The sequence below is a fragment of the Durio zibethinus genome, chromosome 6 (assembly GCF_047325235.1).
Source record: "Durio zibethinus cultivar Kanyao isolate XHJ-2024 chromosome 6, ASM4732523v1, whole genome shotgun sequence".
Lineage (NCBI taxonomy): Eukaryota > Viridiplantae > Streptophyta > Magnoliopsida > Malvales > Malvaceae > Durio > Durio zibethinus.
Window position 1 is genome coordinate 35,020,798 of NC_143167.1, and position 142,391 is coordinate 35,163,188.

Sequence of the window (142,391 nt, forward strand, 5' to 3'; positions counted from 1 at the left end):
AGGTGGTAATATCAGAATTTCTTTGGAAGTCAAATCATCCTTATTGAAACTATGACTTAATCCAGTTGATTCATTTTTAATAGTCTGCATTCAATATATTTAAAGTTAAAACTCAACATTTATAATTATTTTTTTATTCTCAAACTATAACTTCCTTTATTAAAAAAAAAAAAAAAAATCACCCTCACAAATGTTTATCCATGGGAGATTTTCCAGGAAATGAAGTGAACACCCTTTCACTCTTTCAACCCAACAGTTGGGCTGCGTCTTGCTCAAATTGGACTTTAGGGATGGGCTTCCCATGATTGATAATGAAGAAAGCCATTGTTTGAATATTTACAAATTGCTATGGACCCATGCTAGATAATTGGGCCCCAAAATCATAACGGAGACAAAAATGGTAAATTTTAAGTACAGTGCCTATCTGGGGCTTTGACTGAGAACCTTTAAGCTTGAAAAGTCCCCACTATTGCAATCCACCACAATACTTCCACCCCCCGACCACCAAAAATTCGACCTTCAACTATTGTGCATTCATATGTATTTTAACTAATTTTTTAAAGTTAAAATTTATTTATAATTATTTATTTATAAAAATTTATAAAAATTTTATGTTTATTTAATTATTATGTGACAACATATAAAATTAAGACATTTACAAAACATTTAACGTAAAGGTCTATTCTTGAGAGTCGTAGCATAATCGTATGGTGTGTAACCACTCCTGCTCTTTCAAATTACATACCAAACCATCACGATAACACGTGGTGGGTCCTACGGCAGTGATGAATTCATTGTCAACCATGTTACACCCCTCCGCTTAAGGTAAAGCATTGGAAGCGTACACGTGTCGAACTCAGTCTAACCCACTCTCTTCCCCAACCCACATGGTGACACGACCCACATGTCAGTGGTCCCCATCTCAAATAAAAAGGTTTTGAGATTCCAATGGAGCCGCTCCTTTCCATTATTTACAACTGGGTCCGACTTCCCCTCCCCGGGAAGCCCCAGCCCAAAAGCTGTTGGGTCGCACTTGATCCTGCCCTCACGTTATTCATTCGTCTCTCCAGAGATTATTAATGTTATTATTATTATTATTATTTTAAATTTTAAATTATGTAATTTGTGTATATTTTTATATCATTTTTATTGTATTTAAAATCATTAAAGTTTTTCATATGTTGATAGTGAATTTTTTTAATTTTGTGAAAGAAATTTTAAAAAATTATCACGTTTTATTTTTAATTATTTTTAATTTTTTGTATTTTAAGAATTTTGACTTTCTACTAATAAAAATGTTAATATTGACCCTCACATGGACACTATAATTATGGGGGAAAACTACACTAAAATTTAATATCATATTAAAAATTTAACTATAATTTAAACGTCATATATGATATAAACCCTAACCAAAAAAATACTATAAATAAAAAATAATAAAATACATGGCAAAAATTCAACATGCCCATGCATGGTATTACCATTACTTGTTTAGAGACTAGCATGCGTACTTACGACATTGACATATTCAATTAATTGGAATAAAAAAAATATGGCATTTCAATTTCAATCTTGGATATGAAATCCAGTACATGCTTGCAAAAAAAAAAAAAAGTATGTTATTTGGATTTAACTAAAAAATATGAGCATATATATGAAGCTAACTAGCAAATAATAATATTATATTTACATTCTCCCCAACTTTTTTGAGATTTAAGCATGTAATATAAGCTCTTTATTAACCTTACAATTAAATCATTTTTTATATACATAAATCAAAAAAACAAAACAAACAAAATTGCAAAATAAGCAAAATCTAAAACCAAAAACAAAAATCAATAGGAAAGATAGAATCCAAGATATAACATGTAAAGCAACTAACTAAAAGAAAAAATTATCCCCTAATGGAGAGAATGGATAAGGCGGTAGTAGATGCGCCTCCATTCCTGCCGCCGCCATTTCTCCAAAATAGCCCATTTGCCCTTTCTTATCACCATACCCTTCTATACTACTCGTCCCCGACGAAGACACCGCCATGCCACTTTCAATCACTGACGGAGCCACCATAACCGCCGGAAATTTGCTTGTTACTGTGGCGCAACCATAGTTCATGACCTGTCCAACAATTTGTCGATTATGCCCCAACAACACTTTGGAGTCCTCAGGCAATGGCGACGACTGATAACTTGAGCGAGAAAAGTTGTTGTCAATATCGAATCCATTTTCCGGGGAAGAATTTACTCCTGGATGCCCTTCTCTTTCATCTTCAGATTTCACTGAATTATTCGAAGCCGCCAGGCTCGAAGACGATGAATACGAGGATGGTGTCATCGTCATCCGCCGCTTCTTCTCGGTGTTAAGTTGTCGTGTTCGTTCCTTTTCGAGCATCATACGAAGAAGGAGGTCAGGGTCATCAGCAACTTTGCAAAGAAACGACATCATTTGTTGCGGGCGTCGCTCCGTGACTTCTAAACGCTTGTTCATGCCTTGTAGCTCTTCTTCCGACGACTTTTGTTCCTCTTTTAGCCTCGCTATTTCCATGACTATTTCTTCATCGTCTAAATCCTCCGCTTTCACTTGCATGCAGGGATTTTTATTATGCTTTCTCCTGACTATGTTCTTAAGCAAATGCTTTTGCCCTCGGAGAAACCATTCATTTGCAAATTCCCACTTATCTGGATCCACCTTCCTGAAACCCTAAACACCAATTCCAAAAATACAAATAATAATAATAATTAAAAAAAAAAACTTGAAATAAATGAATCAACTTAAAAACATTAGACAGATATCTACTTACATAAGTATTAAGCTGGCGAACGAAGCTAGAAAAATTGCTATGCTTGAAGAACAGAGGCAAGATCCTCCGAGAGAAATCTAAAGGGTCGATGACTATGAAACTGTTATTAGCTTTGCCCCAAGTGATCAAAGTTTCAGTCATTGGATCATTGACCATCTGATAAGTTTTCACAACGAACGGCGCAACAATATTAGTGTTACTGTTACCCTCCATATAAAAATATAAAAATTAACCTTTTATGTCTCTCTCCACTTCCCTGCAACCTTTAAACAACAAAAAAAGGCTTCCTTCTTTCTAAGCCCAAAGAGGAGAAGACGGCAGAGACAAATTATGTGAAAGGCAGGGGGCGGAGTTGGGTTTTGCTGCCTTTGCCCTTCGGGTGTTTTGAACCAAAGGTTAGAGGTAGAACCGTAATATATAATGGAGGCCAATGTACAGTAACGAATGGGGTGTCGTGGGTCGAATCAGGACGGCTTTGATATTTCCTGGGGTCATGAGAAGGGGACCCACATGGCACCGCCTTTCTCATCGTTCGCTACACGTCATGGTCCCATTGGGTTAGATATTTTCCAAGCCTATTAGACTTTTTATAATGTGCTTCACACATGAGCGTGGGAGGAGGGTTTCGCCTGCGATGTGGTCCCCTAAGGGTATAAACAATTTCAGCTAAAAGACAAGAGGGCTGTAGTTGTGATTAATAGTCACTTACTAAAAAGAGAAGATAATAACATTTTTTTTAAAGTAGGACATCGGGAACTAAAAATCTGTCAAATTTTAGTATTTGTGATGTTAATATATAATTGGTCTCCTTAGTCACTCCTAGGCCTCAGTGGTCCTACCAATTAATTATAGCTAGTTTGTTTTTACTTTTTCTTTTTTTTTTTTTTTTCTCTGGTTCAGTTTCTCCTTAGAGATTTGACTTGAATGTTCATTAACATTAATTTTTTAAATTTCATTAAATGAAAATAAAATTTTTAAAGTGAAAGAGATTAATTTGGAATATGTAAAATGATTTTGCTACAATGTTGATTCTAGCACTGTGAACTGATTCATTGTGATTTAAAAGATATATTCAAGATAAAATTATTATTTTTTATTCATAATTGTGTTATATGTTAATGTTGATAGATCTAAACTTTTTGTTTTATTGATTATATTTTAAATCGCGGCAATCATAATATATATATATATAAACTATTTTTTATTGGAAAACAAAATTGAGGTTTTATCTTTACGTTTTTCTATGAGTAGATGTTTTTAAATTTACATTTCATGGATATTTGTATTTGATTTATGTTACAATGTTATATGATTGTTGCAGTTGTATTTGGAATATAATAAATTTAACACGTATGAATATATATATTATATTTAATTTGGAAGTATAGATGTAGTAAATATGATTGATAGCAGACATAAATTAATCTTAAAACTAAAAACATTTATGAATGGAGAGGATTAGGGTAGACCCATTCCATAAAGGAATACTTTTGACAAACTTTTCTTTATTAGGATGTGTAATAAGAGACTGTTTAAATTCTTTTTATGAACTTTATTATACAAAGAGCTAAAAATAAAATGTGATTTTGTGTGTTTCACCTGAAGCATGCAGTTGTATCATTTATTAACATGTGAATTTGCATGTAAATCGTGACAATTGTATCATAAATACATATAAACCATACTAGTATTATGTAATAGTAGTGAGCAACCAACTTATTTATTTGTTTGTTGATTACCTTAATGCAAAATAATTATCTAATAATGTTTCTCATGTACACAAATAATTGACCGATCATGTGGTTCACATATAAAAATAATAGGCTTGCCATACAACATAAACTCCATATCATATGCATAACATAGCTATCATTGATGAGTTGGTTTAACGAACGAGAGTGAACATGTGCTCTAATAGCATGTTAAATGTTAAAGCCACATAAGAAAAGGCCAGTGAGAGAGGCAACTACAGCTCCAAAGGTTTATTGAATTGAAAAGTAAGTTGTTTAGTAATATTATACTAATAAATAAATAGTAAAAAGTGGCTTCGGAAAGGAATCCGATTTGCCGTCGTGCGTTGGCGCATAATTCTTTCAAGACTTATTTATTTATATTTTCTTTCAAAAAAAGCAAAGGAGTAGTTGTCGCTTCCCCGTTGGTCCAACGGCTACGGCCGACCTTTTTTTAAAAAATAAATAAATGAGTTCTTTTGGGTTGGGGCTACGCCCTTGCGGAGCAGGTCTATGTACCTCCAAATCTGTGCTTGTCTCCGTCTTATAATAACATTTTCTTGGTTTTTGTCTTTTTTTTTTTTTTTTTTTAGTAGATTCCGTCTCAACTCATGAATTTCGTATTTTTTCTTTCCTTGAAGCTATGAACTTAAAGCTTTGAAATGAAATTTTATATCATTATTATATATACCCTTATTGAAAATTTTGCTTTAATAAATGGTTTTAGGGAATAATTATTTTTACCAAGTTGGGAGCAATTAAGATGATCGATCAAGCCTTTTAATTTGGCAAGTGAATATTTGCAAAGTGATATACAACTTATCAAATCATTTTTCAAAATGAATTAATGCTTTACTTCTATTATAGATATATATATATATATAAGTCTTTTATGTTTATGAAGTTCCTTTTATAAAAGAGGGTTGCCACTCTGACCCAAAAGCAAAAGGGGCAAATCCGGTATCAAATCTATAACCAAGGGGGTGTAATTAATTGGCTCTACTGTCACCACCACATGTATTCTATACAGAGTCGTGAGTGATAATATTATATCCAATGAATCCATTAATCAAGCAGGTTCTAGCTGATAGCTATTAATTAAAATGGAAAAAGCTTACTTAATCAAAGATAATGTTCTGATTTTTGGTTGGTTGAATTAATTAGATTCGGATTTTCTTAGGGTCTAAGTTTGATAAACAACTCCAAAACAAATACTCTACTCCCTCATAGATTAGACAATTAATTAAATCACCAATCTCATGTCATTTGCTTAATTTCATCATAACTCATAAAAATGCAGCTAACCGACTTGATAATAATAATAATAATAATAAGAAGAAGAAGAAATGCAGCCAATTGTCACAATCAAACACTCCTTCCATGGTGGGTAATTGTGATTTACTTAGATTTGTGGGCCATTTTTTAATCTGTTACCAGATTGCATTTTAGCTTAAGGTGAAGATATATAATCGATACAATTGGGTGCATGAAGACAAAGGAAGTATTACAAAATCTTGAGAAAAGAAATTTTAAGGAGCAATCAAAATTGGCGTGAAAAGGATCCAAGGTTTTGAAGGGAAAAAGAACTATAAAAGACACTGGGTTTGGGACAATGATCAATAATTTGTTTTTAATCACAAAGATATTTGCTGCTATGTCCGGTAAGAAAGAAAGTAGCAAATCGGGCTCTTTAGACTTTAAAAGCCTTTAGTACTTATTTAAAAAAAATATATGAAATTTAAATTTTAATTTAACTGATTCATATAATCATTTTTAAAATTTGACATTTAAAAATTTTAAAATTCAAATTATAATATCCTTATCTTCTTTTTCTATCATAAAACTGTAACTTTTTTTGTTAAAAAAATCAATGAAATATGAAATTCTAAAATCCTCTTTTTAGGGGTAAATCAATATATGGATCGAGCTGCCCCTAAATTTTCAAGTTGGATATGATTTTAATTCGATAAAAATAATGTATTGAACTTAATTTTTTAAATCTATAATCTTTGGTAATTAACAATTGTCTAGAGGCATTTGTTAACCCATTCTTTTATACTTATTAAAAACAAATAAGATGATTCGCTTGCACTTGGCAGAGGGCTTATGGCATTGAATCCGAAAACAATTGGTTTCTTTTTTTGTTTTTTTTTTTTCCTTTTCTTTTATAATGCTATTAAATGCCATGAAACAAATGAAGTGAAAAAGATGGAATGTGCTTTTCATCTGCCCTTTGAGAGGAAAACTTGTTTACTAGCAGCACGAAGGCCTCCCATGGATTCAACTTGGAATATAGACAAATCTTTACTACATATATAGATTTTCAACTGCCATTTCAAGGTATTCTATTGAAAAATTAAGCAATTTGATTCTTCCTTGCTTTGTATAAATATATATATATATATATATATATTCAACATGGCCCATTCAACTTATAATAAAATTTCAAATAATTATTATTTAGAATCTTGGATAATTCAATATTGGGTATCATCTTGAAGGGGTATGTATGGTCTTAATATCTCCGTTAATGAAGTCTAAAAATTACACGTATGCAATGAAGAAAACAATATTCCAAAGTTCAAAGTTGGATTAATATCTGTAAAATGAAAAATATTGGGTATAATTCATTCATTCTTTGTTTCTTTGTTTTGCAAGCACGTGAAAGAGAAAATTGTGAGATGGTGCTATGGTATTGGAATTCTGAAGCCTCTGATGTATTAGACAGACACTGAAGATTCAAGGCACACCATCAGAAAGTACAAACCAGGAATAGGACTTCCATAGCTGCAGCAAATTTTCAAGACAGTAACGTTGAGAGAAAAACCAAGAAAAAGAATTTGAAGAAAACAGTTGCTCACGTCACAATGTTAAAAAGTAGAAATCCCCGAGTGCTGCTTATACTCATCGAAAGGACAATAATCAAAATTTTGTACTGAAAATTAAAAGAGAAAAGAGTCCCACTCTTCTTCTTCTTCTTTCATTTGTCAATGAATTCTTTTCTTCGTTTGGTCGTGTGATATTTATCAATAATTCAATATTCTGTTCCTACAGGTGAACATAGAAAAGCACAAGTCCCAAAAAGCATGTGTCCTCTCATGTTCGGATGTTCCTTAGATGAATTGCTCCAAGCATGATTTGGAATTTTTCAGTACCTAAATGAGGCCAGGTGGACGGTTGATGCTAATTTTGCTTTACTTTATGTCTCCCAATTATGTGGCAATAAAACATCCATCATTCTCTTTTCTTTGGTTGGATTTGGACACAATCGGAATTTCATCTGGCCCTGTTGGGTTTTGCCAGATTGCTATACTTGAAGAAATAGATGCAAAAATATATAGTAATTTGAGATATGACACTAAAAACCTGAAAAAGGGAAAAAAAATTATACTCAGCTTTCCTGAAATTCATGTTGAATGAGAACCAGGCAATCCTATCAAACAAATTCAAACTAGTAATTGTGAAGCAAAATGATTACGAAATACTGAAAATAATTGTTCTAGACTACTACTTTTTTATTTTGTGGACTATATGGCTAACCCCTTTCTCTTTTCAGTGGTTTTGAAACAAATCTTGTCGTCGACATGGTTAATAGAACTTCAAAAGGTCAATGAAATATTGTCCAAGGACAGGGAAAGAGCCTCAAACCTTGAAATTTAGGCTAAATATTATCGTATGGTAGTTGTTGATTGATTTATCTGTTTAATTATTTTTTTTATATAAAAAAAATTTTAATCTAGAAATAGAAAAACTTTTTATAATTTAAATTTCAAACATACATTTTTTGAACATACTTGAAAATTCTAAAAGAGTTCAATGGTTTCTCATATGTCATAAGTTGAACAAGGAGTGGAAAATGTGGAATTTAAATGAAAAAGAAAATTAAAGAGAGGTAACCATTTGATTGGATGGTCTACATTGTCCAATTGATAATGGGATTGGCGGTAGGTAAGAAAGGAGGCAAATGTACTTTGAGGAATGGGATATCAAGCAAAGAATATTGATGTATTGATGTTGATGTGATGAGCCATGGGGATGAAAAGGTTTTATTTTTGGAGTATAATTGAGCCACTTGGTGAATTCAGACCACAGAAGGATTGGAGACGTTGATAGGTCAGTGAGATTGTCGTTAATGTATGTATGTACGTATGTATATATATTCAAGGTGTCCATTTATATTAATAAAACCATAATTTTCTCAGTTCAATTATTCAACAGTTATATAAAATCATAGTTAAACAGTAACGAAGACGAAAGAGAATGTATGTGATTGCGAATTTTCTTAACTGACTAAAGTACTTTTGAAAACTAATTTCAAACATCTAATATATAAATGACAAATATAAAAAAAAAAAAAAAAAAATTATCAAATATACTATCAATGTAATTTTTTAATTCTATAAATGAAATTAATATGATAATACATGTCTCTTAAAAAAAAAAGGGTTGTCTCCTCTTCCTACTCACTTACGAATTAAAAAGAAAATAAAGAGGAATGGGCTGTTAGTGGAATATAATCTATAGAAAAGGTATTTGGGTGAAGTGAGGTCGTGTGGTTTTAGATTGCGGGTTGGGTTTCAAAAACAACACTGGCCCTCCCCTAGAAAATGAGCCCAACTTCCCACACGTGGTCAGTAAAGATTACTAAAGAACAACGAAATATAATGCAAACAAGTAAAAACCAGACAGGAACAACCAAAAATAGAAAAAGTCGTATAAAGCTATACCAGGACAAGCTTAAAAACACAAAAACAAGGTGCTTTATTATTAACAATAACAGTACACTGCTGTCTGCTACAAAAATTTTACATATTTAATAACGGAGGAGCAATGCATATAAATATATACATATATAAGATATTTCTATGGAGTGCGGTATAACTCAAAAGCCACAACAGTTACTTGAAGCATAAAAAATGGAGGAAGAAAGAATCAACATTCCACTCTCACGACCCACTCTAATACGAACTGTAATTCTGTAACCAGGTGACAGTTTGCGGGTCATCAACTGCCTCACCATCAAGGAAGAAAATCATCAAATCATATGCCGCTTCAAATCCACACACCTAGCAGTCCCAGGCCAACTGCATCGGTGGATTTCATGAGCCCTTTTCTACAGATTAAATCAGTTGCCAGAAGATACTAAAACATTATACTCATTTAATCGTTTTTGGAATTGAGCCAAGCGGTTCTGCAGTTGTAGAATTCCTGCAGCCTTCTGTGAAAGAATGGTGTTTAACTTTGAGATATAATTATCCAGCTGATTGCCTGGTTGGTCAGCTTCAATTAGCAGATTCATTTCCTGCAGGCAAGATAACAATCAGAAGTTCAGAACAAAGGTAATCAAGGCAGATAATAGAATAAGCTACAGCCAGAATGTCAGTTACCTCCCTAACAATCTCTGTTGTGTCCTCCACTTGACTCCGATGAGCAGATACAAGATCTTCCTCTTCCTACTAACAAACAAGACCAATTTCATTTCACAATTAAATACAATTAGGGAAGAAAATCAGATGTCCAGATTTTGATTGATGGTACCTTCAACAGGGCACTCAAATCATCATATAAATGGGAATTGTTATCATCAAAGATGGTAGGATCCACACGCTTTGACAAAGCATCAGTCTTCAGCTTCTCCTCCAAAGAAGGCATTTGGTAGGTCAGTGCCTTACTATTAATTTTCTGCAACATCTTTTGTTGCTCATATGTCTCCTCAAAATCATCCTCAGCCATGCCATTTAGACCATCTCTCCGGCCCTTGAAACAATCTGAATATGGTACAGCCAAATTTCCTTCTATCCTTCCACTAGGAACATGATCCACTTTAAAAGGAGGAGATATATCTCTTTCAATCTGTTTGGACCACCCAAATTTGTTCTTTTCAAAAGGAACATCGGTTATATTATCCTCAAATGTGTCAGTTGGTAAAGGTGATGCCAAGGACAATGCAGTCGACTCCCTAAGATTTGATAATGAAGATGGCATATCCTTCTTGGAGTTGTTCCCTTTTGATAGGCTCTTCACCCTGGAAGGCAGGTATCCACAGTATTATTCAAACACATGCATAAGTCACTTCTATAATGCAATTTTAATTACAGAACCACATACCTGTCAGCATATCTGAGTGTATTCAGGGTATGTTCACATGATCCTGAGCTCGGTGAAATACATGATATCATAACGGTACGTGAGTCACCAACAAATGAGTCTCTAAGGACTTCAGTCAGCTTACTTCCTCTGAAAGGTATGTGACCCTGGTCATTGTCGAGAGCTCTGATGCATTCTTTTAAAGCAAGTAAACTTTTATTAATTTCAGCACCTTCCATTCTGCAGAAATATGAAATCAGCATGTTATGATTTGAACAGCACATTGTAAATAATGGTAGTCAGAGCATCCCAAATTATACGCAAAGAAAACAATAACAACAAACTAAGCCTTATATCCCATAACTCTGGGGTCAACTGTATAAAAGGCCAAAAAAGAAATCATGTTTGGTCGTAGTTTTGAATCTTCTTGAGCCACCCATTTCTATCAACATTTGATTATCTAGTTGGTGCACTTTCTGGCCTAGTACCTCCATGGAGCACTTCAATGGCTCTGTAAATATGCTTATGCAATTCATGGTACCATTGCTTTGAAGAAGTGTGATCCCACATTGCATGGATTCAAAATTTTTTACCTCGTCTGTTTGTCATTGTCAGTTGTGTCTGCACCACGCTCACTTCCAGCAAGATCTATGAAAGAAAGCTTCCCTACAAGTCTAGCAGGCTTTGTTTCACTGCCATCAGCTGATCTCTTGATGGCAAGCTGAAGAATAGCATGCGACCTAGAGGATTCCTCATTTGCTCCAGTAGTGCCAGTGCTTCTAGTTGCATTTCCTCTCTCAATTAACTCCTTGATCGTCTGAACATCTAATACCTTGTACTCTTGCAGACCTACAATACATACTTGTTGTTTACCATCTTCTCTCATGCAAAGCTTTCTGCAAAAAGTACAAATCTAATCAGAGAACTATAAAACTATAGGACAATTTGCTAGGTCTCCATATGAAAATAACTTACTTCCGATCATTAAGCAGATCAAAGACTTTTCCCCCATATATCTCAAAGAAACTGACAAAGAGTTGGAAACCTTGGTTCCGATATGTATGGTACATTAATCTTAATATATCTTGAGATGCTTTTAGAGGCAGTGGCTGCATGGTATATGTCTTTCCACTTCCTGAAAAATAGAGGATCAACTAAATGTTCGTTTGCAAGAATATAAATGGAAAAAAATTAAGATATGGAAAGTGGAATCTTGTGAACGTTGGAAAAGGACAAGAATTCAAAATATGGAATGCCAAGCCAAAATGACCCATACGAGATGTTATTTTAATCCACAAAAAACACATTTGAAAGGTGTAAGCCTGAACTAATTAAGAAATGGGCTTTTCCAAAAAGGTTAAAGATGCAAGTTTTTTATCACTTAAAAGAGAATGTAAAAGGAATTAGTTTTCCATTTATTTTATTCAAACGAAATTTTTAAATACTGAGCAATGGTTAGCCTTTCATATCATTTATTAAAAAATTTGCAACAGGTAAATTTGATAATCTGAAACAGCCCTTTTAATATGCATACATACACATTCACCCAAATGATAGCTTTAGCATTTTCCATTTCCCTTTTAATACAATTTATGTGACAACTCAAACACCATATACAGAAAGACAAAAAAAACAAGAACCATACCTAAAGACTCCAGAGTATAATTACTGGTAATAGAATCTAAAAGTTACATGTACTTAGTAAAGGGTAACAGGTATAAACACCAGGACAAATAAAAAAGAACCAAGTAGACAGCATTTAGCTCATAAATGACAACTTGGAAGAGGAGTCAAATGTGCTAAACCAATAGAAACACTTTCACATTTTGGTCACCATGAGAGTAGGAGAAAAGAGATGTAATTGTGACTATTTATAAATCAATTGTAACACTTAAGACTCCTGAAATTAGAATCAATAATATTTTTAGTCAGCGTTCTTCCCTTCCCAGAGAAACCAAAATTCTACTTGACTTCAGATTTTACAGTCTTTGTCAAAATTTTGCACAAAGAACATATAAAAGCACAGAAATTAAAAGACCAGCATTCAGCCAAAATTTTTTTAAATATCTGGTACTAAGCAGAAACAAAATTACAAGTTCATAGTGAGAAATGATTTTATAGAAGAGAATTTTTAGAATTAAGTGCCTTATCCACATAAATTTCAAATTTAGGATAAAACCACTTACCTGTTTGCCCATATGCAAAACAAGTCGCTTTTGTTCGATTGAAAATTAGTGGGATTATCGGCTCCACAGTCTCAGAATACACCTAGAGCAATAGAAAATGAAATCTAGTGAAATTAGCTGAATGACACATTAAATGTTATCCACTTCCTGTGATATACTCACATCCTCATTGCTAACATCTTCATTCAGTACAGCATCAAAAAGAAATTCATGCTTCTCAACATATTCTGTCAGGTCAACCTGCGGGCATCAATCATTAGACCTCATGTAAAAGACTGCTACTAGATCATATATAATTAACCATGGAAGAAGTAAGTTTTACAGCTGGTGGAGATTATCATGAGTCACGGAGGATCTAAAATAATATGTCAATTTGGATTTTCCATAAAAATCAAGGCAAAGAGCAATTAACTTCTTTGGTTCAAATTTTAAGCAAGTAATCTCTTGAAAATGCCAAAACAGCATACAACTGTGGGTCAGGAGCTCAAGTTAGAAAGTCCACCAAAAATTAAATCCAAACATCTACATCATTACACAACTGTAGGGAAAAAGAGAAGCCTACCAGCTGCTCACCTTTAGTCTTTTTTCATGAACCATTAGTGCATTCGAATTTGCCTCTATATTGATAATATCTTCTTCTTTCTTAGCTATTTCCTTTTTGTTCAATGGTCTCTTGCGCACCTGCATTGGAAATTATTATTAGCTATTTTAACAATGGCAAAACAAAAGCGAGCAAGTGTATATGGTTTTCTTTGCCAATTTCAACTGTCTATATTTGATCCTATTTGGTATTAATAGCAGGCTAAGATTTTCATAATCTAAAGCATATCTTTTGAGGTTTGATAGTGCAAAAAGCATGGCTCTCTACGTAACATTCAATTGTCTATAAAACAGCAACTTTAGTTCAGATCATCAATTCATCACTCAGTTTAGCATTAAGGTTCTCAAAATCAAGAGTTCATTGCATTCTTGGCACAAATGATGGATCACTTCGGTACAGCACTCATTCAAAACATTGAAATTAATATTTTCTGTGTGATATATAAAATGAAAGTAAGCATTCAAGTAGCATACCACAACTTTAATCTTGGCAACATTGTTAGCTCTTTCTTTATCCACTGAGATGCTTTTAAGAAGGTTATTCTCAGCCATTCCACGTGGCCTGTTTGGAAGTTTGTTGGTAGACAAATAAGGTTCAGAATCATCAAAACTTTTACCACGAACAGGTTTCTCAAGCTCGTATCCTTCATATAGGTTAGGAACCTGCGACTATAAAAAGGACTAACAAATTTACTATCCACAAAAGAAAAGCAAGTTTCAAACAATAAGTAATTTTAAACGCCACAAATTATTAATATAAATCATTGTTTAATAGTTCGTCAGGTCAAAAAATGCTATGAAAATACAATGCAGCTATCTAATTACCAATTACATCACTTGATTAACCTGAGGATCAAATCAAACATTATCATGGAACAACATTTAGTATTAGTTAGCATTTAATATTTTATTATAACACAGCTAAGCAAATCTATGCATTCATGTGTGAGAACAAAACCGGAAAGCTTTAATCTAATTGAAGAAATAGAGTAAAACCTCGGGAAGAAGCTCAGTATCAAATGAATGCAGATCCAGTAAGCCGGGGCTGAGTTCACTTGGCGACACGTACTCATTGCTGTTCTTCCTCAAACTCGACGACCTCGAACAAACGGGCGGTGTCCCCGGCTCGGGCGATTTCCTGCTTATTCTTCCCTCGCCATAGAACCCGAACTCCTAACCAAAAAGCAAAAAAAAAAAAAAACGCCGCCTCAACAAGAAATGCAAAATGTAAATGAGAAGAAAGAGAGAGTGAGAGGGAAAAAGATCGAAGACCAGAGAAGAAGGGAAATTGGAGGACTCAAGCCATTTGCTGTTAAACGACGCATCGAGGAAGATATCGGAGTATTGTCGTTGATGATGCGCCGTCGAATTAGATCTCGCCATCTGTCTCCCAACCACGCTCATTCTCTCTAGCCGGCCGTACAGTAATTCGCAAAGCCAAAATTGAAAAAAAATAAATAAAGAAATAAAGAATAAGAAGAGAGAAAGGAAAGCTAACGAGAGAAGACGAAGTAAATACAAGTGATTATTGGTATGATATTGTTTTGAAGCTTTCTTTTTAAAAGTTCAAACTACCAGTACTAAATTTGAATAAGCGATTGTGCATGTGTGGGTGAGCCTTTTTTTTTTTTTTGAAATTAAGGGGCGAGTGGGACACGGGAAAGGGGAGGACGGAATAGGACTAGTGGCGGGGTCCACGCGTGTGGTGCTTTTGAATGGGGAAGGCAAGCAGAATGATGTTTTTGTTTTGGCTGGTTTTTGTTTTTGACTTTTATTAACGTATTCGGGATTTTTTAAAGGAAAGAGTGGTGGACCACGCTCAAGAAACAGCGCGTGCTTGCATTACGGGTGGACTGGCTGTTTTTTTTTTTTTTGGGTGGGGGGGGGGGGGCCTGGGCAAGAGCGGCGACAGCCGCTTTGTTGAGTTAGTAAAGTGTCAAACTGGGAAGTGGGGTGGCGGCCCTTGTTGCCTTGGGCAGAGTTGTTGCTCCTCACGTCGTTAACTGACGTGGGAAGATTTAGTGGATCGCGGACTATGATTTTAAATCCTGCTTGGGCCAGCGCTCACTAGACGGTCCATTAACCACAACTGGGAGGGAGGGAAACTTTGATTTATTTTTTTTTTTAACTGGGAAAGCAATACTCCAACTAGGACCGGGAGGGAAGCTTCAATTTGATTTCAAATGTGTCAGTGCCATATTTCCCTTCTAAATCAAAACGAAAGTAGGCGTATTAATCACTTCAGTTTTAACTTTTTTTTTTTTTTCTTTATCATACTAGGTTTTAGCTTAAGTGATTTGAGTAGAGAATTATCGGTTCAACTATGCTTGATGCTCCATTGTCTTGGTAAAAAAAAACACTATGCATCATTGGCATCTTGTTTACCAAACTAAATACATGCTTCTTGTTAAAAATAATACAATATATAATGTCTGAATATTACCAATTCATAAACTCTATCTAACATAAATATAATGAATTTCACATTCACCAAGTATCATTCAAATTTTAGGATTATATCTTTGGGAAAGGCTGAGAAAAAACTGAAAAAAAAAATCAAAATTTAATGTTCAATTTGATTTGCATCAATTTTTTTAATTCAATTTAATTTTGATTTGATATTAGATGTTTTAATTCGGTTTTTGAATCATAAAATTAAAAAAAAAAAAATTACAATCAAATTATATTTTTTATTAGTTTTAATATAACTTTTAAATTTTTATAAAAAAATTAATTATTTTATAGTTAAATCTATTAATAATATTATTAAAATAGTAAAAATAAAACATTTTAAAAATATCGATGAATCAAATCGAATTGATAAATTTTTATTTGAATTAATTAATTTCAAAATAAGTTGATTTGAATTCATATTAATTTTTAAAATTTTAAAAGATTATGTATTATATGAAACAATTAAACTAAATTAAACCGTTATCATTTCTATAAAAAAATAAATTAATTAAACAACAAATTAAGAAATTTTGAAGAAGTGAGTTTTCTTTTTTTCTAAAAGTAAATGCAAGTATATTTACTTATTATTGTATACATCAATGATGGATTTTTAAATTAAATAAATGGTGTTAGATGGTTGTTACAACCCATATAAATATATAATTAATCGAGTTCAGGTCGATATAATATTAAATTTGAATTTAAGCTTGAAATTCGGATCGAACTCGATCGTGTTTTAATTTTTTATTTCAAGTTCAACTCAATATATAAATTAAGCTATTCAAGCTCGTTTAATTAAGCTTGATTAACATGTAAAAAATAAACTTAATTTTATATTCAACAAAAGTTTGATTATTTGTACTCAAATTTAAATTCAAGTTCGATATATTTTTATTAATTAAAATATAAAAATTCGATTAGGTTCATGAGCTATTCAAACTAAATATAAAAATACTTAAATTTGACTTAATTGATAAATCGAATTACTCGAACTTAACTTGATAATAATCAAATTGAATTTAAATTTTATTCAAGTCAAACTCGAATAATTTACGAATATTAATATATTATTTACACCTTTAAACTCTTATGTCCATTAAATAATTTATTAATTTATAGGGTTTAAATTCCACCGTCCATATACTATATAATAATTTTAAAAAATACATCCTATTGGAGATTGTTGAAGGAATGATGTAATTTCAAATTTTTTAGTTTTATGAAATTCAATAAGCAAAATACTACTTGAATTTAACTCGTTATGTTATCGAGTGATAATTATTCATTATCAAATTAAGTTATTAAAGCTCAAATTATTTGAGTACCAAGTTGAGCTAAGTTTAATTTTTTTTTAATACTTAACTTAAGTGATTATACTTAAAATGCAAATAGTCGAATTGTGAAGGTGCTCCTTAGTCCCTCATAGGCTAAGTAAATGTTTCTAGCAACAGTGGATAATTTCCTGCAAGTAGACATTATTTCCCTTTTTTATTTTCCAATTATGATTATACATTATAATGTAATTATATTTACAAGTTGCCGCATTTTCCATTTTTATTTTGTTCGATACTTTTATGGTATTTGGTTTGGAAGAGAGTGGTGGAGTGGAATGTTTTAATATTTTCTTTTACGTGCAAGTGCATTGAATGCTTCTCAAAATTAATTTTGCATTAATTTAGTATTTAAATTTTTTTTTATGGCAACAAGTTTTATAGTAAAGTCATCTATAAAACAAGATATTTTTTCTTCTTGGTTCATTAATTTAAAAACTTTGGTTTTAAGATTCAAAAAAGCAAAAAAAAAAAAAAAACCTTTTAAAAGGAAAATTTCAAAAAATGATTTCATTGTATTATTAAACGATTTATTGCTTTTATTACAAAACATTCCTTGAAAACAAAAAATTTTGGTATTTTAGGACTAAATCATAAGTTGTATATTATCATTTTTAAGATGTAATATTTAACAAATATAATATAATTAAAATTTAACATCTGTAATTATTTTTTTATCCTTTTATTATGATTTTTTTGTAAAAAGAAAGTTATGAGTATAAAATTTTTTTTTACGTGAACACAAATTTAGAGAACTAATTACATTAGAATCCAATTAAAAACATAGTTAAAAGAAAACATGTAATTATTATAATAAATTAGTTACACAATTTGTGCATACGTTGCTTCTAAATTTAATTTGTAGTCAATTAATGCATAAATTTCGTAAAAAAAAAAACAAAAAGCACCCCATCCCTAAAATTTACTCAGGCATTTGATTAGGGATAGCAACGGATCGAGTCGGGGCAGGTTTTTGCTCGCCCCGAACCTGACCCGATTTTAAATATACAATACACGAACCGTACCCGATCCGATATTTTTTCATTTTAAATACCTGACCCCAACCCGATATTGTATAAAATCAAATCCGATCCGACCCGATCCGAAATTAATAAAATATTATTTTAAATATAAATATAAAATTAAATATATATAATTAAATATAAAATTAAAAAATTAATTAAAAAATATTTTTTTTATATATATCGGGTCGGGTTTGCTTAAAACTCGACCCCGACCCGAACCCGAAATTTTTTTTACTCTACCCGACCTACTCGACCCGATACCCGATTTTCAAAAAAAAAAAAAAAATCGACCCTAAGGGGTCGGGTCGGGTCGAAACCCGACGGGTTCGAGTGATTTTATCCTCCCTACATTTGACAATCCGAGAAGCTCAAAAATTTAATTTATAATCAATCCTTACCCTTAATCCATTTTAAAACAATTCAGTTGTTGTCATTATTTTATCTTTTGAAAATCTCTATAAATCTGTAACAAATTTGGTTTTATTTGGTTTTCTAACATAACGCTGTTATGTAAATATTTTGTATTTTATTTTTTTAATTTATATAGATATTCATATAAAAATATTAATAATTAAAAAAATTATCACTCATGCATTGCAAGATATTAAAAACTAATAAATAAGAATAATCCACACCATTGCAAAAAAAAAAAAAAAAAAAAAGCCTAATAGAAACACATTATAAATAAATAGTATAAAAATTTTTTAAAATTTTTTATTTATTTTTTCATAAAAAAATCAAATAAAAAAAAGAGTATAAAAGTAATGAGTTAGTAAAATATTTCATAAATTATTTGAAATTAAATTTAGTATTTAGTGTATTTATATTATGTTTATTTTGTTTAAAAAATATGTAAAAAATATCATGTCAAATATGAAATAATTTTTTATTTTTATTAAAATCATATATATAATTTTTATCAAAATTTTAAATAATTTTATTTTCGTATCTAGTGTAAAATTAACAAGTCTATTTGAAATTCAATATGACATCATTTTCCCTGAATTTTACGAGGGAGATAAGAATGTTGAAAACCAAAAAGAAAAACATCATTTGAAAAGGTTCACTTCACCGCCCGCGCGAAACTCAGAAGACCGAAAATTTCATTTTTAAAGCTGATGAAAAAACAAGGCCAAATAGAAAATCAAAGGCTTTTTCCAAATTAGAAGAAGAAGAAAAAGAATGGCACAAGCAGCAAGGCTTAAACTACGAATGCAAAAGGAGCTAAAGCTCCTTCTCACAGATCCTCCTCATGGCGCTTCCTTCCCTTTTCTCTCCCCCCACTCTGATCTTTCTGATCTCTCCTCCGTCAACGCCCGTAAGATCAATTTTCTTTTAAGTTACAATTTTTTTTAAATAAAAAAACCGAGCAATTAATTGAAATCCAAAATCTGGTTATATGTTGTTTATCAGAAATAGAAGGCCCTGAAGAAACTGTATATGCCAAAGGAATTTTCAAGATTAAGATTCACATACCTGAAAGGTATAGCTAAGTTACAGAATGAATTTCATTTTTTCTTTGACATTTTAAAATAAGAAGAGGCTTATTGGTTTTTTTTTTTTTCAAAGGTACCCGCTTCAGCCTCCGATTGTGACTTTTGGGACGCCCATTTATCACCCCAACATAGATAATGGAGGTCGAATTTGCCTTGACATTCTCAATCTTCCCCCCAAGGTTAGTTTTGTTTTGTCCCCTCCTAAATGTTCTATTACTGGATCATTCTCTTACATGCTTTGATTATATTTGAGGAGAAAGTGGAATGGTTAATTGTTTGTTCCAAAAGCTTATTAAACTGATGTCCAAAGGACACAATTTTTACGTTAAGTTCTATAATGAAGACTTTAGGTTTCTATTTCAGTCAAAGAATGTTGAAAATGTAAGGGCTCAGTGATCTTTATGCAAATGGATCATGTCTGAAGTTTTTCAACTTTCAATTTCATTGCTTCAAGCCTGTGTTTCAGGTTTATACGTCTTTTTGGCAGTAGATGGCACCGTAAAATTTATACTCAAAGACCATATTTGCATCATTGGTTCTTCTTTTATTTCATTTCCCAAAATGGAAGTTCTGTTTCTTTCATGCATCTGATATATGACATGACAAGAAGGGTCTGATTCTCATCCAAGCAGGGGGCATGGCAACCTTCGTTAAACATTTCAACAGTGCTTACAAGCATAAGGCTATTGCTCAGTGAACCAAATCCTGATGATGGCCTAATGTGTGAAGTAGTAAGTGCACATTCTCTCTGATGGATTGGGTTAGGCTGATGAATGGAAATTCCTTTTTTCTTTGCTTTTTGATATGTTTGATGAATTGGCAGAGTAGGGAATACAACTATAATAGACAAGCTTTTGACCATAAAGCAAGATCCATGACTGAGAAATATGCCAAGGCAGGAGGTGGAGAAAGCAGTTGTAGCAATCAATGCGCTGAAAATAACACAGATACAGGGGTGGTACTAGCATTTGATTTGTTTGATTTTTAAGTTTTCCTTGTATTGGATTCTTTGTTTTTCATGCTTCTTTTGGTTGCAGATTGAAGTTCAAGGATTAGACAAAGAATCAGAACATGGTACTAATGAGTTTATTCCTAGCCATAAAAAAACACATGGCATTAGCCAGAAGTTATCACTCGAGTCTACTCTTTCAACCAAGAGAAAGGATGGTGATCAGGAGGTGAATGAGGTTCCTAATCACCACTTGTTTCCCTGTGACGAGAGAAATCAGATGGAAGGTAAGAGAAAAAGAGAAAAGGAAAATGATGTGCTGAATGAATGCAATCTGAACAATGAGAAAATTAATAGAAACGGGCGGAAATCATCTCTGAAGTCTTCTAGTCAATTCAAGGACGATTTTGATAACAAGGAGAATGTGGACCCAAATTACTCATCCTCACTGAGTCAACATCAGCCTTCTTTTGGATCATTACTTTCTCAGGCTAGCCGCAATCAACAACTTGACCAGCATCAAGATGGTAAATCAGCAAACATCAGCATAAAGAGCAGTTCAAAACTTTGTCAAAGCCAGAAACAGCAATTTGGGTCTGTGGAGTCATTGCAAACATGTGAAAATGTGAAAATTCTTGGGATAGTTGAAGAGGATTTTGTTGATAGAAAGGAAAACGTCTCTGCTAATACAAAATCGGAGAAGCTTTTACTGAGACTGAAAGGCTTATCACATAGACAACAAGAGAGTAATAAAGAGAATGTGATGCCACTATCGAAACCCCAAACTCTTGCAAAGAGTAGGCTTGGTGGTAAGCTATCTCTAGGTTCTTCAACCCAAGTGCAACAGGATTGCGGAGGTTACCAGAAGCAGCAGTCTCATCAAGTTGTTCAAAGTTTGGAAATTGATATGGGGATAAAGCAGAAGGGAACAGAAGAAACAGAAGAATTTTCAATATCTGAAACTGTAGTTGTGCTAGATAGTGAAGAAAGCGAGGAGGAAGGGCATGGTGCCCTAGTGAGGACGAGAATGCCACTAGCACGGAAGCGCCTGGGGAAGTGGAGAGTTGAGGCTTGAAACACATAGTTATAGTTTCCAATCTATGCGAAGTCTCTAATATAATTTGGGCTCTTTTTGGTATTCGAATAGATGCTTCCTTGAGTGAAACTTTTTTAAAGTGTTTAAAGACTCAAATCTCAATGGTGCATAACATGATTGATGGTTGTATTCACAATAGAATCAAGGCAAGAGATTTTGCATTTTCATGTATTTCCTTCTGTTACGTTTATGAGGAAACGTTGAATCCAAAACTAAAAGTCCATTTTGGTTAAAATTACTCCAATAATCTGATTCAATTTTAGGGTTTATTTTGGATGCCCCGTGAATTCAAAATTGCACTTAACCCTAAAGAAAGAATTATTGGGTAAGTAATAACTCTATAATGTAGAAATAAAAGAAACCAGGGTGGAAGGAACTTAGAAATTTCTCCACCTATAAACGCTCAAGGACTCGGGTGCTGAACCTCCAGATATTAGAATTGAGGCCATTGGGAGACCGACTGAGATGAGCACGAGTCGGAGAAGGAAATTACAAATTACTGGTATGATATTTGTGTTCAACAGGATATTTATTCGATGGGTTTAATTTTATGCAGTAATACTCTGTTGGGATGGTGCTGTTTGATTAATGCCTTAATGGGTACTGTTTAGATAATTCAATCTTCGGAGAAACATGTTGCTTTGATAAATAGGTTATGTTTTTCTGGTTTGGAATTTTATTGTCTAAGGGAGTATGATTTATTATGACCACCTTGGTTTACATGGCCGGAGTGGAAGAGGCCTAAACCTGGGCTTTGACCTGATATATTTCCTCAATTTAGCCCTATGAAAACACCATTACCAGCACCAATGCCATATGATCCTCCCGAAGAAGATGAAGAAGAGGATGAAAAGAAAGAGAAAGAGGAAGAAGATCCTGGAAAGGAAGAAGAACCCGAGAAACAATAGTTAGTATTTGCTGCTGCTGCTACTGCTTCATTTTTTTTGGTAATAAGTTTCCAATGGTGGTTACCACTTGCTTATGCGCCTAGTATTATAGTCATCCGTTTTAGAGCATGGTGTGAGTGATGTCTCCTAATTGGAGTTGAGGGGATTGTTCAAGCGTTTTCTTGGGACTTGTTTGTCTTATTCAGGCTAATATAGGGAAACTTAGGCCTAAGTTCCTGCTTTCGTAGTATCATAATTCGCAAGTCTTTCTGATATGAATATACTTGTTTCTTTTGAATACTGTGTTCTTAGCTGTTATTTCTTGTTCATTTGTTTCGATGACTAGAAATTTATCGAGAACGTGAAATTCAATGATGTCAAATTCTAAGTTCAAGATTTTGAGTGCAATGTAAGGGTTAGGAATTTTATTAGTGGTTATCTTGATGAGATATTGGATGACGTGAAATTAAGCTGCTTCTCATGCATCTATGATGTGAATCGTAGGCTATCCTCTTGTGCAAATAGCTGACCTCTTCCTATGATTTAATTCTTGCTAGATCTGCAAGACAAATAAAACAGAAATAATCTTAGATCACTTCCCAAGCCCCAAAACAGAGTTTGCTTGATAAGTTTTTAACAGACTTCTAAGGCTCCATCTGGCATTAATTAAAAAACCATTTTTATAATGGAATTGATAAAACTGATAAATGTAAACACTCAATTTGATTCAGGTACGAATCAATTGAATCTGATCCAACTAAGTAGGTCCACTTTATTTTTTTATTTTTTGTATTTTGTATATATATATATATATATTTGTTTTTGTATCTTATGTATTTATTTACTATTACTATTTATTAATATATATTTATTTTTTTTATTTATCTGTTAATATATATTTATTATTTATCTATTTATATATTATTATTATATATATATGTATTTATTATTATTTATCTATTTATATATTATTATTTATCTAATTGTTTTTTTTAATTATCTATTAATATTTTTTGATTTGATTTGATTTTATTTTCTTTTTTTCTGTTGAGATTGTGATGGAAATTTGAAATCTTACCGTGAATTTGGGATTCAATCAGAGTTCATATTAGATTCAAGGATGGAATCCTAATCCAAGGAGTAGTTGGGATTGATCAAAAATTTTTCTGATCAATCCCTATAAATAGAGAGAATCACAAAGATCCAAACACACAAAAACGCAGACACTGACTGAGAGAGAGTGAAAAGAGAAAGAAAAAGACGTCCAGAAGGGTCAGAGGCAATTTCAGGATTTTTTAGAAATTTTTGCGAATTTTTTTTTGAAAATTTTTGAAAAATTTTTAAATTTCGGTTGAATTTTTTGGCGAAGTTTAAATTTTTTGGTGACTTTTTCGGCCAATTTTGAATTTTTCAGCCAGTTACCCAGTTTTCGGCCATAATTTCCAGAAACCAATCAGCTTTCCTATGAACTTTCGGTAAAAAACCTAGATTCAGTCAAAATTTTTAGAATTCGACGAGATTCAACCAGAGTTCTTCGTCTATTTAGAGAGAAGGGAGAGGAAAAGAAGGGAAGAAAGAGAAGAGGAGAAGGGAATTCTGAAAAAAAATCGACCTTCAGCTTTATATACCTTCCCAAAACGACGTCGTTTTTGCGTTAGTAAACCCACATGATCTGCGCGTTTTACCAAGATTCCACCCGACCCGAGTACCAACCCTCGTACGACCTGCGTGTGACCCGAGTGTGAAGCCGAGTCGAGCCGAGCCACCTACACCTGAGTCGCGTCTCCGAAGCCGTTATTCTTCCTAAAGCCGAGTCGAACCGAGCCGTTCCTAGTTTTTTTATTTATTTATTATTATTATTATTATTTGTTGATTAGATTAAAATTATCTAGTATTTTTATTTTATATTATTTTTATCTTTATTTTTATTTTTATTATTTTTTTAAATAAAATTTTTTAAAAAATATTTTTAAGAAAAAGTTGAAAGTATCAATTTTCCTTGAAAATAAGCTTTCTAAAAAATATTTTTGAGAAAAAGTTAAAAGTATCAATTTTTCTCGAAATTAAAGTTTCTAAAAATTATTTTGGAAAAAAGTTAAAAGCATCAATTTTTCTTGTATAAAAGCAATCATTTTTTTTTCTTTTTATTTTCTTGAATTTTCTTTAATGTTAAATAATTCGACGATGGAGCCTCTGCAAATGAAACAATAGTTTTCTTGCATACTCTTGAGGTGAGGGAATTTTCTCAATTTTTTGTTAAAAGTATTAGAGTCAATTGAGAATAATTTTCAATAATTAATCACTTAGTAAATTTTTAAAGCTTATTATATAACACAAAATTAAGTTGGTACCATCTTTCGATGGGCGTTGTGAGGGTGCTATATCCTTCTCACACGTAACCGAACTCTCGAACCCTGTTCTGGTTGGTAGACCTGAACCTATTCTTTTAGGGACCCTTAAACTTAGGTGTTCTTTGAAAGGATAGATTCCTTAGGTGGCTAATCACACATAGATAAAAAAGATTGGTAGTGACTCCTTCAAGTCAATGTCTAGCGATGGATCTCCAGATCTGGACGTTATGACAGCTTGGTGACTCCACTGGGGAACTCTAAGAGTTAGGCCAACAAATAAATTTGTGTTATCCAAAAGCCTAATAAAATTAAACCTTTTTTTATATATTTTATTTATTCATTCATGTTTATTTACTTTATTAATTATGTCATTCATATGCATATGCATAACATGAGCTCTATACCCGAACTCTGTCCCTCTAGGAAGGAGTAAAGTACCTATTGCTTTCATGAGGTTTAATACCTCCGCAGTGGCTAGTGAAATACTCTCACTCAAATTGAACTTTTTTCGCTTGTAGCCTGTAATGGGTGAGAATTAGAGTGCCTTATTAGTCTGTGATGGACAATGATGTAAAGAGCAATTTGAGAACTTTTAGACTTTAACTTCAAACCCCATGTAGTGAACCTTAAGAATGCCTAACCTATAGATAGAGCCATCATCCTTCCCTTTTAAAATTGACCAGAAGCATATGGTTCATTCTTCTTATTCTGTGTGATGTTTTAATTTACTTAATTATTTATTTATTTCTTTTTTTTCCTGGGCATACTAACCTTTTCTCTCATTCTTTTGTATTGGTTCATGCTCATATCATAAAGTTGCATAAAGAACATTTGCTTGAAAGATGGTCTTCAACAAAAATTTTTCATGGACTCTATAGAATGACTAGTTTGTTCTTCATCTATATTAGCACCTAGTGAGTCACCCAACGAAGTAAGGGTCCAGTAAAAAAAGATTCAACTGAAGATGAGAGATTGTTTACCAATCGAATATAATTTTACTTTGTCTCAAAAAACATCTATCCTCCTCAAACAAATTAATCTAGAAGATTTGATTAATATATGGAAAAGGATAAGTCCGTCAAGACAAGAGTAATTTTCCCAAAGACAAGGGCATATAGCACACTTTCTTGCAGTAGTTATTGAAGATCAACTAATCAGAGCTGCAGCGTAATTATGGGATCCTACATACAAGTGTTTCATCTTCAATGAAGTTGATATGACACCAACCATCGAAAAATATTCGATTTTATTGGGTTTGTACCTCAAGGCTCCTGATAAGATATACGTCAAAAAACACAAGTCAAGATTTTGTAAGGGTTTGGCTCAACTCATGGGGATAGACAAAGAAGTTATGGATTCTCATACAAAGAAGAAACAAGAACAGGTTTACTTACCTTGGAAGTTCTTTCATGAGTTTCTATTGTAACATGCCAACGAAGAACGGGGATTAGATGTATTTGCCTTAGCTATCTATGGAATGGTGATATTTCTAAAGGTTTTAGGTTATATCGAGATAGCAGTGGTTGACTTTTTTGAAAGTGTGATTAACGGTTATAATTTTTCAACGGTAATATTAACAGAGACTATCAGATCTTTGAGTTACTATCGTTGGAATGGAGGGCACTTTATAGGTTACATACAATTATTATACTTATGGATGAAAAGCCATTTTGAATGGGGAAAATGTGCTTTCTTAAAGCTTTATGTCCGTAATCGAGCCCCGATCAAGGAATTCTATAAAAGTGGATGGTCAGAACGAAAGTCTAAAAAAGAATGGATAACTTTTCTATAAAAATTGACTAGTGCTAAAGTAAGATGGTTGGCCCCATGGATGAATCATGAGCCTATGTTGTATCAATGTGGAGATAATACAGTGGTCCCACTTCTGGGTTTGTTGGGAGCGATAAATTATACACCACTCCTAGTGAAAAGGTAGTTTGAGGCAGAACAGTTTATTCCTATGACACATAGGCTTCATCGATTAGATTTCTCTTACACTGAGCCAAAAGCATTTTAAAAGATGAATGAGATGATTAAAGTATGGAAAAATCCCTGAAGAGTGAATCTTGGACCGTTTACTGATAAAGTCACTCCAAGGTATTTGGTTTGGAGAGCGAAACAAAGACAAGAAATGGTATTCACTTATAAAAACTTTCAACCGCCAATAGGAGGAAAGCTGGAAGAGACACCATCATAATTAGAACTTACGACAAAAGAGTTTGAGTTTGAAAAGGATAAGTTAAAGCAAGAAATTCAGAAGCTTCGAAAAAAAAAAGATCAGTGAAAAGATAAAGCTAAAAGTCATAAGGTCAGAGTTTGCAAGATTGTTAGAGAACGCGATATAGCTGTTGAAGACTTAGCAGAGCTACACCAAGAGCATAAAATATTATGTGTGAGAGAAAGGGCCAAAGAGATAACCATTGTTAAGCTGACTGAAGAAAATACAAGATTGAAGCAAGAGTATGCTGAATTAAAAGAAAAAAGTACCCAAGTACAGATAAAGAATAACATTCTAAATAGCTATCTGAGCAGGCTAAGATAAAAGTTGAATGAACAAGAAGACCATATTATTGCATTGGTTAGAGAGCATAGAGAGTTATCATACCAAGTCTGATGTGATAAAAGAGAGAACTTAGGAAAACAAAAAATATTGAGCACCTAACGACCTAAATTTGTAAAGAGGTATGCAAGGTAAGGGAGATGGTAAAAGAGGCAGAACCATTGAAACAAGTGGTGGCCCCAGTAGGAGAACATAAACAGCATCTGTTGAACTTCATCGAAGAAGCCAAGGCCCAATATGAATAGATTAAGCAATTTTATGGTTATAATTCTAGGATGATAAACTCAATGTAAATAAAAGTTTTTTGGAATAAATGAAATCTTTTAGTTAAATACCATCTTTAAGGTAAATGTTCTTTGTATATATACATTCTCACTCATTACACTTAACAAAGTAACCATGAGATAGTCATGTAAATTTACTAATTTTAAGATATGGTACTCAAAGTTCAAAAATAGCTTCATCTAACGAGAACCTTGTCCATCGATATAACACAAAAGCCAGAATCAGACAAATGGAGCAGAAAAACTCTCATAAATTTAAAAAGCTAGAAAAAGCACAAGAAAAGATTAAAAATGAGTTGAGCAAGATTTTAGATGCTCTCAATAAGCTGAACAAGAAAAAAAGAGTTGAAAAAAATACAAGCCAATAAGTTTTCCCATTACAAGAAGTGGCTGACCCTTTATATCCTCTAGGATTTGGTCTACCTCAAGCCCAGTTTACACAATAGGTCCCACTACAATACTTCGCATATCCTCATATCCTGGAATACCATCAACCTCTAATCCAGGGCATTACCATAGCTATGTAAATTCTGTCTTCTATTGAAAAGACAGTAGAATCAGTTCTTGATCTAGATGACTTGAAAAATAAGAAGAAAAAAAAAGTAAAAATGATGGAGTCTTAAGAAGATATAAAGATTAGTATGCTAGAACAAAGGTTACGGGCTGTAGAAGGGATTAGATTTTATGGTTTTATTGATGCTGCTGGGCTGTGCTTAGTCTCAGATGTAGTCATTTCGCCAAAGTTTAAAGTACCAAAATTTAAGAAATATGATGGTATAAAATGCCCAAAAACTTATATCACCATGTATTGTCGAAAGATGGCAGCCCATGGCCATAATGAAAAACTATTAATGCATGTTTTTCAAGATAGCCTTACAGGCTCTGCTGCTAAGTGGTATGTCCAGCTAGATAAAACCCGTATTCATTCTTAGAGCGATATGGCTCATGACTTCATCAGTCAATATCAACATATTATCGATTTGGCTCCTGATCGCTTGTCTTTATAAAACCTGAAGAAAAAGGCAAATGAGTCTTTTAAAAAATACGTTCAAAGATGAAGAGATATAGTTTCTCAAGTACAACCTCCTCTAACTGAGAAAGAGACTACAGTGCTGTTTGTCAGTACTTTAAAACCTCTCTATTATGAGAAAAAGATAGGGAATGCAACCAAAATTTTACTGATATGGTAATTTTAAGAGAAATTATCAAGAGTGCCATAAAAAATGACAAGTTAGAAGGAAATGAAGCATCTAGCAAAAGAGTTTCGAAGAAGAAAAAAAGTGAAGCTCAGGCTGTGAGCTTTGACAGACAGTAATTTGGGGGTTATCAACCCTACTCACCATAAGGATACCTTTCATATTACCCTATTGTAAATAACACTTTCCCTTATCCATACCAATAATTTGTACAGTCACCTTATCCCCAAATATATCAACCTCCTCTTAGGCCTCAGAATACCACATATAGTCCTAACACTCAGCCTATCCCAAGACCTCAAACTCTTTCAGCTAACCTAATGGGTGGTTTACGGGAGCAATGAACTACTCATAAAAAATTTACATTTGAACTAATCCTAATAACTTATACAAAATTATATCGAGAGCTTTACAATAGTCATTTAATTGCTCCTAGTAAGTTAGAACCCTTCACGCCACCTTACCCTAAGTGGTACGATCTCACAGCCCATTGTGACTATCACTAAGGGATTACTGATCACTCCACTGAGAATTACACCATCTTGAAACACAAAGTGCAACGATTGATCAAGGATGGAATGATTAGCTTTGATATAAGAGGGGTGACTGCATCAAATATTAGTGGCAATCCCTTGCCTAATCATAATATGAATGCTTTGAATGAAGAACAGAAACGTCATGTGAAGAAAAAAATAGCAGATATTAAGACACCTTTCAGTCAACTATTTGATATTTTATGGAAAGTTGATATGATACAACCAATAGGTCCATATAGCTATCATGAAGTATATATAGTCGATATTAGTTGTAAATATCATAGTGGGACAATGGGTTACTCTATTGAAACTTATGAGTAGTTTCACCAAAAAGTGCAAAAACTATTAGATTCATACCAGATAGAAGTCTATGAAAAAAGAGAAGACTTAAAAAGTATTGAAGTGTCCATGACTGATAAACCTATAAAGCTGTTTTCAAAGCTAGTGACAATTCATTATGGGAACAAGCTAAAGTCAATCATAGATAAACTCATTCCCAAGCTGATAACTTTTAAAGTTTCGACTCCCTTCTCATATAAGGATGATAAAGATGTACCTTGAAAATATGGCTACGATATAGTAGTTCAGGGGTAAGAAGAGGATGTCTCTAAAGTCGACACCTCCAATATAACTGGTGTAAGAAGCATCACCCGAAGTGAAATGTACTACACTTCAAAAATATTAAAGAAGGCTAGAAAAAAAAACCAATAAAGAAGAAAGACGAAATAACCCTGAAGTAAAACCTGAAGAAGATCGCCCGAAGCCAGTATCAGAAAAAAAAGATTGTGAATTATTGAAACTGGTAAAACATAGTGAGTATTCAGTAGTTGAACAGTTGAACAGTTGAACAAAATGTCAGCACGGATCTCATTATCATTACTATTAAACTCAAAGTCACACCGAAATGCCTTACTAAAAGTTTTGAACTAGGCATATGTAGCACATAATGTATTTATGGAATATGTGAACCACCTGGCTGAAAATCTAGTCATGTCGAATCACATTTCATTCAGCGATGATGAGATTTCCTTGAAAAAAATAAAAATACTAAGGTTTTGCATATCACGGTCAAGTGCAAGAGCCATATCATAGCCAAGGTCCTTATTGATAATGGCTCTGCTATCAATATCATGCCTATGTCAACTTTGGTAAGGTTACCCATTGACTACTCTCATATAAAAGATAGTCAGATGACCGTGAGAGCTTTTGATGAGACCAGAAGAGAAGTCTTGAGGGATATCAAAATGCCCTTACAGATTGGGTCGTGCATTTTTAATGTGAAGTTTTAAGTGATAGATATCTCTCCCTCCTACAGCTATCTACTGAGAAGGTCATGGATTCATATGACAAGTGTTGTGCCATTTACCTTGCATCAAACGATCAAGTTTAATGTAGAAGGTCAATTAGTAGTGGTAATTGAAGAGGAAGACATGTTAGTGACCCAACCGTTGAATGCTCCGTATGTAGAGGCTATCCAAAAAGTAGTAGAATGCTCCTATCGATCTTTTGAATTGGTTAATTCTATAGGTGAAAGACTTAAAAATTAATCTTTTTCAAAGATAGTGATGAGCCAAGTCATCAATAAAGGTTGGTATCTAGGAGTAGGGCTGGGCAAAAACTTGTAAGGAATAAAGGAACTCCCAACAGTGATAGACAATAGTGAAAGGTTAGGCCTAGGTTATGAGGTAGCAGAATGAGAGATCAAGAGAAAGTTAGCAGGAAAAATAGCAAGACTAATGGTTATCCCACACCTGTATGAGACTTTTAGACCTGGAGGATTTATGCACCCAGTTACAGAAAAAAGCATGAAAAGAGCTTTTACCTAGTTAACCATTAATGCTATTGAAGATAAAGTGAGGTTTAATCAAGAGGGGTGGGTCTGCCTTTGTCCGTCAGATTATGAGCTGAACAATTGGAGTGCCATTTAAATGCTTGTGACTTTTGAAACTAATACAATGTAATTGTAACATCTCAATAGCTATTGCCCAAGGCATTGAGGTGATCTTTCTTATTTGGGTTATTTATCTTTTATTATTTTAATAAAAATTAAGAAGGATGCATTTTCATTCATTTTTTTTGTGTCTTTATTATTGTCATTTTTACAAACACATCTTGCCAATATATCTCATTTCATTCAATTTCAGGTCTTTAAATGAACATGAAGATAATTATGATAACAATCAAGAGGTTAGTTTTGAGAATTCAATTAACACTGATGAACTTGACAATGAAGAAAATTTTGAGCAATATGTTATGCCTCCGGACCTAATGAGATTGATTGAACAAGAAAATAAACCAATTGAGCCTCATCAGAAAATAGTTGACTTAGTGAATCTGAGAGAGGAAAAGAATAAAAAAGATGTCAGAATTGGTACTTCACTTTCATCTAGAGATAGGTAACGTTTGACAGATTTACTTTGAGAATTCATAGATGTATTTGCTTGGTCTTATCAGGATATGTCAGGATTGAGCACGGAGATAGTAGAGCAGAGATTACCTTTAAAATCAGAATGTCAGCCAGTCTAGCAGAAACTGAGATGAATGAAGCCTGAAATGCTATTAAAAAAAAAAAAAGAGGTGAAAAAATAGTTTGATGCAGGTTTTCTACAAGTGGCTAAGTATCCAAAGTGGATAGCCAATATAGTACCAATTTTTAAGAAAGATGAAAAGGTACGAATGTATGTAGACTATCATGATTTGAATAAGGCTAGTCCAAAGGATAACTTTTTTTTTTCGCATATCGACACACTAGTAGATAACACGGCTAGGCATTCAATTTTCTCTTTTATGGATGGGTTCTTAGGATATAATCAGATAAAAATAGCTACAGATGATAGGAAAAAAACTATTTTCGTGATCATGTAAAGAACCTTTTGTTACAAAGTCATGCCTTTTAGGTTAAAGAATGTTAGGGTAACATATCAAAGAGCCATTGTAACACTCTTCCATAACATGATGCACAAAGAGATTGAAATGTATGTAGATGATATGATTGTAAAATCTTGTGAGAATGAAGATCATGTCATCAACCTTAAAAAGTTATTTGAGAGGTTGAAAAGATTCTAGCTCAAGTTAAATCCAGTCAAGTGCACTTTTAGGGTAAAGTTAGAGAAGTTATTAGGCTTTGTGATCAGTGAAAGAGGAATTGAAGTTGATCCAGATAAGATATGGGCCATTCAAAATTTGTCACCTCAGAGTACACCAAAGAAAGTTCGAAGTTTTCTAAAAAGATTGAATTACATTTCTTGATTTATCTCTCAGCTTACCTACAAATGTGATCCCATATTTAAGCTTCTCCGTAAGAATAATCCCAAAAAATGGAATGAGGAATGTCAAGTGACTTTTGATAAAATTAAGCAATACATGTCAAACCCTTCAGTGTTGGTGCCACCTGTTTCAGGGAAACCTTTAATTCTATATTTAAAAGTATGTGAAAATTCAATGAGATGTGTACTGAGACAATAAGATGAGTCTAGCTGAAAGGAAAGAGCTATTTACTATTTGAGTAAAAAGTTCACAGAATATGAATCCAAGAATTCTTCATTAGAGAAAATATGTTGTGCATTAACGTGGACTGCCAAAAGACTCAGACAGTATATGCTTTATCATACCACATGGCTCATAGTAAAACTGGATCCAATTAAATATATTTTTGAAAAGCTTTCTTTATCTGAAAGAATTTCTAGATGGCAAGTAATACTCTCGAAATATAATATTATATATGTAAGCCAAAAGACAATAAAATGGGTGTTATAGCAGAGTTTCTTGCAGATCGTACTACTGAAGAATATGAACCAATGAGGTTGAAATTTTTTGATGAAGATCTAATGACTATTTCCCAATTGGAGAAAAGGGAGCATGAAGAAAAGTGTTGGAGAATGTATTTTGATGGAGCTGCCAATGTCTTGAGACATGAAATTGAGGTAATTTTGATATCTCCAGAAGAACAATGCTGTTTTGTAACAGCAAGGTTAAATTTTAATTACACAAATAACATCGTTGAATATGAGGCATGTGTCATAGGCTTACAAGCTGCTATAGATAGAAGAGTGAAAGCATTAAAAATGTTTAGAGACTCAGCTCTAGTTATATATCAGTTGAAAGAGGAATGAGAAACAAGAGATTCAAAACTCATTCCATATCATAAGTATATTCTAGTGTTGATAAAATAATTTGAAGATATCCAGTTTGACCATTTATTTCGAGAAGAAAATTCGGTTACCAATGCATTGGCTACTCTGGTCGTAATGATTCAAATTAATGACAATATTGACATTCAGCCCATCAGGCTAGATGTTAAGGATATGTCAGCTCATTGCTTCAATGTAGAAGAAGAGAAAGATGGGAAACCTTGGTATTATGATATCTTATAGTATATTAAAGATCAGTAATACCCAGTTCAAGCAACAGAAAATGATAAAAGGATCATCCGAAGATTGGCTATGAGCTTTTTTCATATAGGGATGTTTTATATAAAAGAAGCCATTATCAGGTATTACTAAGATGCGTAAGTAAGGCTGAAGCGAGAAAAATTATTAAAGAGGTGCATGATGAAATATATAGGGTACATGTCAGTGCACATATGATGATGAGACAGATCATGAGAGCAAGATACTACTGGTTGACAATAGAGAGTGATTACATTAACTATGCTCGTAAATGCTATAAGTGTCAGATATATACTGATAAGATCCATACTTTGTCATCTGCTTTACATGTTATGGTACCACTTTCGTCATTCTCAATGTAGGGCATGGATGTCATTGGTCTGATCATCCCAAAAGCTTCTAACAGGCATAGATTCATTTTTATGATGATAAATTACTTCATAAAATGGGTGGAGATAGCATCATATGCAAATGTAACACGCTATGTGATTTGTAAGTTCATAAAGAGAGAGATCATTTATAAATATAGACTTTCAGAGAGAATTATTTCAGACAATGCCAAAAATCTAAATAGTAAGATGATACAAGAAATATGTACTCAATACAAGATCAAGTATCATAACTCAACACCATACCGTCCGAAAATGAATGGGGCAATTAAGGCAGCCAACAAGAACATAAAAAAAATTCTTGAGAAGATGACTAAGACTTATAAAGATTGACATGAAAAGTTGTCATTTGTTCTGCATGCATATCGAACATCAGTTAGTGCGTACCTCTATTGAAGCAACCTAATTTTTTTTTATTTACGGGATGAAAGCTGTACTACCAGTGAAAGTGAAAATTCTATTCTTGAGGGTTCTAAAAGAAATTGGATTGAGAGAAGCTGAATGAATTCGAGAATGCCATGCACAGTTAAATTTCATAGAAGAAAAGAGATTAACTACATTGTGTCATGGTCATCTATATTAAAGAAAAATGATGAGGGCTTATGATAAAAAGATTCGACCTCGTTACTTTCGAGAAAAAGAGTTGGTCTTGAAGAGAATCCTCACAATCCAGCACGATAATAGAGAAAAATGGACTTCGAATTGGGAAGGACTATATGTGGTGAAATAGGTTTTCTCAGGTGGAGTATTGATACTGACTGAGATGGATGAAAATGATTTACTCCATCTTATAAATTTTAATGCTGTGAAGAAATATTATGCTTGAATAAAAAAATAAAAAAATAAAAAATAAAAAAGAAAAAAAAGTGAATGAAAATGAGGACTTAAGGTGAAAACCCTAAATAAGAGGTTTAAGTCATAGGAGGTTTATCTAAGTTGAAAACTTGAAAATGTAGCTTAGATAATGAGAATACGGCATCAAATTTGAAAATTTGTTGGCATGGAGACTAGCAAATTCGGAGGAGTTCTAAGTTGTTGAATGCATCAGATGGTTGAATTTTCAGAAAAACCTTAACATGTCTTATCATGATTGTTCGATTGTTAATTTTTGGGCATGAAGCTCTCCATACTTATCCTTATATTTCTTTCTTCGCCAAAGTTTACCAACATTTTGTTAATAAAAGATATTATATTTCACTCTTTGTGTGCCTCTTCTATTGACTGTTTCTCAACCATTCTTATTCTTTTCTTCTTAATACCCTACAATGGAAGAAATGTGCAAATACATTCTTACTTTTTAAATTTGAAATAATGATTGATAAATGAATAATGGCATGAAAGATTTTTACATTACATTGAAGAAGTGAAAAGTGATAAAGGCAGAATCAAGATCTTCAGTTTCTGATAGGGACATTGAATTTGAAAAGAGATTTCTTACAAGAAGAATGTGAGTGGAAGAGATGATTGAAAGCTACACTGGCTCGATCTTGGAAGAATAACGTAACTTGGTCTTTGAAGAACAAAAGGTTTGATGCCCAAGAAAAGAGCTTGAGAAACTTGAGTATCACAATTAAATAGGAGTTAATTAGCCAATATTTGCATAATATGCATTGAATTTCACAAGCATTGCATAATATATACTACATTCAAGAAAATATAGTGCATAAATTCAAAAAGCAGGGGTATTCCAACATCCTACATAGAGAAGACATATGTGAAGACATTTTTAAATCTGAGAAAAATCTTGTCAGGTAAGTTTTTAATCCTTGAAATAGGATGTCTCTTGGTATCAGGGTTGATTTGTATGACCTTTGGGCATAATCTCCTGAAATTCCTTCAAACACGATTTTCAACTCATTTGGACATGATTGTCAATGAGCAATTTATTTTTCAAAGTTGTGATGCCTCTGTTTAGAGGAACAATTTACTTTTCAAAGTCGTTAAGCCTCTGATTAGAGGAGCTTTGTTTATGTTTTTCAAAGTCGTAGAGCCTCTGTTTAGAGGAGCAATTTACTTTTCAAAGTCGTTGAGCCTCTGATTAGAGGAGCTTTGTTTATGTTTTTCAAAGTCGTAGAGCTTCTGATTAGAGAAGCTTTGTTTATGTTTTTCAAAGTCGTTGAGCCTCTGCTTAGAGGAGTTTTGATCAAATTTTTAACATAAAAAATTGAAAAAAAGAGGTCGAATGGAGTCTTGAATGGGTGTCTACATCTTTGCGTAATTTTTGTTTCACAGAAAATGTGCAAAGAGGGGCTGCTGTAGACATCCAATTTGGTCCAGGCCCAGATCAATTGGGCCTGGTCCAAATGGTAGGCCCATTTTATTTTCTTATTTTTTTATTTTTTGTATTTTGTATTTTTTTTTTGTGTTTGTATCTTATATATTTATTTATTTATTTATTATTACTATTTATTAATATATATTTATTTTTTTATTATTTATCTGTTAATATATATATTTATTATTTATCTATTTATATATTATTATATATATGTATTTATTATTATTTATCTATTTATTTATTATTATTTATCTATTTATATATTATTATTTATCTATTATTATTTTTATTTATCTAATTATTTTCTTTTAATTATCTATTAACATTTTTTATTTGATTTTTTTTTTCGGCTGAGATTGAGATGGAAATTTGGAATCCTATCGTGAATTTGAGATTCAATCAGAGTTCATATTTGATTTAAGGATTGAATCCTAATCCAAGAAGGAGTTGGGATTGATCAGAAACTCTTTTGATCAATCCCTATAAATAGAGAAAATCACAAAGACCAGAACATACAGAAATGCGACACTGACTGAGAGAGAGCGAAAAGAAAAAGAAAAAGGCGTTCAGAATGGTTAGAGCCAATTTCAGGATTTTTTAAAAATTTTGGCGAATTTTTTTCTGAAAATTTTTGGAAAATTTTCATATTTCGGTTGAATTTTTGGACGAAGTTTAATTTTTTTGGTAACTTTTTCGATCAAGTTTGAATTTTTTGGCCAACTACCCAATTTTCAGCGATAATTTTCAGAAATTGACTAGTTTATCGATGAACTTTTGATAAAAAATCCAGATTTCAGTGAAAATTTTCAGAATTCGACAAGATTCAATAGGAGTTCTTCGTCTGTTTAGAGAGAGGGAGAGAAAAAGAAGGGAAGAGAGAAAAGAGGAGAAGAAAATTTTGAAAAAAAAATCGACCTTCAGCTTTATATACCCTCCCAAAAATGACGTCGTTTTTGCGTTAATAAACCCACAAGATCCGCGCGTTTTGTCAAGATTCGACCCTACCCAAGCGCCAACCCGCGTGCGACCCACGTGTGACCCGAGTGCAAAATCGAGTTAAGCCGAGCCGCCTACACTCGAGTCGCGTCTCCGAAGCCGTTATTCTTCCTCAAATCGAGTCGAGCCAAGCTGTTAAACCGAGCCGTTCTCAGGTTTATTTATTTATTTATTATTATTATTATTATTATTTGTTGATTAGATTAAAATTATTTAGTATTTCTTATTTTATTTTATTTTATTTTTATCTTTATTTTTATTTTTATTGTTTTTTTAAATAAAATTAAAAAATATATATTTTTAAGAAAAAGTTGAAAGTATCAATTTTCCTTGAAAATAACCTTTCTAAAAAAATATTTTTGGAAAAAAGTTGAAGGTATCAATTTTCCTTGAAAATAATTTTTTTTTTAAAAAATATTTTTGGAGAAAAGTTTTTTTAGGAAAAAGTTGAAGGTATCAATTTTTCTTGAAAATAAATTTTTCTTAAAAATATTTTTGGAAAAAAGTTGAAAGTATCAATTTTTCTCGAAATTAAAGGTTTTAAAAAATATTTTTGGGAAAAAGTTGAAAATATCAATTTTTTCTAAAAATAAGTTTTCAAAAATGATTTTTTTGAGAAAAAGTTGAAAGTATCAATTTTTTTCGAAATTAAAGTTTCTAAAAAATATTTTGGGAAAAAGTTGAAAGTATTAATTTTTCTTGTATAAAAGCAATCATTTTTTTCTTTTTTTTTTATTTTCTTGAATTTTCTTTAATGTTAAATAATCTGACGATGGAGTCTCTGCAAGTGAAACAATAGTTTTCTTGGATATTCTTGAGGTGAGGGAATTTTCTCAATTTTTTGCTAAAAATATTAGAGTCAATTGAAAATAATTTTCAATAATTAATTACTTGGTAAATTTTTAAGGCTTATTGGATAATACAAAATTAAGTTGGTACCATCTTTCGATGAGCGTTGTGAGGGTGCTATAACTTTTCTCACAAGTAATCGAACTCCCGAACCCTGTTCTGGTTGGTAGACTTGAACCTATTCTTTTAGGGACCCTTAAACTTAGGTGTTCCCTGAAAGTATAGATTCTTTAGGTGGCTAATCGCACTTAGATAAAAAAGATTGGTGGCGACTCATTTAAGTCAATGTTTAGCGATGGATCCCCGGATCTGGACGTTATGACAATAAGAATAAATTTAGTCAGCAGTATTCTACTTCATCATCTCTCGAAGGCACCTTGGATGAATGAGTTTTACTTTCCTGAACAAGCAATCCACATTATTTGGTTTTTATGTTAGATATGTACAATGTAAATAGCTAAGCACATAATTATCTAGAAATTCGGGAGAAAAAAGCACATAATTCATGACTGCACCCACCTCCTCAGAAAAGGAAAGAGTGGAAAATAAATCTCTATCTGGCTTCGGTTATGGATGTAGACATGTTATTCACCGAATGACTGCCTGATTTGCTGTCAGGAAATGTTAACCTCGTTTCATTTTTAGTAGTATATGCAGGTTTTTTTTTGAGCTTTTGTAGAACTATAACATCATTGGTAAATTGTAAGCGAGGAAATAACTTCCGACATGGTAGGTCTGTCAACTGCACTCGTTTGGAAACACAGCAAAGCAACCTGAATACAAATCAGCAGCTCATTTTTGGGACATGATTCCAGCTATTCATCCTTTAGCTCGAGAACATCACCTTGCTTCCACTAATCCCGTGCCTGCCACCATTTTCACTGTTGATGCAAAATGTAAGTGATCCGAAAACTATACTCCTGGTAATCTGCAGTTATGTTTGAATTTATCTTCATAGCTTACATGATGAATAAGGCTGGCACGGCTAGATGATGAATGGAACATTTTGTTCTTCTTGCCACTAACAATCGCTAGCACTAGTACTCCAAAACTGAAGACATTAGACTTCACAGAGAAAATGCCATTCATGGCATACTCTTGGGACATATAACCACTGTATAAAACATTGAAAACCATTAAATACTAGTTAGAGGATGCATGTAGTTACAATTAAGACATTAGCAGAGATTCTAAATGTGCTGTCACAAACTTTGTTTCTTCTTACTATCTGCCAATTACCCTATTCATGTTACCTCTGGATTCGTTGTGTCCAAAAATTCTTGCCATGCCAAAATTTGATATTTTAGGGTTCATAATGTTGCTAGCTTTCAGGTCTCTGTGTATCACTCTTAATTTAGAATAGTAAATGGGAAGTGCCAGTTGGTGGAGGAGAAAGCAATGAAATATTGATGGAAGGGAAAACAGAAAAATAATTTACAAACCAACGAAAAAAGTGTCCAAGCTCTTATTAGACATGTATTTATAAACTAGCATTTTCTCCTCTTCTCGTATGCAACAACCTAGAAGCCTAACTAGGTTCATATGCTGCAGGTCAGCTGTTAATGTAATCTCATTCATGAATTCTTTGAGCCTCTATCGGGAATTTCTTGCTAACCTTTTTTACTGCAACTGGTTGCCCTCCAGTAATGTACCCTGGAGATTAAAATCCAAACATTCCTTATCCAAGTATTCTCATCAAATATGCATAAAAATTCTAAAAGTTTTACCTTGTAAACAGGTCCAAAACCGCTGGTCCAAGCTTGTTTGTAAATGAGAAGTTATCTTTAGCATCAACTATTTGAGGGAAACTGAAAAACAGAAACGCTTGACTTTTCTTCACTTCTTTGGAGATTGTAAAAAGGAGACAATTCAGATTTTATCTCCAGTAATTCCTTGTCTTGGCTTGTTTCCTGTAATTGAGTTTGAAGCTGTTTAAGAATCTAGTTACCTCTATATGTAATTCACACATAAACATTAATACAATCTTTTATTTACCAGTGCCTATCAAGGATTTAAGCTTTCTCCTCCTAATTATGTAGCAAAAGTAGCCCAAAAGTAGTAGCAACAGTCCCAATGCAATGGCTACGATGCACCATAATCACCACCGCTCTCTAAAACTCTTCTCTGTGCCTCCTTTTGCATTTGTTTGCTCTAGAACCACCCAAAAATCAGTTCTGATCCATATTAATTTTTGGGATAAGCCTTGCTTTTAGAATCAGAATGTTACTTTCCATTCAAAGCAGGGTATTACAGATGTGACGCCTATTCAAACAGGTCTGGCTGATATCCATGGAACTGATCACAACTAACGTGGGGTTAACAGAAACCTTTACTATTTCCAAGTTTGAGGATGTAAGCAACACCGAAGTTCTAATTCAGGATGAAACTTACATCCTGTCCCATCAGAAGAGAGACTTTCATAGGCAATGCAAGAACAATTGTTCCTGCATATGTTGTGACAAACCCTGAGATCTGCATTCGTGTTGTTATTAGAGTATGGCAATTCAGCACTAGCATAGTAGCCTCTTGTGGCCACAACTACGTAGCTTCATACCATTCGTGCACATGGAGAGCTTGTGCTCTAGACATATGGCATTTGGATAGTTTGCATCAATTTTGCATGGACCATTGGTTGTCTGCTGACAAGTAGTACCAGCTGCAGCTAATGTGAACTGCAAGATTTGCCCCCAAATCAATCACTTCCCATCTCGAAAGAGTAGAAATGTTTATAACAGAATAAGAGAAATACTGCTCATTTGCATTCTAAGTAAAGCTGAAATGATAAGGATCAACCCTTCTTGTGTTCTCGATGGCCATCTGAAAAACTCCACTAGTCCAGTAGACATCCTCTCGCCTCCAAACAACGAACTGGCTAGAACCATTAGGATCCATGCCAATCTTAAAAGCCCCCGGTACTGGAACTTGATTGCTTAACCGTGAACCGAATGTCCAATTATATTCAGTCTTCAGATTCATTCCTAATTTTTCATCCCTGGCTCGCAATAGATTGTTAGTTGGATAATCAAAACTCTCCAAAATATTTGTCCATCTACTCCATCGGCCTTTACTTGTCTCAATAAAGAATTTCCAGTATCTGGTAAAGTGGCTGATTGGAATTGAGAAGAATTATCTATCCTTCACTATGCATGATTTTTAATTTTCCATCACTGTCAAAACAGGGAACTCCAAATTTATCCTGGATTGGATTTTCAGGATTGCCCACCCAAACAGCAGCTGAATTATCTGGGAGTTTGCTGTACCAAATCCCCAAGTAATAGTTAGTTGAAGAGGTGGGATTAACTTAAATGTAATCTTTTTAAAAATTTTTTTTTTTTAATTTTCAATTGATCAAGGAGATTTCAAACCGACTCTTTAAAACCAATATTGAACTAATTTATTAATTCAATCTTAAGCCTCTTATGATCTTTTTGCCAAAGTTAAAAGTTTGTGTGACAAATTCCAAGGTTTTTGTATGGGGTCCTGTAATCAATACCTTTTTTTTTTGGTTACAAAATACCTATTATTTGGGCCATTATGATACATTGATATTTGATTTCCATTAGCAGTCTCAAATTTTAATAGGTCATCCTAGCATATATCATCATCTTTATAAAGGAAAGCGCACCATCCCCAAATGGCAAAGGGAGTCGCTTGCACTAATAGACAATCTGAAGATTATGGAGTATTTTGTAACTAGAAAACAAACAGTTTGACCACTTTGTTGCAATGGCATCAGCCGCCACTTTCTGCTTGTCAACAGTGCATGTGCGTGACGGCCCATTTTTCTCCAGCTACCAAGTCCTAGCATTTTAATAGTTCCTTCCTGGGTAATTCTAAAGACTACATGGAACGTTAGGTCTGAATGTCCGCTGAAGCATGAAGATTGACAGTTAGAGAACTTAAACTCAATGGCTTAATCCCTCTTTGTCTCAGTTTCTTCCAATTCCAGCATTTTTTTTTGAGTCTCCAAACACCACAATCACATGGTATGCTCCATATCTTTGGTCATCACTTCTTAATTCATCAAATTATTCATCTTTCATAACATTGATATATATATATATATATATATATAGATAAGTGTAACAGTATACTTTAATTTCCTTATTATTTTGTGATTGTTGCAGTCTCTCACACCCCTTATGTTTCGGTCTCTAGTACGGCTATTGACATCGCTAATCGCCGAGCCTGCGGCCTCTGTCACAACCTTGCTATATTACGGTGGTCTTCTGCCTGAAAACATCATCTGGGAGAGACTGGTTCGACATGAAATGTTAGACCGAGAAAATTACTTGTTCCATTTCCTCATCAACTTCTTGAGATGTTTTTGGTAGATCCTACTTACTACTAGTAATCAAGCAAACAGCAATGGGAGATTTCAAGTGACTCATGATTCTTCTTCTTTACCAATGGTTGACTGTAATTGTTGATTTTTGGTCGGTACCTAATTTTATTTGATCTCTAACATAAACTATAAATTTACAGTTGGTCCACAATGACACGTTCAATGCAATTTTTTTACTAACTAGGAAGAAAAGAATCAATATAGATCTGCTTCTAATGTGGATGCTTTTTACATTGCCGTGTTCAAATTAACCATGCATACAGCATCGGAGCACGATCATGTGAATTAGAAGTTAGAACCAACACTGCTGTTGGGTGAGGAACTGTATAGAGCTAGCCTAGCATCATGTGAGCATCTTTTTATTGAAAATACAGCTTGATTAGTAGTAGCAAGTTGGTGCTTGGGGGCTGGAGGAATAATGTGGTTTAGTGTTGTTTAATAATTAATAAGCTGGAATTTCTTACATTATAAGTTTGAGATTCACTTATTAAAAGGTGCAACTTTGCATTGGTTGATTCTATAAACCAAATTTTAATTAAGAGGGTTGTATATATAATAATGATTGAATTAGCCCTAGTTTTGACCTAAGTGAGAAGCTAATCTTTGGAGTCACGTTAAAAACTTTAAAATCCCACACTCATGCTTACTATTTGCAACATTCTCACATCTTCTTTGGATGAGATTCCTTGAGCATAAATTAGGGTTCCTTTACTAGTGTGTTTTAGGGTTTAGATCATATTTTATAAAATTTTTTAATGTAATATTTGTACTTTTAAAATGTATATTATGATATTTGTAATATCATATTCATCGAATTAAGAATTAAAATATTTAATATCTAAATCAAATATTATGATTTTAAATAAATTCTTTTTAGGATCTAATCACTTGATCCTTTAAAAACTAGAATACAGAAATGTCAATGTGGTATTTGCTCGAAGTCACTTCACCACATCTAAAAAAGATATTATAAATTAGTTTAAAATTTGATTTTGGAGGTTATGAATTTAAATTTTAAAGTGAGCAAAGTGAGATTATGGAATGGAAAATATTATGACTAAATATAACTTAATATTAATCGCAGTTAAGAAAAGAAAAAAAAACTAATTGAGCACTTATTTATTTATGAGTTTAATAGAGGGGACTTGTGTTGTTTTTAGAGAGATGAATAGAATCGAAAGCACAGTGCTTCTCATGAACAAAAAGGCAAGTTGGTTTAAGGGTACTTTTTATTAATTTGGAAAAATAATGAGCCTCTTCACGATATAGTAGTGACTAATGACAAACTGATTAGTTACCCAACTGGTGGGGATATATTTATTTATGTATATATGCATATGCTGCTCTTCACTTGATGATTCATTGGTGTGAGCTGAAGGTGACTGACATAATTAAAAATACTACTAGGATATTTCGAATTTGCATGTGGGTTTGTTGGGTGACAAAAAAATTAGGCATAATAGTATAGTATGTGTACCCAAATCATTATTTTGTTGAAAAATCATCACAGTTCTGATATCATTTGTTAGGCTAAAATGCTTCAATCCAATCACATCAGTTGAAGCATAATCAAATAATCAATCAAGCACACAAAATATAATAATTTAATATGATTCGATCCAACTGACTAACGTCAACGGATAAGAAACAAGATCACTAGTTATAGAGAATTACAAATATACATCAAATCAATCTCATTCAACAATCAAATACTCATAGACTCTCTCAATCTCCTTTGGTCATACGGAGTATTCTCAACCTAAACAAACACAAATCTATATACACTTTTTCAATACAAAAAAATACATACCCATATACACCAATTCATCATACCTATGTGGACCCTCTCAATCTCCTCTAATCTATTTCCAAACATTCAAATATATACACCCATAAGACGTAAATCTCCAGTACTTTTATGCGGTGTCTATCCCACAAAATTTTATAACTCTGTTACATCTTTTTATCATACCTAATCATGTATACACCCATAAGACGTAAATCTCCAGTACTCTTATGCGGTGTCTATTCCACAAAATTTTATAACTCTGTTACATCTTTTTATCATATCTAATCATGTAGAGACTTTACTTATTTATAACCATATAAATTTACCTATTAAGAATCTTTTGCCTTTTAGAATTCTTCTTCTGCAAGTCAAATTTATCTATTAAGAATTTTTTTCTTTTTAAAATTCTTCTTCTACAAGTCTTCTTATCCATCAAGTAATATCTAACAAATTTTAAATAAATCTTTTATAGGATTTGAGTCATTATTCATAATAATCTTCACATTGACTTAAATTTCATTAAGTCATCTATCTTCATGCTAGATATACTTGGATCCACCTGTAATGAAAGTCTCGCGATCATCTTTTCTTGTGTGCTTTTATGCTTCATGCAAACCGATCTTCAAAATATGAACTCAACCTTCTTCTTTGAATCGAACTCCTTTAAGCTTACATCTTCCAATGTCTTAAATCATGCTCTGATACCACTTGTTGAAAAATTATCACAGCTCTGATATCACTTGTTACGCTAATAAGTCATAATCCAATCACATTAATGGAAACATAATCAAACAATCAATCAAGCACATAAAAGATAATAATTTAATGTGGTTTGGTTCAACTGACCTACGTCTACGGATAAAAAATAAGATCACTAGTTGTAGAGAATTACAAACATACATCAAATTAATCTCACTCAATAATCAATACCTATAGGCTCTCTCAATCTTCTTTAGTATTCTCAACCTAAACAAACATAAATTCGTGTGCATCTTTTCAACACAAACAAACACATACCCATATGTACTCATTCATCACACTTATATTGACCCTCTCAATCTCTTTTAATCTGCAGTACTCTTATGAGATATCTATTCCACAAAATCATACAACTTTCTTATATATTTTTCTCATACTTAACCCTGTAAAGACTTCATTTATTTACAACCATATAAACTTGCCTATTAAAAATTTTTTACCATTTAAAATTTTTATTCTGTAAGTCAAACTTACCTATTAAGAATTTTTTTCTTTTTATAATTCTTATTCTGTAAGTTTTTTTGTCCATTAAGTACTATCTAATAAATTTCAAATAAATCTTTTATAAAATTTAAGTCATTATTCCTAACATATTTGTTAGCCAAGAGTGGATTTTGATTTGAAAAGATAGCTAATCCTTCTCTTTAATTTCTTTAACTGAAAATATTTAAATAAACAATACTATATTATAACTTACGCAATTTATTTTCTACTCTACTTATTTATATATATGTTCCAATTATCGCGATTATAAGCACTACTTAAGATTAAAGAATTAGCTTCAGTTTTCGTTAAAAAACACAACACCAACAACAACATAAAGAATTTGCTTGCTTAGTTTTATTTATTTAATTATGTGATGTGTATTTTGGTCTATCCGATTCATGGTTGATAATATATTAAATTTGGACTTTGATCAATTATAAAAGGTTACATTTTTAAATTTCAAATATGATGATTTGGTTTTTTATTTAAATTTAAAATATAAATAAATTTAAACATTATCTTACATACCATAAAAAACATATTCATATGAATACATTTTATATATATTTATGATATGATATACAAATATTTTAAATTTCACAAATAAAATTAAAAAACACCATTATAATGTATTAAATAATTTTTATTACAAACATCAACTCACCGATGTCAAATAACACATATTAATATTTCTTGATATGTAAAATACAAAAGAAAAACATTTTCATTAAACAAAAGTTCAGTTAAAACCGTTATAATGGCATTTCGATTTTACAACTACACTTTTGACCTAATGTCACTAGAAAATGATCATCGTTAAAACATTTATTAACGAGCTTTAGGCACATTATTAATTATTTGATTCACTCAGCCAACCACTTTTCCCCTTCATCCGAGAGAAAAGAAAACACTCCCATCGACCGTCTACTCTCTCGTAACCTACTGCCCTCATCCAACAGTCACGATCTACCCCACTAACGCCTTATCCGCACCAAATTAAAAACATTTCCATTCCCCAAAATACCATCCAACGGTTAAATTCCAGTCTTTCAATTGAAAGATTAAGGTTATGATCGTAAATTCCTATATGCGTCTTTTTATCAGTTCAATGCAGTAAGCCTGCAAATGAGCGTTTCTTATAAAAAACTCGTCTTAGAAACGGCACTGAAGAAGCTTAGCCGAACAGGCTTTTGTCTTCTTCTTTAATGGCAGATCTTGGGTTTTCTAGATTCGCGTTCTGATTTTACGGCGTCATTTTTGAGTTATCTGAGTCGACTCGTTCCATGGAATTGAATAAAGCAGTGACCGGAGATGCTGGATGGAATCTTAGGCCGTGGTTTTGACTCAAAAAGGTTTCTACTTTCTCTTAAAATAAATGCATTGTTGTTTTTCTTTCTTTTTTTTGGAAAATTAAATGCGAGACTTTTTTTCAGTAAATCATTGATAAAGGTGATTAAGAGTCGGATCGATGTGATAAGGAGGAAGAAGAGTGCGACGCTTAAGTTTTTGAAGAAAGATATAGCTGATCTGCTCGCTAATGGCCTTGATATTAATGCTTATGGCAGGGTAATTTTTTTTAAAAAATTATTTTTCCTATTTTTAATCATATATTCAAAATTTTAGAATTTGATTTATTTATTTATTTTTGTTTTAAATTTTAGAATGATTAATAGCGGAACGGTAAGGTTTCAGTTTTGTATATGTCTTTTTCTCAGACTTGTTAGAATATTAGAAAATGTTATGCTTTGTTTTTAATTTATAAATTTTATGGACATGAAAATGAATGTTGTGTTTAATTTTTTGCGAGGTGGTGAAACAGGTGGAAGGGTATATAGCTGAATTTATCCTTTCGTCTTGCTATGATTTTGTTGAGAAATGTTGCGATTTTGTGTCAAAGCATGTTTCAGTTATGCAAAAACTCAGGTATATGTGGCTGTATTATTTCTTTCTCTTTGATAAATTTATATAAATTTATCAAAGATTGAGTAATGTATCTCAGATTGGAGTTGTTTAAAAATTTTGTTGTCATTCAACTTTTCACAATGTTTAAGTTGTGTTTTGGTAAAAAGTGCAAAGAGATGTGTTCTAAAGAAAAAATTGAAAATTCTCTTGCCTTAACATGATGGTTTAAGATTTCTCTGATGAGACTCTTGTCCCATGCTCGTATGCCTTATTTTACTCACCGATTTATATAAGTAATTTTAGGTAGCATTTGGTATCACTTTTAAATTCACCATGGTGATCTAATTACCTTAGTGTTAAGATCATTAAGATGATTTGATTTCTATGTTTGGTCTATATGATAAATCTCTAGTGATCTTAAATCATTGTGTTTGATATTATATAGAAAAAAATCACCAAATATAGAACACCCAAAAAGATCTTATTACTAATAATAAGATTATTTAAAAGAAAGCTACTATTTCAATTTTTATTGAATGAACAATTTATAAAATAAGAACTCATTGTTCAATAGAAATTTATAAGATATGAACAAGTTCTGACGAGTATAATTCAAAGTTATTGGCATGTTCACATTCAAGGGTTACATGAGTTGTCTTGTATAAAATGATTAAAAGATGGAGATTTGCTTATAAAAAACTACAAATTTGAAGAGAAACATATTTTGGTGGGCACCACTTAAAGGTTAAATTTGTCCCAAAATGATTTTGTAGATCACCTCTCTCGATGATAAAACTTTTCCATCTTTTTGGATGGGATTCAAATCACTTTACAAGGTAGTAATCTAATCAGTCTTTATGATCTAAGATTATTCCCACATATAATTCCCAATTTACTATCAAACACAGTGATTAGATCACCCTTGATTTTAAAGAGATCACCCCATATGCAGGATTGTGGACTGCTGTGTAATGTATGGATTTTGTTTTTGGTATTTCCACAAGTAAGAGTAGCCGAGGATCTAGTTTTTATCATCTAATGTTATATTTATTAAATTTAAGCTTATGCTAGGGAAGAAGTATGCATACAGCATATTAGAAGATGGTATCTTTGAACTATGCTTCAGCATACAAGGATTTTACCTATGTAGGGGGCAAAAGATGGGTTGTTGTTTTCTGATTATTCTTGTTTTTTACTTACATAAAATGAGACAGATTGTGAACTTCTTTTATTATTTTTTTTCTTGAAATTTATCATTAATAACCTGATAAAACAACAGTTGCTTATTCTTGTCAATAAATGCATACAGTGATTGCCCCGAAGATTGCAGGGAGGCTGTCTCATCTCTAATGTTTGCAGCTGCAAGATTCTCAGATTTGCCAGAGTTGCGAGATCTTAGGCAAATATTTCACAAAAGATATGGAAATTCCCCAGAATTATTCGTCAATAAGCAGGTAAATTTCTGATGATCCACTCCAAAAGGAAAATAATTTGTGCTTCCGTCACTGCATTTCTATGACCAATGTTATAAAATTTCATGATAGCTTGTCGAGAATTCAGCTTCAAATCCTTCCACGATGCAGAAGAAAGTAAAGGTAATGCATGATATAGCGTCAGAGTTTTCCATAAAATGGGACTCTGAGGCTTTTGAGCGACGAATGTCTAAACCTACTGTGATTCCACAGGTATGCCTCTCCTTGTGTTTGGTCTTTACTTTTTTAATATTCTTGTTGAGCTTATCCCTATGGTCTTCTCACACTGGAACTCTTGTTATCTCTATAATTGCTCTCTAGGACCAACCTAAAAATTATGGGTCTTTTTATGCCAATGGTGATGATCATAAATCAAGTAATGGAAGAAGTGCTGTTCCACAAGGGGATAAACTTAATGTTTCATCTAAAGAAAAACTTGACATGGGTAAGGGTGGGCACAGATTGGACAACTGCAAGGAGCATAATGTTTTAACAATGGATGAGATCATCTTTCCTCTCCAAGAGGAATTCTCTGTTGAGGGGTACAAACTACGTCATGGCAGGGAGGAAGCTTTCAGAAGGAAGGAGAATCTCAACTTTCCATTATGGCAACAAGAAGTTTCTGCTGGTAAACTTGAATTTTGGAATGGGAAGGATGATGTTACCTTGGAAACAGCAAGATTAAGCAGTTCTTCTTGTGGGAAAAGAATGGAACGAGTTGATGGTGGAGCCAAGCGACAAGATGGTAGGGAGAATAGTGCACCTAGAATAGATAACCAAGATGTTCTACCAGAGAGAAAGCCAAATTTAAATCCTAGTTATGCAGCTTCACGGTCAAAGAGTCATGATAAAGACCTATTCACTGCAGATAACTACGCTGGCCAATACAGTGTCCAAAATTCAACAAGAAAAACTCATGAGGAAAATGAACCCCAGTGGGAGCTCCCCTCTAGTAGTGGCATCCCTCCTCCTTATGTTAAACCCAGTATCAAACCAAATGTTAATAGGACAGATAAGTGCCAAGAAGGGTTCTATCATCCTGATGAAGATGGGCGGATAATTCCACCTACCAGAGTGAATATTCATGACCGCGAAAAAGATCATTACTATAATCATGATGGGAGTGATGCCCCTATACCAAGACAAAGATCGTCTAGGAGGCGATGTTTGAAATCAGCATCTGGTCATATTGAAGTCGGTAATGCTGAAGATGCAGAATTGGCAAGGAGAAAACCAAGAAGCAGGAGAAGGGATGACTCAAGACGAGGTCTGCAAATCTTATTTTATAATGAGCAGCATAGAAATGATAATGAGGAAAGGATAATTGATAAACTATTGATGCATTACAGTAAGAAGCCATCATCCTGTGAAGAGGGAAAGATAAGAAGAAAGTCTAAAAGTCGTTATGCACATGATATGGGAAGTGATGCAGGTGAAGGCCCATTGAAAGCAAGCAGGGATAGATCTGATGACCAATTTCTCTCCCTCATGAGCAAACAGGTAAAACAGAGGGAAGTAAAGTGTATGCTCGTGCTACTTCCTTCCAGCAAGATAGGTCAAATGCAGCCCGGCATGTGCATCCGAAGTTACCAGATTATGATGATTTGGCAGCTCACTTTGCAGCAATGAAGGGGAGATAGAACTTTAAGCATACTGAATCATTATTTTCAATCTAATCAGTTTGATTGCATCAATCTTAAAACTTTTATTTGCTTAGCTGAGTTGGTTCTGTGCTGTCCTTTGTGGAAACCTTGAGCTATACTTTGATAGGACAGATGGTGCCCTTGCACTTAGCATTGCTATTTTGAGCATACTTTCTTATGTATTTATAGCACTCGTATTGCTATTTCTATGACCCATGGCCAATACAAGCATTTATGCATGTAATGCTTCAATTTTTAGATTGTAATCCTTGCATTTAAGTTTCTATATTAGTGGTTACTAAGATGAGATTGGTTCAATGGTATCAAAGTTAGCTAAGCAGCCCCGAGTAGAGTAAACCATGTGTCGCAGGTTCCAAAGTTGGCTTTGTAGGCAGGGCAGGTGCCTGCAATGTTCAAGTTATGAAAGGAATCCCATGTATTGGAGGACCTTAAGATAAAATTCTTTTCTTTTACCATCACCTCATTCTGGGATGAAAGGAATCTTTTTTGTTCAATGTTCCTAAACTTAGTATTTTCTTTGAACCATCTTAAAAGTCGTCTTTGTTCGATTTTTCTTGCAAGTTTATATACTTTTTCTTTTGAGAACTGAGAAGGAAAATTCTGAATTGGCCCTCATACTTTTGCTGGTTTTAACTGTTTAGGCCTTGGAGCAGAGCAGATAAAGCTAAGATATGCATCAAGCTATGTTGCAATTATTAAAATGACCACTATGACATTGAATCCCGAGAGAGAGAAGAAAAAAAAAAAAAAAAAAAAACCCAACCATCATTTCAGAACCAAAGAACGAATTCCTTGCATTCCCTATGTCCAAAGTCTCACGAGATTCCCCTCTTATCTACTTTCCTTGTCAAAGGTAAAGGACTTTTTCCCGCCAAAACAAAGCTTTCTTTCCCCTTCTTTAGTTACCGTTCCTCTTTCACTCCCTCCAGTACTCCACGCTCCACAGTCCACAGAAGAAGAAGAAGAAGAAGAAGAAAAAAGAAAAAGTACAATAATGAAGGGGGCATCCAAAATAATCATGGGTGCAACATTGGTAATGGTGGTGAGCCTTGCCATTGTATTAGCTCTAATCCTATTGCTGCTAGCCGAGCTCTATTGCTCTCTCTTACTCCGCAGGCGGCGTCAGCTCAAACACTCCACCTCCGGCTCTACTGTTACCAACACAGCAACTGCTGCCACTACCCCTACCATTACTACTTCTTCCTTTCCTCCTCAAGATAACCAAGATAAATCAACCAGTCGCCTTAGTAGCTTCTATGCACAAGGAGTTCTTCATGCACCAAGGAACTTCCTCTTCCCTGAAGCACTCCCTTACAAACAAAACCAGCTTGAAAAAGATAATCATCATCAAGTCTTTGAAGTCCGCACCCAAGAATCAAACACAAGCCCTCATCAAATTGGTATCTTCTCTCCTACATCTCCATTAACTTCCTTTGCAACCTCTCCTAACCCTGTTCAAGAAATCTCAATCCAAGTTGTAACTGGAACTACTACTACTACTACTTGTGAAGAGACAGCTTGCGGTACTGCTCCTGGTCATGGTGTGGAGAATTTCGTTTACATTTCGAATCCTATTTACGACAATGATGCTGGCAGGCCAGATACTCCGTTCGAGACTCCGGATACATCACCTTCACGTTTAGAAAATAGCGGTTCTTCAGGGGATGATGAGAAGACTCAGCCTTCTCATGTTGGAGTACTCCACTCACCCCCAATGACACCACCATTGAGTCCAATGAAGAAGCTCCCAGCTCAGGCTTGTTCTGTCTCTCTTAGAGATGCTAGGTCTTTGGCCACTTCGGGTAGTGATTCTAATAGTAACAATGGTCTTTCATCATCTTCATCAGGTTCTCCATGTACGTCTCCTTCATGGTGATTAATTTGAGTTTCTGTCAAAGCTTGCCAGGCAGCAGTGAAACGTTTATTTTAATCTTTTTTTGTTCCTTTTTCTGTGAGCTTTGAGAGGTGGGTTTTTTTTTTAGTGATGGAGATGGTAGCTAGATGTAGCAGAAAAAGATAAACATTAGACTTCTAATGTTTTTAACGACTTTTCTTCGGCAGGCGTGGTAATGGCTCGGCCACCTAAGCCACGCCCCATTGCTAACTAAAATTCCTACTTTCTCGTTGTGTTAGTACGTTGCAGAAATGCTTTTTCGGATTTTTTTGCTTGTGTTGTGGTGTTTTTGGAAAGTTGTAGACAGCAGAAAACGAAGCTTTATGGTTTTGTTTGTTTGGGATATTGCAATGATGCATGTGACATTGCAAAATCCAAACAGAGACAACAGTACAAGTGGACCAAAAGAAATTAGAAAATTAATTTAATTAAAAAGCAAAAAATGAAAGAAAAAAATATATATAAATCCCTCTGTTTTTGAGGGGCCTCCAATGGTGATTTCTATGCATTGAAGGCCAAAATACAAAATTGTCCCCTGTGACTGTGACTGCGAGCGAGGCTTTGCCCACATTATTTAATGACATATGTCAGTTTCTACAGTCTGAACGGACTGAATTTATTAAGCACAGATTGGTCAAAATGTCGTGATTTGTGGGCACCCTGCCTTGGTAGATGGAAATAAGTACCCTCAAAATGAAAAAGACCAGCACTGCCCCCTTAGGCCTCACCGGTCAGTTTATGCTTTATTTAAACCGATTTTTTGGGTCAAAATAGTAATCCAACTACATATAATAATGGATTTGAAACTAGAAAATCGGACCAAGATGGCTAAGTAAGGGAATTTTAACCAAGGAGCTTCGGCAAGATACTTGAAATATACTACTACTTTTCAAGTGCTTGCCTGTTAGTGGCTTGTTCCGAGTACAGAAATCTCCCAGTTCTAAGTTGTAACTCAGCTTCCAACATAAGTACTAATACTTGTCAAGTGCTTGTTTTCATTAACCCATTTGGCTTCTGAATTAAAATTAAAAAAAAAAAAAAACTATTTACCTTGGGTCAAAAAAATTTAACAATGAGGGCTGAGCAGCTTTCTTGTACAAGACTTTTGACACAGCTTGCACTATTTGCTAGATGTTAATTGGACATAAACCCTAATAGTTCACTAATCAAATTCATTTCTTTGCATTGAACCTTTATTCATATGAAGTTCCATGATCATCTCTTACACAAAATCACAGCATTTGAAACTGACAATATAAAGCTTTTGTGTTTGTGCTGTGTACATACAGCTGATATTCATCAAAGTGAATTACTCCAGAAAGCAGCTTAATCTTCAGTTTCGATGACCTGCAATGACTTATCAACCATTAATTGAGAAAACCTGTTAATTAATAAGTGAGGCCCAAAAAACGATTGCTTGTAATCTAGGGCAAATGCACAGATCTTAATAGTTAATATAACAGCCGCGATTCCATCACTCCAGGGGAAGCTAGAGCCTAGAACGCCCAGACATGGTACCTCAATCATGGTAATGAGACCTTCATGTTTTTAGTTGACAGGTCTAAATTGATTGGCAGATGAATTTTCCCCTGTGAGTGATGAAACCATCTTCCCAGATTTATTCAGATGAAAACTGATTTGTCAGAACTCAGGTGTCAATAATACAAATTACATAAGTGTATACAGCTAGCCTTCATATTATCAGGAGCAACAGAAGAGCCTTCTTCCATTTTCTTGCGGTCTGCTGTGCAATTTCATTCCAGTTGGCCGAGAAGGAGCAGCTTTTGCCAACCTCTTTGCTGCAAGAGAGTGTGTGAGCATGAGAAACAAGTTCAGATGGTGCCTGTGAGTTGACATCAACAAAGGGCTACAAACAAGCCAATGTAAATTGAGCAAAATAGATTACTCAAAACTTAAGCTAAATTCATGTTCCGAAAGATTTTGACAAGTTCTTGTTTAGCTGTTTCTTTTTTCTTTTTGGCTACATGTTGTTAAGCTGTACCTTAGAGCAGGGTTAGCTGGTTTCCCTGCTTGGTTATTTTCTTTAACAAATTATTTGATTGTGTAAAACTAATTGAATAATTGTTTGATACTGGCTTAACTCAAATAAAAGGAAATGAGCTAAAATTGACAATTGTCATTCTATTTTTAAGCTAAATCAGTTCTCATGTATGTAGCATCTGTGAGCAACCTTTTGGATAAGTTAATCAGCCATATGGTTGATGATTACTAATGAAGTTATCAAAGATCATTTCCTTTCTGTCTTTAGGATTACTACCTTATGCTATATATGCATTGTGAAAATTTACCTATGCCATATACCAAAGAGAGTACAGCATGAGACATGAAGAGCTTCAAATTGCATCATACAGGAAGAAAACCGCTTATAAAATATGGTATTACCTATTTCATAAAAGAGTTCATTGACATTTTGTGCAGTCTTTGCAGATGTTTCAAGGAAAGTCAAGCCATTTTCTTTGGCATATAGTTCACCTTCCTGCATAAAAACATTAAGACCGACTTAAACATACATGGGGTTATTCAACTTTTCAATTTTACTGTTTCCCTTATCCCTGTTCTAGGCAATGGTTGTATGGCCTTCATACTATTTAGCATGAGTTTGTCTCTGAAGACATTAACAAGAAAAAAAGCACAGTATGGTACATATTTTTCTCAGTTTAATTTAAACATCACCAATGAATGATTTACCCATGTCGAGGTCTAGTCTGCAGAATAAAGTGCTTACTATGACTGAGACTAAACTGAGGGAATAACACAATGTAACCTGAATGCTAATAGAAGCCTTCTTTGAAATGCTCTGATAATGTCTTTGACATAGTATGCAATTATGAACAACATAAAGCAAATTTCAAGATGTCCTAGCATAGCAGTAATCAGCTAAAGCTCTGAGAAGTGGGGCCTTTGATTGCAATCTTTCTAGTTGCAAAAGGAAAAACAGATAATTGAAGCAAATATCAGATTGCAAGTACCTCATTTCCCACTTTTCTCTTTTCTTCCAAGTCAGCCTTGTTTGCTACCAAGAACATTATCAAATTTGGATTTCCTGAAACAATGTAATATGAATCAGACAAGAAGTTAAGAAATATGAAGCATGCCTGAATTTTTAGATCTATGCTCAGTCATATTGAAGTCAGAAATTCAACCGATCTATGGATTTAAAATATCAACTTAATGTATAATTATACTTCTGGTCAAATGTTTAAATATGTAGAATAAATGATGCTGGAATTATACTTCAGATTTTAAGCGGACAGCTACTCCAAGATCAGTAAGAGAGTAAACATTTTAAAGACAGCAACAACTCTCATTTGCAAAGGGAAGGGTGAAGTCTGCAGAGTAAGGTTCTACGAGAGAAGAAATGATAAGGGCTCAAAGACCTCTAATGAATTTCAGTCCTCACAATAAAACATTTAGATTACTTGTCAATTACCTTGTCTTTGCAGTTCCTGAACCCATTTTTTGGCACGCTCAAATGAGTCCTGAAATACCAACCATCATTTGATCATATCGACAGTCAATTACAAAGCATGAACGCATGTTGGCAGTAGTATTAAAGAAAGAATCTTTGAATCGACTATAACTTTAAAATGGATAAATTTAAAAAGTATGATGATCAAAATATATAAGCTTCAAGTCCTTGTCAGTTGTCATTAACAAATGCACACATCTATCACCTTTAATGGATGATCTGTATTTGACAAATGCAAAAAAAAAAAAAAAAAAATGGAAAAGAAGAAAAGGAACTAGTAACTGATTCACATGGACAGACACTACACAGTTTTAACATTAAGGCAAAGGACAAGGTGGAGGAATGTCCATGTTACGGCTATGCCATGATCTATTAGTATTAATTAGGCAAGTTTCATATAACTAGATATGCAGATAAGAGTATGTAGGCCAGATACACAGATTCTTTATATGTTGCTATTTCCTCACGAAAACTTCAACTTGTATCCAAATATCTTTTGGTATTGTTTGAGCCCAATTGGTGAAATTCATGACTTATAGGGACCTCAGTAACTAAGAGATGTTCAATCATAACTGAATAAAAATGTTAAAATAAAATAAAGTATAAAAAGCTAGACAGAAAGCTACCGAGCTTGTTATATCATAGACCACAACAGCAGCGGCTGCACCACGATAGTACATAGGAGCCAAACTATGGTATCTTTCCTGTCCTGCTGTGTCCCATATATCAAACTTTATGGTGGTTTCATTTAGTGACAAAACCTGAGTGAAGAAGGCTGCTCCAATTGTCGATTCCTACATATACACTTACATTATTAGATGGATATACCTTGATGTTATCACAAAGGCAGAAAATAGAGAAAAGTAAATTGAAAATAAACCTGAAAATCAAAAAAATGGCCTTTGACAAATCTCAAAACCAAGCTTGTTTTCCCAGCTCCCATGTCCCCAAGAAGTACCTGGGAAAAGAATTCATCTCAGTGTTACCTCCTTGTTTAGGTCATTCATGAATATCATGACTATTCATTTTTTTTGGAAAAAAAAAATCATGACTCTTCATTAGTAAATAGTAATATGTAACTTTTCTTAATAAACTTAGTTCTGTAGATCGTAACAAAAAGGGAAAATAAATTCCTTGTATAATAGATTGAAAGACAAAATGAGTAACTATATTCTAAATTATAGAAAAAAGAGGAAAACAAGAAACCAATCAACTAACAAAGCACCTTCTCCATTGATCTCCAGTCAAGAGCATGAAAACAAGTACTGTTTTCAGGATTTATATTACAAGACCAGGTACTTCAAAAGGGGCATTTTGGTTCTGCAGGAATATGTCTCTTTAAAGCATTTTCAAGATCATAATTTTGCTTCAGGCATCAAGATCATGTTTAAAGTGGAAAAAAGAAAAGCAATTGGTTTTCTGAATTAAAATCTTTCCTTTTTTTAAACCAACAACCAATCATTAATTCAAAACCAAAAACAAAGAAAGACATACCCACCAGCTTCGCTTGTATGTTCTTGTTGCTCGTCCTTGCCATTAACGATTTGATAAGAATTCCAAGAAATAAAGAGAAAAACAGAGAGCTCCAGAGAAACTTTGGAATTGAAAATAATCTGTTGAAACCAAAATGGAAATGGACAAAAGCTTGTTAGAAGATAACAAGAAGTAAATGGCTAACTCCAGGAACGTAATTATTGTTTCCAGGGAAGTGTCAAACAAAGATTATACCAAGAACTAGGAGTAGGAATGTAGAAACATAGTAAAACGGGAGTGGGAATAGCAGTTGCTGTTTCTTAAGTGAGACCGGTAGTTTTGTCAGTTGACTGGTAAGTTGGTTTTCATTTTTCTTCCCAGGCTTCACTTGTTTTGTAATTTTTTCTGTTTTTAGAAGGGCAGCCGCATCAGCTTTTGCTACAAATACATAAACATTATCTTACTTCATTGATTTATATAATCATTTTTTAAAAAAATATATAACAAATCTAAAATTGTTCTAATGTGCTGCTATGCTGAGGTGAGGAATCAATTTTTTGTTTTTCCTCTTCCACTACAGTTAACCTCTAAATGTGTAAACCACAGTGCGAGGAGATACTAACTCGAAGGATATATGGAATTGCTTGATAAAGTGCATGCACAAGACTTGTTCTAATGTGCTGTCCAGACAAAATTATCACCATTGGGTTTTTGAAATTTCCTGCTCATTGACATTAAATGCCAACATAAATTATGTTCTGGGGGTCAAAATCAGTTTGAGAGAATTAGAAACTTGGTTAGCTGGATTATGATTTGTTCTTGTATCATTGGCCCACCCATTAGCATGCTGAAGAAATAGTTTCAAATCATTTCTTTTCTGTTTGCAAAGAGGGGAAAAGAAGGTAGGGAAGAGGGTTATTCCTTCTTCTCTGTGTTGGTCTTTGGTTTTTTATGTTTGGTGTGAACTGAAACTGGTATAATATGGAATAGCAAGGTCTTTTCAACCCATTTTTTTCTTCTGTACCTTGCTAGGACCGATTGTAGATTGCTTGCCATCAATATAAGAAGTCTTTGGTCAATACTTTTATTCCCTTTTTTCATAAAAGATATTCCATATATTTTACGTTTTGACTGATAATCCTATAACGGGTTCGTGTTTTGCAGTAATGTAAGTGGACAGTGCTCCAATCTACCATTTTGGCCAATAGATGTACTACAAGCGAGAAACAGACTCGGATGCTGCCATGATTTGGTTCCTCATTGGTTATACTGTACATGTTGATGTAAATGATCATATTTCGGTTAGTAGGTGCATATAACTAGCAGTTGTAAGCCTATGATTGAATGAAAATGATTTATTCAAATAATTTTTCTTTAGCTTGCCTTCTGATTATACAATGATTTATTGAGATGCACATGGATTTGAGTTTAAATTAAAATGAATCTAGGTTCCAGCTTGCATACAGACAGACTATGCTGTTCTGTAGTTAGCTTCTTTTAAGCTGAATAAGTTAAAAAAAAAAAAAAAGTGTTGCTGCTGCCATTAATTTTGTATCAATTCTCATGAAGAGGTTCATAGGGTCTCAATTCTTTTCTATTTTTGTACAATTGATTAAGGTCAACAGGGCAGAAGAAATTCGAACTTTACACTCTATTGTTCAAATAGAAGGGTAATAATTGTTAGGTCAAGCTTAGCTTATTGACTTACCCTAATGGTGGGTTGTCATAGGAGATGGTAAAATCTGAAACTCATTAGATTACCATGATTTCTACAGTTTTATTTCTTTTTATTGAATTGTTACGTTAAGACAACTCCACCTCACTGTGGCTTGGCAATGGCATACCCACCCTTACATAAGAGGGAGAGAAAAGACGGGTAAAGGGGCTTTACCCAAGAGCAAGGGTAGGGAGTTGATGCGTAGGTATCATGGGAAAAATGCAATAATTTCAGAAAACAAATATATATAGGTTTGGAGGATTAACCAAACAACCTTTATAGATTTGTTTGTAATTCACAAGAAAAGACAAAAAAAGGATATATCTAAAAAGGGTAGGCCCTATATAATAGAATAGTTCAAACCATGGGTGCCTTTGTACAACTGATTTTAGACCTTGAACTAAAACTACCGGTCATTTCTTGCTAACAAATAGACCACCCCCACGCATACTCGGCACTGTGATGCAGTCATTGCTTGCTGACGAATCGCCCACCCCACACATATTCCGCATGGTGGTGCCTACACCGAAACGACCCCGGGTGGTGCTTCGTAGGTGAACACAGACACCTCTTCATGATCGAACCAGCTCCTCCACCAGTCTTTCTAGCCACTCCAGGTCTTGGTGCATGATGGGCAGCAGCCATCATTGATGCTTGCAAAACGAACCATCTGCGTTGCACCACCAAGCCTCGTTTGCCAACGGAAGGAACGCTTGCATAGCACATTTTTCTTTTCTTCTTTTTGGCCCCTTCTCTCCGCTCTGCCTTTCACTCTGGGTATTATTATGTTTCTGTGTGAACAGAGGTCGAAAAGCAAAGAATCTGTGTTCCGGTGAAATTATATAAGGGATGGGAAGGAAAGGAAGGAATAAGGAGTGGTGGGCAAGTAAAGTTTGGGGCATAAAGCAGTTTTTGATTGATTCTAGAAGCTTTTGCTTTTATCTTCAAAGCTTCGACTAGGTGCCAATTAGAGATCCGTCCAAAAGCATCAGCTTCTCATACTCCCACTTGTCCAAAAAAATGGCCTAACAAACCGATACATGCCCATCAAGATTCCAGTTCAAAATCAGGCGCTGCCACGCCCTATTATGTTTAACGTGGAAGCATCTCAGTGGCTCAGCGGTGGCCAGGGAGTAGAGTTTATGTTAGCCGCTGGTTTTTTCTTTTCCTGATGCTTGCACGGTTTGATTACTGAAAGAGAAGTCTGAAATTTGAGTGTGGAAACGCAAAATGAAGAGATCACCTACTTTTTGAAACTTGTTTGTCCAATGATAAATGCTCACTTTCAGTTAAGGTGTATATATAAAAAAGGACAATGGTTGAGCTGATGATGCTGACGCTTTTCCTAGTCCTATCCTCGTCAAAAGCACATTTCTTCTTGGATTTTAGCAAAGGGCCAAGACTTTTTGCCGTCATACCAGAGGGAAAAAATGCGTGTGATTGGGTAAAGTGCCAGTAGGATGGGCTTTGGAAGTAGCGTATCCAATGTACAATCAAGGCAATCGGTTCAGAGAAATTTCCAAGTTCCATCAGCTGTCTGCCTTCCTCGGGGTCTATTTGCTGCTAGATAATGGATGGGGACGTTATTCTGAAATACTAATATTCTTGATTCCAGTATTTTTCTTGTATTTAAAAAAACAATTAACTGTATCTCTTTTTCTGTCAAGTAAAAGAAAAAATCTTGCATATACCAAATACCATTTGCAGTTTACATTCATGTTAGCTCATCTTGTTTCTAGTTGCTTGCTGTTGGGTCTTGGGCCTGAGGCCCTCTATCTCGTATCCAAAACCCAAAAAAAAAAAAGTACTTACCAGAATAATTAAAGCTTATCAGGCTTTTATTAGCAGCCTAATAGCAAAAGGCTCACAATTAATCCCCTCTGAAATTTGCACCCTGAAATTGCATGTTCCAGAAGCTTACATGGGAGGCAGGGTACCCAGCTTGACGCTAATCCAATACATATGTTATTCCTACTTTTTTTTATTAATTAATTAATTAATTAATTATAAGCACAGATTCATCTTTTATATATATATATATATATATATGTATTTTATGTTGCAATCGAATACGACTAAAACTAAACAACAGCAACAAGAAATCTCTGTCGTTTCAGTCAATGCGAAATTAACCATTCTAATTTTCAAATTTTAGATCAAAGCAAAACAACAATTTTTTTTAATGTAAACTAACAATTCATTGACAATAATCAGGACCACAAACAAAGTTTGGAAGTGACGACCTACAAACCCTTTGCTCACCTAACAGACAACCAGACCTAGTCAACTCGTGGGCTACCATATTTGCATTTCTAGAAACATGATCAATAGAACATGAAAGAAAATGTAAAACGAGGTCTTTAATATTTGAGGCCAAATTTCCATCAGCCCAGTAGGAGATATCGCTGCAGTTGACCTCGTTGACATCCAATAAGGAATCACTTTCCAGAATTACATTATTCATATCTTGTTCTTTCGCCAGCTTCAAGCACCAAAAGATAGCCTTAATCTCAGCTTGGAGCAGACTATCAACTCCTGCCATAAGAGATACAGCTGAGAACAATACAACCCCTGTTGAATCACGCACAGCCATTCCCAATCCTGCTTCTTGCTCCCTTTCTTTGTAAGCAGCATCCACATTAATCTTTACCAAGCCTTGTGGCGGGGGAGAGCAAAACAACTTGTTTGACCTTCCGTGCCCTACCTACCTCACAATCTCACAACTTTTGCATCTTAAGAAAAAGTATAACTTTACTAACAAGGACTTTACTTAGTTTTGAAGGAGCAAATTTTAAAATTTCAAAATCTTAGATTCAAGTTCCATCTTATAAATTTGATTGTTTAGTTGTGTTTTAATTTGTTAATTGATGATACAATGATTGTAATTGATTATGATATAATAATTGATTATTCAGTTAATTATATAGATGTAATACATGATTTTGATATTTGATTATGTTTGTAACTTTAAAAAAATCAAATGTAAAACTTTGAATTGGCTATGATATTGTTAAACATCATCAGGTACAAGCATAGTTATTCTAATTTATTTTTTTCCGCAGCAACGAAATTAGTTTGATAGTAAAAGCAGTGAAAAGAGAGACAATAGGAAATCTGTTTATCATTAGTTTAATTTTCTGAATGGACAATAGTCTTCATGGAAACAAAATTAAAGATTTCTTGTTCCTAGAATGCATTAAAATCTGGAAATAATTTGTCTAAGGCAAGGATTCCAAGCAGAATTTGAACTGTATCCTTAAGCTGGCACATGGCATGGTGGCAGCATAAATTCTCTTATGCATCAATTCTTTTTCTCATAACCAAACTTCTTTTTTTCTTGGTATTAAGCAAATGCCAATCTGAAAACTTGTGTATCTACTACCTTTAAAAAAAAAAAAAAAAAATCAATGCCCCTCAATTACTCTCCCTTTTGAACCCCTGATCAAACTCTTGTAGTACAATTCAATTCATGCCAAAGTCTTGATATAAAAGAACATAAAATTCAATTTTAATTAGAAAAGAGAAAACCAAAATAGAAGTCATAAATGATGCTACTAGTCATATATAGTCCAATTCAAAGAGAGATTTTTGCAGGAAAAAACTACTACTACTACCATTATTCTAAACAAACAAACGAAATGTAAAAGAGCAGGAGGCTCGCCAATGACACCCATGACGGCATTAAGCCAAGCCAACTGAGTCAAAATTTCTCGTGTCTACTACGCGTTCGTAAAAGGGCGACCATCAGTTTCTAGATCTCTCACTTTCCAGGAAAGTGCATAACTCAAATATAAATATCATCAAATTCCTTCCTCACAAATTCACCACCATCTCCTCGAAACACCCTTCTTCTCTTCAACTACATATTTTTTTTTCCCAGTCTCACTTCTTTTCCTGTTAAGAAGAAAAACACCAAGAAATTCTCTTGTTGGATAGTATTATTTATTTGAAGATGAGTTCAATGAGGTTGCACGTTCTTCCAGCCATTGGGTTCGTGTTCTTCGCATTTTTGCAGCTCAGTTACGGACAAAGCATCGGTTCTTCGGCTGCCCCTGCTCCATCCAACGATTGTACTGCGATTGATCAAGGGATTGCTTACATTCTCCTTCTAGTTGCCCTGTCAATTACCTACCTCATCCGTTGATTTTATTGGCAACTATGGTATTTTCTCCATGGATATAAGTGAGAGAAACTGCCGCAATTTTGTATATTTTTTTCATATTTGTATTATTACCGGTAAATGTTATATCCTATATATAAATTCAGTTGACATATTCATTACTATATGTTTTGCTCCTCTTGGAATATATTTAGATTCATATGATAAAATCGGTAGACCAAATCTTTTCCAGGAGTTTGAAGGAGGATTATTGCATAAATTTTTTCCCAAGAAAAAGAAAAGTTTGAAGCTTAGAGTGAATTATAATCATGGCAAATAAAAATAAAAGGCCTCATTTTGGAAGAAAAATGAAAGGCATCATGTTGATTCTGTTACGAGGAAGTCAATAATATTGTCCGCCAAATCTTCACATTATCGAAAAAAGAAAAAAAAAACTAACTTCCTATTTAATACTAGGTTAGGTCCTCCTAAAGTTGAAACGTTATAGAAGAATATTAAAATTTTGATAAAAATTGAATAATGGCTGAATTCCAGGATCTTACAAGGCCCATATGTGGTAATATCAATAACTCTATTTTTGAAAACATAGAAATAAACATTAATTTCTAACTGTTACAATTATATATATATATATATATATATACACATACACACACAAGAGATGACAACCTTCACGTTGTTGCAGTTTATTATTTTATTATCTAATATATATTATAATAGTAAAATATATATTTTTAAATGTAAAATAAATATGAATATATTTCAAATATTTGATATATTTTGAAAGTAAAAAAATTGCGTTGAATATATATAAAAAAATGTCATCTTTTTCATAATTAAAAGAGGCAAATAAAACTCATTAAGTTATAAATTAACTCACAATCTTAAATAAAATTCTTCACTCATTTTATCTTTAAAAATAAAAGAAAAAAAAAAAAACAAAATCACTAATCAGTTATTGTAATTTATTTCACATTTTTTCATTAAAATATTTACTATTAAATCAAAACTATAACACAATAATAATATAATAAAAATATATTTTTATAATTAAAAAAAATTACTGACATTATAAGAGAAATTATAAATAACCTGAATGAAAAATAAGTGGTCAGATAATCATTAAATAAATTCTAAATTTGATGATTTCTTTTAAGGCAATGATTTTTTTTTGTTTAAGTGGATTTTTCAAACCACGAGAAAATTGTTTTGTTTTCAAATTTCAGTAGAAAAGAAGAAATTTTTTTTCCAAAAACAAAGATAAAAAACAGAAAGGAATTTGAGAGAAAAAGGAGATAAAGAGTTATGAAATGGAATTTGATAACCAATATTTATTTAAGAGATCAGTTTATATAGATGAATGTACCCACAAAACCTTTTAATACAGAGAATTATTTTTTTTAATTAAGTGAAAAAATATTTATACTAATAATCAAAAGTTAGATGAATAGTTTTTTTTTAGAGAATAGAAATTAAAAGTAATAAATAGATAATAATGAATAGATGAGATAATCTTTTAAAGATCCATTATCTCTTGAATAAGGAAATAGAACAAATTTTTTTGAAATAAATGAAAGAAGAATATAGGAAAAGGTAGTAGGCTAAGAATGGAATATGAAACATTCTTAGCTTTAAAACCTAATATTATGTTTAGATTGAGGGAAGAAGGAAAGGAAAGGAAAATAGAGGAAAGTAATGAAAACAAAAAAAAATTTTCTTTGTTTGGATAAATTTTTAATTTAAATAAAAGGAAAGAAGTAAAAACTTAATAACTTTTGGTTTCTTTTGTAATCCTCATTTTTTTTAATGTCTTAATTTGGAGGAAAAGCTAAGGAAAGGAAAGGTGAAAAAATTTTATTTTTATAAAAAGATTATTATATCCACATTTTTATTATGCAATTATATTTGATTATATAACTGATACTTCTTACAAAAATAATTTTTTTTATAAGTATTTTATATAATATCACATTTTATAAAATATTTTATGATTTTTAAGTCTTAACAACAAAACAAGCCAAATTATTATCAGAATAAATTAAAAAGTTGAATTAAACACAAAATTAAGAATAAATCAATAACTAACTAATACAGCTTACTGTATTAAACATGTTCAATTTTATTTAAAAAGATTTATTTATACAAATTAAGTAGTATAAATATATATTTGTATATTATATGTTACTTTATAAAAAAATATTATAATTGAAAAAAAATATTATAATAAATTATTTTATTTCCTTTTTACTATTTATCCAAACAATGGTTATTAGAATTTATTTTTTTATTAATTTTTACTATCCAAACAATGAGTACATGTATCATTTCTTTTATTAATGTCTATCCAAATATAACGTATGAGAGAAAATATATAAAAGAGAAATAATTAAACTTTAATGATTTGACAGCTTAAAATGAATATATGGTAACTTAATAATTTTACATGATAGTGGATGAAAATATATGTATGTTACATATAAAATAAAATGAATTATTTTATTATACAAATTGAAGATAATTCCTAGTTAACAACATTGGTGATAGGGTTAAAGCTACTTTCTAATTTACAAACATCGGTTAGATTGTTAATTTAGAATATTTTTCATTTTTTAAATCATAGTATGAATGTTGAGTTCTTTACTTAATTATTAGTCAATACATATTCCAAAAAGGAGCAAAACATATAATAATGAACATGTTAGGATTCAAAAGTTTTAAAAAGAATGATAGATAGTTATAAGTAATTAGTATACAATTTATTGGATTGAAACTTACAGATTACTTCGATAATGACATTTTTTTAATGAATTAATCTGGTGAAAAAAAAGTATAACAACCGTAAATTATTTATCAAGTTTACCATTAAACTTTTTTGGGCTTAACACCAATATCAAGTGCAATTGAAAAAGAGAAGTATTTTTTAAGTTTAAGTAAACTACAAAAAATTCAATTTCAAATTCCTCAAAAAAAAAAAAAAAAGGTATAAATAATCTTGAAATAATCATATTTAATATGCTTTTTTTAAAAAATAAAAGTTGAAAATCAATTTAAAAAAAAATCTCAAATAAAACATTATCTTTATTCTTTTACAAATTGGGAGGAGATACCCTAGTTCACCTACGCATGATAAGCAAATAAAAACCAATCATCTCCTTCCACGTAACTCCTCAATGGCATCCTACGTAGCTAAGTCGTGGGCGCTGCCTCTTCCATGTACATGCCTACGCCTCCTTTCTTTCGCTTTCTGGCTTCAGGTCACCCACCGTCATTTCTCTCATTTCCTTTAAACTTTCATTTTTTATCGCATTAAATTTTCCATTAAATCTTCAATTTTGTTTTTCATGGACCGAACTTATTAAAACACGTGATTGGTTTGCGTCATTTCAATTTCTTCTTCTTCTAATAAAAAGGTATATATCATATCCCTTCGTTTTATCTATTTGTCTTTTGGATTTGTTGAAACAAAGCAATAAAAAGAAAAAAAAAAACCCAGTAAAAGAGTCAAATCGGTTTGGGTATGTTTTACTGTTATTGTTCCTTTGGTGCATTGTTTTATAGCGATCGGTTTCTGGGTATTGGTTTTTTTATGCTCTTTTGATAAAAAGTTGTATTTTTTTGGGCGGTCAGTTTTGGGATGATCGTTTGATTTGTGAGTACCCAAATTGATGTTGGTTTGATCAGGTTTTTGTTTAGGGCTGATGCTGAAGTTTGTTAAAGTTTTAAACTTTTTTTTGTTAAAAAAAAAACTAATTTGTAAAGTTTTAAACTCTTTTCTGAAAACATATTATTGTTTGGTCTTAGGGTGATATTTTTGCGTTTCGAGCTGAATTGCATTCAGTTTTGTGTAATTGGGTTTTTGCCCTAGTGAAAGATCATTGGTGATTTCTGGTTTTTATAATGATGGTCAGAGTGTGGGTTTTGCAGCTTGGATGAATCTGATATTGCAGTGCATTTTTGTTTTTGGTTGGATTATGGTTTACGCTTAGTTTTTTATGTTATAAGCATGCAATTTAACTATGGTCACTTATAACTTGAGGTCTGATGTATAATTGTTGAACTAGAAATTTTGAGGTTGCAATAAAATTGAAATGGATTATGAATTTTACTGGTATATGTTATGAATTCCGAATTTGTGGGATTGTTGTTTCTTACTAATTATTGCTAAACCATATGGCTATCCATTTAAATAAATGTCACTTGCTTTTCTGTGGGCATGATATATTTTGGTGGGAAATTTGGAGATTTTAGCTAGGGGTTTATTGATGATTAAATAAAATATCATGGATAATGGTTTGATAGGAGGTTTGTTTTTGCATGGGAAAAGAATGCCGGATTTGAGAGGTGGAATTCGACGATCAAAGAGGATCAATGACAACCAGGAGAGCCCTGCTGTCTTAGTTACAACTGCTCGGCGTGGTGCTGGTAATAACCTTTTAAGTTTTATCTTTAACTCTTTTATGTTTTGAATTAATCCAATTTACCTGCTGTTTTCTTCTATAATATGAATCCATGATCAGCTAGTAGAGGTAGAGGTAGAGGGCGCAGAGCAATGAATCAGGATGACAATGCGAAGCTTGTTGGTCCTGGGGCCTGTGGCAGGGGTTGCACCGGAATAAACTTGCCAGTGAGGCACGTAGTTGAGAAAACTGCGGAAAGATTGGTTGCTGTTGAGGAAGAAGGAAGCACTAATCCACTTCCTGAAAGGGTACGAATTTTTAATCTGACTTCTGGGGCCATTAATTTACTTTTGTTATACTGGAACAATAATGGATAAGAGTCTCATGTTCGTGGGTGGGGATGTTATTGAATGTAAATGACCAGACAGGCCTAAGCAATCGCTTCAACTTTCTCACTTCCCCTTATCAAGAAAAAGAAGAGGCATATATAACTTTCTTTCTGATTATGCATGATTTGAGAGTGTTGTATATGGTCAAATCTGACCACTTATATTTTTCATCTTCAAATTGACATGCCAAGCTTTTCAAGTGATTTGTACTAATGTTCCATCTGCTTCTTCTTTGGCAGGTGCAGCTTGGTAACTCTCCTGTGTACAAGCTAGATAGAAAGCTGGGTAAAGGGGGTTTTGGGCAGGTTTATGTCGGAAGAAGGATCTCTGGTGGCATAGGGTGCACTGGTGCTGATGCCTTTGAGGTTCTCTTTCACTCGCAACTCCAGTGAACCTGAACAAAATTCACAGGAAGTTGATTCTGTTGCTAATGCGATTATCCTGCTTTATTTTGCAGGTTGCGTTGAAATTTGAACATCGAAATGGTAAGGGATGTAGTTCTGGTCCTCCTTATGAGTGGCAAGTATACAGGTATGCCAGATTTCATTCTTGCAAGCGTTTGAACTTCAAATTTTTTAACCTGATTTATGTTCCTGTCTCAAAATTATCATTCAGCACTCTTAATGGTTGTTATGGAATTCCCTTGGTTCATTACAAAGGTCAACTCGGAGACTACTACATCCTTGTGAGTTTCTTTATTAAAGAATTTCAAATCCACTGTAATATTTTGGAAAAATGGAAAAAAAAAGAGTCTATTGATGTTTCTGTGAATCTTATTACTAGGTCATGGATATGCTAGGTCCAAGTTTATGGGATGTTTGGAACTCAAACAACCAGATGTATGAAACTATTATTCTCTCGTTCTCCCCCTCATTCTTTTAATGTTATCTTCAGTTTTCCTAAAAATCTATGCTTTGATTTTTTTTATCTAACACTTTGTTGCTACTATATCTTGTTGTTTTTACTCTTGGTAAGGCTGACGGAAGAAATGGTTGCTTGTATAGCAGTGGAGGCAATATCAATTCTTCAGCAGCTTCATCACAAAGGGTACTTTGAAATTGTTGCATTCCATTTTTTTCCTCACCTCTTTTACTGCTTGTTGTATTTTGTCCACATTTCTTTTCTCCACTTCAGTTTTGTACATGGAGATGTTAAGCCCGAGAACTTTTTGCTTGGTCAGCCTGGGACCTCAAATGAGAAGAAGTTGTATCTAATTGATCTGGGTTTGGGTATAGCTGCTTGCCTTTTACCTATTGGAGATGCTTTACTATTTTATAACATATTTTTTGTGGAGTGGCCTATAATTCTTGGTCCTGTTCAGCTTCAAGATGGAAGGAGGCAGCTTCTGGTCGTCATGTTGAATATGACCAAAAGCCTGATGTGTTTAGGTAACTGACTCTAAGTACTAAGTCTGCTTCTGTTATGTTGTGAACATGAACATTTGTTAGAGAACTTCCCTATTTGTTTATTTATTTATTTGTTATTTCTATAGAGATATATGTTTATAGACTTTGCTAAGTAGCTAGCATAATTTTCCCAGCCTACTTGCCTGTTCTTGCTTCAGACTGAAGAAAGACAAGATTTTGAATGTTTAGTTTGCCATTTTGAATTTATTATTATTTTGTTCGTTTTAGGGGTACTGTACGTTATGCAAGTGTACATGCTCATTTGGGTAGGACAGGGAGTCGAAGGGATGACCTTGAGTCATTGGCTTATACACTAATATTTCTACTTAGAGGAAAACTTCCCTGGCAAGGTTACATTGTAAGTTTATTTAATTGTTCGACCTTGTATTTCCAATTAGAATTTTGTAGCCTAATTGCTGTCTTTTGTCATTAATGTGTTGTGCTTTGATGTATTGTGGGGCTGCAGGGGGAGAACAAAGGGTTTCTTGTTTGTAAAAAGAAGATGGCAACTTCTCCTGAGATGCTTTGTTACTTGTGCCCTCCTCCTTTTCAACAGTTTCTTGAGATTGTGACCAATATGAAATTTGATGAAGAACCGAATTACCCAAAACTCATTTCCCTTTTTCATAATAGCATAGATTTCAATTCATCAATACGTCCCATCCAAATTGATGGAGCTATTAAGGTTGTTAACTGGGATTTAACTTGTGCCAATACCTTTTCTTAAACAAAAAGTTTGGATTTTTTTTTTATTTAGAATTTGTTGATAAATCCTTAATGCATCAGGTGGGTCATAAAAGGGGAAGATCACTTACTGAGTTGGAAGATGGTGAGCAGCTTAAGAAGAAAGTTCGGCTAGGTTCTCCTGCTTCTCAGTGGATCTCAATCTATAATTCCAGAACTTCGATGAAGCAGAGGTGAAAATTCTCTTCAAAACCAAAGATGTTGTCTTTGGTATAAAATTCTCTTTGATTATGTGTCTACGAGCGCATGTGTGTGTTTTGGCTACTTCATATGCTTCACAGATTAGTTGAATGGGGCAAATGGCCTTATGGAAATGTAACTTTTGATCACTTTCAATGAAGGCAAAGTGGATACCAATGCTAGAATTTCCTGTAATCTGAAGTGATGAAATTTCTTGGCATCAGAAGACTTTAGAACTGAATCTCATCTTCATGAAGAAACTCTGTTATGTAGCCAGCCTATTTAAACCCCCCCCCCCCTCCCCGCTCTAAAAAAAAGATGAAAAGAAGAAAAGGAAAGTAAGAAGGTCATGAAAGCCAACCATGGCTGCTTCTATTCAGAATTTGGTATCTCCTGCAGCAGTTTTTGGTATTAGATTCCTCTTTCTTTGTTATGAAGAATTCTCAATATTCATTGCAGGTATCACTACAATGTTATGGATTCAAGACTCCACCAGCATGTGGAGAAGGGAAAGGAAGATGGCTTGTATATTAGCTGTGTGGCTTCATCATTGAATCTGTGGGCCGTTGTTATGGATGTGGGGACAGGTTTCACATCTCAGGTTTACGAGTTATCACCAATTTTTTTGCATAAGGTAGAAATAACTGATTCTCAGTTCTCAGCTTTTCAGTTTCATTATTCTAATTAGCTAAGCCTCAGGAAGTTTATTCCTTCGAACTGATTATATGGTCAGGAGTGGATAATGGAACAGTGGGACAAGAATTATTACATTACTTCAGTTGCTGGTGCATGCAACGGCAGTGCACTAGTTGTTATGTCAAAGGGTAAATTCATGCTTGGCTTATTTTTTTTAAGTATTTATGTTCACCGGATATATTATCCACAATGGTGGGTTGTTTCATAAGAGTTTAAGTTTGTATTATATAGTGTGGCAAGTTATGCCTAACTGATAAGGCTGTGGGACTCTAATTTCTGGTTGCTGATGTCGTGTCGCAGTTCAGCTTAAGCTGAGTTCTTAGATTAGGACAAAGGACAAATTCTTCTGTCGTGATTATCATGTTGATTGATCATTTCTCATGAACTTTATCTGGCAATTGATGTTGTGAAGTTCCATGCTGGTAATGCTGATACTGCTTTCTCCTTATTGCTACTAAAGGTACACCCTACACACAACAGTCCTACAAAGTTAGTGATGTATTTCCTTTCAAATGGATTAATAAGAAATGGAAAGAAGGCTTCTCTGTGACCTCAATGACCACTGCAGGCAGCAAATGGGGCATTGTCATGTCCCGTAATGCAGGCTATCTTAGTCAGGTTGTCCAATTCCAGTTTAATAATACTCAATTTTATGATAATGCAGCAATCACTTACATGTTGTTGTACTTGCTGACTAGGTTGTTGAACTTGATTTCCTTTATCCAAGTGAGGGGATTCACAGAAGATGGGAAAAAGGATATCGGATTACATCAGCGGCTGCTACAGAGGACCAAGCTGCATTCATACTTAGTGCATCCAAGAGAAAATCACAAGATATAATGCAAGAGACTTTGCGTACATCTGCTTTTCCTAGTACCCATGTAAAGGTAATCTAATTTTGCATGATTTTTCTAACTTAAAGGTGTATAATATTATCTATATCACTATCTTTAGTGTTTGGAGCAGTCTTTCTGTCTTATACTATATTTCACAATGTGAAACTTGACTTGGAAGCTTCTTTATGATGTCATTGTCATGCAACGTGGTGAACCTCACTTGGCAATACCATTTATTAAAAAGTTTCCTATAGGCTATAGCTTAGAAATGAACTAAAACAGTTCAATTTATACAAGGCTGTATATTTTTCATGCATTTACATTTTGAATAAAGAAAATTATGGTCCATTAATCTCAATCATGGATATAAATCTAGTTTTAGCTCCAAATTGTCATGGCTCAAGATTGCCAGCTGGTAGAATTATTTTTATAAAATATATTTTCTTATAATTCTTGAATGCTAACTCTCTAAGAATGTAAACTCTAACATAAATATTTGATTTATCCCATACCAGCTAATGATTCTTGCTTTTATCTATTTTTCAGGATAAATGGTTGAAAAATCTGTATATTTCATCCATTTGCTATGGGAGGACAGTGTCCTGAAGTTTTGGTATTCGGAAGAAGCAACTGCAGTTACAAGTTGAAGGCAGGTAAACTATTCTGGTCTAGCCATCTGTTGTTAATCGAATCTTGGTCTGGTTTGAGGCCTTGAAATTAAGAACGGTTGATGAGTCTTGTAAGGATTCCAATTTATTGCGCCTTTCCTCCTTCTAATGATGTTTTGAAAACAAAATTTCCTTCCATTTTATCATGACTTTGCTCTCATCCTTGTTTATCAAGCATAAATTAGATCATGTTTGTGTATTTAAACCTACTTCATTTGTTGCCATGTCTTGTTGTTTTCTTGATGCCTGAAGATGTCTCTGATAATAACTTTAAGATCCCTTGATACAATACCTGAAAGTAATTTTCTTGTATGAACTGTATGTTCTTGAAATGTAACATCTTAATAATAATTGCACAATATGTCTTTGAAGCTGTGAAGAGATCAGTGGATAGTATATTTGTTTCCAGTTCTGAATTTTTATTTCCAAAAAGTCTATGGTTGAATATCGTTCATGTCTAACTACAGCTTTGTTAGCATCTAACAGTCTGTTGCAACATATTCAAAATTCAAATCTGATTTTGTATCAATTGTGGACTTTGTCTCTTGTATACTCTACTGACCTGATAGCCTGCTATAAAAGGAAGCTTACGGGATTGCCAATTGTACTGTTATTCGTTTATCCAGATTTTCTAATTATTAATGAAAATATGCTTTCAGATCACTTGAATTTTGTATTAAATGAATAATTGATTCTTAGTCCTATAGTTGTCACAACATTGCATCCATATTCTCGGGCTCAGATTGGTAGCCTAAGAGAGGATTCGAGGACATTTTGGGTTACTTAGCCTGATTTAATAGGTTACTGGAGAAAAGCATCTTGCCTTCTGTGTAGACGGTAAATTTTGGAGGTTCATGTTCTTGCTGATTTTGGTCTTTAAAGTGGATATAGACAAATCCACTTTATGTCCACTTTGTGTTTGTGAGCTTTGATGACTTGCGTCTAACTGGCTACTAACTAGTCAACCTTCCATCCTACTATCTACTGTTGTAAAATTTATGTAGGTAAATACTTTGATAGTGGATGACTGATTTCCACAGAAAACTAGGGGTAAAGCTTTTCAGTAGTCCAAAACTGTAGAAGAGCTCAAGTGAGCTAGGGTCTGACATTCCTATATAGTAAAAATTCGGTTCTAACCAAAACTTGAGCTCTCTTCTTTTATTTTTTTATTTTTTTTATTTTTAATAGTTGAGTATTGTTGTGCATTTATCAAATTGTTTCCTGTTTAGGCTTTAAGTGATGTCTGCCGATTGATTTGGCATGTTTGACATTTTAAACCTGTATCAATACTTTGTTATATGAACTTATTTTAAGTTTCCATTTATTGTACTAGGAAGTTAATTTTTGTCATCATTTCAAGCGATATTTGTGCTTGTTGGCTGCCGCTGTGGAGGATACTGAAAGTGTTGGGAGTTGCAAAGAGATTACTCTTTTGCGTGGCAGTCACCATTTAAGCATATATATATATATATATATATATAAGCTTTTCAAACCCACCCTGCCAAGTTTGTAAAGTGCCTAAAGGATGAGGAATGTAAATCATACTTGGTATCACAGACTCTTTTTTTCAGCCTAAAACTTCATGCTTGTAATATGTGACTTGTACGAGTTCAAGGAACAACTTTTAATTTTGCCCCCACTAAAATTCATTTAGTATTCTTACTCACTTTATATCTTATTAGCTAGCCTGGCAGCTGAGCATTTGCTTTAGTTGATTGGTGCTTGATGAACAGGTTCGAATCTTTTCTTCTCAAAAAAAAAAAAAAAAAAAGCATCCTATATTTCTCCTCCTCTCTTTTCTCCATATTTTCATCTTCCCTTTCCCAAATTTTCCTGTTTTGTAACAATCACAAAATTTTTAGAAGAAAAAGTTTATCCATGTCTTCTTATATTTAGACAAAAAATTGACTCTTAATTACTATATTATTAGTATCAGGAATCCAACATTCTATAAACAAATAAACATTTAGCCATTACAATTCATTTATAGATTATTTGTTCAAGTATAAAAGTTTTTAGCAAATGTTTTGTTTTTTGGTCCAATTAAAAATCTATTTTTTAGTAATAAAAACTAATTTTATTGGGTGGGAGTGCTTCCTAAATTCTAACCTAACTAATACTAATTTTTATTTACTTCGAAAAAAGAAAAAACTAATCTTTGTTATTTCATTGAAATCAAAATAAATAAAAAGTATATATTTCTTTCGCAGTTCTGATCTTAGCTAGTCAAAGTATGAATTAAACCCATATAAGGAAACATGTAAATTGGTGGGTTAAGCTTCTATTTTGATCATGTTTTATGTTGGTTAAAATATTAAAAAAATCTAGTATAGTTTTTTAAATTTCTAAAACCTTTATTGTTCTTAATTGAACTTTTAAACTATTATTTTTGTCTAATTAACATGTGTTTTTAAATGAAAATCACTAAGATTAGACGAAAGATAGAGATTTAATCAAATATCAATAATACTTTTAAGGATTTTATTAAAAAATAATTTTCTAAGAGCTTAATTAGACATTAATATATAATACTTTTAAAGTATTATTTAGATGCAATAAAAGTAAGACAGGTCAAGGGCTCATTTAATATTTTAACCTATTTAATTAGACTATGTAGTACATATCGTCATGTTTTAACAATAAAAGAGTATGTTGAAGAAGAAGAAGAAGAAGAAGCTGCTGTTTCTTTTGAACCTCATGCCAGGTTGGGTGATATATATTTAGGGTGCTGCTGAGCTGAAGTATAACAGAACATGAAAACTATGAAGTTACCTAAACTACTCAAGAGTGAACCTTTTGTGATAAGCCTATGGGCATATATATAGTCATATAGTCAAAACTAAAATCAGATGGGTTTTTTTTTTAATATTTATATATTATCATGAACATCCTCATAAAGGAAATTTGGGATAAATAAGTTATTTCGATTCCTAAACTATATATGGTGCAAATGTAAAACCAGAGTTTTCAGAAGCATTTCTTTCTCTGGGTTTTTTTTTTTTTTTTGAAAGAAAAGGTTGTTTAGTTGGATAAGGGGTGTGTGTGTGTGTGTGTATATCCTACGGCTTTTGTGTGTGTTTTATTAAAGCGTGCTGGTGCTTTTGAAAATGGTGGAGATTTTGTAAAGTAAGCACAGCTATGGTCCTTGGTTTCTTTCCTTCGTATTCCCCTCCCCACCACCAATCCAATCCTTAAAGTTTTATGGAGGAACAGGGTAAAAGAAACTGTTGCTTGCAAATCACGAAGACATAAGCCCTTGACGCTGCAGCCCAATCCTTAATATGTGAGCTTCCTCACATGCACATGGGTCCGGTAATGCAGCCCCTGGAAGTTGAGAACGCATGCCTAACCACACGCATATCCTTGCTTGGATATACAATAAGAAGATATAGAGGATCTTTTTTTATTAATAAAATTTGAATATTGAGAAGAATCCATGTTCCTTCCGCTAGGGGAAGACACTCCTGACCACCAAAACAAGGGCTACTATCTTGCTCTTTTCAACACTTAAATTAAGTTAGCCTAGTTGGACCATGGTGGTCTTAATAAAAAAAAGACATCCTAGTCCAAAAAACGTAGTCTTTAAGTTCGTTTGCCAAATAGGACCATGTGCTTATATTATCTAGAATTAATCATTTCTCGTTCTATTTCAAGTTTCACTCTTTGGGTGGGAAGAAATTAAAGAAAACTTTGGTTTCACTCTGCAATGGGTATCAGAAAGTGGTGCATTTCAGGGTGCAAAACTGTATGCTTAAGCCGGCACTACCATGAGATTGGACCTGTGAACTCATCAACATCCACCACTGGGTCAAAAAAGCTGAAGTGGAAAGTGCTCTGGATGAAGATTAAGACAGAGAAGAAGAAGATTTTTGAGTCTGATCCAGTGGAGGTACCCTATGATCCTTACACCTAATCGCAGAATTTCGATCAGGGCTTTCCGTGGGATGAGCCTGATAACCTATCTCGATCATTCTCTATGAGGTTTGCTGATTCTTCCAGGGTTTTTCTCAGGAAAGCTGCAATCTAGTTTGAAATAGCTTCTTTTTTTTTTTTCAATCTTTGAAGCTCTGTAGCTATCTCTTAGTCTTCATTCTTTGTGGATAAAACGGTTTGCCCCATTCAATCTCTCCTATCTGTTGTTTTAAGAAAGAGAAAGGGAGAAACAGCAATGCCTACCCAAAATAAAAAAAACAAAAAGATTTCTGAAATCTCTGATCTTGCAAATGTAATGCCAATGTATAAATATCTTGCCTAGTATTCTTCCCTGAATTCCTATTTCCCTGAAAGTAAACTTGATTGTTTTATGTAGGTTATTGCAATCTTACTTGATTAACCCACCAAGTGCAGATGTGGTCGACATGGCCGTCAGGCATTAATTGCTCCAGGAACCTCGTCACCGATTTAGGTAAATGTCAGTTCACAAGGGAAAGAAAAAAATGAAATCATTTTTTGGTGAAGGAAAAAGAAAAACAAAAGCGTGGAAAACAAGGAAAGGAATAATGATTTTTGAAGCAAATTATTAAGTATTAATATTATTGCTTGGCAGCAAAAGCTCGGTGGAATTGTAAAACCCGATGGGACTCTCACGTTGGTTTTAACTAGTGGCCAAATTTGGTGATCTGATAATTCGGATCAATTTATATAATACAGACAGAATTTCCAAGTGATTAACTTTGGCTAGACTTGGAATAACGTAGTAGCTTAGATGACAAATAGTAGCAAGCGTTGAAAGATAGAAGAAATAATGCAGTCAACATCAATCTTAATTTGAAGAAGCAAGATATTTGCATCCTTATTCCCTAATGTGTGTATGATACACAGTTGATATTCCAAACCCTAATGACAGATGATGTTCTTACTATTTGGGAAAAATTTCCCCAGCCAATATCTTTTTATGGCTTCTTGTTGTTGATGGCGAAGCTTAAACCTGATGATATGATATTCCTGTTTAGTCTTTAATATTAGTAACTCAGAATTAATCAAGTTATCTTTTCAAAGACAAACTTATTGGTTGTGGGGTTCTGACTCCAAAACTATTTGTCTGTTTCTTTTATTTCAGGTTTGGATATATAAATATATGGTACACGAGATACATATACCTTGAGTCAGTCGGTCAATGGGCAAGAAGAAGTAGAGAAATAAAATGCTAATGTGGATGGTTTACTTTTCAGGCATCAAAGCTAATGAAAATGATGGATCATCTATTTGCAACTTGCTATAGTCTGTCTATATATGGTTTACAGCCAAAAATCTATTGTGCCGTTCATTTTCATTTATAGCTGACAAAAGCATTTAACTGTCGGTCACAGAACTCTCTTCTACTCCAGGGAACTGTCAAAATTTGGGTTCCAATTATTTTGAATCCAAACAACTCGACCCATCAGTTAAGCAAAAGCCGAAAGCCTTTTCCTACTATCTGGTCAACGACGCCGTTTCGAAGTCCTAGTTCTCCTTTGCATCAGCGTATGGTGTGCCAGCCCCACCCAATTTTTGAGTCCTCATTTTTATTCCGAGATGTCCCAGAAATGCTTTTGGGATAGGAATTATTTGTGTTGAAAAGAGAAAATAATGTTGCAAGGATGAAACTGAAATATTGGTTAAAATGTTTTTATTGTGAATGAAGTGAAGTCGGCTTTTATTGTGAAAGGCTTTATTCTGGAAAGGCTTTTGACACGTTTCATTTAACAGCAGCAGTGGTTGATGACCACAATGACAGGACAACATATGTGAAGACTTTAGACCTACAGCTGCTCAACGCAACAAACAAAGGTTGCTATTTTCACACAGGTCCCTTCACAAATGGTCAGAGTTTCTCTGTCATTTTTTCCCCCTTTCCTAACACCATTCGGTTAGCCTTATAAACACCGTTATTCAAACTTGAAAACCGCATTTATATTTGCGCAAATACAAAATGAATTTTGATTGATTAGTAATTCAAATAGTTACAAGTTTATTTACAGCTATTAGATGAAAAATTAAATTCAGAATCATTTGTAAATACTACAATCACTTCCAGAATCTGTCGGATTGCAAACAAAACAAAATTGCTTTGATTCATCTTTTTATTGAGATAAATTGTTTGAAACATATATTTATATATATATATATATATTTTATAAAAGGTAAGGTTGACGTGATTATATTGGATTACTATAGAAATGCACTTATTAGGAAATTCATGTTACAAGTGATTCTTTGATTAAATATGTTATGATTGACAAATTTCACTGAATTATATGCTTATTAAGATATTTAGGATTTTTTTTTCTAAGGAAGAGAAAGTGTTTTTTCTTTTAAAAGTTTGGATTATTGCATAATGTTGTAAATTATTATTAATCAAGTATGTTATAGTTTATATATATATATATATATATATTTATTAGGCATCCTTACTAAGGTTATTAAAAATTCATTACCTAGAGAAGAATCATGATTTTGAAATGTTCGTATTGATTCAATGTGATATATGTGGTTTACATAAAATTAGATCGATGAACAGAAAGAAAGTATTAGCATATGACTTCTATGGTTGATTATTCTAGTATATTACTATAATTTCATTGTGCATGCAATAAATAATCATTAGCATGTTTGTTGTTTATAACGTGAAATTGAATTGCATTATTTCAATTGATAGACGAAGATGAATGTTATGGAAGTCTACTAAAATCATTTATAAAACTAACCACATTTTCGTTTCAATCAATAAGTATGATCAAATGCACAATAAATGTTTATCGAAAAAATATTAATGAAATATTTTTTAAACCCGTGGTTTAATACAAAGCCTTTGGGTGTTGTTTTACAGCAGGTCGTATAAATACAATAAAGTTCATAATGAAAGGAACATAGGTACCCCACATAAATTAAAACCAAACTTTCATTATCTAAAAAGTTTGTGAACATAAAGCAATTGTCAAGGTTTTTAAAATCTATAAGAAAAATATTATGAAGAAAGAGGAATTAAGTGCATCTCATTAACTATGCACGTAATAAGGCACGTCGATTCATATTATTGAATATAAATACTTAATTATAAATAATATTCTGAATGAATTGAAGATGCCATGTTTGAAATATATATATATTCAAATTCATTCCTCAATATAAAAATTTACTCAAAAAAGTTCATACAAGCATGAAAAAGAAATTTTCAAGTTGCCCCAAAACCTTTAGGCTAATGGTTAAAGGTGTTTGAAGGGACATTAAGAGTTGGATTTCGAAACAAGCATCTCCCTCTCTTTTACTTGTACTAGGATTTTGCTCTTTTGATGTAACCATAAAACAAAAAAGAAATTTTCAAATTAAAAATGATGAAGAGCTTTAACATGAAATGTAAATGATTTGGAAAAGTAAATTACATGATTCATATTTCTTTACTTCTTAAAAGAACAAGAAAATCATATAATTTAGATTTCTTAACCAAACTTGTTTAAAGAATAAAGGAGATTGCAAATAAACCTATGCAATATTATTTTACTATAAAATTAGATTTTAATATTTTGTTGAGACAAATCAAGTTTCAAGATGTAACCTTTTTGAAAAAAAAAAAAAGCATTATATTATTGTTTACAATTACGGGTTATAACTTCTAAACTACGAGTGGACTTTTCGTTTTTTTTGTTTTTTCTCAAACCAATTCATTGCAAATGAAAATTCAATAAATAAAAGTTGATGGAATGATAGACAAGGGAAAGCGAAATATTTAGTTTAAGGGATTACACAAGACATGAAATGATTATTTTAACGCAGATACACCGTAGCAAATAATTGAATACTTATTGCCTTGATTTTTTTTTTTTTTTTGAAAATGTGAGGAAAATATATTACTAGAAATCATTACAATTTGAGCAAACTCTGCCTTGAACGATGGAAGGACACTCCCCTATCCACATCATATCTGTTTCTATTTCTAGTGCATGTTTTGCTAATGTATGAGCTACTACATTTATTTTCCTCTTGAGATAAGTCACTTGCAAGGAGTAGAAACTGGCACCCATCTTCCTAGCGTCTTCTACTATATGTCCAACAGCTGACAAATCTTCGGTTGGTGAGGTTAATCCTTTAACCACCTACATTGCATCACCTTCAACAAAAACATCCCTCAGCCCCTTGTTTTTGGCCACCTCCATAGCTTTTGCAGCTGCCAAAGTCTCTATAAGCACCGGATCCCTCACATGATCTACTCTGGCAGAGGCAGCACCACCTCCCTCATGATTCCTTATGACAACTCCAATGCCTCCCACCATTGCTGTTAGGTTTAAAGATCCATTGAAGTTTACCTTTGCATAGCCATGGGGTGGTGGCTCCCATTTGGCTTCTGGTTGAGCTACTCGTCCAGGCCATCTCTCATTTGCTTGCCTATACTCCTTAAGTAGCTTCTGACGAATTGTACAACCGTTTCCAGTGACCAATTCTCCTCAGCTTTGACGGCCAGGTTCCTGCTATGCCATACTGCCCAGCTAAGTACAAACCAAACTCCAAGCTTTCTATATCAACCTCATCTGCAATTGCACCAAGCCACACTTTATCAGCATTCTGGACCACTTTTCTCCATTTCGAAGATATGTCAGAGGAACTCCATATTGCATTTGCATTGTCACATTCCCATACAATATGCACCACTCTTTCTTCCTGCTGGCCACACCTTGGGAAGGTTGGCTGAAAATCAATGCCTCTCTTTCTCAAAAGACAAGACACCGGCAGGAGACCATTGTTCAGTTTCCATCCAAAAATTTTCACTTTGTTGGGGATTTTTGCTCTTCACAATTTTCTCCAAAATTTCCTTTCCTGTTCTGCATTTGGTTCTGCCATTTGGTTATGAGCAGTATTATTCCCTGGTTATCCTGCCATCAGCATATGATAGGCCCTCCTCACAGAAAACACACCGTTTTTCTCCAGGCTCCAAGTTGTCACGTCCTTATTTTGAGCTTTACTCAAGGGGGTCATGCAAATCAATTTTTCTTTCCTCAGCCGTAAATAACTTGTTTATTAAGTCCACCTTCCAGCCTTTTGTATGGGGGTTTATGAGATCAGCAACCTTCGCCTCCACGCCTAACTGGTCTTGTGCGTTCTTGCAAAAGTTTAGAATCCGGTTTTCAGGCAACCATTTGTCTCTCCAAATGCTAATGTTATTTCTGTTTCCCACCCTCCATTGTATTCCGGAAATCAAACCATCCCTAGCCAGCCATATTCTTTTCCACGTAAGGGAAGGGTTTCGGCCAAGGGTGGCTTCCATGAAGCTGCCATTGGGAAAATATTTAGCTCTAAAGGACTTTATGAACTAATGAGTCTGTGTTCTTTACCAATTGCCAGCCTTGTTTTGCCAATAGAGCCCCATTGAATTGTTCAATATTCTTGAAACCCATTACACCATTTCCTTTGCTAGTGCACATCTTATCCCGGTTTAGCTAGTGTAAGCCCTTTCCATTTGGTTTAGACCTCCACCAATAATTGCTGATTAAGCTGTTGATCTCCTAACATAGTCCTTTTTGAAACAAAAAGCAGCTCATGGCATGAGACGGAATTGCATGGATAACAAATTTGATACAGATCCATTTTCCACCCATTGATAGAGTCCGGCTACTTCACAGTCCAATCTTTGTCTGGATTCTGTCTTTTATGTCCCTGAAAGCTCTCTTCTTATTTTTTCCTACTATAGTTGCAACCACAGGTCCACAGGTACTTTTCAGGTTCTGAAGTCTCCTGCATTTTTAGTATCTGCTTATCTCCTTCTCAACAAGCCTCACTGACATTCCTACTAAAGTGATTTCTCCCGATTTTCCTGCTAGCCTGAACTTTCTTCATATCCCTGTCGCATGTTCCTCATTTTTTCACATTCATACTGGTTTGCTTTAAAGAATAACAAACTATCATCTGCGAAAAATAAGTGAGTGATTCTAGACCCGTTCCTACTTGCACTTACACCACTTATTAGATTTTGTCTTTGGTACTTTGTGAGTAAAGCTGAGACTCCCTCTTTATATAATAAAAATAAATATGAGGATAGAGGGTCTCCTTGATGAAAGCCGCGTTCTGGATAGAATTTGTTTTTGGTATCACTATTGAACACTATGGAGTAAGACACAGAAATAATACATTTCATAATAAAGGATACTCATTTACTATGAAAACCAAGCTTATGCATCATAGCTTCTAAAAAAGGCCAATCTGCCCTATGCATTGCTCATATCTAGCTTAACGGCCACATACCCTTCCCTACCCGGTCTTCTCATTTTGAGCTTATGAATCATTTCATATGCAATCAGTCAATCTCCCGGGTATAACAGCACTTTGATTCTCACCAACACAATGTGGGAGGACATGCTTAAATCGATTCACTAGTACTGTTTTCGCAAAAATCTTATAAATAACATTGCACAGACTTATGGGGTGAAAGCTAGTGATTTTCCTTGGGTTTTTAACTTTGGGAATGAGGACAATATTGGTATTGTTCACATCCTCAAGTATTATTCCCATTTAAAAAGAAAAAGCAGAAGCTAGTTATATTATTACCTATAATATTCTAAAACTTTTGATAGAATACAGTAGGCATACCGAATCTTGGGGCTTTGGTTGGGTGTATCTTTTTAATAGTTTCATGGACTTCCTCAGCTGTAAATTCTGGCAATAGGTAGTTGATCATCTCAGGTGTAACTTGAGTGTCCACTGTTTCCAAGATGTCCATTTCGAGTCTTTGAGTTTTAAACAGTTGCTCGAAATATTGGACTGCTATGCCTCTTATCTTTGATTCGTCTTCACTCCATACCCCTCCTTCATCTTTCAACCCCCTAATTATATTGTTTCTCCTTCTGATGGACACTTTGCGCATGAAAATAAGCAGTATTTTTATCTCCTTCACGCAGCCAGTTCAATCTTGAACGTTGGGCCTAGTAGATTTCCTCTTTTTGATCAAATGATGTGAAATTTATATGATTCTAAATGATGAATTAGATAAAAATGGGTATACTTGAAATAACTTAAATTAAAAGATCATTAATCCCCAGGGTGTGTAAATTCGTTAAATTCTTGATTTGCAAAGAAATTGAACTACCTACCATTGTCTCTCTTTCGGACATATTTTACCTAAATTGAAGGGCCCCTTGACGCATATATTCCATATATATTAGTATCATACTATATGACTATTACATTGTAATATATGAATGGATACATATAGTATGAATTAAGTGGACGTTTGGCTCAATTTATGGATATTTTATTTACTGCAAAAGTAAAAGTTAAGTGTTTGATTGTCAAAATATAAGATTTTTAGTTTATGTGAGAGTCAGTTTTAAGCTTTTAAATGAAAATTGATTAAAAACTTGATTAAGAAGTGTAAATTTTAATAATAAATATTTAATAAAATTCTTTCACATTTTCATTTTACTCTTTAATAATTCTTGAAATTATAAAGAGAATTATATTATTTCATATTTGTTTTATTTATTCATATTATTTCACATAAAAACTTGTGATCTAATTTAATAAATTTGATTATTTTTTATTTATTAAAAATATTAAAAAATACTATCAAATATTTTTTTAACATTCTAAAATAATTTTGTATTTAATTTTCTAACTACTTTTTATAGAAATTATGGTCGGAACAAATAAATCCTAAACCATAATGATTTTAGAGCCTGCGTGTTTGTGTTGTTTTCTTCTTATTTGTTTCTCTTTTAACATGATCCACTTGACTTATCTACGATATATATCTAAGTCCTCATATTTTTTATTGATATTGAAGTTTTGAAAATTTGCCTTACACATTCATTGATGTACCCATATATATTGACTTATAAATTAAGTAATAATTAATTTATCATATCAATTTTGTATTCAAATTGTCACATGTCCATTAATATAATTCATTTATAAATTAAAAATTGATATAATATTTTATAAAAAAATAAGTATCGATGAATTAAAAAAATAACTTGCATAATTGAAAATTATATAAAATATAACTAAACAGCATTATTAACCTTATCTTTTAGCGCGGTCCGCGTTGACTTAAAATGTTCGGACTCCATTCTCTCTTTTTTCTATTTTTTTTTTTTAATTTTCCCCAAAGTCTGTCAACAATAATTTATTGGCGGTGCATGTCATCACCAAAAAATTCTTTTTCTGAAGGAGACATGGGGCACTCAAGGAGAATTCTAGGCGGTCAAGAAAATGGCTAGCCGCCTATTGGCCATTGGATGCACTGCCAAGACTAAGGATCCGGTGGCAAAACGACATTTCGGTGGCGGTGTGAATCCATATGAAGCGTATATTAAAGTCTAGAACTATAAGTTTATGCCTTTTATTCTTCTTCTTATTATTATTATTATTTGGTCTTTTGAAATGGTCCAGCTTTTACCGTCAAATATGAATATTGGTTTAGCAAGAGAAGGCATGCAGGCCAATTGAACCAATTATTTTGGTCAGAGAGAATCATCTATCTATTATTGTTCAGCTTGCTGGAATTGTAGACTGAAGTGAGGATTACTTCTTGGAATTCATTTTCTACTTTTGGACTAACTCAATTCTTATGTCAATTGAATAACTATTTTTCACTATTTATAACATTTTGTCAATATTTTTTTATTAAAAGGTTGGAAAATTTTGATTAAACAAAACATGTGTGTCAATCCTTGTGGTTTTATTTATTGATTCAATTCATCTGGTTAAAATTTTTCCCACGTAAACAAGTTTTCTAGTACAGTTTTCACCCCTTAAGAAAAATCTAACAAAATCTAACAAAAGCTTAGTTTTTGTTTCGGAAAATAAGGATCAGATTCACACAAAAAAAAAAAAAAAAGAGAAAAAGTTTGAAACTCCTGAATCAAGACAACAAATATTCATAAATTATTCTTAAACTTGTTTCCATAAATTTTTTGTTGGTAATATTGACTCAAATCTCATAAGAGATTTGTTTGAAATTTATTATAGATTTATTTGAGATTTGTCAGATATAATTGATGGATAAGAAGACTTACAAAAGAAAAATTCTAAGAGAAAGATGATTCTTAATAAGTAAGTTTGACTTACAAGAGAAGAGTTCTAAAAGAAAAGATATTTTTAATATGTAAGTTTAACTTACAAGAGAAGAATTTTAAGAGGAGAGAGATTCTTAATGGGCAAGTTTGTATGGTTATAAATATGTGAAGTCTCTACATTGTTAGGTATAAGAAAAAGATGTAAGCAACTTGTAAGGTTTTATGAGATGACACCCCATACGAGTATTGGAGCTCTATGTCTTATGGGTGTGTATGTTTGTTTATGAGTGGACTAGAAAGACTGAGAAAGTTCACATACGTATAATGTATGGGAGCATAAGTGTATGTGTTTGGTTATGTTGAAAGGGTGCACAAGGGTTTGGGTTTGTGTTTGTTTGGGTTGAGAATACTCTATAGGACTAGAGAAGATTGAGAGTGTCTTATGAGTATTGATTGTTGAGTGAGGTTGATGATTTGAGTATGTTTGTAATTCTTTATAACTAGTGGATCTTGTTTCTCATCTGTGGATGTAGGTCAGTTGGATCGAACCACGTTAAATTATTATCTTTTGTGTGTTTAATTTATTGTTTGATTTTGCTTCCGTTAGTGTGATTGGATTGAAAGTTTTTAGCCCAACAAATTGTATCAGAGCTGTGGTATTTTTCAACAAGTGGTATCAGAGCTGAATGTTTGAAACGTGAGAAGAGTTGAAGATTCAAGATGTGGAAAGAACTGAAGGTTCGAGACATGAAAGAGCTGAAAGTTTGAGATGTTGAAAGAGCTAAAGGTTTAAGATGTGGGAAGTGCATTGTTTGAGACATGAGAAGAAACAAGTCCAAAAGAGCTCAATTCAAGAGAAGAGTTTGAGTTTAAGTTTTGAAGATTGAAGATTGGTTTGTATGAAACGAGAAGACACACAAGAGAAGATGATTGTGAGACTTTTATTGCAGGTGGAGTCAAATATGTCTAACATGAAAATAGATGATTGATGAAATTTGAGTCAATGTGAAGATTGTTGAGAATATTGACTCAAATCCCATAAGAGATTTGTTTTGGATTTGTTAGAGATTTATTTGAGATTTGTCAAATATTGATTGATGGATAAGAAGACTTGCAAAAGAAAAATTTTAAGAGAAAGATGATTCTTAATAGGTAAATTTGACTTATAAGAAAAGAATTCTAAAAGAAAAGAGATTCTTAATATGTAAGTTTAACTTACAGGAGAAGAATTCTAATAGGAGAGGGATTCTTAATGGACAAGTTTATATGATTATAAATATGTGAAATATTTATAGGGTTAGGTATAAGAAAAAGATGTAAGAGAGTTGTAAGATTTTATGGGATAGACACCCATAAGAGTATTGGGGCTCTACATCTTATGGGTGTATATATTTATTTGTGAGTGAATTAGAAAGACTGAGAGGGTCCACATACATATGATGTATGGAAGCATATGTGTATGTGTTTAGTTATGTTGAAAGGTGTACAAGGGTTTAGGTTTGTGTTTGTTTGAATTAAGAATATTGTATAGAACTAGAAAGGATTAAGAGAGTCTTATGAGTATTGATTGTTGAGTGAGGTTGATGATTTGAGTATGTTTATAATTTTTTATAATTAGTAGATCTTATTTCTCATCTGTGGATATAAATCAATTGAACTTTACTATGTTAAATTATCGTCTCTTACGTATTTGATTTATTATTTAATTTTATTTTCGTTGATGTGATTGGATTAAAAATTTTTAGCTCAACATTTTCTTGGGTAATGGATAAGCTAGCACGGCAATCCAGTTGTCTATTCGGTGGCGGCTTTGGCCTGTGGCAAATGGTTTTAGATACATTAATCCAACCACTCCAAAAACCTTTATTTTTTCCTTTTTTTCTTTTGTATTTGAAACTTTCAACAGTAATATTCATATTTGGAATGCAAGCGTTCCAGTCTACTGTTTCTTCCATATGTAGCAGGAAATTGGAAAAACGAAATAGTACTATAGCTAATACAAAGCATAATAATGTTAGTGCCCCACTCTCTGTAAAACAAAAAACTAAAATTCTAAAATGAGGGAAATAAGCCCTTTGACTTCAATAGTATTTAATAATGGCCTAACAGCCTAAGTGCCATGGTCTAATTTTAGCCCATTAGGCTAAGTGTCATGCTTTCGAAGGGAGTTATAAGTCGTCCACTAATTAACGTTAGATTAAGTATATAAATTTTCATATTATTTTTAATTTTGAAGACGTTTTTTAAATAAAATTATGAGATTCAATGAAAAATAAATAATCGTTTATAAGTTAATGTAAATTGTAATGTTAAAATTATGATTAAGACTAATCGGTTGACAAACGATATTTAAAAATTTTTTTTTTCATAATTGGACGAAGGTAAGGATTTTAAATTTAAATTTAAATTTTTATAGTGTTTAAGATAAAATACGTATTAGTGCATTCATACTCAATTGAATAACAACTACATGGAATGTAAGATATCATATCAATAAATTAAACTGTACAGTATGATGCAAGTGGAAGTAAGAATTTTAAATTCAAAATTAAAATTTTATATTATTTAATAAAGTACGTATTAGTTTATTCATACCCAATAAAATAACAAGTACGTGTAATGTGAGATGTAACGACAAAAATTATTCTATATAATATGATGAAATTAGACTTAGTCGTGTTACAACCGGTAAATCAATGATTTTTAATGCAAATTTTTGTTGTGGAAAATATTTGTTAATAATAAAATAATAAAATTTTAATTTTAATAATCAAACTTCAAACTTTGGTAGCTTCAAACGTTAATATATATATATATATATAAATTGCTGTGTGCTGTTGTTTCAAATAATTTTGCTGAAAAAAGAAATAGTAACAATTTTGGTGTACATGTATACTATAGAATTAAAATGCAATATATTTGTAATGGTAGGTCGGAACATGACATTTTTTTATGTTAAAAAAATTTTTATTGCTTACGAATTTTGGTTTCGCTCGAGCTGTGAGTCTTGTGACTTTTCTTTTATAGTTGTATGTGTTAAGATTTTCTGACTCAGAAAACTGATGGTATACATTCAGATGGACTTTTCATTTCCATTTTTCTAGGTAACACATGTAGATATTTCTCTTTGCACATGTACCGATTGACTTTTGTAAATGCATGGATTTACCCGGAATTTGATGAAACCGCTATTACTTTGTAATGTAGAGGTTTTGAAAATCATTTACCAAGTATCATGCAGATCATAGATTGGTAATGCTCACACAATTAGATATTTCATCATACAGATATTGACCTCTCCAATAATATCTTCCTTGATTATTTCATTAATATATATGTATTGTCATTATTCTTATTTTTAAAATTTATATTTAATATATTATTAGTATATATTTTTTAAAATTATTTTTTTCTTAGATGACATTGACGGTGTATACACCGTCGAAACAAACTTTTGGCTTTTTTTTTTTTTTTTTTTCATTTTAGACAAAACACAAAAGAAAATATCCTAGAATTTGACTTCAATTTAAACTCTCTGTCCCTCGGCATTAAATAGTGAGAAATGAGTGATTTCGTCTCATTGGCAACCAAAGATAAACGCCTCTTGTTCTTTTGCGTAGGCTAGTGAGCAAGAGAGACAGAAATTATAATGGCCAACGGAAGCTCCGACCACTCCGAATCTTTTGTCAAGATTCCACCAATAAAATTCACCAAGCTCTTTATCAACGGCAAGTTTGTGGATTCCATTTCAGGTGTCTTTCCATTTCCATTTCTTTTTTTTTTTTTTGTTCTTTCTCTGAAACATACTTGCTTTTATTTGGTGTTTTATCTCCCATGTTTCTGGTTTTATTTTTTGGGCTTATGGTAATAGTTTGATTAAACAACAACTTTTGTTTGTATGGTAATAGTATGCTTAAACAACATCTTTTGTTCTTTGAATAATTATAAGAATTAATTAATGAATGAATGATTTGATTTTACCAGGGAAAACGTTCGAGGCAGTAGATCCAAGAACAGGGGAGGTGATAACAAGAGTTTCAGAAGGAGACGGAGAGGATATTGATTTGGCTGTGAAGGCTGCACGTCATGCTTTTGACCATGGCCCTTGGCCTCGCATGTCCGGCTATGTACGTTTTACTAGTTACTTTCTTTTCTTCTCCACTTTTAAATCCTTTTGATATGCGTTCCAACATTTGGTATACTTTATCTTTTGTCTCTCTCTATATATAAATCTTTTTTTTTTGTCAAAAAAAAGTATAGAGCAGGAAGGTTATCCCAATCCTTTTGCTATCTTATTAGCCTCAGTAGTCATGAGGTCAGCTGGCTTTATCCATTCGTTTCTTTTGAACAAAACCAGTGGTCCAACACTCATTGTGAATCAAGCCAATGGTTAAGGTGTTTCTAAGCAGTGTGTTTTTTTTAAATGATTCTGCACGGAAAAAAAATTCTACAAATCATTTTTTTCCCAAAGGAAAAATACGACCGAATTATTTTCTGATTATAACATGTTCTGAAAGCAACCAAAGACAAGTTCAATTCAAAAACCAAATGGGCAATATGGAGACGTGTCGTGCGTGTTTTATCTGGGCTCATGAATCGACGCCATTAAAGGACAAAACGCCGACGCTAATTAATGAAGTGTGACGCACGTTCATTCTCTACCATAAACATGAAGGGGATCGGAATCAATTATGCACTGCAATATTGCAGTGAAGCCGCAGAGTGCCATCCCCTGCATAGGCCTATATGCCAACGTGATATAGTTTCGATCATCGCTAGCTTGATCAATTATCAAAATAATAAAAAAAGTTTCAGTGTGTCTTTTTGGGACCTACTAATAGGAGGTTATATTAAGTCCTTAAAAAGTAATCTCATAGTAAAATTTTTTTATGAAGTCAACGTGTCTTAATATGTGAATTAATATATATATATATTTAAGTTCAAATCTTTATACGAGATTTTGTAAGTTAAATGTTGATTTTATATTATTTATTTAATTCTTTGGATGAATTAATGGTATCTTTTGATGAATGTATTATATCGAAATTTGTTTAATTGTAATTTTTGCTTGTGATATGAAATCTCATCAAAATAGTGCTTTACATTACATGTGCAGTTGTTCATATTGGAAGAGTAATTATATATGTATCAAAGATTCAAAATACATAAATAAATTCATATGCCTAAACATTGCCATTTTGCTTGCTACTTCATTACTTGGTATATTCTTTTTAATTCTTCCCTTTAAATTGGATATTAGGAGCGAGGAAGGATCTTGATGAAGTTTGCAGACTTAATTGAAGAAAATATGGAAGAATTAGCTGCATTGGATACCATTAATGGGGGCAAGCTGTTCTCTCTTTGCAAGGTCCTGGACATCCCAGGTGCAGCAAGGATTCTTCGTTACTATGCAGGTGCAGCCGATAAAATTCATGGAACAGTGTTAAAATTATCAAAGGGGCTTCAGGGCTACACTCTCAGGGAACCAATTGGGGTAGTAGGAAGTATAATTCCTTGGAATTTTCCCACTATCATGTTTTTCATGAAAGCTGGCCCGGCATTAGCCGCAGGCTGCACCATGGTCGTCAAGCCAGCTGAGCAGACCCCTCTTTCAGCTCTTTATTATGCTTATCTCGCTAAGCTGGTAATTAAGCTTGGATAATAAGTTTGAAACTCTTTTGAAAAGAAAAAATGGTTAAATGGGTTTTTAATGTGGCCTTCTTTGTCTGGTTTTGTTAATTTCAGGCTGGCATCCCTGACGGAGTGCTCAATGTAGTAAATGGATATGGAGAAACTGCTGGAGCTGCCATTAGCTCTCATATGGACATTGATAAAGTGAGATTTAATTTCATATTTAAGATATATAAGAAAATTTCACATTGATGAAGAAATATTAGCTTACTTTGGTTAGCCTTTTAGGTGAGTTTTACAGGATCTACTGAAGTTGGGCGTAAGATAATGACAGCAGCAGCAGGAAGCAATCTGAAACCCGTGTCACTAGAGTTGGGGGGCAAATCACCTCTATTAATATTTGATGATGCTGATATTGACCATGCTGCAGATATTGCTTTTAAAGGCATCTTCTTTAACAAAGTAAGTGATTTTTGCTTTTATGTAAGGTTAAATTTTACAATCCAACCTTAATCTGGCAATCCAAATTTTAACTGTTTTAGCTAACCGTTTGATCTTCTAAATTTGTAGGGAGAAATTTGCGTGGCAAGTTCTCGTGTTTATATTCAAAAAGGTATTTATGAAAAAATTGTGAAGAAGTTGGTCGAGAAGTCAAATGCATGGGTTGTTGGGGACCCTTTTGACCCTCGAGTTCATCAAGGACCCCAAGTAAGAGTAAACATGATTCAAGGATAAGTCATATATATTATATGTAGTTCCCTTTACTTGAACCCAGAAATATGAATAATGCAATATATAAATATATATATATATATATTTCCAAATGGTGTAGACTGATAAGAAGCAATTCGAGAAAATTCTCACCTACATTGAGCATGGAAAAAGAGAAGGAGCTACTTTGCTAACAGGGGGCAAGCATCTCGGCAAGAAGGGATACTACATTGAGCCTACCATATTTACTGATGTTGAGGTAGACTTTCTAACTAATCCTAGAGAAGCTTAAAAACTACGATGTTATCGTAAGTTTGCTTTAAATTCTTAAAAACTCTCCAAAACTTGTACACAGGAAGACATGATCATAGCAAAAGAGGAAATATTTGGTCCCGTGATGTCATTGATGAAATTCGAGTTAAGTAGATTTTCTCCTCTTTTTCTGTTGAATGAAATAAGTTCTCTTTTTTTTTTTTTTGTTGGTCATTTAATTTATCCACTGGCGATTTCAGAACTATGGAAGAAGCAATTAAGAGGGCAAATACCACAACTTATGGCCTGGCAGCTGGGGTTATAACCAAGAACTTGAACGTGGCGAACACCGTCTCAAGATCGATCCGTGCCGGTGTTATCTGGATCAATTGTTACACTGCATTTGATTTGGATTGCCCCTATGGTGGATACAAGATGAGCGGGTTTGGAAGGGATTATGGTTTGGATGCCCTTAATCAGTATCTCCAAATCAAGTCCATTGTAACTCCCATTCACGATTCTCCCTGGCACTGAACCCTAAATCCAGCAGTAGTAACTTATACCTGGAATGTAATTTTAGGAGCATAAAGTCAAAAATTAAACATAGTGATTTCTACTGCAGATGCCAGGTAGCTATGTCTTGTCATATCGGGTGATTTGGTTTGTGACACACTGATTTGATTTCATAATAATGTCTTAGTCTTGATGAGACACTTCTTCATTTACCTTAAATTCTTATGATTTGATTAAAGCTTTAATTTTGGAAAAGTCGATCCACCTTTTATATTAATTTGTTCAAGTAAAAGTAAGATTTTCAAAGCTTTGGAACTGACAATACAAATCAAAGCTGAAATTTTCACCCAAGATAAGTCTGAAAATTTTTCTACACTTTCATAAGTAAAATTTAACTCTTTCCCTCGACTCCAAATCACAAAACATACGCATCAGCTGAAAATACTAAAAACACCAACACTCTACGGCGTTTCAAATCACTTCCCCATCTTTCCCCTTAATTTCATCCCCAGAACCCTCTCCATCTTAGCCAACACGGCTTGATTCGGCACCGCCTTCCCATTCTCATAATCCTGAACCACCTTAGGCTGCTCGTTAATCAGCTTCGCCAACTCAGCTTGGCTTATTTTCTTCTCCACCCGGGCCTTCTGTATGGCTTGCCTAACATCCGTCGAGACCCGGTCTAGAGCCGCCGGTTCCGTCCCTTCATCAAGCTTCCTCGCGTTTAGCACCGGCCCCGTGGTGTTCTTGTTCGACCCAGCATCGAACTTCTTGATCGTTTGAACCGGTGACCCGAACGCAGCGCTAGGTTCACGGCCTTCGGATCGCGTAGCTCCTGAGCCTTGGGCTTGGACTTGTGTAGCACCACAGGCTCCCAGTCCTGAGTTACGGCTCCATCAAATCCGCTGGGCATTGTTGAGAACAATGGAAGAACCTTTGATGAAACAAAATGGAAAAACTCGGTCTCGCAATGATAAATTGGAGCATATAGAAGGCCGTGGCTCCGGAAATTTCTGGCGGTTTTTAGTATCCGGAAGGTTCTGTGCAAGTTTACGTTGTAAAACTGATGACATGGCAATTATTATTTTTTTGTGACGTGGATAATAGAAACACGGTGATTCGATTGATGCCCAAGCAAAAAAGAAACGGAAAATATCTGATTGACTTGGTGACGTAGTGATCTTTCATTTATTTAGAGTCATTTGACGTCAAGTCCGATTCTTACGTGGCTGATGGTGAGAATGGATTGGACGCTTCAGACTGAGCGGCAGAAATCTGACGTTCGAGATTTTCAGCAGGAAACACTGTAAAACAATTTTCAGACGTTAGGAATCCCAAGGGGCAAAAGTAGGCCCCAAAATTGTGATTGTTAAAGTCTTTTTCCCGATTTCGCAGCTCTCTTTCTCATTCTGAAAATGCAGCGCTAAAAATCAATACTATTCTTCTTAAAAAAAACCTTCACCGGCGGTCTTAGGAAGTCACAGCGACCGATACTCCACCGCAGAAGGTGCCTCGTAAGGTGTTGTCGGCGAGCTACGCAACCAGTGCCGAGATCGGAGGTTCTTGACGACAGAGAAAATGGAAGTCAAGGTATATTGCGGCTAGTTTTAGGCGTTATAAGTTGATTCGCGTTATTTAAAAAAAAATTAACTATTTTGGCGTGTCGTTAGGGTTTTGATAATCAGTCACAGCTGGAATTTATCTCTTTTATTTCTCTTTACTTTTAGAAAATTTTACATAATCTTTAAAATTTGAGAGAAATGAGGAAGGACAAAAGAAAACTGGCGCTCCATTCTAATATTATTCAATTTCGTTGATAAAATTAAATTCAAATTTCTAACCATCGAGACTCAAAGGATAGCCTTTGTCAATAATTTCTGTTAAATTGGGGGAACTAGGCACGTGACAATTCTTCCAATTTGGAAGAATTGCCTAAAGTGGAATGAACTGCTCAACCATCCGAAAATGCCAATGTTTTAAACATTGAAAGTGATGATAATCTCGGGTCAAATTCACCAACTACACGACCTGCTGTTTCTTGTTTGAAGCGAATTCAAGATGATTTCCCTAAGTTTGGGGATTAGAAGGATAGTTCTTTATTAGATTCCGGTAAAATAGTAAAGCTTCTCCAGGAATCTATTGTTGGGAACAAGAATCATAGGAATGACGCTGATATGGCTAGCAAATTTGAATAGCTTGATCCTTCCTCGCATCAAGGATGCTAATGGAAGAAGGCCTGGTGATCCCCTTTATGATAAGAAGGCTCTTTATATTCCTCCCAATGTTCTCAAGAAAATCAGCATCTCAAAAACAATATAGGAGTGTCAAATGCCAATACATGGGCGTTCTTCTCTTCTTTAAAGTGGTTAGTAATTGTTGCATCACATTTTAGTTTCATTTTGTTACTAGCTATTGCCGGCATTGGATTATATGTTAGTCATATATTTATTGTTTTTCTTTAGCTATACTTTGATTTGTCACCCTTAATGTGCCTTGATTATTGCATGTGATTAACACTAGCAAGCGTCTTGCTTCAAGATAAATGCTATAAAGTTTTCCTACTGCGAAATATGCTTAATGTATATTGACCTGGCATGTAATCTAAAATTACGACACTTTCTGGTTTCATCAAATTGGGTTCTCCACCAAAGTTCCCTGCCCATGATTCTTGAATAAAAATTCAGCTACTTATATGACTTTAGAACGCCATGGCTGTGCTCAATAATTTGTCTAAGTAGTTTGACTAGCAACATGGGATCTTTTCAGGTCATTTCAAGAAAATTAGTTCAAGTAATCACCCCATCTACAACCGTTGATGGTAACATTGGGCCTGATGCTGTTCATCTACTTGCTATAAAGGAGGTTGGTTTTATGTTTATGTTGGTTATGTTCATATTCATGCATTCAAATTTTTAGTTTTGCTGTGTCTGCTGAATGAATATATCTGGCTTATCTGTTAAATGATTTTTCTCTGGCTTGAATTTTCTGATGTTTTCCTGAAGCTTTTCATACTGTATGTGGATGTATTTTACTATATTCTCCTTCTTTGACTCCTTGAAGTGACCTTGCCTTTCTCTTTCTTTCTTTCTTTCTTTTAATTTAATTTTGTAGATATGGGTTGCTAAGGTGGGATCTGTTGAATGAACATAGGGCATACCTCTCATACCATATTTTCATGCTTGAACTGTCAGCTATTTGCTTGAAGCTTATCTGTAATGTACATTTTACTTTGCTCTCCTTTCTTGACTCCTTGAAGTGATATTTTCTTTCTCGTTATCTCTGTTTCTCACTCATTTTTGTAATTATGGCTTGGGGAGGTGGAATAGTCAGATTCAGAGGGTCAAGTATATACGTAATGTCTATATATTTATGTATGCATGCATGCTTCTACCTTTTCTGCATGAGTTGACGTGGTAGTTGATTTCATAGTGTTGTGTTAGGTTTTTACCTCTTCAAATCTCTTCCCCATAAGTTATTGCTGTTTATTTTTCCATTTTAAAATTATTTACTTTCCTATTTGTAATTTTAACATTTAGTGGAATATATTATGATAGCATAATGCTTTTGTACATAAGGCAACCATGGAATGGAGAATAGTTCTACTATATATGGGTTTGCTTTTGTTGATTGTGCTGCTCGAAAATTTTGGGTTGGTTCCATCAGTGGTGATTCTACTTGTGCTGCTTTGGGAGCTCTATCGATGCAAGTAGGTTCTTGTGTTTTCCTGCAATTGCTCTTTATGTTCAGAAATTAAGCTCTAATGTACTTATTGGAATCTGATTTTAGGTGTCTCCTAAGTAGAGGTGAACTTTATATTCTGGGATTAGATCTTTTTCTTTTGTAAAAAGGAATATTAAATTGAAATAGATTTAAACATATAATAGGGTTATCAATGGTGAAAAATGCCTACCTTTATCTGGTCATTTAGGCAGTGCTAGCTGACCAATGTGGTATTAACATTGATTTTGTGGGAACTGATTGCTTTCAAGTAACAGATTTGATTTCAGCAATGATTTCAGTTCTCTGGTACGTCACTGACATGATTTCTGCCAGAACCATGATTTTACAGATATAGATGCTGAAATGCTTTCTATACTGATTGAATTATTTATCGAAAAAGCTACTCAATGGTCTCAAGTCATTCATGCCCTAAACTGCATTGATTTACTAAGATCTTTCACAGTGATTGCAAATTTTTCATCTGGGACTGTTGCAAGACCTGTCGTGTTGCCCCAATCAAAAACCATAATTTTGAACCAAGGAACAGGAGGATCAATACTTAAAATTAAAGGGCTTTGGCATCTGTTTGCACTTGGGGAGAATGGGGTACTGCCCCATCCCAAATGACATTTTCCTGGGTGAGGATGTTAAAGACTATCATCCCCATGCTTTGCTATTGATTGGACCCAATATGGGTGGAAAGTCAACTCTCTTACGTGCCACTTTTCTGGCTGCTATACTGGCCCAGATTTGTTTCTCTTGGTCCCTAAGAGCTCGTGCTAATTAAACACATTCATTCGCAGGTTTCTGGGATCAGCATGTTTTGATATTAGTCTCACCCACTGCCACTTTGTTTCATACATGGTACATGTTAATTTTTTGATATGCAGCTGGGCAGTTATGTGCCATGTGAGACGTCTTCTCTCACTTGTGGATATAATTTTTACAAGGCTTGGTGCTACTGATTGAATCATGACTGGCGAGAGCAAGCTTACTTTACAAACCAATAATTGTTGACTTCTTTGACTTTCTTGTGGTTCAAAGTTGGCTTTGGTGTTTCAAATGAATATGCTTGGCTCATGTGAATGTACTATGTGTTATAATTTTTCATATTGACTTGGGAGTCATGGAACTTGTGTGCTTTGATTCTTATACAGTTAACTATTGGAATTTTCAAATACGTAAATTTGCCTTTAAAAATTGTGGTTTAATAATTAGTTACATCGTTGACTACCTCAATTAATTCAGCATAAGTTAATCTCAGGATTTCACAAACGGTTACAAGCATGTTCCTTGATGTGCCGATAGCCTTACATAAGAGTATGTACTGCATGACTACATGTACCTTTTCAGTTGCCAAGTCTGATTGTGCAACTAACTTTTGTAGGTACCCTCCTTCTGGAGTGCACAGCATCAATTTTTCAAAATGCTACCCATGATTCTCTTGTTCTCCTTGGTGAACTGGGTCGAGGAGCAAGCACTTTTGGTGGATATTCCATTGCATATTCAGTGAGATTTTGAACTTTACTAATCTATTACAACTTTACCTCCTCTTCGACCAAAATTAGGAGAATAATATGCCATCTGCAACTCTTAGAATGACATTTTCTCTTATCGTCTTAAAATATGCCTAGAAACAGCCATGATTCTAGTCCAGATATTTCTTTAATGTTCTAAACAAGATATCTATATAGTCAGATATTTACACTTGCATAAATAAAATCATATGGTATAATGAGGAAATTTTAATTCTTTATGGGCTCTAAGTGATGTGGAAAATAAATATTGCATTGTGAATTGTTCTTGGTCTGATAAAAAAAAATAGTGCCTCCTTATGATGATGCATGTATGTGAAAGGCAGGCACAGGTGGTTTCACTGTGTCATTTATGATGTTGCAAATCTTTGGGAAATGAAAATTTGCTTCTGCACATAGCATAGAGGAATGTTAATTGATAGCTTAAGAGACAACATCCTAGCCATTATCTGGAATTCTTTTGCAATAAAGTTGAAGACTAATAAGAACTGCTCACTTCATATCATCATTAACCATTTGTTTTGAAAATGCGGTTTGTTCTCCCATTCGTAATTATTACATATTTTAAAGCTTGAATACTCGTACTGAAACAACCTACTTTCGGTGCTTGTCTAGGTGTTCCGCCATCTTGTTGAAAAGGTTCATTTTCGGCTATTACTTGCAACACACTACAGTCCACTCTCAAAGGAATTTGCATCTCATCCACGTATCAAACTGCAACACATGGCCTGGTCTTTGAAGTTCTGGAGGTTATTCGAAAGGTGAGTAGGAGGTGGTTTTCCTATATCGCTTACTAATGGAGCATGCCCAGAAAGGTACGGTTTGCAAGTTGCAGTTATGGCTGGGATCTCGGAAAACGTAGTTGAAGCTGCCTCTGAGGCTGGACAAGTAATGAAACGATCGTTGGATAAAGTTTTAGTTCAATGTGAAAAGAGATCAGAATTCTCAAAACTCTCCATGAAGAGTGGGTAAAGACTAGAGACCCTAGTAAACGTCTCACAAGTTGGAAACTGTGACTTTGATGATGCCCATGTTTACGACATATTAATGCACGTGCAAATGATAGTCAAAATTATATCTTAATATATATATATTTATATTTATATATATTAAAATTCTTTGTCTCATATATATTTTGCTTATTGAGCATGTTTGGTAATTAAAATTTGGGAGGCATTGATTTTGCTACTTTGATGTTGTATATTAATTTCCTTTATAACTGATTTAATTTTTTTTATATATTTTTTAATCTTTAAAAGTGAACCAATTAAATTATTTAGCCTTTTATTTTATTTGATTTTTTATTTAATAACTTTTAATAAACATGAAAGTGTGCCAACTTATTACATGCATGGTTAATCATATTAGAATTATAGCTTTGACGTTTGTATAGATGATATGAATTAAGTATAGCAACGTTTTGGTGTTTTGTTTGAAATTTCTTATCTTCTTTATGCTATTTTTTCAGGAGTGCACGTGATAGAAAATAAAATTTATAACATGCATTAACCATTAATTTATACCCACCTTGATTGGAGATAACGTTCAATGTTCAAATCATCCTTGTCAATAGACTTTATCATGGGCACATTGCATATATGGTCTAAACAAAGTTTGAGGGTGATAGTTGTATTAAGATATTCATTTAATAGTAGAGATGAATGTCTAACATTGTACTATCATTGTAATTAATAACATACCATAACTTTTGTCCCGAATTCATTTTCATGCAAGAATTTGGACAGCCCATGACTATTGTTTTATGTCAACTGTCATTTAATTGAGTAAACAGGAAAGTTGACCCAACGTAAATGTCTTGGACTGGGTTATAATTATTCAGGCCCAACCCGCCCAACCCAAATTCAAATTCCATCTTCATTTTCAATTAACTCTATCCCTTTTATCATTAAAAAAAAAAAAAAAGAACCTCTCACCCTTTTATAATTTTTCTTTGTTCCTTTGAATAAAATATACATAATTTGGCGTCACTTTTCTCTTTTCTTTATATTTTGATTAAATTAAAAGAACAATTGGTGAAGGAACTTTGATGATGGACCAATAATTGAGATTTAAAAAAAAATTTTAAAAATTTTTTTCTAAATAAATATTTTCATAAAAAATTTATAAAATATCAATATTCAATAATCACTAATAAATTAATCATCTCCAATAATAATAAAAAATAAATTAAATTAAATTTGTCATTAAATAAAGATAATTGTCAATTGAAGCACACAACTGATTGCCAAGAAAAAACAAGACCGAATTATAAAAGTTTTTATTTATTATTTATAATAAAATCTTAAAATCTTAAAATATATAATAAATAAAAATATAAAATACATAAAAAATAAAATTATTTCATTAAAAATTTATAATTTATAATGTACAATAAATTTAAAAGATCATACAATTTGTTGAATAATTAAAAGAATCATAATACTCTCAACATAACATGAAAGTTAATAACAAAAATAATAATTACGACATATTAAATATTATATTTAATTTTTTTAACTTTTAATATTTTAAAATATTTTGTGTCTATTAATTTTTTATTATTTGTATGTCAAAATTATAATATTATATTAAAAATAAAAAATGATAAAAAAAATCAACCCGGCACAGCAGGGTCAAATTCTAGTTAAATATTAATTAGAAAGCCTAATAAAAAAGTAGAAAAAAATTGTTAACTTTAATTAATATCCTAGATTTCTGTCCTCACTTTGCTGAGAAATTTTTTTTTTATATATTTATATAATATTTTATTGAATTAATCTTAATACAAAAGATAATTACAAATATGCCTTAAAAAGTTTTTGTCTTTCTTGTTAGTACAAATTAAAATGTAATTACAATAGGAGGGGAATTTCTCATGTTATTTTTTTTGTGAGGCTAGATTTTAATTAGACATTAAAATTCTGTTTAAAGCTATGGTTTATTTTACATTAAATTATAAAAAATAAATTTTATTAATTAATGGTTATAAAAATGTTTCATGTTTCCAAAATTAATTTTGAAATAATTTTTAATGACAATGCTTAATTGTTTTTGAATTGAGAGTTGGGAATAGCTTTTATATATTGTTATAGATAGTAACTAGAATTTTAACAATTTATTCTTTCAATTAAAAATTTTGTTTGATAACACGTGTGTTATCAATTTCTAGTAACTATAATACTAATAGTATATATGTCATCAGCAAACTTTTCAATTATTCTTGAAACATTAATTTACCTTTTGATTGTTCTTAGAACTTTTCGATTGACTAGTGCGAGCATGAGTTCTAAGTTGTAACCTAAAGCTCGAATCTGTTTGATCATTTCTCAAGCCAATTTTTAACCGATAGAAGAAGTGAACAAATCAAGGAGATATTAGTGGTAGAAATCTTCAAATATTCACACTAAGCCATATAAATTTACTAAATACTCTTAATTAACCTCTAGTTTTGCAAACAATCCGCCTGCCTTTGTTCCAAATTTTTTGGACGAATGACTTCTTCCTTGTACGTTCCATGATACTTACTTTTCTCACTTATCACAAGAAAAAAACACCATTTCCACACCCAAATTCTAAAAGAAAATAAAATGCTCATTGCACCATCCAAGACTTTCAGTCCTAACCCCTTTTTTTTTTTTTTTTTAACTTGGCCTAACCGTTTTTCCCTCTTAGAACTAAGAAAGAAATGGAAGAACAACAAAACAGCTGCCTGCCATGCGCTGATAAGAAGAAAGACATGAACAAATCGAAAAGGAAAGAGCTAGGACTCTCTTGCATGTTGAACACAGAAGTAGGGGCTGTCCTAGCTGTGATCAGGCGGCCGATAGATCCCACCGCTCAACTCTTTTCTCCCCAAGAAGACTATTTTGACTCTTCAATCCAACAATCCTTAAAATCCTTGCGGGGTCTCATTTTCAATCCCCATCAAGAATGGCGAACCATTGATCCTTGTATTTATCTCTCCCCCTTCCTTGATGTTATACAAAGTGATGACATTCCAGCTGCAGCCACAGGAGTAGCCCTGTCAGCTGTTTTGAAGATTCTTAAACTCGACATATTCGACGAGAAAACCCCCGGAGCAAAAGAAGCTATAAATATTGTTGTTACCGGGATCACGAACTGCCGCCTGGAGAAAACAGACCCGGTTTCTGAGGATGCTGTGATGATGAAGATTTTGCAGGTTTTGACAGGGATTATGAGACATAATGCTTCAGTTTTACTTACAGATCAGGCGATTTGTACAATTGTCAATACCTGTTTTCAGGTTGTTCAACAATCTGTAACCAGAGGAGATTTGCTTCAACGCAGTGCACGGCATACAATGCATGAGTCGATTCAGATCATCTTTTCACGATTACCTGACGTTGATGTTAATGAAGGGGAGAATTCGGAATCTGAAACTGAAGATGATGAAAATTCAGGGTATGGAATACGTTGTGCGGTTGATATTTTTCAGTTTTTATGTTCTTTGCTGAATGTGGTGGAAGTTGTGGAGACTGAAGGGTCGACATGCCATACAGCTGATGACGATATTCAACTTTTCGCTTTGGTTTTGATTAATTGCGCTATAGAATTGAGTGGTGATGGAATTGGAAAGCATCCAAAGCTTTTGAGAATGGTCCAGGATGATTTATTTCACCATTTGATCCATTATGGGACTTGTTCAAGCCCACTTGTGCTTTCCATGATTTGCAGTACTGTTTTGAATATCTATCACTTTCTTCGCAGGTTTGATTTGAAGGGATTTAAATCAGAATACTGAACTGATTTTTTTTTTTTTTGACATCAAAAGCAATGAAACTAAAATCAAATTGCTTTTATGCCTTTTGCAGGTTCATACGCCTTCAACTAGAGGCTTTCTTCTCATTTGTGTTGTTGAGAATTGCTGCTCCAGGAGCTTCTTTGCAACTTCAGGAGGTGGCACTGGAAGCAATTATAAATTTTTTCAGGCAACCAAAATTTGTAATTGAAGCTTATGCAAACTATGATTGTGACCCCATTTGCCGAAATATATTTGAGGAGATTGGCAAATTGCTGTGCAAGCAGGCCTTTCCAGGTACTGGTCCTATGTCGACTTTGCAAGTCCAAGCTTTTGAAGGACTGGTTATCATGATTCACAACATTTCTGATAACATTGATAAAGAAGATGATTCAAGCACTTCAGAGCCATACCCGGTTGAAATTACCGAGTATAGGCCCTTTTGGGTGGATAAACCAAAAGATGATTTAGAAACTTGGGTGGAGTATATAAGAGTAAGGAAAGCACAAAAGAAGAAGATATTTATTGCTGGGAACCATTTTAATCGAGATGAAAAGAAAGGCTTGGAGTACTTGAAACATTGTCAGTTGGTCTGTGATCCTCCAAATCCCAAAGCTTTTGCTTTCTTCTTCCGCTACACTCCAGGGCTGGACAAGAGTATGATCGGAGATTATCTTGGTGACCCTGATGAATTGCACCTTCAAGTTCTTAAAGAATTTACCCGAACATTTGAATTTAAAGGCATGATTCTTGATTCTGCTCTTCGAACTTATCTTGAGACATTCCGGCTCCCAGGAGAGTCCCAGAAGATTCAGAGAATCCTAGAAGTTTTCTCAGAAAGATTTTTTGATCAACAATCTTCGGAAATTTTTGTGACTAAGGATTCAGTGTTCATTCTTTGCTATTCTCTCATTATGCTCAATACAGATCAACACAACCCGCAAGTCAAGAAAAAGATGACAGAGGATGAGTTTATAAGGAACAATAGAGCAATCAATGGAGGGCAAGATCTCCCTAGAGAGTACCTCTCCGAGCTTTTTCAGTCCATCTCAAACCATGCAATCACGCTTTTTGATCAATCTGGTTCAGTAGAAATGAACCCAAGCAGATGGATTGAGTTGATGAACCGAGCCAAATTAATGCAATCATATGTCCTTTGTGATTTTGATCGTCGCCTGGGAAGAGATATGTTTGCTAGTGTTGCTGGCCCAACAATTGCAGCTCTTTCTGCATTCTTTGAGCATGCTGATGAAGATGAAATGCTCCACGAATGCATTGAAGGCCTGATCTCTTTAGCTAGGATAGCTCAGTTTGGACTGGCGGACACGCTGGATGAGCTGGTTGCCTCATTCTGTAAATTTACAACACTTTTGAATCCTTATGCTTCTGCAGAAGAAACCTTGTTTGCATTCAGCAATGATATGAAACCAAGAATGGCTACCCTTGCAGTTTTTACTATAGCAAACAACTTTGGAAAGTCGCTTCGAGGAGGTTGGAGGAGCATCGTTGACTGCTTGTTGAAACTCAAAAGGCTTAGGCTACTTCCCCAATCTGTCATTGAATTTGATGTTGCTTCCACTTCATCATCTGATGTCCCAGAAGCCTTGAAATCTGAGTCTGGAGTAATTTTTCCCAACCATGACCCTAAATTCTTCAAACGCCAGACTTCAGGCATGGGTAGTAGGTTTTCTCATTTTCTATCACTAGATAGCATGGAAGATTCTATATCTCTGGGCATGAGTGAATTTGAACAGAACCTGAAGATTATCAAACAGTGTCAAATTGGGAGTATATTTGGCAACAGTTATAACTTACCTAATGAGGCATTGCTGAATCTTGGACGTTCTCTTATATTTGCAGCTGCTGGTAAAGGTCAAAAGTTTAGTACGCCAATTGAAGAAGAAGAAACTGTTGGCTTCTGTTGGGATTTGATCATTGCCATTTCTTTATCCAACATTCACAGGTTTCAGGTGTTTTGGCCTTCTTTCCATGATTATTTACTAGCAGTTGCTCAATTTCCTCTATTTTCCCCAATCCCATTTGCAGAAAAAGCCATTGTAGGCCTTTTCAAAGTCTGCCTCAAGCTTCTAGCTTCATACCAAGCAGATAAAATTCCGGAGGAGCTCATTTTTAAGTCCATAAATTTGATGTGGAAGTTAGATAAAGAAATTCTCGACACATGCTGTGAGTTCATAATTCAGTCAGTGAGCAAGATTCTCATAGAATACCCAGCAAATTTGCAGACTCAACTGGGATGGAAATCAGTCCTTCATTTGCTATCAGTCACAGGTCGACACCCAGAAACCTATGATCAGGCAGTGGAGGCCTTGATCATGTTGATGTCTGATGCCTGCCATATATCACGGATTAATTATGCCTACTGTATTGATTGTGCATTTGGTTTTGTTGCCCTGAAGAACAGTCCTCTTGAGAAGAACTTGAAGATCCTTGATCTAATGTCAGATTCAACGAAGCTGCTAATCCAATGGTATATAACAGCGTGTTCGGATCCAGGAAACGCTTATAGTATTTCAAGCAATGCTAGTACCTCTTCATTGGAAGATAACGCAAAAGCCCTAGGGTCCATTAATTTTACCATGAGTTTATTTGTCAAGCTAGGGGAAGCCCTTAGAAAGACCAGCTTAGCGCGGCGAGAAGAGATAAGAAACCATGCAATTTTATCTCTTAGGAAATGCTTTAAATTGGCTGAAGGTCTGGAACTATCTTCAACCAGATGTATCAACTGCTTTAACCTTGTCATATTTGCGGTGGTTGATGATCAGCACGAAAAGATGATCGAATATTCTAGGCGCGAAAACGCAGAGAGGGAGACGAGAAGTATGGAAGGGACTCTTAAGCTTTCAATGGAGCTCCTGACAGATGTGTACTTACAATTCCTAAATCAGATTGCAAAGAATCCAGGGTTTAGGACATTCTGGTTAGGCGTTCTGAGAAGAATGGACACATGCATGAAAGCTGATTTGGGAGAATATGGTGAAACAAAATTGCAACAAGTTGTGCCAGACTTGCTGAGAAAGATGATTCGAAAGATGCAAGAGGAGGAGATTTTAGTACGCAAGGATGGCGATGATCTTTGGGATATTACCTTCATTCAGATACAATGGATAGCTCCTTCACTCAAGGAGGAGCTTTTTCCTGATGAAATGTAAACAAATTAAGTGGAGTATTATTAGTAAGGTTAGTTTCAAGCTAGCTTGATCAAGTAGTTATTAAACATATGATGTACCGAGGAAAATGGCTTTTTCTTGGGGTTGCATACTTGTAAAAATTACCATTTTCTGATACAAAATCACTTGATGATATATAAATATATTTAAATGGTTATGATAGCTGCAAGAGCATAGAATTTCCTTTGAACATTTAACATTAATCGTTTAATTAGTACCTTTTCTCCTGATCCATTGGCCCACGCTCACATGTCTAATTGCCTTTGCTTTCAAGCTTAATCCCAACTTGGCATTAAATTTCTCTCCTCCTTTTTCTGTATTTCAGACATGAACTCTCTCCCACATCATTACAACAAGCCAAATGAAGTCTTTCCAATCACCTTAACCGCTCATTTTGACCCCACAATAATTTTCTTTCTTGCTCTCTATAAACATATTATTTCAAGACCAAAGCAATAATTTACCAGACAACCACCAGCCAAAACATATAGCTCTTTTAGATTTAGAGCTCGAAAACAACAGCAATTTACCAATGATAGTTTTTAAAAAACTACTTACATATATCAGCAAATAGAAAGCAAGTTCCATAATTTGCATCAGGGCCAGTACAGTTCTTGATTCGTCTGAATGATATATATATATAACACTCGATGACCCTGGAAGAAGCAGATTAGTTAGGTCTCTTCAGAAAATATCAGAATTCCTACCAACATCCTTATGATTAAAAGCATTTTAAAGAATTGACATAAGAGCCAAAACCATTTTTCATAAGACTTTTTGTGAGTACGATATGACCGACCTACAAACCTATTCAATCATAATGAATTTGCACGCAAGCAAACAGCTACCCGATCTTATACAAAATTTCACCATTCACTCAGTCACCTATGTTCTTGCTTCTTTACACATTGCCAAGAACAGCCCAAGTTCTTGACTTCATCTATCTGATGAACATAGCTGAGATTTTTAGAGAATCCATCAGGCTAATCCTTCTTCACCCTACTCATTTCCATTCTATCTCCATCTTTCTCTTCTTACCGCTCCTTGTTTCTCTTTTCTTATCACATTTTCTCATTCACTATGTCATAACGTATAGATCCGTAAATCTATAATTAGATTTGATTTTAAAAATTGTCACTAATTGAGATTGATCACCTAACTGAATCTATCTCTTTTTTTAAAAAAATCTCAAGCTTAACTTAAGTATCTTTAAAAGAAAGATTTTATGTTTACGAAACCAAGACTAAATCTGGGAATACGGTTATGTACACCCTCATAACGCCAATCAAATCATGGTACCAGTTTTATTTCATATTATCTATGACTTAACATATATTTGTAATTTATCTAGTAAATTTAATATTAGAAATTGTTCTTAAAATTACTCTGATAGTTTGGTAGAAATTAAAGATAATTTTCTCACATCAAAAGTATTTATGGAGACTCATATCTCACTTTAAAAAGGTTTCATCATCGGATTCATTAACATATTTTCTAAGAAATCATTTTTTTTGAAATCAATCAATAAAATCTTCCAATCATTTAGTAAGATTTTATATCAATGCATATCCCCCAATCATTTTGTGGGATTTTTGTTGAAAATCTTTGTACGAAATTTTTTAAAAACACATTGTCATTAAATCCTCCAATAGTTTGGTACGATTTAATGAAAATTTGAATCCTCTAATCGTTTGGTAGGATTAAAAATTTATTTGGTAAATTCCTAAATTTGATGCTGTATTCTCCTCATCTATGTTGCATTTTTAAGTTTTCAACTTAGATGAACCCCCTTTAATTCAAACCACACGTTTGGGGTTTCGATTTGAGTTGTCATTTTTCTTTTTTCATTCATTATTTTATTTTATTTTATTTTTTATTTTTTTCTCTCTTTTTAAGCATAGTATTTCTTTGCAGCATCAAAATTTATACTAAATCATCTCCACCCATTTTTGCTAATATTAATGCTCTATCCGAAAAGCTTTTTTAACCACAAATGGCCCTTCCTAATTTGGAGTTCACTTTTTTTTATTATCATGCTGACTTGAGAGAATTCTTTTCAAAAGCAAATCCCCTTTTCAAAAACAACGAAGTTGAAACTTTTTATCATGAGCCATCATTATTCTTCTCTGATAAAGCTGACCATGACACAATACTGTCAATCTTTTTTTTTCAATGAAATTTAACTTTTTATAGCACTCTTGAATCTAGTCAACCTCTTCCAATCCAACTTCCTTTAAGATTCTTAAGGATGGGATTTTCACTTTTATTGGCAATACAGCTTCTATCCCATAAACCAATGAAAATGAGGTTGCCCCAGTAGGGGTACGTACCGATGTCTGATAAGCACATAAAGAAAATGATAACTTTTCATGCCATTTTTTATAAGTTTCATCATTTTTTCAAAAATCTTTTTTATATTTTTGTTTGTCACTTCAACTACTCCATTCATTTTTGGATGGTATGGCAATGAATTATGATGTTTGATCTTAAACTGGACACATACTTCTTTCATCATCTTACTATTTAGATTCTTGGAATTATCTAAAATGATCTTCTCTGAAAGTTTATATCTACAAATAAATTTTTTTGTTATGAACTTATATATCACAAATCATGTCACACTTCCATATGAAGCTACTTCCATCCATTTTGTGAAATAATTTATCATTATGAAAATGAACCTATGTCTGTTAGAGGCCTTTGGGGTAATAAGACTAATGACATCCATGTCTTACATGGAGAATGGCTAAGGTGGTGCCAAAACATGTAAAACAGTAGATGTAATTGGATTTTATTAGCACAGAGGCATTTTCAAGCATAGTCAATGCAATCACTCTCCATTGTCAACCAATAATACCTAACTCTTATGATCTATCTACCTATCATATGTCATTTGTATGTCCTATACATATTTCATCATGCATTTTTTCAATAATCTTCTTTACCTCAGTCGCATTAACACATCTCAATAATACTTGATCATAGCTTTTTCTATACAGGACATCATAATCTAGAAAGAAACTCATAGCTAATCTCCTAATGACTTTTTTATCATTTTCAGTTGTTTGGTTTGGATATTGTTAATTCTTAATGTGCTGTAGGATATCATAATACTATAGCTTCTCACCATTTTTTTCTTTTACATTAGAACAATGAGCTGACGTATCCTTAACATCTAGTTTGATGGGTTGAATATTAGTATTATCATCAATTCAAATCATTGCTACCAAAGTAGCCCAAGCATTAGTAATCAGATTCTCTTCATGAGGTAAATGGTTAAACTAAATATTTTCAAACTGCTTGATCAACTCTAAAATATACTTATAATGTAGGATAAGTTTCGAATTTCTCATTTTTCATTCTCCTTTCAACTGATATATGGCTAGAGTTGAATCCTCAAACACTTTTAATACTTTAACCTTTTTGTCTATAGCAGCTTGTAAACCTAAAACACAAGCTTCATATTCACTAATATTATTAGTGCAATTGAAATTCAATCTTGCCGTTATAGGATAATAACGTTCTTCAGAAAAGATCGAAATTACCCCAATCCTATGGCTTTAAGGCATTGGTAACTCCATCAAAGTATATTCTCCAAGACTTCTTATCATGCCTTTTCTTCTCAAGTTGAGAAATAGCCATTAAATTTTCAATAGGGAAGTTTAACCTCATTGGCTCATAGCTTTTGATAGCATAATCTACGAAAAAGTCAGTTATAGCATTTTTTTTTATTACTTTTTGGCTCACATATACAATTTCATACTTTGAAGCATTACTTGACATCTCACAATCTTTTTGGACAATGAAGGCTTCTAAAAAATATACTTGATTGGAACCAATTTTGTTATAAGTCAAGTGATATGGTAGAGCATATATTGTTTGAGTTTTTTGGTTGTCCAAGCTAATGTATAAGACAGTTTCTCTAAAGAAGAATGCTTAGACTTATATTCTGTGAACTTCTTACTCAAATAATAGATAGCTTTCTCTTTTACTAGATTAATCTTGCTATCCCAGCATGCATCCTATTGATTTCTTACACACTATCAAATATAAAATCAACGGTCTCTTCGAAATAAATGGTACCAACATTGAAAGATTTGACAACTACAACTTAACTTTATCAAAAACCTCTTTGCATTCCTCATTTCATTCATTAGGAATATTATTGCAAAGAAGTTAAAAGATAAGATTACACTTATAGGTGAGCTGAGAAATGAATCGAGAAATGTAGTTCAATATACCCAAAAAAGCCCCAAACTTCTTTCGGTGTACTAAGAGGTGACAAATTTTGAATAGCTTGTATCTTATCGGGGTCAACTTCAATCCCTCTTTCACTGACCATGAAGCCTAACAACTTCTCTGACTTAGCTTCAAATGTACATTTGGCCAGGTTTAGCTTAAGTTAAAAGTTTTTTAACCTTTCAAATAATTTTTTAAGGTTGGTGACATGATCTTTTCCTTCATGAGACCTTGCAATCATATCATATATGTACACCATGATTTCTTTATGCATTATATCATGAAAAAGTATCACCATAGCTCTTTGATAAGTTATCCCAACATTCTTCAAACCATAAGGCATAACTTTGTAATAGAAGGTACACCACATGGTTACAATATGGTTTTTTCCATGCCATCTTGAACTATTTTTATCTGGTTATATCCCAAAAACTCATCCATGAAAGAAAACATAGAATGCCTGACCATATTATCCATCAATGTGTCAATATGAGGCAAAAAAGTTATTCTGTAGGTTAGTCCTATTTTAATCACGATAATCTACACATATTCGCACATTTTCATCTTTTTTAAGGACATGTACTATGTTGGCTACCCATTTTGGATATTGGGCTACTTGTAAGAAACCTGTGTCAAATTATTTTTTTACTTCTTATTTAATCTTTAGCAACATCTCAGGCTTCATTTGCCTTAACTTTTGTTGGATCGATTTACATTCTAGCTTTAGGGTCAATTTATGTTATACTATTTCGGTACTAAGTTTGGGCATATCATGATAAGACTAAGTAAATACATCCATGTATTCTCGAAACAGATCTTTTAACCTTTGCTTGTCTACCAACGAAAGTGATGAACTAATTTTAACCTCTTTCTTGTTCTCTTCATCTCTTAAGTTTACCAATTTAATTATCTTCTGATGAGACTTAATTGGTTTATTGTCTTACTTAATTAATCTCATTAGGTTTAGAGGCAGTGTATATTCCTCAAAATCATCTTCATTATCAAGTTCATCAGCATTAATCAAAATTTTAAAATTAAACCCTTGATCATTATCATGATTACCCTCATGTTCATTTATAGACCTGAAATTGAATAAAATTAAGAATGTTGGCAAGATGTATTGGTTTGATGTAAAAATGAGAACAATAGAATAAATGAATGAAAATGCATTATTCATATTCTTTTATTGAAATAATAATAAATAACTGGTCTATACATAAAAAAAAAAAATCATCCCAATGTTTTTGGGCGTAAGCAATTAAGATGCATAATTACATTAGAAAAGTTTTAAGGATATCAGGCATCTCAATGGTGCTCTAATTGTTTAGCTTATATTCTGTCAGACAAGGACAGACCCACACTTTATGTTCATGTCTTTTTTCGTCTCTAATTGTATGATGGCCAATTCAGTGAATGCTTCAGCTATGCTCAATTCTGGCTTTTTTTCAAAATCCTCACCCAACTTATGATATATGAACTCTCTACGCCTAAAAGTATCATAAAGGTGTGGAATGACAATTGGCATAGCTTTCAATTCATAACCTCTAAGTTTCACCATCTTATTTTCTTTTCTGTTCATTTATCTTATTTTTTTCTCACAGCCTTCTACTTCATAGCCCAAACCTAGCCTCTCACTGTTGTCAACTATCATCAAAGGCTCTTTTATTCCTTGTAAATTTTTACCCAACTCCACTTTAGGATACCAACCTTTATAGATGATCTGGTTTATCACTATGTTTATGAAACAAGGTTGGTTTATCTTAGATCTTTCACCAACAGAATTGATAAGCTTAAAGGATTGATAGGAGCATTTTAATACCTTTTCAGCAGCTTCTACATATGGGGCATTTATGAGCTAGGTTACCAACATATCCTCTTTTCCAAACATAATGATCAGTTGGCCCTTTATGTTGAATTTGACTTTTTGGTTTAGGGTAAACAGGACAACACTTGCCATATGGATTCATGGTTATCTCAACAAATAGCTATAGGATAAGGAGATATCTATCAATTGAAATTTAATATTTAAAATACATGATCCAATCTGTAAAGGCATCTTAATATCTTTCAAGACATCATGTTTGGTCCTATCAAAAGCACGTACAACTATATGGCTACTCTTTATATATGACAACTCAATTGGTAGTCGTGTCAAAATGGATATAGGCATGACATTAATAGCAAAGCTATTGTGTTAATGAGAAGCTTAGCTATGATATAGCTTTAGTACTTTCTCTTTCTTATGAAGGAATATCATCATCGCTAAAAGCTATATAATATGACACTATTAAGTTTTTAGCTAGATGATTCACATATTCAATTGATACATTATGTGCCACGTATGCTTGGTTCAACACTTTTAGTAAGGTATTCTGATATGGTTCAAAATTCAACAATAGTGATAATAGCGAGATCCAAGCTAGCATCTTATTTAGTTGTTCAACAATCGAATATTCATTATGCTTCATCAGTTTCAAAAACTCATAAGCTTTTTTTTTCAGTTACTGGTTTTTGATGTTTTTTTTTAGCACTACTTCAGGCACATTCAACTCTTCCCAATCTTTATTATTTTTTGTTTTTTCTATCATCTTTAGAGTATAACATCTTTCACTTTGGGTTATGCCACCTATACCAATTATATTATCAGCATCAATCTTGAATGCAATCTTCTTTTACCTTTGGACTACACATCATAGCCATATCTCTATGGCACAGCTTTATCATTTTTGTATGGAAATAGGGTAAGAACCTTAAAAGTTACTGGCTTGAGAATGAGCTTATCTATAATCAACTTTGGTTTTTTCTCATAGTAAATCATTATTGGTTTTAGAACCAACTTTGATAGTTTGTCAATCATAGATACTTTGACATTTCTTGAAGTTTTCCCTTCTTTATAGAGCTTAATCTTGTAAGAATCCATAAGCTTTTGTACATCCTAATGAAACTATTCATAGGTTTTAGTAGAGTAACCAACAGCCCCACTATGGTATTTGTATCTTTTATTTGGCACACATCCTTCACGATAAGTATGTGGATCTATTAGTTTATCATGTTAGATTTATATAAGGCATCAAACAGCTGATTGAGAGGAGTTTTGACTTTTTCCATTTTTTTCTTTACATGATGCTCTCAATCCTTACTCAGAGTATTGACATTGTGATTAGGTAATGGATTGCCACTGACATTAGGCGTTGTTACCCCAATTGTATCAAAGTTGATCATTCTATCTTTAAATAAAAGTTACACCTTATGCTTCAGGATGGTGCAATTTTCAGTAAAATGACCAACATTCCTATAGTGGTAATCACAATGAGCTGTAAGATTATACCACTTAAGATAAAAAAGCTTGAGTGGTTTCAGATAGACAAAGGTGATTAGGTGATTATTGTAAAGCTCTTAATACAACTCTGTATAGCTCATAAGGATAGGGTCAAAAGTAAGTTGTTCTTAAATATTTTGTGACTCTTACAAACTACCTATTGGATTAGTAAAATGGATTAGGTATGGTAGGAGGTTGGGGTTAAAACCATATATATGAGTTTATGGTCTAAAAGAGGTTAATATATAAGAGGGTAGGATGGTTATGGAGTTAGTTGGTATAGGTAAGATGTGATGTTATTTATAGTGGGGTAATAGGTGAAGTAAACTGGTGGTGGATAGGGTTGGTAGTTCCTGAATTGCTATTTTTCAAAGCTCACAACCTGAGCTTTAGTCTTTTTCTTATTAGGTGTATTTTTAATGAACGATTCTTCTCATTCCAACTTATCATTTTTGATGGCATTCTTTATGATTTTGCCTAATATCATCATGTTGATGAAATTCTTGATTGTATTCTCTATCATCTTTTCATAATAGAGAGATTTTAAAGTACTTACCAAAAGTATCGTAGTCTATTTCTCAGTCAAAAGTGATTGAACTTAAGCAATCTTATCCTTCTACCTTTAGGCATACTCCTTAAATGACTCAGTCACCTTATTTTTTATATTTTGCAAAGAAAGACAATCAGGAACTAGATTTATTATGTGTCAATATTGATTGATAAAATCATGGGCTAACTCCTACCAAAAGTGAATGTAAGACCGATCAAGCTAGACATAACATCTCGTCACAGAGCCAGTAAGGTTGTTTTGAAATATATGCATAAAGAGCTTTTCATCACTAGTATAGCACCTATTTTTTGATAGTATATGGTAACATGAGTTATCGAATACTTTGTATCATCATACTTCTCAAACTTTGAAACTTTAAACTTTGGAGTAATAATAAAATAAGGGACTGAACAAAGCCCGGTAGCATCTATTAAACCATAAAAACTGATTCTTTTCACTGCTTACAACCTTTCCTCAAGCTTGTTTATCTTTAGGTCAACCTTTGAATCCTCTAATGACTCGATCACTTTTAACTTCAACTTTTTTTTTAGATTATCTAGATCAAAGACTTGAATTGGTTTTGAGGCTTTTTTCCCAAAAATTGGATTAACATAATTTTGGAATTGACCTTGGGCAGTAGTAGATTGTATTCTTGAGTTAATATATGGATAGGCCCTAAGAAATTTTGCTTATGCCCATTAAAAATGTTGACTTTGATAAGGGTTGAATCCTAGAGGATATAAAGGATCAATAACAACCTACATAGGACACTCTGGCTAACTTAGAGCATATTTCACCTCCTTTCTTTTATTTAGCTTATTTAGGGCTTCTAAGATTTTATCTAACTCCCCTCTAAGCTCTTCTTAGGCCTTTTCAATCTTGTCAAAATAATTAGAGTCTTATTCCATCTATTTAGCTTAAGCTCTGGTGTTATATTAGTGGTGAGTGGGGTTTTTAGATGGTGGAGCTATCTTTGAACCCTTAAGTACTACAATTGTTAATTATGGGACTTGTTTATGACTTAATGTAAAAAATAAAAAACTAATTATGAATGCAATGTATGAGAGATAATGCATGGGTGATGATATTTGCCCTTTGAAGAATTTCTAACAAAAAAAACTTTCATTTAATCCACAAAAGTCTGTTTACATAGAATCTATTCTTAATTTGAAAAGACATTTGACTTATTTGTATTGGTCTTTGGCCTCTTCAATGAAGTTCAACAAATGTTGTCCATACTTTCCTATTAGGGTGATTACTTCCTTAAGAGCTTTAGCCTCTTCTGTCATGTCTTTTGCCTTGATCATTACCTTACTTATCTGGGTTACAAAATGCTCTATGTACCTTTATCGTCTTAAGTTTTCCCTTTTGCCACATCAAACTTGATATGATAACTCCCTATGCTCCTTTGTGAGTGCAGTGATGTGATTCTTTTACTCATTCAATCCCCATTATAAAATTTGAATATATTCTCTGAGTGCTTCATTTTCTTTTTGAGCTTCAGCAATTCATCTTCTATCTAAAAATATTCATTTTCAATTTCATAGCCTAAATCAATGATGTTTATTTCTTTAGCCTCTGTTTAGATGCGTAACCTCTTGTGTTCTTGATGTGATTCCATCAACTTATTGAGGACAGTGTCACGTTCTCTAGCCATCTTTTGGGCCCTAGCTCTTTGTCTTTTTGTTTTAGTAGTCATTTGCTTACATCTTGGTGTAACTCTGACAAGTAACTAATAGATGTGTCTTATTCTTCAATGATTTTCTTCTTTTTAGCCTCTTGCTTCATTTCTTCTTCCTATATATTTTTTTTCTTCTTGAAGCCTTTAAATTTCCTGCTTCAACTTGTCTTTCTTACACTTAAATTCTTTTCTTATAAGCTCAACTCTGAAGGTGATTTTTTCATATGTTGTTTCACTGACTGGTAAGAATCTTTGTAAATTCCTAGTGCGCTATCAGTGAAAAACCCAGGACTCACTCTCTTAGACTTTTTTCACAGCTTAATTATGCTATCAATCCTCTAAAAGCTTTTAGGCTCACCATATAGGTAGTCTAATTGATTCAGCTTATGCATCATGGAGATAAGCTGTTTAGCTCCATATTGCCTTTGTACCATAAGAGATGCATAACTTGTTGATCCTCATAATCCTAAGAGTGAGACCTCAGTTTCATCTTCACATTGATATAACATAGGCTCTCGACTCATTAATTGAACTAACCACTACATTTGACTACTTGTGAGCCCTTATAGAAAACACTCACATTCTTTTTTGGCCTTTGTTTATGGCCATTTGTTTTCACATAATTTTCTAACAAGATTTCAATTGCAAAAATAAAATTTAGAGAAAACATTCTTTTTGCATTCGAAATGGCTTTTTATTCATAAGTACAATTAATGGTGTGTAACCTAGAAATTGCCTTTTATCATTTCATCGACAATAATTCAATGACCTAATGGTTTCTGCCAAGATTGTTGACGAAATAATGCATCATTTTTCTAACTGCTTAAACAAATTTACCACATCTATCTCAACATGTCATAAAACTTTAGGAAAGATTACCATATCATATATGGCTAAGGCAAATACATTCAATCCCTGGTTATCATTTGGATGTTTTGTAATGAAATCATGAAGAAACTCCTAAGGAATACCCTTATATGCTCTTTTTTCTTGGATATGCAAATATATAACTTCCTTGTTAACTTTCAAAATATGAGCTAATTTCTTGCGATACCTAGGTTTTTGTTTTTTCACATAAATTATGTCTAAATGTTAGAGATGCATACTTACCAAAATTGAATACTCTTCTATGGTTGGCACCATATCCACTTCATTAAAGATAAAACAACGATAAGAAGGGTCTCAAAACTGCACCATTGCCTTTATAAGTGAACTCTTCACTTTTACTAACAAAAGGTGTGCAATATGGCCAAATTTCTGATAGAAGGCTTGTTGTCTTAATGAGTTCATGTTTTTTTGTTTGGCTGTTAAATCTTATAAATTATTTTATGTAAAGAGCAATCAAACTTCTTTAGGTAGTGTAGAAACATAGTCAGATGGTAAATGATCTCCTTCCTTCTATTGGATATTCTCTGATTCAATTTTTGACTTGTTAGGTGACTCGCATTTGGCACACATGAATGAAGTACAAACTAGACATTCTGTAAGTTCTATGAAAGCTTTTTGTTAAGATATCTTTAGGGCAACTATGTTATGTAGTCTATATGCATGTTTTATGAATTTAAAAAAAAAGAAAAATAAAGAAAGAAAATGGTTAGTAAAAGCAATATAAGAAATAAAAGGAAACATGTTAGCACAGAATATAATAATATGATCCTAAACTTTAGGTCAATTCTAAAAGGTAAATGAGACATGGCTCTATCTATAGGTTAATATGATAAGGTTAACTATATGTGTTTTTGGTTAATTTTAGAAGTTCCCAAATTGTTCCTAACATTATTGTCCATCACAAACTAGTAAGGCATCCCAACCCTCACCCATTATAGGTTACAAATGGAAAAGGCTCAATTTGAGTGAGAGTATTTTATTAGCCTATGCAGAGACATGAAATTTCACGAAAGCATAGGTACTTTACTCTCTTCTAAGGGATGGAGTTCGGGTGTAGAGCTCATATTATGTATATGCACATGAATGAAAATATATAACATGAAAGTAAAACATAAGGAGCAAAACTAAAGTTTGTAAATTTATTAAAGTAGGCTTGGATAATATGAAATCACTTACCAGCCTAACTCTCTATCCCTAGTGGAGTTACCAAACTATCAAAATGTATAGATTTATAAATCTATAGCTAAACTTAATTTTAAGAATCGACACCAATATTTTTTTAAGGTATGATTGATCACCTAACTGAATATGTACCTTTTTAAAAAGAAATCCCAAGCTTAACTTAGATATCTTTAAAAGGAAGATTTTATGTCTATGAAATCAAGACTAGATCTAGGAGTATAGTTACGTGTGAGAAAGATTATAGCACCTTCACAACGCCCATCAAATGATGGTACTAGTTTGATTTCATATTATCCAAGTCTTAAAATGAGTTTGTAATTTACCTAGTAAATTTAATATTGGAAATTGTTCTTAAAATTATTCAAATCGTTTGATAGAAATTTAAAACAATTCTTTCACCTCAAGAGTATTAATGGAAACTTGTGCTTTACTCTGAAGATGATTTGTCATTGAATTTATTAACATATTTTTTAAGAAAGTAATTTTTTAAAATCAATCAATAAAATCTTTCAATCGTTTGGTAAGATTTTATATAAATGCATATCTCCTAATTATTTGACGAGATTTTTGTTGAAAATCTTTTTATGAAATTTTTTAAAAACATATTGTCATTAAATCCTCTAATAGTTTGGTAAGATTTAACGAAAATTTGAATCCTTCAATCGTTTGGTAAGATTTTATATCAATGCATATCCCACAATCATTCGGTAGGATTTTTGTTAAAAATCTTTTTATGAAATTTTTAAAAGCACATTGTCATTAAATCCTCTAATAGTTTAGTAAGATTTAATGAAAAATTAAATCTTCCTATCATTTGGTAGGATTGAAAATTTATTTTTCAAAAATTTATTATGAAATTCTCTAATCATTTGATAAAATTCACAATTTAAAATTTTTAAACCCATAAAAATCCTCTAATAATTTAGTAGAATTCATGAATTTTTTTTTAAAAATATTTTTTAAAAATATCAATAAATAAATAAAAACAAATAATAAAATTAAAAATATACAAAAAATTAAAAATAATTGAAACTTAATATAAATAACATAAGATAAAAATAAAAAATAAAATAAAACAAAAAAAAACAAAAAAAAAGGTTCGGCTCAGCTCGACTCAAAGAAAACTTGATTGCAGAAACATTGGTCAACTGGAGTGGCTTGTTATTATGGCTCGACTTGACTTGAGTTTCGATTGCCAGAAGCAGGTCATAGATTAAAGCACTATGGATCGGATCAAGTAAGTGAAAAATGCGTGGATCCTAAGCTTATTTAACCTCTAAAATGCTACCATTTAAGCTTGAGTATATAAGGTCAACTTTTTTTTCTTCAAAATTTTCCTATCCACTCTCTCTTTTCCTTCTTTTTTCTCTGCTTTCTCTCTCTAGTAGAGGATGAATCTTCAAAAAACATCAGTTGAATTCGTTAAAAACTAAAAAAATCTCATCAAAATATGTGTTTGTGCTAGAAAAGTTGTTAGAAAAGATGAATTTCATCGAAAAAATTTTGTCAGAATCAAAAAAGTTTTCAAACAATTCCAAGAAAACAAAAAAAAAACTTGTCAAAATTCCCACGCAAACCCTTTATTTTCTAAAACCCTCCAGCAACAACTGATCAAAGCTTTCCAATTCCAAAAAAAGTTTTTACTAGAAACATTAATTAAATTTTTTTTTTTTTGTGAGCTCTTTGTTTTTTTGTTTTTTGCTTTGTATCCGCTCTATGCCTTTTTCTGTGATGATTGGAAGCAATTTATAGGATAGTTTCCCGATTCAATTGGTGTTGTGATAAAAATCTAAGTTCTTCAAAGAAAATCCACTTTATCACCAAAAATTAGGCTTTTCCCAAAAAAAAAAAAAAATCTTTTCCCAATTAACTTCTTTATTAAAACATGGATCATCTTTAATCATACTCAATCTACAACTTTGCCAGCCATTTAATTTTTCTTCAATTATCCTTTTTTTAAAATTATTTTTTAATTTTAAAAAAATCAAACCAAATTCTATAAAATCAACCCCGGGTGTCTACATACTATTTCCCCTAAATACCTTCCTCAACTATAACAATCACAGAACATTTATTTGGACATCGCCTGCCCAATTTACTATCCAAAACAGTTGCTTATACCATCATTTGCTTCCCTTCCTCCATGACCTTCTCTCTTCTTGGAAGAGCTGCCACTATCTAAGCAGTTTCAGACAGTTACAATGGAATAAATCTTGATGGAAGAAGGCTATTCATGAGAAGCGGTTTGGCTTGGATTGTGCTTCTCCACACAAGATTTTGGGAGCTCCTTATCATACTAGGCCTCTTTGGAGGTTTGGTGGTTGGTTTAGCAGTAGCACCAAAGATACTGTGGAGGTTAGGAATCTTCCCAAAAGCATTAGGATTCTTGGGTTCCTAGGCATACCTTTCTGTGTGAATTTTGCACATCTAATGGTCGTGGGAAACTTGGCAAACGTTATATCAGTATTGGAGAGTGAATGTTATGGACTTGATTCACTATGGAAAGCTAAAATGCTTATTGAAGGAAGACGACAAGCAGCCTTGGTTATGTCTTCGTTGAGTAACATGGGGTTTAGGCCAGTTGAGTGTTTATTCGAATTGAGAATGTGCAGGGGCATCTGTATGTGGGAAATACCTGTCTTGATATCAATATACTCTTTGGTGCTTGTTTTTGAAACAATCATGATTAAGGGAATCTTGAGAAAAAAATCTTCTGATTAAGGGAATTTCTTTAAATGGGCATTCTGGAAGTACCGCCCTCAGGCCAAAGAGATCTGGTTAGTCATCACTGATCCAAGAAAACGCAAATTTTCCTTCTTGGGTGTTGAGAGGCAAATTTATTTGTCTTCTATGTTGCTCAAGCTATCAATAGTAGATAAATGCAATCCTCATAATTTAAAGCACCTCTGCAATTGATACCTATTTCGGAAGGATCAAATAACGCTTCAAACGTGCATTTGGTCGTTCCAAAGATTAAATTCACGATGAATTAAATATTCCCTAACATTATGGAAGGATCTCAAACCCACATGGTCATTTCTATTCACAGATGCATTGGAGACCACAAAAATTCACCAGTGTGCCTCCAATCTGCCAAAAACAACCTTCCAATACCACCATGCTTTTTTCTGCAGCTTGCCAATGAACGCTTCATCATAGCTTAGGAATGACCAAAATTGGGAGCATGAACACTCCATCATAGCATGCCAATGTACAAGCTAACATATCTTCGTTTGAATGACAATAGTTAAGTAGGAAGTCATTAAATCTGTCTGACAACTCAAAAACAAATTAGCAAATGAAATTTGAGCCAAAAAAATGGAAAGCCAAGGATAATCTATGTTCATTTGCTTGACCTGAAACCTTCAAAGGAGCCATTTTAAAGCTGTCAAAATGCGCCCAATAAATTCAAATGGCAGCATACGAAGATGACAAAAGTTGGGACTAATAGAACATACATTTATTAGATTCTAAATACAAATCAACCATTAAGACTGAAATCTTCAATTTCCATAAGTCATCTCAGCAAGCAGCCAGCACAAGGTCCTCTGTCAAGCGCACTTGTTGGAGGTTCAGATGAATGTCCTTTACAAAACTTGAAAAGCAGAGGATAGGATATATCCAAAAGGTTAAAAAGGGGAATTTCTTTTCTTTTCTGTTAATAGCGCAATGTTTATAATATCAGAAAATTAACCAGGACATAAAACTTATTATGAGAATTCCATAATTTAGTAAAAAAAAAAAAACATATCTTTTATATGGGCCTTAAAAAATTTTCCTCCGAGATTCAATTCTGAAAACAACAAAAAGATGGTCCACAACCATGAATTAAGACATCATAGAAGAGATTATGATGGATTCTATATCACCAAACTGCAAACATGATAAGCAAATTGCAGCAGTTGAGAACCAGTAATAACGGAACCATCATGCAAAGCATATCCGAAATTTAGAGAGAGAGAGAGAGAAAAAAAAAAAAAAAACCAAGTTGAATCCCGCCAAATGTTCGTGAGAAAAAGAATGCACATCACCAAGCACCACATTACATTGTGAAATTTTAAGAAATACTGGTCCATTTTATACGAAGAGGAAAAAGAAAGGATAAGGATTCAAGGCGAGACGTACTATTTTTACCTCTGTTACTATTAATATAAGCTACCCATTCATTTCAATTTCAACTTGATTTTACTGTCTGCACACTTAATATATAAATTAAGATTTAGAGGCATGATGTGTATTGCACCTCTATCACCTATCAATAAAAGGTAGGCATTTGGCTTAAACACAACTCTGTTTTATATTGCCTAAATGACTACTCTTTTCTGCAAATTCCATCACAGGTTATTGTATAGTGATTAGTAATGAAGTGCAGCCTGACCAGCTTAGGTTGAATCCAATGATCCAATCAACAACTTGAGTTCCCAACAAAGAAAAACCACAACAGAACCATCATTATTTCTAGCTATTAGCAACAAATGCTATGAATCTTTCCTATTTTGGTATTTGTCCTCTGGAAACACTAACATATCAAGATAAACTGATAATTAACAAATAAAAACATGAGAAACAAATGAAACAAGGTCTCCAACATTAAATGGTCCATAATTATAGAAAGCAATTTGACATGTCAACTATAGGAAAAAATATACACAATAAGCACACACCAAGAAACTTATTGGCTGATATTCTCTGTGGAATTGTCATCATTCTCATCATCGTCATCCCTCTCCCCCTTATCAGCATAATCCTCTTCCTTCATTTTTGCAATCTCTGCTTGTGCCCTCTCCAAAATCTGCTTCTTCTGCTCCTCCAATTCCTTCTGAAAATCCATCCTCATCTTCTCCAACTCCTTCGTATGCTCCCTCTTACTACTCTCAATCTTTTCATATATCTTTCCAAACCTTTGCACTGAATCCGCCAACATCCTCATTGAATGCAAATCGTTCCCTTCCCCTCCCATTCTCGACCCTCCAACTTCCACTTCTTCATCATCCTCCTCCATCTCTGACTCCGTAGGACTATCCCTCATCTCATCAAAACCATTAGACCTATCCAAATAAACCTGCGGATTCATAAAAACAAACTCCCCCGAATCCACTCCACAAGCCAACCCTGACTCTTTTTGCCTAAACGACGAAGAACCCAACCCCATTAACATCTCCATTTTCCTGAAAAACACCCATTTACTCGAATTCAACCCCATTTTTTCAGCTTTCGGCTTCTCTTTCTTAAACTTCCTCTTCAACCCATCGATCATTCGCCTACATTGCCCTTCATTTTTCCCACTTTTCAAAGCATCACTAACTTTCTCAGCTACATCAACCCAATCTTCACCCCTCAAACTCCTCCTTCCCAATTGCAAAAACCTATTTCCCCAAACTTCTAACAAAACATAAATTTCTTGCTGGGTCCAATCATAGGTACTTTTGAAGCTAGCTCTACGATCGGGCGTGATTTGATAGCAGGGAACTGAAGTTCTCAACTTTTGCCGTTTTGGGTATCTTTCAAAACGCTCGCTTTCATTAATACGATGGTAATAAACATCTGGATCATCGTTGTTATCGCCCTCCACGTTGTCGTTTTCTTCTTCCATTTCTTCTTCTTCATCGACCACTTCTTCTGGTCCGTAACTATATACATGGCGAGTTCTAATAGAACGAGGGTATTGAGGATGGCGATTAAAACTAAAAGAGTAGGGCTTGGTTGGGTATCTTGAATCGTCTTCAATATCATCCATTTCCCTTTTAGGGTTTCTTATTGATAGAGGTTTTGGTTTTGGGAAATTTGATTGGTTTGATATTGGAGGTTTAAGGTAATTAAAAGGCAAGAAAATTGAGCTTCCAAGGTTAGAACGAGCCCTAAATTGAAACTTCTAGGGTTTGGATTGGGAAACTTTCGGGTTGAACTTCCCCATCCTTTTCCTTCCTTTTCCTATTATTCCTCGTCTCCTTGTCGGATCGACCCAAACTCCGAAGAATGTTGACAAGGAAGTGGGGTCCATTTTAAGTGGATATGAGGTCGGGCCACTTATTGCCGAGCTGACAATGATTTTTTTACTGTAGTTTTTTAGGTCAAATTTTACAATAGATACCTGTACTTTAGTTAAATGATAAAATTAATCTATTTACTTTAATATGTTTAAATTCAATTCATATATTTTAAAAAATTATTAAATTTAGTCAAACTATTAACAATTAAAAATTTTTTGCTAAAATTAATGATATGATATTTTGATTTTTCTTACTTAACGTTTTCATTTACATTGTTGTTAATTTTACTAACATGTCATATTTACATGATAAAAAAATGATGATGTGGCACATACTTTTTTGTCACATAAACTTTTCTTAAATTATATAATTTATCTCTATATTTTAGTTAAATGGTAAAATTAATCTTTTTATCTTATGTATGTTGAAATTTGATATTTATATATCAATTAATTATTAAATTTAAAATTTGACCTAAAATAATAAAATAAAACTAAAATAAAATATAAAAAAAAAATTTCAATACAAATAAGTTGAGTTGTAATAAAATTAATGCATAGGTCCATATGTTAGTTACACCAAACCCATATTTTAAAACGACGTTGTTTTAATCTATTATAAAAATAAAAATTATTTTTTAATTTCTCTCTTTTCCTTTTTCTTTCATCCTCATTTTCTTTTTATTTCTCTCTCTAAGTCTTATTCAACAAACTCATATGTCAATGAAATTTTTAGAAATCAATTATCGAAAAATTCAACGATCATAAAAAATTTTTTTTTCTAAAAACTCAAAACTACCAATACCTAGAAATTGGCCACCAATGCCAACATTTTATATCATCGTTTAAAGCAAAACTAAACATAATATCCTAAAAATTTTAAATTTGAAAACTCTAGAAAAGAATTTCTAAAACAAAAAGTTACTTTTAATTGTTTTTGTTGATTGTCTTTATTTTTGCTATGCTAATTTACTTAATGCTATTGAATTCTTAAAATTTCTCTAAATGAATCTTTCAAAAAGTTTTCGTACTTTCTTTGTTTTTCAATTTTTGATTTTTTTTATTTTTACTTTGAAGTCTTAGCTTTCACCAATTGAACAATAAAAATAAATAAATAAATAATAAAACATTTTTAGGCTTTTAAATTTGGGCTTAAAATCTAATTTCACAATTAAAACCCAATTGATCTAAAGCTACTTTAAAACTTAATATTAAGAAGAAATTCAAAACTCATTTAATATCAAAATAATTTTCGGACAAAATGAGATCTTCACAATTACTTTTATTGTTGATTATGTATCTAGGTTTGATGGATTTGTTGATTATAGGTTTCTTGATCTAACTTTTATGTTTTTGTCATTTTTTAAAATTTTATTTATTATCTATTTTTTTATATTTCAAAAATATTTGAAAATAAAAATTAACAAATAAATAAAAATATATAATTCAGTTTATGTTGGATTTATAATCTAATTTGAGGTTAACAAAATTTATTAAATCAAATCCAATTAATAGTTAAAATATCTAAAAAAATTATCTAAATATGAAAAAATATATCATTATCTAATTAATAATTTATTTTTTATGTGTTATTTTAGGTCAAGTCTTAAATTCGATAATTAATTGATGTATAATGATCAAATTTAAACACACGTTAAGGTAAAAGAACTAATTCTACTATTTAATCAAAGTACAAAGAAGAGTCGTACAATTTGAAAAAAATTAGAGTGAAAAAATGAAAACATGTCAAAAATTTTTGCCATATTATCATTTTGATCACGTGAATTTGACATGTTAATAAAGTCAACGACTACGTAAGTAAAAATATCACGTTAGAAACATTAGAATGTCACATTATCAATTTTGATAGAAAAAGTTTGAACCAATAATAAATTGACAAATTCGATAATTAATTGAAGTATAAGGATTCAATTTAAACACACTAAAATAGAGTGACTAATTTCATCATTTGACTAAAGTATGAAAATCTAGAGTGCAATTAAAATTTTTTTTTATCTATTTAAAAATCAATGATAAATTTTACCATTTGGATATGTAACTTCCTTCCAATATATTTTACCTTTGATGGGATCAAGATAAGGTAATGACCCTGTTTTATGATTTTACTTATTCACTTTGTCATGTTAACAAAGTTATGCTTAAGTATGGGGATGGTTACATCATTTTCAGCATTTTTGTCCTCAAAAACATTGTCATAACGTCTAGATCCAGGGACCTATCGTTAGATATTGACTTGAGGAGTCGTCACCAATCTTTTTGTTTAGGTACAATTGACCACCTGACTGAATCTGTCCATTTTTAAAGAAAAATCTTAAGTTTGACTTAGGTATCTTTAAAAGGTAGATTCAATGTCTGCGAAATCAGAACTAAGTCTAGAAGTACGATTACGTGTAAAAAAGATTATAACACCTCTACAACGCCCATCGAAAGATGGTACTAGCTCGATTTCATGTTATCTATTAAGTCTTAAAAATTTTATCAAGTAATTAATTATTGAAAATTATTCTTAATTGACTATAATATTTTTGGTAAAAAATTAAAAAAATTGTCTTACCTCAAGAGTACACAAGAAAACTATTGTTTCTCTTACAGAGGCTTCGTCGTTAGATTGTTTAACATAAAAAAAATTCAAGAAAAGAAAAAAAAGAGTAATGCTTCCACCTTTTATGGGAATCTCTTTTATTATTTTGTTTTATTTTAAAAGGATTCATGCTTTTATACAAGAAAAATTGATACTTTCAACTTTTTCTGAAAATACCTTTTATTGAAATTTTATCTTCAAGGAAAATTGATACTTTCAACTTCTCCTCGAAAATATTTTTGAAATTTTTATTTTCAAGGAAAATTGATACTTTTAACTTTTTCTCAAAAATATTTTTTGATATATTTTTATTTTTAAGAAAAATTGATACTTTTAAATTTTCCTCAAAAATATTTTTTTGAAACATTTTTCTTTATTCATTTATCATTTTTATTCATTCAAAAAAAATTGATAAATAATGAATAAAATGAAAAAAATAAAAAAAGGATACCCAAAACAATTCGTGGCTCGACTCCGAAAAATCACCATGGCTCAGCTTTACACCCAAGAAACGGCTCGGTTTGGAGCTCAAATGGCACGGACTTAGACTAGGATAGAGGATCGAGTTGAGCGATCGAATTGAGTCACCCAGTGTTTGATGCGCGGATCCTTGAAACGGGTAAAAAAGAACCCATTTTTTTAGCTAAAATGACACCATTTTATCAAAGCTATAAAAGCCTTTTTTAGACTTTCTCTTCATTTTACGAGTGCTTTTTCTTTCTCTTTCTTTAAAATTTCTACTCGGTCTCTCTCTCTAAAAAGGGCGAAGGTTGGTTGGAAACCTCACAACTTTCTAGATTCCGATGAAATGCCACCATCGTCGCTATCTCTAGTCATCGTCGACCACCATATCGATGATCGTTCGAGCCCAAATTTCGGTTAAAAAATCATTTTGGCCTCCTCTTTCACATGGTGTAATTAGTTTACCATGAAAACATCTATAATTTCGTAGATCAAGTTTTAGAAAACATGGACTCAAATGCTTTCCGACGCTGATGCTCCCCGACGTGTTCCTCTTTTCCTAGGTTGTCTTGTCGATGACTTGGAAACCCCAAAACCCCTTGTGAGAGTAACTACCCGAAACCTAGAGAAGGCTTCTTCATTTTTAATTTTTCTTTCGATTTCTAACCTTACCTTTTTAGCTTGGCATTGGCCAGGGGTTATTGTGAATGGCTAAAAGTTTGTTGGAGATTTGATGAGCGTAACGACTGGTTTTAGGTGCGATTAGATATGACTAGCCTACGATATGGGCAGTGGTTTAGCCTCGCTCGAGGTACGGGCATTGGTTCAATGAGGCGAGTGTCATAATATATAAATCTAAAAATCTATTGCTAGACTTTAACTTAAGGAGTGACCATTAATCTTTTTTATTTATGTGCGATTGACCACCTAACCGAATCTGTCCTTTTAAAAAAAAAAATCTTAAGTTTGGCTTAGGTATCTTTAAATGGTAGATTCAATGTCTGCGAAACCAAAACTAGATTCGAGAGTACGATTACGTGTGAGAAAGATTATAGCACCCTCACAACGTCTATTGAAAGATGGTACTAATTCAATTTCGTGTTATCCATTAAGCTTTAAAAATTTTACCAAGTAATTAATTATTAAAAATTATTCTTAATTGACTCCAATACTTTTGACAGAAAATTAAGAAAATTCTCTCACCTCAAGAGTATACAAGAAAACTATTGCTTCTCTTGCAGAGGCTCTATCGTCGAATTATTTAATATAAAATAAAATCCAAGAAAAGAAAATGATGAAAAGAAAAAAAGAATGATGAATTAACTTTTGATATAAATCTTTTTTTTTATGAAAACTCATGCTTTTATACGAAAAAAATTGATACATTCAACTTTTCCTCAAAAATGCTTTTTCTTTAACATTTTATTTTTAAGAAAAATTGATGCTTTCAACCTTTCCTTAAAAACGTTTTTTGAAAATTTTATTTTCAAAGAAAATTGATACTTTCAACTTTTTCTTAAAAATATTTTTAAAAAAAAATTTTTTTCTCAAGAAAAATTGATACTTTCAACTTTTCCTTATAAATATATTTTTTTAATTTTATTTTCAAGAAAAATTGATGCTTTCAATTTTTTTCTTAAAAATATATTTTTTAAAATTGTATTTTTCAGAAAAATTGATACTTTCAACTTTTCCTTAAAAATATATTGTTTAAAAATTTTATTTTATATTTGTTCTATTCTTTTTTAAATTTATTCATGCAAAAATATTCTTAAAAATAAATAATCATATAAATAAATAAATACAAAAAAAAATCAAAACGGCTCGGTTGGAGAGTTGGCGCGGCTCGGCTATAGACATAGAAAACTGCTCGAAGGCTCAGTTCGGAGAGAAATCGGCTCGGGGAAAAAGGTTTACGGAGTCGGTTGAAACGGGTCATACTACGAGTCAGAAACGGGCTGACGCTAAGGTCAGGTGGCCCACTAGAAAATGTGCGAATCCTGGTCCTTTTTTAATTTGGAAAATGACACCATTTCACGCCTATATAAAAGCCAAAATCTTTTTTTTTTTCAGATTCTTTTTCTTCCCCTCTCTCTCTTCTTTCTCATTTTTTGTCCCTCTCTCTCTAAAGTTAAAAATTTGGGTTGAATTTTCGTCGAGAACTGGAAAATTGATCGAAAAGTCACCTGAAACTTCAAGTTCGTTAGAAAATTTTACTGAAATTTAAAAAATTTCCAAAAAATTTCCAGAAAAAAAATGCCAAAAGTTTCGAAAAAAATCTTAAAAATTCTATGATTGCTTTTGGCTCTCCTAAACTTTTTTTTTTGCTTCTATTTTCTGTATTTTTGTGTGTATGTTTTTATAGGTATTGATAAAAAAAAATTTAATTAATGTTGATTCCTTCTTTGATTGGGATTCAAGATTATCAATCTTTAAATCCAATCCAACCCTACCACCTCATAATTCACGGTAACTTTTTTTTTAATCATTATCTCTTAAATTTTAAAAAAATAAAATTTAGAATAATAAACCAATAAAAATAAAAATAAAAAATTGGGCCAATCTAGCCCATTTGGATCAAATTTGAGCTAAGCCCAATGGACTTAAGCCCGAATCAATTAGGGTGTCTACAACTATCTCTCTTTATGTATTTTTTATGCAACAAGAATTGTACAAAGACGTAAACACCCTGCATATGATCATCCCAACACATTCATCTTTTTGTTTTTTTTATTTTTTTTATTTTTTGAAAAAAATAACAAAGCTCATCTAAATAGAGGCTCAATAACTTTGAAAAATAAAATGCTCTTCTAAGTAAAGGCAACCACAACTTGGAAAAATAAAATGCTCCTCTAAATAGAGGCAACCACAATTTTGAAAAAAATAAAATGCTTCTTTAAACAGAGGCAACCACTACTTTGAAAAATAAAATGCTCATCTAAACAAAGGCAACCATAACTTTGAAAAAATAAAATGCTTATTGACAATCATGTCCAAATGAGTCATAGATCAGATCTGATAAAATTTGTAATGAGAACTCACAAATTCACAATTTGAGCTAAAAAATCATAGGTTCAGATTTGCAAGAACCTTTCAGCTTTACAAGAATTCACTGAAATTTGATTCTCAAAATTTCAGTTTCACTAGAATTTAATTTATAAAATTTCAGATGTGCAAGAATTCAGATTTGCATTTACAACTTGCAAGACTCGCATCCAACATTTAAACATTCTCATTTGAACTTTAGAGATTCACATCTAAAAGTTCAAAGCTTCTCATTCGAGCTCAAAGATTTACATTTGACAAATCTGAGGGTTTCACATCTCAAAAATTCTCGTTTGAAATTCAAATATTCTCATTTGAAATTCAAAAATTCGCATTTGAGAACTCAAAATTCTTATTAAAAGATTCACAATTTCTTTTTCAAGAGACTTAAAATTTTGAATGTCATGATCCATGATGCAAATGCTTCCTTAATGACGTAAATGCAATAATCTAGATTTTTACAATACCATATTTTTAACCATGATTCAAATGTCTACTGCATAATACAAATGCATATCCAAACCAAAGTTTCAAACAATCTCTAAACAACAATGCAAACATAATGCATGTAATGTGGATGTCAATGTCATGAAATTCTAATCAAAAGCTGGTAATATGGTTTTCAAGACCCCACTATCTCACGTTTTCTCCTTGATTAGCTTCTTAACACTTTGAAACAAGTTTCATCAACTGATCATCATTATTTTCATCACTTGATCACTATTCATGAGCTTCTCAGCACTAACAATTCCAGAATAAGTTTCATCTATTGCCTTACAACAATGCAAACATAATGCATGTAATATCAATGTCAATGTCATGAAATTCTAATCAAAAGGTGGTAATATGATTCTCAAGACCCCACCATCTCACGTTTTCTCTTTGATTAGCTTCTTAACACTTTGAAACAAGTTTCATCAATTGATCATCATTATTTTCATCACTTGATCACCATTTATAGGCTTCTCAGCACTAACAATTCCAGAACAAGTTTCGTCTATTGTCCTATATCATTTAATCACTAACAATTCCAGAATAAGTTTCGTCCATTGCCCTATATCATTTAAGCATAACTTATAGGCCCCTCAGTACTAGTCATATTAGAATAAATTCTTTCCCCTGTTACTTGGTCACCAATTATAGGCTTCTCAAATCATCCTTTTTTAGGTTTTTATGCACATTATCATTTATTCATCATCATTTCAAATCATGATAAATATCATGCACTCATACATTTTCTCGATTTATTCTAGAGATGCAACAATAAGAGACCATAAGGTGAATTACGGGAAAGGTAATCAATGAAGAATAAATTTGGTACAAAATAAATAGGGAAAGGAACAAATTAGATGTATGTCATTAGAATAAATGGTATATCTAAACAATGAATATTTAGACAATTCTAAACATTAATCTAGGATTCTTTTTCAAAATCTCATTCCATTAACTGTCGAAATCATTTTGAGCTTATCAAACTTTGCCTTAGTTTCAAGAGATCTTCAAATACCTCGATCCTTCATATGCTAGAACTGTCTATCAAACTTTTAGCTTAAATATTTTTTCTACCCAAGTCGTACTTTCGAGTTTTCAATTTGAGTCTTCCTATTCTCTCATTTTCATTTTTCTTATTTTTCATTCTTTTTCTTTTTTTTTTCTTTCTTTCATTCTTTCACCCATTATTGATATCTCTTTCACATCAATCTATAGAGCAACAAAGCATAATTCTGTCATTCTATCACGAGTATGCCTCAGCCTAATATATGATCATTCAATTTAAGCACTCACATTTGATCCAAATAAACTTTTAAGGATTATAATGTAGGTCATGGTGAGGGGTCATGAAAGAAATGGATAAAATAGGCTCAAAACATGTGTTTAAAGGGTTTAAAACCAAAGAATAATTTATTATCATTTGAAACAACTTGGCATTTTGCCCCTTTCCACTTTATTTCACTACTTTTTTCCATTGTCTATCTATTCCTCACAAAATGATTCTCATTACTTTACCCTAACTTGTTTGTGGCATTTTTTTTCTTTATTTCTTTTATTTTACTTTTTTTTCATTTTTTTTAGACCTTTTACGATATTTTACCTCTTTTTTTTAAAAAAAATGCCCTCTAGTGTGGAGGGTGATCCTTAGTCAGGGTTCTTTAGAAAAAAATTATAATAGGCTCAAAGGGGTAGCAATTAATGATTTTTGGAATGGTAAAAGAAAGATAGCCATTTTTTATCTTAAATGGGAATTTTTTTTTCTTGAAGATCATTTATTAAACAAACTCATGGATCTTTGTAATAGACTATTCATCTTTATGACATATCTATTTCACATATACTAGTAGCTAGCTTTTTTTGCTCAAATAATCTTCTCAGATTAATGTGAATGAGTTATTAAATCCTAGAATTATTGTTATCATTGTCTAAACATTCATCATTTAAAATCTGAGAATGGAAATGAAAAGTTATGAAAAGGTGACAAAGAATGGAATAGTGGTCGAATGAAAAAGAAAATGTAATAAAATGCATTAAGTTACCTTTTATCAAAATAATAACAAATGAAGTCCTATTGCATAAAAGAAATCCTAACATTACTCTAAAAGAAATCCTAAAATAATAAACAACTTCTAATCAGCCTTAATATCCTTCTCCAAAATTATGCCCCTATGCAATAAAGTGAATGATCTTTATTGATATCTTCCCCCAGATTCATTGTAACTCTCTAGGCCCTTTTGGATCAATGTGTTCTTGATTCTCACTTAGAGCATTGACATTGTGATTAGGCAATGGATTGCCACTAACATTAGGTGTTGTTGTTCTTTCTTGATCAAAACTTACCATCCCATCTTTGATTAACCGTTGCACCTTATGTTTTAAAGCAATGCAATTTTTAGTGTAATGGCCAGTAATTCCATAGTGATAGTCACAGTAGTTGTAGGATCATACCACTTGGGACAAGGTGGCTTGAGTGGCTCCACACGGTTGGAAGCAATCAAGTGGTTATTGTAGAGCTCTAGGTATAACTCTGTATAAGTCATAAGGATTGGATCAAATATGAGTTTTTCTTGGGTAGCTCATAGCTCTTGTAAACCACTTACTGGGCTAACAAGAAGAATTTAGGGTCTTATGGGAAGTTGAATGTTAAGGCTATATGTGAGAGCTTGGGGGCTAAAAATAGGCTGGTATGTAGATGAGTAAAATGGTTGTGGTATGGGCTAGTATGAGGCATTGTTCACAGTAGGATAGTATAGAGAGTAACCTTGGGGTGGATATGATTGATATCCTCTGAATTGTCTGTCGAAGTTCATGACTTGAGCTTCAGTATCTTTATTTTCTGATGCCTTCTTGATTTTTCCTTCTTTCAACTTTCTATTTTTAACGATATTCTTAATGATTTCACCTAAGATCACTATGTCAGTAAAATTTTTTGTTACATTTCCTATCATCTTTTCATAATATGAAGATTTCAAAGTGCTGATGAACAATACTGTGGTTTCCTTCTCAGTCAAAGGCAGTTGCACTTGATAAGCTATATCCCTCTACCTCTGGGCATATTCTTTGAATGACTCAGTCACTTTCTTTTTTATATTTTGCAAGAAAAAATGATTAGGGGCTAAATCTATGATATGTCAGTATTAATTAATGAAGTCATTGGTCATATCACTCTAAGAACGGATATAAGTCATATCCAGCTGGATATACCACTTATCAGAAGAGCCAATGAGGCTGTCTTGAAATACATATATCAATAACTTATTATTATTAGCATAGGCAACCATTTTTTGAAAGTACATAATAATGTGAATTTTTTGATACTTTGTATCATCATATTTTTCAAACTCTGAAACCTTAACTTTTAGAGGAATAACCACATCTGAGACTAAACAAAGTCTAACAACACCCACTGAACCATAAAAATCAATACCCTCTATGGCCTGTAACCTTTCCTCTAATAAGTTTATTTTTTATTCAGCTTTTAAGCCTTTTAAAGCTTTTTTCTCTTTTGGCCTTAGCTTTTCTTTCTCTTCTCGATCATCCAAATTAGGGACTGATATTGGTTATACTACTTTTTTAATAAAGATAAGATTTATGTAGCTTTGGTACTGTGGTAGATTTGAAACTGATGGCATTCTAAGGTATGTGTACCCTACAGGATATGTGAACTGCTAGGGTGGTGGCCTTGTGCAAGTTGGGCTTGATGTGGCCTAAAACCAGAATGGTACAGTGGGTCATCCACCTATTGTGATGGATGGTCTTGTTGACTGGTGCTTTATTCTATACCTTTCCCCTTGTTTAATTTGTTTATAGCCTCTAAAATCCTATTCAACTCTCATTTTAGCTTCTTTTGGGTTTTCTCTATCTTCTCAAGATGATTGAATTTTTTTATTCCATCTGTCTGGCTCGAGCCCTTGTATTGTATTGGTGAGTGAGATTGCTTGGTGGAGCTATCCTTGAACCTTTAGCACCATAATTATGATTAAAAATGCTATGCTATGTTTTATGTATGATATGTTGATGCATGAATAGAATGTGGATCTTCATGGATGAAATGAGAATGATGCAAATGACAATGTTAAAACCTGATCATGAAAATGATGCATAGAATGAAATGATACAGATGCACAAAATTAGAAAAACATATGGTTAGTTTCACAAAAGAAATGAAACTAATGCAGATGCACAATGTTACATATGATAATGAAAATGATACACAAAGTCAGACAATCAAAATGGTTAGATAAACATAACTTGTTCCTTTTTACATCCTAGTTTCAGGATATATCTATCATTGGGTATGAAGAGCCCTATCTTAAGGTTGACCTCTTAAGTGTACACTATATACTAGGTTAGATGATTTTAACCACTAAAGGTTTCTAAATTTTTTCTTACATCATCATCCATCACACACTAGTAAGGCAATCCAAACCTCATCCATCACAAGCTACCAACGAAAGTGATTCAATTTGAGTGAGAGTATTTCACTAGCCACTGCGGAGGCATTAGACCCTCACAAAAGCATATATATTTTACTCTCTCCTAGAGGGACAAAACTTGGGTATAGAGCTTATGTTATGCATATGTATATGAATGACATAGTTTGCAACATAAATAAATAAAGTGAATGGAAAAGAAAGAAAAAGAAAAAATTCTTACAAAAAATTCAATTTTATTAGGCTTTTTGGATAACATGAATTTATTTGCTGGCCTGACTCATGGCTATCCCCAGTGGGTCACCAAACTGTCACAACATATCGATCCGAAAATCTATTACTAGACTTTGACTTGAGGCGTTACCACCAATGTTTTTTATTTAGGTGTGATTGACCATCTAACTGAATCTATTTTTTTTTAAGAAAAATCCTAAGTTTGGCTTAGGTATCTTTACAAAGTAGATTCAATATCTATGAAACTAAAACTAGGTCCGAGAGTACGGTTACGTGTGAAAAAGGTTATAGCACCCTCACAATGCCCATCGAAAGATGGTACCAGCTCAATTTCATGTTATCTATTAAGCCTTAAAAATTTTATCAAGTAATTAATTATTAAAAATTATTCTTAATTGACTCCAATACTTTTGGAAAAAAATTAAGAAAATTCCCTCACCTCAAGAGTATAGAAGACAACTACTGCTTCTCTTGCAGAGGCTCTATTGTCGAATTATTTAATATAAAACAAAATCTAAGAAAAGAAAAAAAAATGACGATTTGACTTTTGATATAAATCTCTTTTCTTTTTTTTTTCTGAAAACTCATGCTTTTATACAAGAAAAATTGATACATTCAACTTTTCATTAAACCACTTTAAGAATTTTTATTTTTAAGAAAAATTGATGCTTTCAACTTTTCCTTAAAAATGTTTTTTTTGAAAATTTTATTTTCAAGGAAAATTGATACTTTCAATTTTTTTCTTAAAAATATTTTTTTTAATTTTATTTTCAAGAAAAATTGATACTTTCAACTTTTCTTTAAAAATGCCTTTTTTTGAAAATTTTATTTTAAAAAAAAATTGATACTTTCAACTTTTTCTTAAAAATGATTTTTTTGAAAATTTTATTTTATATTTTATTTATTCTTTTTTAAATTTATTCATGCAAAAATACTCTTAAAAATAAACAATCACATAAATAAAAAAATATCAAAAATATAAAAAAAAATCAAAATGGCTCGACTGGAGAGTTGGCGCGACTCGATTTCAGACACAAAAAGAGGCTCAAAGGCTCGACTCGGAGAGAAATTTGCTCGATTCAATTCAGCAGCAAGGTCTACAGAGCGGGTTGAAGAAAGTCATGCTATGGGTAAAAAACAGGCTGGTGCTCAGGTCAGGTCTCCCATTAGAAAGCACGCAGATCCTGGTCCCTTTTTAATCTGTAAAAAGGATGCCATTTCATGCCTGTATAAAAGCCAAAATCTTTTTTTTTTTTTCAGATTCCCTTTATTTCCCTCTTTCTCTTCTTTCTCTTTTTCTCTTCTTTTCTCTCTGAAGTTGAAGATTCTAGTTGAATTTTCAGTAGAAACTTAAAAATTACACCAAAAAGTCACCAAAAACTTAAGTTCATCAAAAAATTTCATCGAAATCTGAAAATTTTTTTAAAAATTTTCAGAAAAAGGCCAAAAATTTTGAGAAAAATCCTAAAAATTCTATGATTGCTTCTAGTTCTCATAAACTTTTTTTTGCTTATACTTTTTGTATTTTTATGTGTATGTTCCATGTATTCAAGCCTATATTTATAGGCATTGATTAAAAAAATTTTTGATCAATGCTGATCCTCCTTTGACTGGGATTCAAGATTATCAATCTTTGAATCCCAATCCAACCCTACCACCTCATAATTCATGGTAACTTTTTCTCTTTTTTTTTAATCATTATCTCTTAAAATTCAAAATAATAAACTAATAAAAATAAAAAACAAAAAATTAGGCCAATCTGCCCCATTTGAACCAGATTTAAGCTAAACCCAATAGACTTAGGCCGATACCTTATTGAACTAGGCCCAATGGGTTTAGGCCTACACCAATTAGGATGTCTACAGTGAGCTCAGGTGATTATTTTGGTTTACTGGTTATCTTCTTTCATATGATTATGGTGCTTCTTGGGTTTGTAAAGAGTTAGGCTAAGGTGGTTCTAGAGGCTCCGGTTAATTGTGTCTTTAATTGCTGAATTGGAGCTGACCACTGGTTGTTGGCAGTGATAAGGGTAGTAAGGGCGTAGGTTTGTGGCTTCGGTGTAGGCAATGGCTGACTAGTTTTTAAAGACTTTAGGGTGGTATGAAAAGGGCTTTGGACTACTGTTGATGTTTTTGTGTTAATGGTAAATTATGGGTGGTTACTGATTCTGTCTACAGGTTTATGGTTTCTTAAGCATTGTGTATGGTGTTGAGGAAGGTAGGTTTATGGAAATATTGGTTTTGATCTGGGGCAGAGGTTTTTGCAGTGGAATTGGTGTTGACCTTTTACGTGGTTGCTGGTGGTATGGACAACAGTGGGGAATTGGTGGTGGAAAAGTTGATTAGATGTGTTTATGATTGTGAAATTGTTTACAGAGAATTGGTGGAAAAGTTGATTGGATGTGAGGCTGGATTAATTGCAATGGAATTTAGTAATAGAGCTATAGGGTGATGGCAATGGCAGAGAAAGCAAAGATGGGTGAAGATCGTGTGATCTATTTTCTTTTACTTCCCCCCACTTGTTTAGTGGTCTGCAAATGGATTAAATAATGAAGATGAAAATAGGATCTCAGTTTAAAACTGAGCATCTTATCCCTTTCAATCTAGATTTTAACTTCTAGAAATAATTGAATTAAAAAAAAATAACCCATCAAATCTTATCACTTGTTTTATCTCTTTTTCAAATTTATTTTCTCTTTTTATTTATTTTATTTGAAGCTTGCTGGAAAAAAAAAAGGTTTAAAAAAAAATGAGTGTCTACAGTTGTCCCTTTTTACATATTTTCTGTGAAATAAAAATTATGCAAAGACGTAGACACTCATCATGACCTTATTCAAGAAAGGAACAAGCGGGACTAATCGAAGTCTAAAAACAAGAAAATTTAGATTGAACCAGAATTCAAGATGAACAACTTGGACTAAGTCGAAAAATGACTTGACGCAAGCCGAAATCCAAAAATGTAATGATTTGAATCGAATCGAAGTCTGAAATAACTTGGACTGAAGCAAAGAAGGATCTAGTGTAGGTCGAAATCTAAAACAAAATGACCTAGACTGAACTGAAGTTTGAAATGAATAACTTGAACTAAGCCGAAAAAAGATTTGACATAAGTCGAAATCAAAATGACCTAGATTGAACTGAAAAAAGATTTGGCATAGGTCGAAATTTGAAACAAAATGACTCGAATGGAATCAAAGTTTGACTTTACAACAATTACGAAATTTCAAAACTTCAAAAGTTTATGATTTGAAGCATTCAAAAATTTCATAATTGAAAATTCATAATGCAAGTTGAAACTCAAAGATTCACAATTGAGTTAAAAAAAAAATCACAAATTTGGCGTTCAAAGGTTTGCAATTCAAAGATTCATAAGAATTAGAGATTCATAAAATTTTCATATTTGCAAGAATTGGAGATTCGCAAGCCATTCAGATTCATAAGAATTGGATATTCGTAAAAACTTTTAGATTAGCAAGAATTAGAGATTAGCAAGACTTTCAGATTCGTAAGAAATTAAGATTTTTAAAAACTTCTAGATTCGTAAGAATTGACGATTTGAAAGGCTTTTAGATTTGTAAAAAATGAAGATTAGCAGAAACTTTCAGATTCAGAAAAATGGGAGATTCACAAAAATTTTGGATTCGCATTTAAAAAAACTTCTAGAGATTCACAACTAGAATTTCAAAGGTTCTTATTTAAAAGTTTTAGAATTTCATCCAATATTCCTAGGATTCTCATTCAAAAACTCCAGGTATTCACATAAAAAAAATTAAAAAAACTTAAAGATTCTCATTTGAATTATTAGAGATTATTCTTAGAGGTTTTACAAATCATACTCATCATTGCAAATATTTCTTCAAAAGGTTTCATAACTTTAAAAATTGGAATGTTTTCGTCGTCAAAATCTCATCATGAAATTTTTTTTTTGAAGTTTCAAAGTTCAAAATTCCACTACCAAAGTCAAAATTTTGTATGATAATGATGCGAATGCATTTTTAATGATGTAAATGCAACAACCCAGTTTTTCACAACAATGCCGATGTCATACTTTAAACCATGATTCACATGTTCACTACATGATGCAAATGCATGATTAAACCATAATGCAAATGCAATGTAATGCAAATGTCACTAAAATCAACATCATGACATTTTAATTGATTGTGGTAATAAGGTTCTGAAGACTCTACCATCTCACATTTCTTTTTTAACTTCCCAAAAGTAACATTTTCAAAATCAATTCATCAATTTCGTTAACCGATCCATGTCATTTCCAGTATTTGGTCACAACGCATATTATATTGGTCGATCCATCACCATATTCACCACTTGGGTACCACATATGCCTTTTCAAATCAACTTCTCAACCTTCTTTCATCTCTTTCCTTTTTTTTTACCCCTATTATCTTGGATTTCTTTTCAAGGGAATGCATGAATCTTTTATGAATATTGTCATTCATTGATTTTCATTTCAATTCATGACAAGCACAATGCAATCATATATTTTTTTGATTTATTCTGAGGATGCAAAAAATGAATGAAGGTAAAGTGAATTGAGAGAAAAAGGAATTAATACAAGAACAAGTCTAGTACAAAAATAAATAAATCAAGGAACAAATTTAAAAGCATGTCACTAGGGTAAGTGTTTGAATAATAATATCCAAATAATGAATATTCAAACAATTTTTAATATTAATCCGGGATTTTTTTTTCAAAAACTCATTACATTTACTTTCAAAATCATTTTGAGCTTTCACACTTTGCCTTAGTTTCAGAGGATGTTCACATGACATTGACTTTTCATATATTGAACCATCTTTCTAACTTTCATATCATATTTTTTCTACCCAAATTACCCTTTTCGGTTTTCAATTTGAGTTTTTTTTTCTTTTATTTTTTATTTTTTTCACTTTTTTTTTATTTTTCATTCTTTCTCATTTTTTTGTCCATTGTTAATATCTCCCACATATTAATCTCCAAAATACATAGTGTGATACCATTGTTTCATCATAAGCATGCCTTAGCCCAACATATGATCGTTCAATTTGAGCATTCACATTCGATTAAAATAAACTTTTAAAGGTTGTAATGTATGCTATGGTGAGGTGGTGAGGGGTTATGAAAGCAATGGATAAAATAGGCTCAAAATAAGTATTTAAAGGGTTCAAACTAAAGGATCATTTCCCATCATGTGATGCAACTTGGCATTTCTCCCAATTCTACATTATTTTACTCCCTTTTCCTTTTTCGTTCTTCTTATTTCTTATAATAGGGTTCTCACTATTTTGCCTTAAATCATTTGTGGCATTCATTTTTTATTTTTTTTATAAGGGGTCATTCTTTCTTTTCACTCCCTATTTTTGAGACCTTTTACGATCTTTTATTTTTTTTTCAAGTAGGTTTTTTTTTTTTTCAAAATTTATCCTCTGATGTAGAGGGTGATCATTGGTTGGAGTTTTTTAGAAAAAAATCATAATAGGCTCAAAATGGATAGCAATTGATGATTTCATTTTTATGAACGATAAAAGAAAAAATGCCATTTTTTTATCTCAAATGTGAATGTCTTCTTTGAAAGCTATATTTTGAACAAAAACAAACTGATTAGATGCCTTCAAGATATGTATATTTTTCATGAATAATATCTGCTCTAAGATTACCTTCTTTGCTCAAATAATCTTCACAAATCAATATGAATGAGTTTTCAAAATTAAATCCCAAAATTATTATTCATAATTGTCCAAACATTCACCATTTGGAATTTGGGAATGGGAATAAAATGGATATGAAAAGTAACAAAAAATAATGAAAGAGAGAATGTAATGAAATGCATCAACCTACCTTTTATTAAAATGATAAAGAATGAAATTTTATTACATAAAAGAAATCTTAGCATTACTCTAAAAGAAATCCAAGCAACTTTCAGCTAGTATCAATATCCTTATCCTTCCCCAAGACTATGCCTCTGTGTGATCAAATGAAGGGTTTTTACTGCCATCTAATTTTTCTAATTCATTGAAGCTTCCTAAGTTTTTTCATATCAAACTTTGCACCTTGTGCTTGAAAGCAGGGTAAGTTTCTATATAATGACCCACATTCCCATTATGGTAATCACACATGGCATTAGCATCATATCATTGGGGATAAGGTGGCTTTAATGGTTCTAGAATAACAGGAGATACTAAGTTATTTTTAACCAATTCGGGGCATAACTCAGTGTAAGTCATGGGGATAGGGTCAATGTGTGCCTTTTCTTAATTATTTTGAGATCTTCTTAAACCACCCGTTTGGTTATTAGGCATTGAATTTGGTGTAGTAATAGGACTGGACCTATACGTGGGTGTTTGAAAAGTTAGTCGAAAGACTGGATGTGGAACAAGATGGTAAGAAACTGGTGCAACATGATTAATGGCTAGATAATAAGTAAGATATATTGGTTGTGAGTATGAGGCATAACTTCTAAACTACTGTCATTCAAAACTCACAGCTTGAGCTTTACTTTTTTTTTTTTAGACACCCCACCCTTCTTTGTACTTGAGGTTTCTCATTCTTCAAGCTTGTCACTCTTAATGGTATTCTTTATCATTTTCCCAAAGATCACCATATCGATAAAATTTTTTATGGCATTCCCTATCATTTTCTCATAATATGGAGGCTTCAAAGTACTCACAAATAAAATAATCGTTTCTTTTTCAGTAAAAGGTGGTTAAACTTGAGTAATTACATATCTCTATCTTTATGCATACTATTTGAAGCTTTCAAAAGATTTCTTTTCCATACTTTGTAGAGATAGAAGATTTTGAGCTAAGTCTATAATGTGTTAGTATTGAGCGATAAATGCCTTTGTCAAATTGTTCTAGGATTGGATACGAGTTCAATCTAACTGGACATACCACCTCGCGACGGAGCCAGTGAAACTATCTTGAAACATATGCATCAATAGTTTCTCATCAGTAGCATGGACAGCTATTTTATGGTAATACATGGTAACATGAGTTACCGGGCACTTTGTCCCATCATATTTTTCAAATTTTAAGACTTTAAATTTTGGTGAGATGACCACATCTGGAACTAAGCATAGTTCAGCTGCAT

General features: G+C 32.9%; 11 protein-coding genes, 1 long non-coding RNA gene and 4 pseudogenes across 32 annotated transcripts; 10 read left to right on the top strand and 6 right to left on the bottom strand.

Moving 5' to 3' along the window:
* Window positions 1-1,715: 1,715 nt before the first annotated feature.
* LOC111285288 (heat stress transcription factor C-1b-like) lies at window positions 1,716-3,191 on the bottom strand. Its single transcript, XM_022874648.2, has 2 exons — window positions 2,801-3,191; window positions 1,716-2,700 (listed from the first exon to the last, which is right to left on the bottom strand). The coding sequence occupies exons 1-2, from the start codon at window positions 3,011-3,013 to the stop codon at window positions 1,885-1,887; spliced, it is 1,029 nt and encodes a 342-aa protein (XP_022730383.2). The 5' UTR covers window positions 3,014-3,191; the 3' UTR covers window positions 1,716-1,884.
* A 6,071-nt stretch (window positions 3,192-9,262) lies between these two features.
* LOC111285666 (kinesin-like protein KIN-13B) lies at window positions 9,263-15,013 on the bottom strand. 2 transcript variants are annotated; one of them, XR_002689756.2, is made up of 12 exons: window positions 14,676-15,013; window positions 14,400-14,576; window positions 13,878-14,072; window positions 13,377-13,484; window positions 12,966-13,043; window positions 12,804-12,885; window positions 11,593-11,752; window positions 11,211-11,513; window positions 10,639-10,857; window positions 10,069-10,555; window positions 9,918-9,986; window positions 9,263-9,832 (listed from the first exon to the last, which is right to left on the bottom strand). XR_002689756.2 is itself a non-coding variant. In XM_022875220.2 (12 exons), the coding sequence occupies exons 1-12, from the start codon at window positions 14,805-14,807 to the stop codon at window positions 9,656-9,658; spliced, it is 2,184 nt and encodes a 727-aa protein (XP_022730955.2). In that variant the 5' UTR covers window positions 14,808-15,009; the 3' UTR covers window positions 9,263-9,655. The 2 variants fall into 2 exon arrangements, 1 of the variants encoding a protein (XP_022730955.2); XM_022875220.2 differs by having other exon boundaries at window positions 9,918-9,983; window positions 14,676-15,009.
* A 4,234-nt stretch (window positions 15,014-19,247) lies between these two features.
* Window positions 19,248-23,115, top strand: UBC37 (ubiquitin-conjugating enzyme 37). Of its 2 annotated transcripts, none has more exons than XM_089763259.1 (6): window positions 19,248-19,531; window positions 19,627-19,696; window positions 19,783-19,888; window positions 20,342-20,440; window positions 20,533-20,664; window positions 20,747-23,115. In XM_089763259.1, exons 1-6 carry the CDS (start codon window positions 19,396-19,398, stop codon window positions 21,731-21,733), a joined length of 1,530 nt encoding a protein of 509 aa, XP_089619385.1. In that variant the 5' UTR covers window positions 19,248-19,395; the 3' UTR covers window positions 21,734-23,115. The 2 variants fall into 2 exon arrangements, with proteins under 2 accessions (XP_089619385.1, XP_022730717.2); XM_022874982.2 differs by having other exon boundaries at window positions 19,249-19,531; window positions 20,533-20,667.
* A 15,693-nt stretch (window positions 23,116-38,808) lies between these two features.
* Window positions 38,809-42,011, bottom strand: LOC111284516 (G-type lectin S-receptor-like serine/threonine-protein kinase At1g67520). Its single transcript, XM_089761609.1, has 13 exons — window positions 41,986-42,011; window positions 41,262-41,562; window positions 41,023-41,140; window positions 40,860-40,940; window positions 40,720-40,800; window positions 40,571-40,670; window positions 40,464-40,495; window positions 40,196-40,310; window positions 39,694-39,804; window positions 39,495-39,582; window positions 39,313-39,396; window positions 39,061-39,210; window positions 38,809-38,868 (listed from the first exon to the last, which is right to left on the bottom strand). The coding sequence occupies exons 1-13, from the start codon at window positions 42,009-42,011 to the stop codon at window positions 38,809-38,811; spliced, it is 1,347 nt and encodes a 448-aa protein (XP_089617735.1).
* Window positions 42,012-42,095: 84 nt separating this feature from the next.
* Window positions 42,096-42,960, top strand: LOC149518620 (uncharacterized). The gene is made up of 2 exons (XR_016343362.1): window positions 42,096-42,454; window positions 42,596-42,960. It is a non-coding gene; the product is annotated as an uncharacterized LOC149518620 (long non-coding RNA).
* A 4,014-nt stretch (window positions 42,961-46,974) lies between these two features.
* Window positions 46,975-51,103, top strand: LOC111285015 (uncharacterized; annotated as a pseudogene). Its single transcript, XR_016343294.1, has 6 exons — window positions 46,975-47,199; window positions 47,281-47,413; window positions 47,667-47,770; window positions 49,059-49,203; window positions 49,294-49,434; window positions 49,543-51,103. The product of XR_016343294.1 is annotated as an uncharacterized LOC111285015 (transcript).
* Window positions 51,104-51,462: 359 nt separating this feature from the next.
* LOC111285013 (uncharacterized) lies at window positions 51,463-53,017 on the top strand. The gene has a single exon (XM_022874223.2). It carries the CDS (start codon window positions 51,586-51,588, stop codon window positions 52,759-52,761), a length of 1,176 nt encoding a protein of 391 aa, XP_022729958.2. The 5' UTR covers window positions 51,463-51,585; the 3' UTR covers window positions 52,762-53,017.
* Window positions 53,018-53,938: 921 nt separating this feature from the next.
* On the bottom strand, window positions 53,939-58,016 carry LOC111285014 (ras-related protein RHN1-like). Of its 5 annotated transcripts, XM_022874224.2 has the most exons (9): window positions 57,998-58,016; window positions 57,768-57,882; window positions 57,150-57,227; window positions 56,896-57,063; window positions 56,231-56,279; window positions 55,770-55,843; window positions 55,183-55,276; window positions 54,456-54,578; window positions 53,939-54,126 (listed from the first exon to the last, which is right to left on the bottom strand). In XM_022874224.2, the coding sequence occupies exons 2-8, from the start codon at window positions 57,804-57,806 to the stop codon at window positions 54,481-54,483; spliced, it is 600 nt and encodes a 199-aa protein (XP_022729959.2). In that variant the 5' UTR covers window positions 57,807-57,882; window positions 57,998-58,016; the 3' UTR covers window positions 53,939-54,126; window positions 54,456-54,480. The 5 variants fall into 5 exon arrangements, with proteins under 5 accessions (XP_022729959.2, XP_089619386.1, XP_089619389.1 ...); XM_089763260.1 differs by lacking the exon at window positions 53,939-54,126 and having other exon boundaries at window positions 54,376-54,578; XM_089763263.1 differs by lacking the exons at window positions 53,939-54,126; window positions 57,150-57,227 and having other exon boundaries at window positions 54,376-54,578; window positions 57,998-58,014.
* Window positions 58,017-66,801: 8,785 nt separating this feature from the next.
* Window positions 66,802-74,561, top strand: LOC111285132 (casein kinase 1-like protein HD16). Of its 6 annotated transcripts, none has more exons than XM_022874390.2 (19): window positions 66,802-66,833; window positions 67,904-68,001; window positions 68,097-68,284; window positions 68,605-68,730; window positions 68,823-68,896; window positions 68,981-69,050; window positions 69,149-69,204; window positions 69,341-69,412; window positions 69,500-69,594; window positions 69,687-69,753; window positions 70,000-70,129; window positions 70,238-70,456; window positions 70,558-70,688; window positions 71,155-71,329; window positions 71,429-71,519; window positions 71,852-72,009; window positions 72,090-72,278; window positions 72,774-72,880; window positions 74,229-74,561. In XM_022874390.2, exons 2-18 carry the CDS (start codon window positions 67,905-67,907, stop codon window positions 72,831-72,833), a joined length of 1,998 nt encoding a protein of 665 aa, XP_022730125.1. In that variant the 5' UTR covers window positions 66,802-66,833; window position 67,904; the 3' UTR covers window positions 72,834-72,880; window positions 74,229-74,561. The 6 variants fall into 6 exon arrangements, with proteins under 6 accessions (XP_022730125.1, XP_022730124.1, XP_089619390.1 ...); XM_022874389.2 differs by having other exon boundaries at window positions 66,825-66,989; XM_089763264.1 differs by having other exon boundaries at window positions 66,832-66,989; window positions 74,233-74,371.
* A 916-nt stretch (window positions 74,562-75,477) lies between these two features.
* On the top strand, window positions 75,478-78,777 carry LOC149518621 (uncharacterized; annotated as a pseudogene). Its single transcript, XR_016343363.1, has 2 exons — window positions 75,478-77,300; window positions 77,955-78,777. The product of XR_016343363.1 is annotated as an uncharacterized LOC149518621 (transcript).
* Window positions 78,778-89,457: 10,680 nt separating this feature from the next.
* On the top strand, window positions 89,458-93,197 carry LOC149518622 (aldehyde dehydrogenase family 2 member C4-like). 5 transcript variants are annotated; one of them, XM_089763268.1, is made up of 9 exons: window positions 89,458-89,630; window positions 89,863-90,005; window positions 91,139-91,522; window positions 91,624-91,713; window positions 91,798-91,971; window positions 92,080-92,217; window positions 92,342-92,479; window positions 92,576-92,637; window positions 92,733-93,197. In XM_089763268.1, exons 1-9 carry the CDS (start codon window positions 89,528-89,530, stop codon window positions 93,004-93,006), a joined length of 1,506 nt encoding a protein of 501 aa, XP_089619394.1. In that variant the 5' UTR covers window positions 89,458-89,527; the 3' UTR covers window positions 93,007-93,197. The 5 variants fall into 5 exon arrangements, with proteins under 5 accessions (XP_089619394.1, XP_089619396.1, XP_089619395.1 ...); XM_089763270.1 differs by having other exon boundaries at window positions 89,624-89,742; XM_089763269.1 differs by having other exon boundaries at window positions 89,629-89,779.
* LOC111284559 (multiprotein-bridging factor 1c pseudogene) lies at window positions 92,997-94,050 on the bottom strand (annotated as a pseudogene).
* On the top strand, window positions 94,050-99,498 carry LOC111284517 (uncharacterized). Of its 4 annotated transcripts, none has more exons than XM_089763273.1 (6): window positions 94,050-95,350; window positions 95,752-95,847; window positions 96,561-96,691; window positions 97,509-97,569; window positions 98,093-98,214; window positions 98,856-99,498. In XM_089763273.1, the coding sequence occupies exons 1-6, from the start codon at window positions 95,204-95,206 to the stop codon at window positions 98,977-98,979; spliced, it is 681 nt and encodes a 226-aa protein (XP_089619399.1). In that variant the 5' UTR covers window positions 94,050-95,203; the 3' UTR covers window positions 98,980-99,498. The 4 variants fall into 4 exon arrangements, with proteins under 4 accessions (XP_089619399.1, XP_089619400.1, XP_089619401.1 ...); XM_089763274.1 differs by having other exon boundaries at window positions 94,050-94,575; XM_089763276.1 differs by lacking the exons at window positions 94,050-95,350; window positions 95,752-95,847 and adding an exon at window positions 96,146-96,202.
* Window positions 99,499-101,967: 2,469 nt separating this feature from the next.
* Window positions 101,968-106,303, top strand: LOC111284518 (ARF guanine-nucleotide exchange factor GNL2-like). Its single transcript, XM_022873179.2, has 2 exons — window positions 101,968-102,968; window positions 103,073-106,303. The coding sequence occupies exons 1-2, from the start codon at window positions 101,977-101,979 to the stop codon at window positions 106,167-106,169; spliced, it is 4,089 nt and encodes a 1,362-aa protein (XP_022728914.2). The 5' UTR covers window positions 101,968-101,976; the 3' UTR covers window positions 106,170-106,303.
* Window positions 106,304-120,084: 13,781 nt separating this feature from the next.
* On the top strand, window positions 120,085-120,785 carry LOC149518623 (uncharacterized; annotated as a pseudogene).
* Window positions 120,786-122,573: 1,788 nt separating this feature from the next.
* LOC111285076 (trihelix transcription factor ENAP2) lies at window positions 122,574-124,012 on the bottom strand. The gene has a single exon (XM_022874311.2). The coding sequence runs from the start codon at window positions 123,781-123,783 to the stop codon at window positions 122,719-122,721; it is 1,065 nt and encodes a 354-aa protein (XP_022730046.1). The 5' UTR covers window positions 123,784-124,012; the 3' UTR covers window positions 122,574-122,718.
* Between the last annotated feature and the right edge of the window lie 18,379 nt (window positions 124,013-142,391).

Excerpts from the sequence above, each read along its gene's own strand:
- LOC111285288 (XM_022874648.2), bottom strand. The coding sequence starts at position 3,013 with ATGGAGGGTAACAGTAACACTAATATTGTTGCGCCGTTCGTTGTGAAA. Across the intron at positions 2,701-2,800 it reads TTCGCCAGCTTAATACTTAT|GGTTTCAGGAAGGTGGATCC; the intron begins GTAAGTAGATAT and ends ATTGGTGTTTAG.
- LOC111285666 (XM_022875220.2), bottom strand. The coding sequence starts at position 14,807 with ATGAGCGTGGTTGGGAGACAGATGGCGAGATCTAATTCGACGGCGCAT. Across the intron at positions 13,485-13,877 it reads TTGCCAAGATTAAAGTTGTG|GTGCGCAAGAGACCATTGAA; the intron begins GTATGCTACTTG and ends TTTCCAATGCAG. Across the intron at positions 9,833-9,917 it reads CAACAGAGATTGTTAGGGAG|GAAATGAATCTGCTAATTGA; the intron begins GTAACTGACATT and ends TCTTGCCTGCAG.
- UBC37 (XM_022874982.2), top strand. The coding sequence starts at position 19,396 with ATGGCACAAGCAGCAAGGCTTAAACTACGAATGCAAAAGGAGCTAAAG. Across the intron at positions 19,697-19,782 it reads AAGATTCACATACCTGAAAG|GTACCCGCTTCAGCCTCCGA; the intron begins GTATAGCTAAGT and ends TTTTTTTCAAAG. Across the intron at positions 19,889-20,341 it reads TTCTCAATCTTCCCCCCAAG|GGGGCATGGCAACCTTCGTT; the intron begins GTTAGTTTTGTT and ends TCATCCAAGCAG.
- LOC111284516 (XM_089761609.1), bottom strand. The coding sequence starts at position 42,011 with ATGTATCATAATGGCCCAAATAATAG. Across the intron at positions 39,397-39,494 it reads GAGTACTAGTGCTAGCGATT|ATTACCAGGAGTATAGTTTT; the intron begins GTTAGTGGCAAG and ends ACATAACTGCAG. Across the intron at positions 38,869-39,060 it reads GCAAATCAGGCAGTCATTCG|GAAAGTAAAACTCATTCATC; the intron begins GTGAATAACATG and ends TTGCTTGTTCAG.
- LOC111285013 (XM_022874223.2), top strand. The coding sequence starts at position 51,586 with ATGACCACTATGACATTGAATCCCGAGAGAGAGAAGAAAAAAAAAAAA.
- LOC111285014 (XM_022874224.2), bottom strand. The coding sequence starts at position 57,806 with ATGGCAAGGACGAGCAACAAGAACATACAAGCGAAGCTG. Across the intron at positions 56,280-56,895 it reads TCTATGATATAACAAGCTCG|GACTCATTTGAGCGTGCCAA; the intron begins GTAGCTTTCTGT and ends TTGGTATTTCAG. Across the intron at positions 55,277-55,769 it reads AGAGAAAAGTGGGAAATGAG|GAAGGTGAACTATATGCCAA; the intron begins GTACTTGCAATC and ends GTTTTTATGCAG.
- LOC111285132 (XM_022874390.2), top strand. The coding sequence starts at position 67,905 with ATGCCGGATTTGAGAGGTGGAATTCGACGATCAAAGAGGATCAATGAC. Across the intron at positions 68,897-68,980 it reads TATGAGTGGCAAGTATACAG|CACTCTTAATGGTTGTTATG; the intron begins GTATGCCAGATT and ends ATTATCATTCAG. Across the intron at positions 69,595-69,686 it reads TCTAATTGATCTGGGTTTGG|CTTCAAGATGGAAGGAGGCA; the intron begins GTATAGCTGCTT and ends GGTCCTGTTCAG.
- LOC149518622 (XM_089763268.1), top strand. The coding sequence starts at position 89,528 with ATGGCCAACGGAAGCTCCGACCACTCCGAATCTTTTGTCAAGATTCCA. Across the intron at positions 90,006-91,138 it reads GGCCTCGCATGTCCGGCTAT|GAGCGAGGAAGGATCTTGAT; the intron begins GTACGTTTTACT and ends ATTGGATATTAG. Across the intron at positions 91,972-92,079 it reads AAGGCATCTTCTTTAACAAA|GGAGAAATTTGCGTGGCAAG; the intron begins GTAAGTGATTTT and ends CTAAATTTGTAG.
- LOC111284517 (XM_089763273.1), top strand. The coding sequence starts at position 95,204 with ATGCTAATGGAAGAAGGCCTGGTGATCCCCTTTATGATAAGAAGGCTC. Across the intron at positions 95,848-96,560 it reads ATCTACTTGCTATAAAGGAG|GCAACCATGGAATGGAGAAT; the intron begins GTTGGTTTTATG and ends TTTGTACATAAG. Across the intron at positions 98,215-98,855 it reads GATATTCCATTGCATATTCA|GTGTTCCGCCATCTTGTTGA; the intron begins GTGAGATTTTGA and ends GTGCTTGTCTAG.
- LOC111284518 (XM_022873179.2), top strand. The coding sequence starts at position 101,977 with ATGAACAAATCGAAAAGGAAAGAGCTAGGACTCTCTTGCATGTTGAAC. Across the intron at positions 102,969-103,072 it reads ATCTATCACTTTCTTCGCAG|GTTCATACGCCTTCAACTAG; the intron begins GTTTGATTTGAA and ends TGCCTTTTGCAG.
- LOC111285076 (XM_022874311.2), bottom strand. The coding sequence starts at position 123,783 with ATGGATGATATTGAAGACGATTCAAGATACCCAACCAAGCCCTACTCT.